Source organism: Ceratotherium simum, chromosome 7 (genome assembly GCF_057802395.1).
Source record: "Ceratotherium simum simum isolate JZ-2026a chromosome 7, ASM5780239v1, whole genome shotgun sequence".
NCBI classification, from domain to species: domain Eukaryota; kingdom Metazoa; phylum Chordata; class Mammalia; order Perissodactyla; family Rhinocerotidae; genus Ceratotherium; species Ceratotherium simum.
The window spans coordinates 5,130,938-5,275,116 of record NC_141906.1 but is presented as its reverse complement, the minus strand read 5'-3'; the positions used below and the strand labels follow the sequence as shown (position 1 = coordinate 5,275,116).

Sequence of the window (144,179 nt, the reverse complement as noted above, 5' to 3'; positions counted from 1 at the left end):
GTAGGAAGCAAAGTACATTTCTCCACGTGGATAAAGTTATTGCTGCTTTATTTTTTGAATTAGCAATGAATTACCCTGTTGCTCTTGTAGAAAATCAAGTGGCCATATACGTGTGGGTCTATTTCTAGACTCTCTGTTTCACTGACCTGTATGTCTGTCTTCACGCCAATACCACACTATCTTGATGACTGTAGCTTTATCATAAGTTTTGACATCAGGTAGTACACTTAGCCTAAATTGTTTTGTTTGTTTTCTTTTTCAAAATTGTTTTAGCTATTCTGGGTTCTCTGCATTTCCATATCAATTTTAAAATCAGTTTGTCAACATCTACAAAAAAGGTACGCCACCTGGGATTTTGGTTGTTAAATATATAGGTAAACTTGGGGAAAATGAGCATCTTGTGAAAGATGCTAAAAATTTCAGATCCTCTGATTCTTTACCTGAAAAATCAAAAAACAAAAATGACTTAGATGTGTGTTGTATAGATCATGTAAGACATTTTATGCCAAAATCTTAACCTTGCCTGGCACATAATAAATGCTTATTACTATTATTACTATCATTATTATTAACCAAATGGTTTCATATGCGTTAGCTCATGAGATTCTGACCGTAACCATGTAAGGCAAAAGGGGCAGCACTTAGTACCATCAAGTATTTATCGAGAACTCTTTGCTAGCTGTTTACTTTAGGGATAAAGAAAGGAATATTCAGGCAAGGAAGCATCTTCCATTTACATACAGCTAGTAAATGGTGGAAGCGGGTCTTGAATCAAATAAGTCTTCTAATTTTGATATATAGGTATATGTATATACGTTTTTACTGTAATAGGAATTCAGAAGAAGGCACGGGAAGAGTTAAGGAGAACACGGAACAAGGATTCATTCTAAGCAGGATCAGGATAGCAGCTGTGAGAAAAGAGACTCTGGCTTCTTAGTTCTTTTCTGTCTTTACTCCTGAGCTCACCACACCTTCCTTTCCCCTGTCTTCAATGGTCCTTCAGTCATCCAGAGAATCATTTGGTCAGCCTTCCACAATGGGTCTGAAGTCTTAAGCACTGGTGGGGGCCTGGCTTCACTGCCATTGGGTCAACCAAATAAGCTGGGAGCTCAGTCAGCACTCCATCTGCAACCCTGTCCCAAGCACCTCTCCCACAGTGGCCACATGTGGGTTGGCCCTCAGGCCATTTCCTGACAGCTGACATGCAGTTGACAGAGACCAGGGGTGTATGTTTTGGTGCAAATAACCCTCCTGCTTGGCTATACTTGCCTAGTTTGATAGTTTCCACTTTTCAGGATGACCTCATGTTGGAAGCTTCTGGATAATTAATAAAGTTCTTCTCTCTCAGCCTTTTTCTGGCTGTCCTTTTCAGGTGCTGTTTTTTTAGCTAAGTTTAGTCATTGAAAGAATAGCTCCACTGAATTAACTGAGAAAGGCTATGAATTGAGAATTTTCCTGCCTGGCAGGTCTATCAGTTTGTAGAAACAACTGAGTTAATATTTGAAGGGATATGTAAACATTTACTTTACAGTTTGGTGCCAGGTTTCAGTGGAATATTAATTTTTATGGACACACTAATAAACTTGTGCTACTTTGGGGTGAAAAAAGAAGGGGCGTAATGGAAACACTGACATACCCTGAAAGATTCTATTTTACCCAACTCAGAACTATAAACACTTCACTGGCTAAGAGGCCTGGAATGAATTGGGTAGACGGTGGGACACATTTTCTAATAAAAGATTTCAATAGAATGGGTTTTGCTTCTTAAAATCAGTTACTGATGCTAAATGTCACGCTGAGAAGTGCCTTTCCCCAAATCTGACACATACTAACACACATATAATTCAACAGTGAGCAGCTCCCAGATGCTAACATTCATGCAAAGGCAGTGACAATTGGAAAATCGCAGCCCTTGCTCTCAAAAAACTTCACTCAAGGAGCTTCTTCTGACATCCTGAGAGGTTCCAAGAGGTCCGGACCTTGGAGGAATGTCCATAACTGCACAGCAGGGTGGCTGGTGTTACAGAAAGGCCCCAATGAAGAAAATGGATCTTTGAACTTGAGGCAAACTAGAGCCTGCTCATGAGGCACCAGAAAGTCCCAGGAGGGACTTTGAGTGTTTAGTGAATATAGCATCACAGGAAGTGTAGGGCCATGTAGGGTGGTTCTGTGACACTTAGGCTAGCCATTTTGGTCTAGTTCAATGTCTAGGATTCAAAGAAAAGGAATATAGGTTTCACTAAAATAAGTATTCATTTTAAGCGAAGCCTAGGTTTTGAAAAGATACTGGGAACACTCTCCTTAGGGATCTTTTTTTAAAATCTTATTCTGGGGAGAAAATTTTTTAAAAATATTGTTTCAGGGCCGGCCCTGTGGCTTGGTGGTTAAGTGCGCGCGCTGCGATGCTGGTGGCCCGGGTTCGGATCCCGGGTGCGCATCGAGGCACCACTTCTCCGTTCATCCTGAGGCCGAGTCCCGCATACAGCAACTAGAAGGATGTGCAGCTACGACATACAACTATCCACTGGGGCAACTATCCACTGGGGCTTTGGGGGGAAAAAATAAAATAAATAAAATCTTTAAAAAAAAAAAAAAAAAAAAATATTGTTTCATTTGTTTATAAAGCCTAAATTTAATTAGTTCATTTTGTATCTTATTCACATCAGAGATTCATTTCACAGTTATTTAAATTCCTGGAAGTTTTTTTTATATGAGCTACTCTCAAGCCGTCTTTTCCTTCTCCCCTGCTGTGCTGAGATAAGGTGTAGAAGGCCACATTCCCAAAATTCCGGAAAAGCAAGATTTTGAAGATACTCAAAAAAAAAGGGCTATCCAAAGCTATCCAGGCATATCTGACACAAACCTTCACCATACGTGGACTAACATTTGGAACACCTGTCGGAGCCCACCCTTCCACTTCTGTGTGGGTGTTGTACATGATAGTTGAACGCGAGTTTAGATATGAACACATAGCACTTGAGTGTGGTACTTTCCTCCATCTTTTAAATCAGAATGAAAATTCAAACATAAGCACCAGAAAGAAGTCAAGGAATTTAATTCCTTTGAGCTTCAGCTTCTTGAGAAATAAAAGATATAGCACTGTGTCCCTTGTGGGCATATCACGAGAACAAAACAAGATCATTCTGTGTATTTTGTTGTGCGCAGTACATGGCACATGGTTAGCACCCAAAAGACACAGCCATTTCATTAAAACTAATGGGCTGGACTATATTTTGATGTCATAAAGATAGGTGTGTGGGGTCTCCCCTGCCTAGATTCTGTTCTCCAGCCGTCTAGCTGAGGCCCAGGTGGGAGCCCAGATCCTGATATTGCCTGCGTCTAGAGACATTGAAATCTACCTGCATACTCTACCCAGCCCACATCTGTTACACACATGTGGCCTCTTTCAGGGACTTCGTCTTTCACCCCTTTCTTCAATTTTGATCTCACATCAAGTGCTTCAAAGTCATTTTTCCCCCTGGAGTTATATGCTCTCTTCCAGAACAAACGGACTGTCTTCACCCTGACCTGAACTGCCTACGAGTTATCCTTCTGGTCCTATCCCTTTGGCAATGTGTGAAAACTGTTACGAAGTAGACAGAGCCTGAAATTAAATTGCATAATTGGAGCTGGTCACTTTTGCCAACTTGAACTGACAGATTGTTGCCTCAATAGTCCGTGTAGAAAGTATCTCCCACTTCTTATGAAGGTTTGGGTAGGCAGAGATTTCTCTGGGGTTAATCTATATTAGATCTCAGGATGGCAGAGCTAGGGTGTAACTGTATCTCCAGTAAATACATCAATAGTGTGTTGAGATGTAGAAGTTAAAAGAATAGGCAGACTTGAATTTGAACCTCATCTCTCTCCTTTACTAGTTCTGTGATGCTACTTTAAGTGATTTGATCTGTAAGTGGGATTTTCTCAGCTAGAAAATGGATAATTATGGTCCCTACTAAATAGGGTGATTAGAAGGATTAAAAGAGACATGAATATTGTTCAGGAAATGCCAGCTATTTTTAAGGCAAGACATTGTCTTGATTAAGTATTATAATGCCTTTCTAAAACAGAGGCTGCCTGTCCTCTGCCCTAAAACTTGAAACTAGTCAGGTACTAACACAACTGCAAGCGGTATGTTTTGGTGATTGGAGGAGTGGTAACTAGAGTTGTTAGGTATGGTAAGGGAGACTGCCCATAGCAAGGCAGAGTTTCATGATGCTGTGGCTGGGCTTCCCTCATGATCCTAACACAGGGCAGAGACACTGCTTTACCTCTTTGAGATGTGTGTAGGGGTGAAGACAGCTTTGAGAGGCAGAGAGGGAGGAGAATGGCGGAGCAGGAATAAAGGATGGGCTGACTGTCAGACCAGGGAACTAATTCGTCTACTTACATCAAAGACCTGCTGACTGCAAAATAGAAGATCTGTCATGGCTCCAGTGAAATGCAGTTCTGTTTTGTAGATGTGGAAAAGGAAAAAGAAGTTTGCAAAAGACCTATCTCCAGTCTTTCAGGGAGCTGCAGGTGTGGAAAGCTGTAAAATCTGACAGCAGTCAAAATTGAAGCTCACTGAGTCACATTGACGGGAGGACTCCATGAACGTCACAATGGAGGGGTGTTTCACCATCTTCACAAGCTTCCTCTGGCTGCATGTCAGGCTGTGTGTGTGAGAGAACTTGTTAGGTCACCCTTTTATCACTGCTAAGGGAGCCAGTGGTGGCTAGAGTAGAAGCAGAAGATTGACTGGCATTGTATTACACAGGATTGTGTCAACCCAGCTCACTTTATACAGTACCACATCAGGCTCTGTCCATCTCATAGTAGTGCTCACATGTTGCTATACATAAAAATCTGAGTTTTCAATTTGATGAATACATATCTTTACTACAATACCCAGTGAGCTCTCAAAGTTTGCCCATGTAATCTGTGAGGTTTGGAAGCAAGACAAGTAGCTATTTGATGCTTCATATGATTTATAGACATATTCATCTGAATTCAGTTCTAATTGACTTTATGTAATTTACAGTCTACAAGTTGGTTCCAACTTTTCTTACCTCTAGCTAGGATAATTCTCTTCATCCCTACTCCTAAGGATAAATATGGTTCTTTCTATCTGTATTACTAGAATAATCCCAAAACTACTCCTTCTTCAGCCAACTTGACAGTTGAGATAGTTGCTTATTTTCCTGGTTCCTAAGCCTGTAATCTTTTGAATATCACATAAGTTCTCTTTTTCCATGTATCTATATTTTACCAATATACCATATGTTTCCTCACAGAAACTTCCAGAATAACATTTGAACAAATGTCTGGGTGCCCTTTGGCCTAGTCAAGTTGACACATAAAGGTAACCATCATAAGTATATAATCTTTTCAGATTGGTTTCTTCCACTGAGAAGTAGGTATTTGTGGTTCCTCCATGACTTTTCATGGCTTGGTAGCCCATCTTTTTAGTGCTGAATGATATTCCATTGTCTGTATGTACCACAGTGTATTTATCCTTTCACCTACTGAAGGACACCTTGGTTGCTTCCAAGTTTGGGCAATTATGGATAAAGCTGCTATAAACAATTGTGTGAAGGTTTTTGTGTGAACATATGTTATCAATTCATTCGGGTAAATACCCAAGAGTGGGTACCAAGGAGTGGGATTACTGGATGAAATAGTATGTTTAATTTTGTAAGAAAGAAAATTTTCTATTGTTTTAAGCCATCAGATTTGGGGTAATTTGTTGCAGCAGCCCTAGGACACTAAAACAACCATCCCTGTTTGCAGCGAAAGAAAGACAAAAACTGTACCTACCATTTTGATCTTAATAGGGAAAATGGGATAATAAGAACCAACACTTGTACAGCTTTATAGTATAGAATATATTCTTCTTATGTATTAACTCATTAGCTCCTAATTACAGTCCCGAGAGACAAATATAACCATTGTGCTCATTTGATGGAGAGCAGTAGAGTGCAGTGCAGAGAAGCTTAGACTATGAACTCCAGCTCTAATGCTTATTATCTGGACAAACCTGGGCCATGCCACTTAACCTCTCTGAGCCTCAATTTATCATCTGTAAAGTGGGTCTAATACTAATACCAACCTCATCATTGTGAGTATTAAACTAGATTATAAATATATGTGAGTTAGGGCATAGTAAGCACTCAATAAATTTTAATGGCAATTGTCATTGTTATATTTATTACTGTAATAATTATCATTATTATTGTTATTGTACATATGAGAAAACTAAGACTGAGAAAGATTAAATAACTTTCCCAGGATTGACCAGTTATAAAGGGCAGGTATTCTGGCTCCAAATACCTTTATCATGCTGTCCCCTGTATGTATAAGGAGGGTAGGATATATATTTAAATCTTTGTGATAAATGGAATCTTTGTCTTAAATGGTGTCAAGGGGAAACTCATCATATGCTATGCATGGAAGGAATGCAAACCAGTACTCAAGACTGAGGAAGGCTCTCGTGTGAGCTTTCGTGTACCCTGATATATATTCTAGGAAACAATGTCATTTTGATATAGTCTGTCTAAAAAATAAGGAATTGGCTTGGGACAAGTCAGAGCATGTGTTGTTTTATTTCCTTTCCCCAAAGACATTTAATATTTTGGGCAGCAGATTAGGAAAAGATTGTGAAAATAAATTATAGTTGTGGAAAACACATGAATATGTTTAAATACATATGCTTAGCCATATGTACAGAATTATAGATTTTTTTATTTTTATTTTCAGGACTGCAAGTACTATCATTTTACAAATACCATGGAGATCCACCCTGGGGATATTTAGGAGGAGGAAACTAACATATGCGGAGGCATTGTGCTCTGTGCGTTTCTTGTACTTTTTCATTTAACTCACAATAGCTCTGCAAGCTATTCATTATTATTCACTTTATGAATGGGGACACTGAGGCTCATAGAACTCCTGTGATTTTTTCCTAAGTTATTCAGCTCTAATGAGAGAGAAAGACAGACTCAGGTCTGTCTTGATTTAAATCTTATGCTGATAATACCATTTTCCTTGGAAAGAAATGTGTGTGTTTTGTCTAACAAAGTTATGCTGTATAATACCTTAGTTAAACTGGAATGAGGATGAAGGGAAGCAAAGGCCAGAAAAACTTAATTACTCCACAAAGCCACACTTTCATTCCTGAGCTGAAGTCAACCCTACAGTTCCACTTAGCATTCAAGGTTTCAGGTAATGGGCCAGTGGTGAATCTGGGCTTTGTCTCTGGATGGTGGCCACAGGGAGCCTTGCTGGAATTTCTCTAGAATTTTATGCCAACTTAAACAAACTTTGGAGGTTCAGAAGAGTATTCCATGGATCTGAAAGCAGAAGTTGAAAAGCCACAATACTAAAGAAAAGTACTTTAGAGAGGACAAAATCAAAATATGAACAGCTAACTTTTCTGCTATTCTGTAGGATGGATGTTGTCTTCCAAAAGGGGAAAGAAGGGAATCTGTATGTTAAGATTATGTATAGAGCTGGGAGGACCTACAAAGACCTTCTGTTACATACAAATGATCTAATTTATTATTTTGACTACTCGTTTTATGAATGTTTAAATGTAAGTATCAATCATTTGCACAAAAATGAAAATTAAAGGTATTGCTATGCCCAAAGAAGTCAGAAGCAGACTAGAAAAATTTCATGAATTTGTCCAGATAAATTCAATGATATAGTTTTCAAACACAAAACTATCAGAATATAGAAGAAAATTACTCTTTTTATTGATCAGCTAGTTCTTTAATATAGTGATTTACTTATTGTGTGTTTTACTGAGTTTAATTATCACTCTCCAGAGACCTAAGTATTTCTGAATTAAAATACCTTGAAAAAAAGTGAATTTAATTAGAAAGCAGACACACACACACACACACACACACACATGCACAGAAAAAGTTAATGGAGCTAAAATACTTGATACTCAGTTGACATTCTGTGCTTTGGAAGGATAATTGTAATGAACTAAGTCCTGGTGGGACAAATACAAAGATTTGCCCATAAGTTGATTAATGTTGGTGTTGGAGTGAAGAATAGAAGCATTTGAAAGCATGTTCTAAAATGCCTCAGGAATTTTAGATTTCAGGCATGCAGATTCTCAACTCTGGTTTCTGGAACAGTCCTCTCAAACTTTAATGCGTCTGTGAATCACCTGCAGATCTCATCAAAATACAGTTTCTGATTCAGTAAGTTTGGGTTGGGGCCAGGATTCTGCATTACTACCAAGCTCCTGGGCAATACCAACGCTGCTGGTCTCTGTCATAGAGTGACCAACCTCCCCAGTTTACCTGCAACTGAGGGGTTTTCCTGGGACAAGGGATTTTTCAGCTAAACCTGGAAGAGTCCTGGGCAAAGTGGGATGTTTAGTTACCCTATAGGACGTTTTGAATATATGGGAGTAGATTATGCCTGAAATTCAACAAAAGAATTTCTGATCACACTCAGATATTTGTTCATAAATGAGAGCAAGAGGCACACCCATAGGCTTACATGACGCTGCATTAAAATTCTTTCTTTGAAGAGATGTCCTATATGAACATGGACACTCTGACTGGGTCTGGTCTAGGTTATGACTCCATCTCTGACCCAGGTCTAATTTTGTTTCTTAACAGGCTTTAAAAAAAAGATATTCTCATGTTACAAATAAATTATTATTTTTAGAAACTAACTGTTTTATGTTGTTCGTTAATTTACCTAAATTGTAAAATTTAATGTTGTAAAATGGAGGATAAACATTCTATTAATATTTATATCTCTCCAAGTCAGAAAGGGGGATGATATGCACATGGGGGACCCTAAGAAAGTATTGTTCAATTTCTGCTTTCACTTAAAATGAAGCTCTTTCTGCCTAGGAAAGAACATCAATCTCAACCAGAAATAAGAAAAGTTCAGATAAAACTACATCCACATGAGTTTTCTTGAGCTCGTCAGAGAGTTGAGGTTGCAAAGCTGTCAAATAACCCGAATTCCAAAGAAAGCCAAGTTCTTCCAACAAGAGATGGTACATGCAAATTGTGGCAGAACATGGGGCAAAAGAGTGGTCTTCATATAAGTGGCCAAGGAGAGATCAGCTAAAATGTTAACAAATTCTTGAAGGACAAATGTGGGCTGAGTTTCAGCCTAGAATAGCTGAGGTCCCAGACAGGTGGAGAGTTCATATTTACTCTCAGCCTCTTTTCTGTGAACTTCTACTAATAAGAAAGTTTAAGGGCAGTGCAGGCAACAAGTTAGAAGCCCCTCGTTAATGCAGACCTGCAGGAAGTGATCAGCTGCTGCTGTAGGGGAGTTAAGAACCTTTCTTCCCAGAACCTCTTCTTACGTGCAGCCTCTGAAGGAGAAAGTAAACTCTGTCACCTCCAGGATACAGGCAAAGACTATGCAGTAGGTAGAAAGAAAACAAAAGACTCAATACCTGGAAAAAGGATAGAAAGGTAACCTGGGCCCAGGATCCTAAACTGACACCAAGGAGAGATCGTTACCATTGGGAGAGGAGTCAAAAAATTCCCACACAAAACCAACCACAGATATAAGCAGAGGACAGCTGCTATTTATAGGAGGGCAGGAATGATGATAAAACCCTAACCCAAGGCTCAGACACACAGGGATTATCTAAGACAGGGGCTGGTCTAGGATAACAGATAACCCTCAATGTTCCCACCATAAGCTTAGCGCTGAGTAAAAAATAACAGCAGTTTTCTACTGGAGGAAGGGCAAGAATATGGATCAATGCACCCCACCCATAGCAGAAGTATGCAGAGACGACTGGAAACTAAGGTGAAACACAAACACTGAGGAAAACTCTCTGGCATCCCAGCCTCCAAAGTAATCACAAAGTCAGCCTTCTGGTAGAAGAATTTGAACCCTATAGTGCACTAAATAATTTTAGCAACAATAAAATCCACACCTAAATAAACTCTTGTCTAGATTGACTCAACCACCATATTAGTGGCTCAAAAGGAGAAGTGTAGCCATTTCCAGGTGTAAATACTGTTTATCTCTGTCTCTACTATGATGTCCACCACTCAATATAAAAATTATGAGATATACTAAAAAATAAGGAAAAACACATTGTCAAGAGACAAAGAAATTAATGAAGTTGTCTTCCATGAAAATGGAAACACAACATGCCAAAACATATAGATGCAGCAAGAGCAGTTCTAAAAAGGTGGTTTATAGCAATAAAAACCTACATTATGAAAAAGGAAAGATCTAAAATACACAACATAACTTTACACCTCAAGGAACTAGAAAAAGAAGAACAAATTAAGCCGAAACTTAGCAGAAGGAAGGAAATAACAAAGATCAGAGCAGTAATAAATGGAGACCAGAAAAACAATAGAAAAGATCAATGAAATTAAAATATGAGTTTTTTAAAAAATAAAATTGACAAAACTTTAGCTAGACTAACTTTAAAAAAAGAGAGATGATTCAAACAAATAAAATCAGAAATGAAAGAGAAGACATTACAACTGATACCACAGAAATAACAAAAGATCATAAAAAAACTACTATGAACAATAATACACTAGCAACTTGGACAACCTAGAAGAAATGGATAAATTCCAAGGAGTGTACAACCTACCAAGACTGAATCATGAAGAAATAGGAAATCTGAACAGACCAATAACAAGTAAGGAGACTGAATCAGTAATCAAAAATCTCCCAACAAATAAAAGCCCAGGACCTGATGGCTTTACTGGTGAATTCTACTAAACATTTAAAGAGAAACATCAATCCTCAAACTCTTCCAAAACATTGAAGTGGAAGGAACACTTCCAAAGTCATTCTATGAGGCCAACATTACCCTGATACCAAAGGTAGACAAGGTCACTATAAGAGAAGAAAATTACAGGCCAATATTTTTAATGAACAGAGATGCAAATATCTGTTCCTCAACAGAATACTAGCAAACAAAATTCAACAATACATTAAAAATATCAAGTGGGATTTATTCCTGGGATGCAAGAATGGTTCAATATATGCAAATCAATACATGTAATATACCACATTCACATAATCAAAAGCACAAAACGTGTGATCATCTCAATAGATACAGAAAAAGCACTTGACAAAATTTAACATCCTTTGTTGATAAAAACTCTCAACATATTATGTATAGAAGGAATGTACCTCAACATAATAAAGGCTGTATATGGCAAATCTATAGCTAACGTCATACTCAAAGGTGAAAAACTGAAAGCTTTTCTTCTAAGACCAGGCACAAGGCAGAGATCCCTACTCTTCTATTCAATATAGTATGAGAAGTCCTATCCAGAGCAATTAGGCAAGAAAGAGAAATTAAAGGATTCCAAATCAGAACTGAAGAAGTAAAATTGTCTCTGTTTGCAGGTGACATGATTTTATATAAATAAAAAACCATAAAGACTCCACCAAAAAACTATTAGATCTAATAAATGAATTCAGTAAAATTGCAGAATATAAACTCAATATACAAAAATAAGTTTTGTTTCTATGCCCTAACAACAAACTATTGGAAAGAGAAATTAAGAAAACAATCCCATTTACAAAAGCATGAAAAACAACAAAATACTTAGGAATGGATTTAATCAAGGAAATGAAAGACCAGTACACTGAAAACTATAAGACACTGATGAAAGAAATTGAAAAAGACACAAATAAATGGATAGATATTTTGTGTTCATGGATTGGAAGACTTCATATTTTTAAAATGTCCAGGGGCCGGCCCCGTGGCTTAGCGGTTAAGTGCACGCGCTCCGATGCAGGCGGCCCGGGTTCGGATCCCGGGCGCGCACAGACGCGCTGCTTCTCCGGCCATGCTGAGGCCGCGTCCCACATACAGCAACTAGAAGGATGTGCAGCTATGACACACAACTATCTACTGGGGCTTTGGGGGGAAAATAAATAAATAAAGAAAGAATAGTGAAGCCTTAGTGGAATGTGAAAAAAAAAAAAATGTCCATACTACACAAAGCAATTTATTGATTCAATGCAATCCCTATCAAAATTCCAATAGCAAAAAGACTTAGAATAGCCAACACAATATTGAAGAACAAAGTTGGAGGACTGATGCTACCTGACTTTAAGACTTACTATAAAGCTACAGTGATCAAGACAGTGTGGTATTGGCAAAAGAATAGACAAACAGATCAATGGAAGAGAGCAGAGAGCCCAGAAATAGACCCGCATAAATACAGTCAACTAATCTTTGACAAAGGAGCGAAGGCAATACAATAAAGCAGAGATAGCTTCTTCAAAAAATGGTGTTGAAACAACTGGACATCCACATGCAAAAAAATGAATCTAGGCATAAACCTTACAGCTTTCACAAAAATTAACTCAAAAGTGGATCATAAACCTTAGTATAAACCATGCAACTCCTAGAAGATAACATAGGAAAAGCAATCTAAATGACCTTGGATGCAGTGATACTTTTTTAGCTAAAAAAACAAAGACATGATCCATGGAATATGTAATTGATAAGCTGGCCTGTGTTAAAATTAAAAATTTCTTCTCTGCAAAAGACAATATCAAGAGAATAGAAGACAAGACACAGAATAAGAGAAAGTAATTGCAAAAGACACATCTGATAAAGGACTGTTATCCGAAATATAAAAAGAGGTCTTAAAATTCAATGATAAGAAAACAAACAACTCAATTAAAAAAATGGGCCAAGGACCTTAACAGACACCTCACCAAAGAAGACATACAGAGGGCAAATAAGCACATGAAAAGATAAGTACATCATACATCATTGAAATTAAAACAAGATACCACTACACACCTATTAGAATGGCCAAAGCTGGAAAACTGACAACACCAAATCCTGGAAAGGATGCGGAGCAACAGGAACTCTCATTCATTGCTGATGAGAATGCAAAATGGTGCAGCCACTTTCGAAGGTATTTTGGCAGTTTCTTACAAAACTAAATATCCTCTTATCATATAGTGCAGCAATTGCATTCCTTGGTGTGTACTCAAACGAGCTGAAAACTTATGTCTAGGCGGAAACCTGTGCAAGGATGTTTAGAGCAGCTTTGTTCATAATTGCCAAAATTGGAAGCAAACAAGATGTCCCTTAGTACATAAATGGATAAACAAACTGTGGTACATCCAGACAATGAAATATTACTCAGGGTTAGAAAGAAATGAGCTATCAAGCCATGAAAAGATATGGAAGAACCTTAAGTAATATGCTAAGTGCATATTACTAAGTAAAAGAAACTAATCTGAAAGGGCCATGTACTATAGGATTCCAATTATATGACACTCTGGAAAAGGCAAAACTATGGAGACAGTAAAAAGATCAAGGGTGAGGGGCAAGGAGAGGGATGACTAGGCAGAGGATTTTTAGGGCAGTGAAAATACTCTGCATGATATAATAATGATAAATATATGTCATTACACATTTGTCCAAATCCACAGAATGTACGAAACAAGGATGAACCGTAATGTAGACTATGGACTTTGGATGATCATGATGCATCAGTGCAGGTTCATCAATTGTAAGAAATGTACCACCCTGATGGGGAATGTTGATAATGGGGGAGGTTATGCAACTATATGAACTCCTTCCCCTCAATTTTGCTGTGAACCTTAAACTGCTCTAAGAAAATAGTTCTAATTTTAAAACTTATGTAAATACATATAAAAATATCAATAACTATCATGCTGTGGCCAGATTGAGCCCAGTCAGTTTTGGTCTCAGGCACAGACAGTGTGGGGAGTGCTGGAATCCAGTGCAATGGAGACGAGAGGTTCAGGGAAGTCCTGCTTTGCTTTTCCATTCTCTGCCTAATGAATGATGCCTGAAATGTCATCTAGAAGTCTATTAGTTATCTATTGCTGCATAACAAACTACCCAGATATGTAGCAGGTTAAAATAGCACACATGTACCATCTCATAGTTTCTGCGGGTCAGGAATCCAGGCACAGGCTAGCTGGGTCAGTAGGCTCAAAGTCTCTCACAAGGCTGCAGTCAAAGTATCATTTGGGGCAGGAGTCATCTCTCAAAACTCAATAGGAGGGTGTTCACTTCCACGCTCACTAGTGTGGCTCGTCAGGTCTCCGGTACTCACTGGTTCTTGGCCCTGGCACACATCAATTCCCTGCCACGTGGGCATCTCCATAAAACAGTTTACAACATGGTAGCTGGCTTCCCTCAAAGCAAGTGAGAGACAGAAAGAGAGAGAGAGAGAGAGAGAGAGACAGAGAGAGAGAAGCAGGGCAAGCTGAAAGCCAGAGCAAGATTAGGTTCTTTTTGGAACCTAATCTCAGAAGTGACCTTACATCACTTTCACCATATTCTGTTCATTAGAAGCAAGTCACGAGGGCCAGCCTAGGGCCAGTGACTCAAAGGGAAGGGATTATACAAAGACGTAAATATCAGGAGGTAAGAATTATTGGAAGCTGTCTTAGAAGCTGCTTACCACAAAAAAACGGAGGGAACTTTTAATATGAGAGTCAGAAATAAGGCCTAAAATAAAGTCCCTGGGAGGAATAACCATGACACTTAATTGTCATGCCCACTGTAATTGTCACCTGATCTGTAAAACTTTTCTTGACTTCCCCCGCCTCTCAGCACAAAAGAAAAAGTATGTCATTCTCTATTTCCCATAGCTCTTAATGCCAACTCTATCCTGCCTGGTACCTGTTTCCTTGGATTGTAACTATTTGTTGACATGCCTGTCTCTCCCCCAAGTACGTGAGAAGTTCAAGAGGGCAAGAGCAGTTGCTTATTTGGCTTGCCCTTGTTCCATCCATGAGTATTTGCTGAAGCAACTGAAGCTGTGACTTCCTGATCACTGGGTGTTTCTTGGAGGGCAAACTAAGGATGCTGAGTGCCTAAGGGTTTAGTGGGGAAAGTTAAAGTTAGAGGGTTCGAAGAAGCAGAGAACAGAAGGGGCTGATTGCAATATTCCATCCAGTGCTGGAAGTCTTCTATTTGCTCCTAGATCCAGTCTCCCCACTTCTCCCTCCCTCTTCTGTGCTCTAGGAGCTTAAACCTAAGGGATCATAGCCTAGGCTCCTTAATCTCCAGCTTCCAGTTATGCTCTGCCAATGGCAGGAGAGCAGAGGCAGGGAGACAGTGAGGTAGGATGTTCATTTCCTTGATTGGTTCCCTGCTGGTTTTCTATGGATTGCCTGTGTCCTACCAAGACCACAGCTCCTGCCAGGCCTCTCCCTCCACAGAACTGCCCTCCCTCTGGCTCCTAGGAACTCTGTTCTTCTCTAGTCTCTTCAGGTCTATGAGTGGTCCCAGCTCCCCTGCCCTTAGTGTCCCTGAGTGAACGCACTAGACTTTGTTATGCTTCCCTAACCCTGCCCACACTTTTGAAATTAGTGTTCTTATTAATTTCTCCTCAAATTATTCGAGAGAGGCATCTATTTCCTGGTGGAACTCTGACTGATAGAACTTCCATTTCTGTAGGGGCCAGCCTATTCTGGAATTAACTGTAGCAAAAAATGTGAAAAATGAAACTGACATTGTTGGATTACATGTCCTCTAGCATAGTGAACAAAACAGACATTGTCCTTGCCCTCATGGAGACTATGGCCAAGCAATGATCTCTCCAGTCACATCTAGAAGTTTGCATTTGATTGGTTGGTTTCTTGAAGACTTAGTTTTTAAATGCTGTTAGTAATATGGAAGGTGAAAGAGAAGATCTCTTTAAACTGCAGATAAAGTACCTCAGACTAAGCAAAAGGAGAAGGGGGTTCATCGTTACCTATGACTTATGACAGCAAATGCCACAAGTGGCAATAGTCAATTCACTACACCAGAGGGAGGAAAGCAAGAAAACAGAGGAAAAGCCAGCCTAGAAAATTATGTGTAGGTGTAGAGAGAGTCAGGCCCGTATAACAGAACATAAGAGTAATAGCTAAAAGCTGTTGAGTGCTAAGTAAGTGCCGGGCATTACTCTAAGTCCTTTACATGCTTCATTATCCTTAATCTTCACAAAATACTCTGGGGTAGCCACACTTTACCCCAGACTTAAAGATGGGGAAATTGAGGCACTGAGAAATTATGAAGCCTGCCCAAGCAGTCCCGGAGTGGAGGATTGGGGATAAGCCCAAGATCCATCCTCTTAACCGTGACTCTGAATTAAGGATAGAGGAATACACTGAATGACCTAATCTGGAGCATTGGGTACTAACTTGTTCAAAACTACTTAGTCATATGGTTCAGAAATAGTTTAGGGTGAAAGGTCTTTAGAAGGCTTTTAAGCATCAACCATAAACCAAAGCTGTTTATTCACTGGAGCCAAGAAGTAGAAAGAAGGACCTAGCTTTTGTTTCCCAATCACTTTAATTTGGTCCTTAGATTTGTAAGAGTTCATGCCAACTCTTGATGTCAAGATCCCAAATTGTGTTTGAGAATCATGATTTCTCTTTTCCAAACTCCACTCATGGTCAGGGTAAAACACTTGGAAAAAGAATTTTGCCCCCATTTGCCCTCCTCAATTCTTCCCCTTATTTCTGGGCCTGACAATCATCCATCAGTGTGCTCTGTGCAGCCTGCCAGACCGAGACCTCAGGAAACCATTCCCTCTGGGGCAATTCCAAACCAACTCAGTGACCATGCAACACCTTTTCCACTGATGGACTGTGTGGACCTTCTTGCTCTCAGCCCCTTTAGGATTTGCACATTTTGTTTTCATTCACATCACTCATGGCCAGGAACACAACCATCCCATTTCCTCCTTTCCACTTACATAGACCTCACATTTGTCTCCCCTTATGGCAGTGAAGGGGGCGCTTTGTTAACCTGGAGCGAGTCTAGGTTGCCTGTTGTCCACTATGGCTATTGCCCAATTCCAGGTTATAAAAAGTTTAGAACCATATTTTTTTCTTTCATGGTACAAAGGGATTATTAACAAGAAAACTGGCAAGAAATTGCAGTCTGCAAGCTGCAACCAATACGATTTGATGTAATCCAGATGTGAAAATCTCCCCCTACTACTCTATGCCCTCAGTATAGGTGTGTGACCTCGGTGAAGGCAGGGCCAGTAATTACATTTATTTGGAGATGTATGGCCTCTGTTTTCCTCCCTCCTTTTCCCACTTTGAGGGGAAGAGTGATTTGGAAAGTATTTTTACACTTACTAAAAAGGATGTGGAAATAAAACTTTAATTACTGGAAAAGCTATTAAGAAGAAAGTATATTTTATTCTTCCAGAGCCATGAGTTTTTCAAGACAGAACTTAGACCTCTTCGATTGCCACAACCCCAGGAATCAATGGAAACCTCACAAATTGGGTAGAGTCCCTACCCGCCCATCACAGTGGTCACAGATTAAGGGATGGAATGTTCTAAGACATGGCTCATCTGTCTGACAGTTTGGACCTAACTGGGCTAAAGAAATTTTTTTCCCGATTGCCTTGCTCCCGTTACCATGGCTGCACAACAAATCACCCTAAAACTTATTGGCTTGAAACAATACTAACCATTTATTATCTATCACAGTTTTGTGGGTCAGGAATCCAGGAGCAGCCCATAAGGGCCTTCTGACTGGGGGTCTCTGACTGGGGCTGGTCTCATGCAGAGGGCTTCTCAATAGCATGTTTTGATACCTGATCTGAGAGAATTAGAGGCTAGAGCAGCTGGAGTACCTTGGGCAACTCTCTCTCTCTTTCTCTCTATGTATATATGGCCTCTTCACATATTGTCTACAGGATGGGGTCTTGAGGGTAGCTGGACTGTTTACACGTTGACTTAATGCTCTGAAGTTGCATGTTCAGAGAGACAGAGCCAGGCTAGAAAGACATAATGTCACTTCTGGTGTGCATGTTGGTAGAGGCGGTCACAACGGTCTATCCAGGTTCAGAGAGCGAGAAGAAGGCATGAACCCAGCTTCTTGTTGGAGGTCTATCAATGTCACATTGTAAGGAGAATATATGAGATGGTTATCTTTGGAAAATAAAATCTACCACATCCCTTCAAAAGCTCTATGCCTGAAAAAATATTAACAGCATCCTACTCATGACGGCTGCTTTTTAATATCTGAAATCAGACTCAATTGGTTGACTAAGGACTCATTAAATCAGTTAGAAGTAGGGTTTTAGATGTTCCGTTTTTGGAATGCGGGGCCAGTCTAATGGGGAGCCTATACAGAGTCAAGTTCAACTCCCAGTGAGGGATCCATGAGCTAGCATGGCCATGCAAGGATCATGGTTAGAATAAAAATAGGAAATAAATTAATACTTTGAGTATCCTACTATGTGTCAGTCACTACTATATAATAGGTACCTAATTATGATAATCATTAATTGAGCAAACATTTATTAAACGTCTCTAATGTATCCATACTGAAATCGTGGTGGGAAAGATAAGACTAACTCTGTTCAGTTCCCTGGAAGTGGAACAACAAGGACTCGAATTCTAAACTCATGTTGTCTCTACCAACCAGATCTATCTGTATGAATTTTACAAAGTAACATGATGCCAACTTATAGTTATCGGAAAGACTCGAACTCCTACACGAGTTTGGGAAAGGGATTGGTCAGAAAAGACTGGTTGCTCAGAAATAGTCAGCATTTTTTTCTGTAGACCTACAGGGTGAAACTTGAAGCAGCGGGAACTAGAATAAAGGGTAGAAAGGCAGAAAAGAGACAGGCGAGAATAACATAACCAAAGGCACAAAGAGGAGTGTGTACATGGTGTGTCTGAAAACAGAAAGTAGATACCAAGGAATTGTTTTGAGTGTGATATCAGCAATTCAGCGTTTTCTTGTCAAAGCATCAATCACATAGTTCCCATCAACAAATGGCTTTCTTGTTTTAATTTATTTGGTAGGAACAAGTAACTAAGTCGTTAGGAAAGACAGGCCATTCCATCAGAAAACAAAATGAAAGAATATCATGATGTTTTTGAACTAACAAGCATTGAAGAGTGCTGAGTTTCTGTTTCCTTTATTTCTTAGTTTTCAAAGTGATATCTGTTGCTCTACATCTATCATTTATTTAAAACACACATACAAGATATTATACTAATAGGATGAAGGGTATGTAGAGAAATAGCAGAGAGTTGTTTTTTCTATTTTATCCACAAGTGAACCTTGGGACCTCATTTCTGTAAAGACAAGAAAAATCTGTGCAAATCAGTTTGGATGGGAGTGAATATTCATAGTCACAATATTGATTACTATTTATTGACACTCTATGTTATGTGAGGTTATTTGCACAAAATAACTCAATTTTAAGCTATAACTTTATAAAGTTGCTATCATAATTCCCTTTTATAGGTAAGGAAACTACAATACAGAGAAGTTAGTTAAAGAGGCACCTGAGTCAATTGGCTCACTCCAAGACTGCGCTTCAATATGGAAGAGTCGATGCTTTGAGTCATCGTCCCAGTAGGGAGGCAGTTTTCACTAATGCAGCCAGCTACTACCCACTGGCTCACACCAGTCCTTAACCCAGGGGCCTTGGCTTTTCCCTTTACTAGCTGTTTAGACTTGGGTGTTAACTTCTCTATGACAAAGTTTATCTTATTAAAATTAAATGAGATAATTCATATGAAAAAAACTGTAAAAGCCGCTGCCCTAAGTGATCAATAAAGATGCTATTACTACTACTCCTACTGTTATTCTTGCTCTACCAAAACTGTTTATTTACAAGATAACTGGCTTGTATTAGAGGTACAGCCTGGTCTAGGATAAAATCTGAACCTTCCCAGGAAAACAAAACTTGGCATCATTAACAAATTGATCTAGTCGATGGACTACAGATGTGTTGATGATCTGGTCGATGGATGACAGCTTTGTAACTAGCCTTCAGCGCTAGCTCTTAAAAGGGCAGATGCTATAGAAAATGTCCATAGAACTTGTAATCCCTACTTACAGTCCTGTCATATAATGGGCTGAGTAGCCTTAGGATCAACTGTGATTCCCCAGAATGCATCTCTCTTCTTCACCATTTGAGTCAACTTGAAAGGATGATTTGGCAGAGGATGATTTTTTGGTGTAAAATAAGAAAGTGTGACTGGGAAAGGGGAAAATCCCTAAAATGTTTATCTAACGTACAGGGAATTACAATGACAGCTAAGAGGAAAGTGATTTAGACATCTCCTCTTCTTCTTAAAACGCGAGTTGTCAGATAACATACAGGACGCCCAGTTAAATTTGAACTGCAGATAAGCAACAAATAATTTTTTAGTATAATGTCCCAAATATTTTATGAGACTTATACGTTTTTAAAAGGCTTTTTTAATCTTAAATTCAAATTTAACCAGGCATCCTATATTTTTATTTGCTAAATCTGGCAATCCTACTTAAAATGGTCACAATCAGTCATTACCTAATGGGCTCAGGCATTTTCCCATTTTCCAATTTCACTTTGGAGTTTGAGGCCGTATGTGAAGCCAGGCTTTGGAAGGAAGGAGCCCCAGGCTGAGTGTGATGCCAAGTGAACATTCGTAATGAAGTGCACATACTGAGTCCAACCTCCCATTCTTATCTCCTGTACTGCCCAGCACATATCCCATATTTGTGCTGAAATGTGGAGCTTGTTGATTCTCTAACCCTAAACTTTCCTTCCTCCATCACTCATCTTTTCTTTTCCCTGGAATACCCTTCCCTGTTATCTTCTACTCATGAGATTCTTCAAGACATATTAGAAATGGTGGATTGCCCACCTCTCCCATAGCATAGAGTTGTGGGACCAAGGGTACAGTTTTTACAATGGACCGTCAGCAGAATTGATGCTACTATTTCTGGGCTGAGGTGGTCAAGAAGCAAGTGTGCCTTCTCCCTACTCTTTCCCATTTTCCCATTTAGGTACAGACGAGCGTGATGATCTTGGAAGCTATGTGTTGTCAATGGAGGAGCCACATGTTGGAAGGATCCTGGGTTTCTGTATTACACTTTGGAGGAGAGATCCCTGATGATCAGACACATGTGTTTGGAATTTTACAGAACCAAGAAGTGAACTCGTATTGTTTTATCTTATTTTGTTATTGCTTAGTGTTATCCTAATTAATATAGCCCATAACGAATTGTACCTTATTCTATGAAGCTTTTTTATGAATTAAATATGAACATCATCAGACACTAAATACAAATATAAGTGACACAGATTTTGCACTTGAAAAATTCACTGTCCAGTAGAACAAATAGGCGTGCAATAATAAGGTGTAAGATTTGTTGAGATCTATAAGTCACATACGATGATAGCTACTTTATCCATATTATTTCATTTAATCCTCATTACAAACCTGTTAGAAAGATACTATTATTATTATTCCATTCTACTGATAAGGAAACTGTATAACAATAAGGAAATCTCTTAACATCTTTGAGCCAAACATTCAAAGATATTAAGAAATTTGCTGAAAGTCAGGCAACTAAATGTGGAAATCAGGTTTTAATCTCCGGCTTTCGGACTGTGGAGCCTAAGTGCTGAATTAATACTGAAATTCAACATGATAAATGTTGTTGAATAGTGGAGTAGGAAAATAAAGAATGGCTGGCCAGATGTATTGGGGCAGCCATACCCAGAACGCTTTCTTGGAAGAGGTGATTCTTGAGCTGATTCTGAAAGAAGGAAGAGTTATTGAATCATAAAGGCCTCACATGTCACACCGAGGAGTTTGTATCCACCCAAGAGATGGTGAGGAGCCATTGAAGAGTCAAGAGGAGGAGTGACAGGGTCAGCCTCACATTCTTCCCAGGTCTCCTCAATCATTTTTTTCAGAAAATACCCAGACCTGTCCTATGATGCCAAACATTTGGTTTTAGGGTGCTAAAGAAAATGAATTCCTTCATGTAGACTTTTCTGGAAGGAACCTAGTTGTTCTGAACTCTTTGTGCTTTTTTTGTTGTTGTTGCTATCTTTTTACTGTCGGCCCTCTGAGAAAACATTCCAAAATGTCACCATGTCAATAACCAACTCAGACCTACGATGAGAACAGCATGCTATATTAGTAATAGAAAAACAAGGTTATAAACTCTGCCTCAAAGACTTCGTGTTGCTCTTGGCTGTAACTAGGGAAAAGGCTTGAAGCAAGGATATGAAATACAGAAGTACAAGTGCTGCTTCAAATAGAACAAGGATTGGGTAGCACCGTTAGACCTGGAATAAACATGAAGATAGGTTCCCATAGTAGTGTCTGACACATAGTGGGCACCCAATAAATACACATGGAATGAATTATGACCAAGAGAGACTTTTTCCTCTCACCTGTACTGGTACCAACGCATATGGATTGCTGAGCACGTTCTCCTTAACTGTGTGTTGTAAGTTGATGGGAATCAGGCCGGTGGGCAGAGGGCAAGGGAGATGTTTGTTATCAATAACCCTCTTATCCAGAGTTAGCGTTCCAATTGTCTCATCCACTAAACATGAAGTGGGAAATAAAACCTAATAAAAATAAATAAAACCTCGTGTCTCCACGAGGCCAAGGATAACAATTTTGTCTTATGGGAGAGGTCGTGGCACTCACATTTGGCTAACGTGGTAAAGATTACTCGAGTAGGTTGGATGTAGAACGTGGTACTAATAAAACCAGTATTCAGGGCTCATTCACTGTATAGGCCATTTGACTTTTCTGTGCCTGGCACGTTGTAGGCATTGCATTCGACAAATGCTTGTTTACTGAAATAGTAAAGGAGAGAGGACCAAGTGATGTTCAAATGAGACGACCAGGTTAATATACTCGTCTGTGTAGTTTCTCTATGGCAGACAATTAGAGACGAGAGGAATGAAGAAGACAGCGTGCTGTAGGTGACATTGCTGTCAGGCAGACGAGTGTTCAAATCTTGCCTTTGCTGCTTACTTGCCGTGTGACATTAAGCAAATTGCTTGGCCTTTCTGACCCCTTTGTCCTCTATAAAATGTAAATAATTTTACCTACATCATAATGTCATGTGAGGATTAAATTAGCTAAAATCAGTAAAGTAGACACTTTATAAACGTGAGTCAGCTGGCCAGTATTTAGTTAGAGGGCACTGACCCCTAAGGACAGGGCTGATAATCTCCAGGGGCTCACGAATTAGACCACGTGGGTCATTCACGGCCAGCACCCATCTGATTAGTTAGCTCCACTATGTACCATTGCCAAATACTCTCCTCTCACCTCTGCCTGAGGAAATCGTCATCGTACCACACCGTAAAATAAATCAACACATTTAATTATGACCTCGGGTTACATTCAGAATGTTCTAAGAAAGAAGTAGATAATACTTTTAAAGAAAGATCTTGATCCTCCTTGGATAGTTTTTTCTACAGATCAATTGGTTAGTCACGATTTATGTGGATAATTCACTTGCTAGAAGACTGAAATCCCTGATGAGATTAGACCAACACAATGTTCTGGTAGTAGCTGTGCCTCGTTTGCTCTGGGAGAAATTTGCTCACAGGAAGGGCACAGGTTCGGATAAAATGAAGCCTTGTAGACAGGAGTGTCTTGTTGAGAGGAAGGAAGCGTTGAAGCCCCATGGCAAAAGCCCCCGAAAGCAGGAGTGGGGTGTGGCCTTCAGACAGTGGCTTTGCCTACAGAGCAACGCCAGCCAGATCTTATGTAACAGAGGGCCTCTTGAACTCCAGCAGGAAACCCTGCGTCCAGACCAGACGACACCCTGCTCCCAGACACTGCCAGGTAGCAGCCTGACTGCCTCCTTTATTCTTCCCTCCCCGTGAAAGAGAGACCCAGAGCAGACATTTCCCTCACAGCATGGATTCGCTAGATTTTTTTCTCCCAACCATGCTGCAGAGGGTGAATTGCCCTCATTCACAAGTTGACTCCAGACCAAGAGAAAGAGACAGCAAGATCCAGCTGTTGCACCTAATTAAATGCACCCACTGGAAATCACGAGCAAAAACTGGGTGAAAAAGCCTAAATAACAAGGGTCCTCAGGAACCCGCACTGGAAAACCAACACTTTTTAACCCTCCTCACCCTTGATCATCTTTTTATTCCTGGTTCCAGGTGATTCTCAAGGGGTTTCTTCACTCCAAACAAGCCCCTTGCTCTTCAAGGAAGAAAGTGGATTGAGCTTAAAGGTGGATCAGAGGCAAGGGTTTGAGAATTGGGTTGGTTTCAGCCAGAGCCCCTGGTCCCTTCTTCTCTGAGCCATCTCTTTCCCGTGCTGCTCGCTAGCACTGTTCATAATTATCTGTTGTCATGATGCTATTGCTTTTGGCAATAAACACTTACCAAGTTGCTACCGGTTTTTGCCCAGACAACATGTCCCACTCAGATTTATGGTCTAAAAGATGCAAGACTAATTTTCACACCATAGTTCATTCCATAAAAGAAAGTGATTATATAAAAAGCCACCTCTCTCACCATGTCCACCTACCCCCTTTGCCCCCAGAACCAAGACAGGCTGCAGAATGTACAATTGGAGATAGGAAGGCTTTAGATGAGGAAAAGGGCAGAGGCTTAATGAGACACAAGTTTGAAATCTGATCTGAAGTCTATTTTTCCTGTCAGAATATACTTTCCTTTGTTCTTCAAAAAAAGAAACCAAAGGCAAAATCATAAATGAAATAGACATTTCCTAATAACACCTGATCATCCATCCCCTATTTGTGTCTTTTCACACTTCTATTCATCCGCACCCAAACATCCATCTTATCCAAGTTAACATGGCAGAGAACACAATAGGCTTATAATCAGATGTACCTGGGTTCAAATTCGCTAAACCTCATTGAGTCTCGATCGCTCTATTGTTAAATAAGTTAATAGCTGGCATAAGAACTTCTTTTCCTGGCTAGCGTGAGGGTTAAATATAAACCTAGCTGAAGTGCCTGTTGCAGGAATGGTGCTTATAAAAAATGCCAGCTTCCTTCTTTCCTTCCCTTCCACCTCTCTGTTGCCCCTCTTGTTTTCCCTGCAAGCTTGTGTATCCCTTTATAGGCCACCTTCCTTACCCCAACCTATGCAAAAATGCCATCAGCACTGAAGCTTCCCGTTCCTGATTTACCTGTCTCCTCTCCCAGCCTCTCAGAGAGTAGCTCTGCCTTTGGTGTTCTGATGCCCTAACCACGGTTAGAGGAAACGGATGTGCTTGCTCCAAGTGCTGCCCTTTCAGGCGGCTTCCTCATGTTAATAAAAATGGGGATAGTACCCTAACCCAGAGTCCTCAGACCCTCAGGTAATTTAACCCGGCAAACACATACTGAACGCCTACTAACGTGAAGCACTGAAGTGGATGTAGAGAACGACAAATAAAAAAGACTTGGGCCTTGCCCTTACAGAATTTCTAGCCTGGCGTGGAACCAGACACACAGAAATGATTAGTAAAAGGTTGGATTCCAGTGAGTATTAAAATAGAAGTGAACCAAGAGTCACTTGAAATGGAGAAATACAGGAGCTTTCCTGCAGGAGGCATGTTTGAGCTAAATCCTTAAGGATGGGTTTTGGGAATGGCACCAGTAGCTTGAGTAAAGACCCAGCAGCTAAAGGAGGAATAGTTCTTTAGGAGAATAGCAAGGAGAATGTGGTGCTTGTAATATAAGTTACAGGTTGGGAATGTATGGCCAGCAGGTGGCGTAGCAGTTAAGGGCGCGCGTTCCGCTTCAGCGGCCCGGGGTTTGCAGTTCGGATCCCTGGTGCGGACTGATGTGACCCCTTGCCAAGCCGTACTGTGGCAGCATCCCATATAAAGAAGAGGAAGATGGGCACAGATATTAGCCCAGTCCAATCTTCCTCAGCATAAAAAGGAGGATTGGCATCGGATGTTAGCTCAGGGCTTTTCTTCCTCACTAAGTAAATAACTAAATAAATAAGTAAGTAAGTTGCATATTAACAGTGGAGGCCTCTGCTTGGCAGCTTGAGCAATCTTAACTTCTTACCTGCAGCAGAAATCCACTGTAGATTCTAAAGCAAGAAGGGTCATGATTACTTATTTATGTTAGAGAGACCACTCTGGCAACAGATTTGTACTGGCATCAGAGAAAAGCTGGTAGCAGGCTGACTAGTTAGAAAATGGTGGGGCAGAGACATTTGGAGTAGAGACAACAGGGCTTGGCTTCTTCACAAAGTGTAGAGAGTTCCAGAGAAGGAAAAGTTGAAGATTAATCAATTTATCCTGAAAGATTGAAACCATGGCAATGCCATCAGTGAAATGGGTAAGGGATGGGTTTGGTTTGGGGTTTGCAAAAGAACAAACAGGGTGCAGACAGATCTTTCCTGATCTTGGGCAGCTTTGAGCTCACTGGGTCGCAGTTTCCTATTCTACAGAATAGGCATCACAATTCGTGTTGTGATTATTTCACTGGTTTGCTGGGTTGCTGTGAAAATCAGGCAAAGTCCTGAGCGTGGCTGTGTTTTCCAAACTGTCAAATCTATTCCCAAGTGAAGGATCAATAAAACCATTCCAATCTCCCATTCTGTCCTTAGGGACAACTCGACGTAGGTCAGCATGGGGCTTACCACCCGGGAAACAACTCCCTGACCTGTAAGGAGAAGAGGTGTTTAGTAAAGAACTCTCAAGGAAGTGCTCTCTAAATATCATGTTTTTATATCTGACCTGCAGTCTCTGATTTTTCACTGCAAAGGTGTTCTGGATTGAGTCAGCTCCATTTAGAGTTTTGATCAAAAAGTTTTTCAAAACGCAAAAGGAGAACAAAAGCCATTGTTATGGAAGCCAGAAAAGTCTCCATTTCCTGCAGTTGGCTCCCATGTGTGACTTTAGCCTTCACCGAACAGCTTAGGGTATGAACGAGGCCAGACACCAAAAGGGGTCTGGAATGTGAAAGTGAATTAAATTTAGCAGCACGAATGCTACAAAGCCTTCTTTGTCAAACTGTCAAGGGGATCTGATGCGTCTACACGTCTACATGTCACCTGTATGTGTCTTTGCACAGTTGGCAATGGCCTGTCCTGATTAGAATCTCTGGTTGGGTTGCTCAGAATCCCGAGATTGGTAAGAGAATCAGAGATATCCTTCTAAGAGGATGTGAATTTGGCACCTGATTCTCTACTGGAAAGGTGGCAGCTGATAGGGAAAGGGGTGTGTGAGGAGATGCTACCCACGACATCTGGTTAGGGCATGGAGTCTCTTTATTTGTCTTAAGTCTAATTACAATATCATATACATGACATTTTTGCCTACTTAGGCATGTATATATGCATGTATGTATTCCGTCTATTTATTTATACCTGGCCTTTGTTCTAGAAGGAATTAAGGCAGTATTAAGGGTAAAGTAAATAGATGAGAAAATTGGAACAAAGGAAAGTGAGTGTTACAGATCAAATGTTGTGTCTCCCCAAAATTCAAGTGTTGAAATCTAATCCCTATTGTGATGGTATTTGGAGGTGGCACCTTTGAGAGGTGATTAGGTCATGAGGGTGGAGCCCTCATGAATGGGATTAGCGCCTTGGTAAAAAGACCACTAATCTAGCACTAAACTGGCTCACTCTCTCTCTGCCATGTGAGAATACAAGGAGAAGTGAGCAATCTGCATCCAGAAAGAGGGTTTTCACCCAAACCCAACCATGCTGGCACCCTGATCTCAGACTTCCAGCCTCCAGAACAGTGAGCAATAAATTTCTGTTGTTTATAAGCCCCCCAGTCTCTGGTAATTTGTTATATCAGCCTGAGCTAAAACAGTAAGAGAAAACAAATAATAAATCTGGGCATAGTACAAAGAAAAACAAGCCATCATACATTCTTGCAAGAGTTCCCACCTAATTCCAGCTTTAGATTTCTTGGTAACCAAAATAAACATGAAAGCATGCTCAGTGTCCAGGGGTATTCAGGAGGCACACAGCTATTTCTGCTCATGAGACTCCACCCAAGTTTGTGCTGTGGATTCTTATGAAGGCAGCGCCTTGGAATAGTGTGGACAACATCTCATGTAGATATTACAGCAAGTTTCATCTGATTGTCTTTGTGATATTTTCCTCAATGAATGAAGTCAGTGTTCTAACACTGAAGTACCACAATGAAGTGTGTATAAAGATCATTTGTGAGCCAATTGACAAAATTAGAACTCATACTAGAGATAAAAAGTACTGTATCAAAGTTAGATTTACTGAAGTTGATAACTGTCCTGTAGTTACGTAAGAGGACATTTTTACCCCGTGAAGTATACACTGAAGTATTTAGGAGTAAGGGACATGACGTACCCAACCTAGGCTCATATGCGGGGAAAGAGCAAATGATAAAGCAAGTGGAGGAAAATGGTAACAATCGGTGAATCTGGGTACGGGGTATTTGAATGTTCAACCTGCTATTCTTCTTCTTGCAACATTTCTACAAGTTTGAGATCATTTCCAACTAAAACATTTTTTTAAAAAAAGGAATAATTTTCATTGAAATTGAAATGCAAAGCTATTCAAAAAGAAGTGTGAAACTCAAATCATCTGACACAATATTTTCTTGAGATAGGAGTACACGAGATGATAATGATTTGATTCAAGTTTCATCAGTAGAAGAAAGACCTATTCTGAGAAGATTGTTTCCCTACAGTCCACATCTGTAGGGACAGCCATCATGAACAACGGGGAAAACATTTGGCCAAACTTGTCTAAAGCTACAACTTAATTCTCCTAAATCAAAGTGCACGGGGAAACATCATCGACGTAGTCAAAACACCAGCACTGTTGATCACTTAGCCTTTCCTGCTTGTGATAAAGGTATTGATGTCAAACATGCCTGTGAAGAATTATAAATGTTTAAAATCAAAAAAATAAAAACAGGGGGCTGGCCCAGTGGGGTAGCAGTTAAGTTCACACGGTCTGCTTATGCGGCCCTGGGTTCGCAGGTTCGCATCTGGGGCACGCACCGACGCACCGCTTGTCAAGCCATGCTGTGGTGGGGTCCCATGTAAAGCAGAGGAAGATGGGCATGGATGTTAGCCCAGGGCCAATCATCCTCAGCAAAAAGAGGAGGATTGACAACAGATGTTAGCTCAGGGCTAATCTTCCTCACACACAAATAAATAAATAAATAAATACATGTAATAGCGCATTTTAGGAAGTTACAGAAATAATAAATATTATTTTCATTTATAAGTAAAAATTACTACTTTTCTCTCCTTGACTGCTTAATTTATTGAAGACTGTACTATATATAATGAAACATGAAGTAGCTGAAAAAATTCCTAACCATTGTAGTGACCTTATTTAGTTTTTAAAGAAAATTTTCATTGCTTATTTTTGTTACAAAACTGGTACATTTGCAATGCAGACCTTTTCAAATACAAAAAATTAAATTAAAGCAACTCAAAATCTTATTATACAAATATTTGTATGCGTGCATATTTACAAAAATGGAATTATTTTTTAATAATGTTTTGAAATTTGCCTTTGTAAACTTGATATGAATTGGTTTCTATAAAATTTTATCCTTTAAACAGCTGGATGTGATTCTTAATTCCTCTTACTATTCGTTTTCTCTGGTGTAACTTTTAATTAAGCTGGTTGTATGTGTAGAAAAACATTTAGAAGATAATATAACTGTCTGGTGAATTTTAGAAACTTCATGTATAACGTAATTTAGGGAAAAAAATCCATTCTGAATTGCTCAGATCAACCATGAGGAAAGCCAATAAAGTATAATGGATCAATGTAACCTCTATGCTTTGTTTAAACAAAACTGATAATGGTGGTTGGGATTTTACCCTTCTGAGATTTTTTTCCCCCAAACAAAAGCTAAGTAATAGCAATCCTGGAGCAATTAAAGGCAATTCATATTTTCTTGTGAAACCTTTTCCAGTGAATAGGAACTTCAGTTTTCAGTTTGATTTCCAGTCTGGTTTTTAGGTGAATTTAAAAATTAGAGGTGGATGATAAATAGGAAATGAAAACATAAATGGAGAGAATTAAATCCTAAAAGTTTAATGAGTTCCCTGATTCCAGAATGCCTAGTTAATTTTGTAACGTGCATTTAATGGGCAAAGCAAGAAAGATTTCAAATAATCTATTATTTTTATCAGGGTTCTTAAATACTTCATCCACGGAGGATTAGGAAAAGAAAACAGTAAGCCTCTTCAGTTGGAGAATAATTGCTACCTTCTCATACAACAGGCCGTTCCCCGAAGCCAACCAGACATTTACTATTACGGTCATCTAAGGTAAAACAAGCTGTTTGCTTTACCAAGAAGCCAAGTTGAAAGAAAGCAACTTGTGGGAATATTTCTATGACACAAACGCATGCAATTTGGAAACGTATTCAGGAGGATTCAAAGAGATAGATTAGCTTGGGCTGAAAAAAAATGAGGAAAATTCCTCTGGCTAGGGACAGAATGATGTGACTTTATTTTGGAGAAAATAATTTACCTAATTAACTGTATCCTTGCTTTGAAAGTCCTTGAGACAGCTTTAGTGTTTACAAAATTCCTAATCTACTTTTCTTAATCTGATCTGCTGAGAAGCTATCCCTCAAAATTAGCAGCCTCCCTTGCTGACTCATCTCTTGGACTACAAAAGAGCTAGTAGAATGCAATATTTTGAAAGAATTGTATTGTCTTGCTGTTTCTACTTCTTTCCATTCACATTTCCTACTAAATTCCATTTCCCCAAACATCACAAGGCCTTCATTAACCCGCCAATGCCCTGTATCCTGGTCCATCACAATGTACTGGGGACCTCAGGGTTCCAAACTCATACTAAGGGACAAAGAGAAGAGCTAGCTTAATCAGAAACCTCATACTTGCTAAAATTCTAATTAGCTAATAAAAGTCCTCTTGGAAAATAATATGCCTTGATCAGCTGAAGTCCTTAAGGAACTTTTAGTCCCTAAGACTATAAGGAGAGATATTTTTTGTCCCAAAATTCTTGCCATGAACTAAATAGGTAATCATCTACTTCATCCATGGAGAAAACCAGATCCAAATAAAGGCTTTATTTTTGGAGTCTTATTAATGAATACTGGTATCCTAAAACCTACAGGGCAATTATAGACTATCTCTTTAATTTCACAATTGAAGAAACCAAATTCCAGAGAGATTTATTGCTTTGCCCAAGGTCAATGAGAGAGTGTACCAGACTGGGTTTAGAACACAGGTCTTTGGCTCCCCTGTCAAACATACCTCCCAAAATATCTTGCTGCTAAATTGGGAATTTCTATCAAGATTACAAAACATAGAGAGCAGCCATAGAGAATTAGATTTTAATATAAGACATGCTACAGATGTTTGGAATCTAGCCTTCAAAGTATTTTTCAATACTTTAGACTGAACATTCTAATTGCTCTGGAAAATATGTATCAATCTTAAATATGATTTTCTTCTCCGAGACTAATTTGTTCATTGGATTTACTGTATTATCCAGTTTAATTAAGTATTATGTAATCTTTGAAACAGTTAGTTTAGGAAGTTTGCCTGATCAATTGCTTGTTCAGAATAGTATATAGTTGCCTGATTGCTTCCTTTTTTTATCCAGATACTGGCATGAAAAATGAAGGCAACTATATGAATAATTTGAACAAATATATTTGTGTGCTTATGTCAATATTCAGTATTTTAGGTGAAAGTTTGCCACTGTGTGATACCAACCAGAAAGCAAATCAATTATCCACTTCATGTGTAAGTATAATAGAAAGTTTTTTTGCTAATACAGATATTTTGAGGAGGGATGATACAATATATTCATTTTTCCCCTAATTTTTATTCATTTTACAAATGACATTTATTAATACTAAAGAAAATAATGAAGGAAGGAAAGAAGGGAGAGAGGGAGAAAAGCTCCCTCTAATCCATACCTTGAATATCTGTCTTCAGTTTTCATATTCTCTTCTCTATACGAATAGCTTCGTAGTTGTGAATATGAATAAATACCATTTTGATTCCATATCAAACATTAAACATTTTTCCATAGATACAGGCATTGTTATAGGTGTTATAATAATTTACATGACTACCATGTTTAGTGGCTCTTTATAGTTCATCAAATTGAAAAACAAGTCACCTAAATCACTCTACTGTTGCAAATTTTATTGGGGCCAGCCTGGTGGCACAGTGGTTAAGTGTGTGCCCTCTGCTGCGGTGGCCCTGGGTTCGAAGGTCCGCAGGTTCGGATCTCAGGCACGCACCAATGCACTGCTTGTTGAGCCATGGTGTGGTGGCATCCCATGTAAAGTAGAGGAAGATAGACATGGATGTTAGCCCAGGGCCAATCTTCCTCAGCAAAAAAGAGGAGGATTGGCATCCAGATGTTAGCTCAGGGCTGATCTTCCTCACACACAAAAAAATGAAATTATTGTTTTCCAAGTTTTGCTAATGTAAATAATGCTACAATAAATATATTTGAGCAAGTATTATTTGCTTTTATATAGGAAATAAATTTCTAGGAGACTAAAAAACTGGTCCAGAAAGATGCAAAATTTTGTGGCTACTAGAACATAGATAAAATTACTTTTTTTTTTTTTTGGTGAGGAAGATCAGCCCTGAGCTAATATCTGATGCCAATCTTCCTCTTTTTTGCTGAGGAAGATTGGCCCTGGGCTAACATCTGTGCTCATCTTCCTCTACTTTATATGGGACACCACCACAGCGTGGCTCGACAAGTGGTGTGTCGGTGCGTGTCCGGGATCCGAACCTGCGAACCCCAGGCAGCCAAAGCAGAGGGCCCGCACTTAACCAATGCACCGCTGGGCCGACCCCCTAGACAAAATTACTTTTAAAAGATGTGGTGCCAATTAATAATAAGGTAGATCACTCTTAAAATTCTTCAAAAGTGACATAGATTGGAATTTCAGTCACTTTCTGTTATAGGGGTGGAATCATATCTGTGACTATATGACTCACTGATTATTTTCTACTTTCCACAGATAAACAACATATGAAATTAGAAAAAAGTAGGCCATATCTTTCAAATCTTATCATTCTCAAAGTTCTCTCCACATTGGATTTGGAGATGGTGAAGGAAATAGGATAAAATGAGAAGGCTACCTTCACTGTACATTCAGATTAGGGATTATATTTTTCACAAAATGTAGAACGAAAAATAAAGCCTATGGATTTAACATGGCCTAAGGTGGTCTGATGGGCCTGTGATTTGATTGTCACGCAAGAGCAGTTTCAGCACATTTGATTGTTACTCGATCTAAATACAGCAAACTGGAGAAATAAAGCAAATTCGGTACAGAAAAATTAGTTGCAGTTATCTGAATATATTGGGTGAAGTCTTAGTCTCAGTACATAATATCCAAATAGATTTCTCTACCCTTGAAAATATTGCAACACTGAGTATCTATGAAATCATCCTATTTCTAAACTGCATTGCAAAAAATTGTTGTAGTCTTCTTTCCACTAACCATAGCCATTATGTAATTAGAGACCCAGGAATAGTGATTATGGGATCATGTATCTACAATGTAACTTAACCATGGAAAACTTGAAAATATTATATTGATTTGTATGAACTTTTAGTTAAATAATTGCAGAGTTTGAAGAAAAACACTATATATGAGAATATCTAACAAGTTTTATTGAATTTCTCATTTTCAGTTGCAGTAAAAAACAAAAGTTTATAAAAGTGGCATTTCAGATACACTAACAGGTATCTTCAATTTAGCAACTAGACCACAATTTAACTGAGAATCAGTATATCTTGAAAGAAATCTACTAAAACAGTACTAAGTTAAAGATTTTTCTGATTGTTAGCAAATTCAATGAACCTAGAAAAAGTGAAATAGCCGCCTCATTTCACTTCCCAGATTTCACCAATAGAAAGTATAATTTTCTTATATTCATGAGAAAAGACAAATAACTTGGAAAAAAAATCTTCTACACAAATACAAGAAAAAGAGATTGTAAAATGTCACTGAAGTCATTCTTAACCTAAAAACTACAACAAAATGCAAATCTAAACTGTCTTTGATATAATTCAGTTAGCAAATATATCTAGTGGCTGAGTTTGAGAACTATCCTCTGGTTAGAAGTGCTTCTTTAATATACTGGAGATATAAAGGAAAACTAGATGACTCTTTTGGGAAGTAGCTGGCTACTTCCCATTAGATACTAATTTGCATCTTCTGAATTCTTTTCCAAAACTGGATCTATTTTCCAAAAATAAGTTCTTCATTCACGGATTTCTAATTTAGGCTGTATCTTCTCCTTTCCCTAATTCAACTTATCCAAAGGCAATTTTATATTTGACTATCTCTCTAGGCCTAATTTTTATTTTTAATAAAAATACAGTAATGATTATTATTATAAGTATAGATAACAGCAATTGAAGATTTACTGTGACCAAGGCATTTTGCTTTGCACTCTGTATTTTCTCATTTACATTTCACAACAGTCCTGTGACAGATGCTGTTATCTTCATGTTATTGATTAGGAAAGCGACATTGAGAGAAGCCAAGTGTCTTGTTCAGTGTCATAGAAATAGTTACTAGTGAATCTGCAATTTGAGCTCAGATCAGTAGCACTTCAGAATCATCTGAATCTTGATTATTGCATGATATTGCCTTCTGATTGTTAGCTGTGAGATATTATTGTCTTCAATAAACCAGTGGGAAAGCTAAATATGAACCAGCATTCAAGGGTAGAGTCTTTAATATGTTAGATAGCAAAGATTTGGGGGATTCTTTTAGCATCATGAAAACACATATTAATTAGTTTCTGAGTTGGTCAATTTAATAAAAAATATTTAAGCAGACATTGCTTATAGACAGAATTTAAGAAATGATTTGTATACCTTTGAGAGGGCCAGGAGTCCCTGGCCAGAGTCAGGGGGAGAAAGCTCAAAAAGATAGACAATCTTCAAGGCATGTGGCTCAGACTTTGGCCCATTTCTTAGAGCTACACTATAAAGAGACTAGGTATTCAAGACAGAGAGCAGTGCAGATGTGTAATAGGTTCCCCCGTGGCCCCCAATCCGGGGAAGATGAACCAGAGTTGACTGCTCCAGCTGGAGCTTCTGGGTGGTCTCAAAAGGTAGAACCAAACAGAGTTTCCTGATCTAGGGTGGAGGTCCCACATGTGCAAGGGAAGTGAGTGTTTGGAGCATCCATAGTAAACACTATGTTTATGTTCTTTTTCTGTTGCTCCAAGGATTTCAAATGGGCTGGTTTGTCATTAGAAGGGTGTGTGTGAAATGAATGTTAGAAATAATGAGAATATTGCTCCCATCAGTTGGTGAAAGAGTAAGGGTTTCTCTTCCCAACTCACGTTCTGAAATGAATACGTACCTAGTGCCTACTATATACCAGACACTATTATTGATTTACTTTTTCATTGAATACTCCTTTCAACCTCTGAGATAAATAATAGTATCCCCATATTACCAGAGAGAACACGAGGGTTCAAGCACCACCACGTGACTTGCGCTCAGATCGTACAGCTAGAAAGTGAGAAAGCCAAGATTCTTCTCTAACCCTCCTTGAACCTTGATGCAGCATTCTGACTTCCTCTCCCAGACTGTCATTGCCTTTTGTAGCCTAGGAGAAGGACAAGGCTGCATTGCCTGCTCTCTTTAAGCTCATTCTAGTCACTGAGCATCCCTGAACTTCCCGTTAGCCCTCCTTATGTCTTTGGCTTTCTCTCACTTTTAGGGGGACAATACATCATCCTTGTGCTAGTTTGCCTTGTTGGCAACAACAACATACTAGGAAAACCACACAGACCATTAAAAACCCAAGTCAAGACACCAGTGATGTTTCTGGAAATCTTTCAACCCATGACAACAACAAAGATAACCAATTTCCCCGTGACATGCTGAAAGAGAAACTTGTGTTCTCCTGAAACTGTTTATCCAATATCCCTATGCATTTCAAAGGACTGATGCATGATTATTTTGGTCTTATTTGATGATTCTGTAAAAAATTTAAAAACTATTACATATTGTAGTTTGATAGAAAAAAATCTTATAATTGAATATGCATTGGGAATTAAGTGAAACACATTAACATTGTTTTATGAAAACAATCCAAAAATTACATCATGCTGCTTGTTTCTACATATGAGTACAATTTTGTGGGAAACTATTTAGAAACCTTCGGCCATCTGCCTCTGAAGGTTTTCTATCAAGTTGCTAGGGTAAAAGTGCAGAAACCAGAATCATTTTTATGCAGACATTGATAAATTTACAAGCATTATAATGTAAAGCATTTGCTTAACAATTTAAGCTATTCTTTCACTTTTTTATTAAAAGCAATGTTATTAAGATTTTCATGAATAGCACATGAAATGCTTCAGGAGAATCACACAGTTAAGTAGTTTCTAGTATGATTCTGTAAATTATCTTTTATTATTTTCTTCCGGTTGACTTACAAGGGCATTCAATTATATACCACTGTAACTTTTCAAAATTACCCTCCGTCCTCTTCTATGCAGTATTTAGAGGATAGTGGTATTGGTCTTATTACATCCGCTTAAGAGTTGAGGAAATAGAGACACAGAAAAGTTAAGCAACTTGCCTGATGTCATAAAATTGTTTGGTGGCAGAGAAATGATGAGTGTCCAGGTGTTTTTGATTCCCAGCCCTTAAATCATTTCCCAAAATCAGTTTTGTGGAATGCTAGTGTCTGGGTAAATGCAAATAGGTATTCCGATAAAAATAAGTGTCCCAAGGTCAAATGAGTTTGAGAAACACTGCAGAATATCATTTTACCATTGTCTTCAGAATTTCACACCAGTCATGAGATATTAAAAGGTCAGTAAAGTCGTATAATAAAAAAAAATGTTTAACCCAGAATTTCTTCAACTTATTTGCCCATGAACATCATGCAAACCCACTAGTAGTCCATAGCACACAGTTTAGAACGTGTTACCCTAGGCTTGCATGTAAGTTTTACTTTGTCTCAGGACTGAAGGTCATTCAAAGACATCGAATATAGTTGCCTTATACATTTTGTTTTTCATAAAGTCTAGAAAATTCTAGAGCTGAGTAAGAGTTTAATAAATATTTATTGATTGTGTGATAAAATCTGTGAGATAGGTATTTATAAGTAATAGCTTATATGTATGGATGTCAGTTTATTGAAACCATAAATGAGTTTATTGAAACTCCCCAAAAATATATGTTTAATGTGTTAGGGATATGCACTGAGAAAGAATGAAATAATGTGGAGAAATAAGTTAATAAATATGTATTAAATATGTATTGAGTACTATTATCTTCTAGGTACTACAAATGCGTCCTCGTTTAACCTGCCCTGGTCTTTATGAAATAGTGCTGTTGTTCAACAACCACGTCACTTAGCCACTATGGATTAATTACCTAAAATATGCTTATTGATCTGTCCTTCCATGTTTAGTTTAAAAGTCAGGTACATATTGCCACTTACTAAATATTTAGTGAACAAATGAGTATATGCACAATTGCTGTTCTCACTGGCTCATATGTTATTATACTAACTTGTAGATCTCAGATTCGAACTCTGATTGAACCAAGGCTGTCTCCACTGGACCTCTCTGCGTTAGAAAGTTAAAAGAGCATGGTTCTTGTACTCATTTGCTAACAACTAGCTATGTGAAGTTGGTTATGTTATGTAAGTTCTTTGGATGTTATTTCCTTGCTGTTAGTTGTTGGGATGGTTTTGGATAGAAGAGTGCACCAGATAGCTGATATTCAGGCAATAAACTTACTGATATGGGTTTCTACCTCATGGCTAGATGAAATGCTTTTTGTCTCCTATTGGTCAATGTCCAGCCATCCTAGTTGTTAAATATTTCAACTATCACCATAGGTAGGGGGAAATGGAATTGGAAGAAATTGGACTTGAAGCCTCTAAGGTCCTAAAACTCTGTGATTCAAGGACCAAGGACCTGTACACCCTTACTGATTCCTGACGGAATTTATGAAGACGTCATTAGCCAGGCATATATGAATAACAATTTGAATCAAATTCTAGTCTTAGGAGCTGAGCCATGTAGTTTAAAAGCAAAACCACACATCCCTAGTGCCGCTCTGCTACACAGATCACTCCTCATCTGAGCCCGAGGCATCTCAAGAAGGTGGCTGCACTTGGCATGACTGCAGGGTTAACAGGAACTCAGATAATTTAAGCTTTTACATTTCAAGATCAATGTCAGGCTAAATATTACACTCAGCTTGTTTGGGGCTCAAAATGAAGTGATGGTTTTGGCTCTGAGATTTGAATAAAAACAAAAACAGAAACAGAAATTTAACCATGCTCTGAGATGCCAGAGTCGCCTTGTTTCGGTTATCCAGTCAATAAATATAACTAGATGTTCTGGGACCAAAGAATCAGAAACATTTGTCGCTATTCCCAAAATACAGAGCACAGTGCTCACAGGTGTGCTGTGTCAGTTAGAACTCTTTCAACTAAATCACAGCCCATGTTCCCATTGGCCATTCATCACCGACCACTCGAAGAGATAGCCCGTGCAGATCTCACAGCTGTTGTGAAGTAACGCTTGAGTTCTGCCAAGATCCCATGAGGACTGAATTACTGTGCGTCATGATTTCCCCAGAATTGGTAGAACTCCTTCTTGTTGTACAACCAGGCTCATAGATCTCAATAACCGCGTTTCTGCCAGGGGAAGTACAGGTAACCTTAGATATTGAAATGTTCCTTGAAGTTTTATTTGGCACAAACTGACTCAAATATTTCTGTTGCCTTATTGTGTGATTTTTAAATAATTTCCCTTTGGAGAAGAAATGACCATTTGTCCATTACACACACACAATAACTTACTTCTATTACTCTTGAGAGCTCAGCCAGCAAGATTTATGACTTGAATCAGGACACTCCATTTCTTTTAAGACAGGGGAAACTTCCATGGCTTGTTTGGGCCATTACTTCTACTGGCTTTCTCTAACTTGGGTCAAAATATTTGCTAGGGCAAGGCCTTGCTTCTTTTCATTGCTGAGGTCTGGCTCTACCAGTGGTAGCAGTGAATGAATTCTCACGTGTCTTTCTAGTCACATCATGTTGTTTGGTTGTTTTAATTGCTTATCTAAATGCTGGTTCTTCCTGCAGATGTCAATTTGAGTCACTTCCTTCATGAAGGCTCCCCAGTTTAGACCAGGCTTCAATGGCCTTTTCTGCTTTTGCAGTAGTTAAGAGTTTTAAAGACAAGGCCACGAAGTGGTGCTTCGGAATATGCTTTCTAGTTTTGCATTGTTTTCTTCATATTCTTTATTTCCCTCAAAGTCTAGAATGGTATATAGTGCACGTGCTCGGGAATTAGAATTCCTGCGGTCAAATCCTAACTTTCACTTGCTAGTTCTTTTTTCTTGGGCAAAAGAAAGAAAGAAGACTTTTCTGTGCCTTAAATGCCTCATCTATAAAATAGTTATAATGACAGAATCTACCACATAGAGTTATTATAATTATTAATGAGATAACATCACGAGCCCTCAGCACAGTGCCTGAGGAAGTCAGTGTTCACTTAAAGTTACAATATCACTGCCAGTTTCTGGAAGTTAGGAAGCACACTTGGGCTTCACCTGTCAACCTCACAGGCCTGGAGTAGCAGAGTTGAAATTCAAAGTCAAGGCTACTATAAATCTGTCCGAACTCTCTATATAGGTAGATATCATATGTGTCCAAAAGGCAAAAAAAAAATCACATTATAATTAAGTTTCATATTCCATCTAGTAAAATATGACTGGTTTATAATTGTGCTAGTGTCCCCAAATTTTACATTATATTTTGCATTATTTTCTCAAAAGTTACCCCTATTTTCAACCTGATAGTCCTGGGGCTGTACTTGATTTTAACACAAACATACTTTTGTTTTTCCTTCTTCAAGTCTACCTACTGAAAATCTTCCTAAGATACTGAGATAAAGGGAGACAACTGGCCTTTGAACTTTCATACTTTTCCCAGGACCTCCTCCATTTCTTTCCCCACTGGAGACAACTGCATGGTTACACCAAGAGTCACAGATAATAATGATGAGAGCTAAGCATCCTCACAACCACTCTATGACCCTTACTTTACCAATACGAAGAATGATGCCTAGCAAGTCTCAACGGTTTGTCCAAGGACCCACAGCCAATGTGCACAGGAACGTGACTAGGATCCCACTGTTGTGATGCCAAAGCCTAAGTTCTGAACTGTTACATCCTAGTCCTGAAGCACTGGGACCCAAGGAGAGGCGAGTGTGGAGCCCTGCCCGCACATATCTCATCTAGAACCCTGAGGTGTAGTGTGCCTGTGGGAGTCAACGTGTGCGTGTGTCTAAGTGTCATCACGAGAGCATAACACTGCTCACCCCGACTGGACGTCTCAGAGTGCTCATCCATCCATGTTTAATCCCCTCACCACGGTCATGTGTTAGAGTCTCATGACACCCCAGATCTCTCTCCCACCCAAGGACCAGATTATTTATTTAGAATTAGAAATGAAATCACAACTGATTAAAATTACAACCATAAAAAGCTGACATATATCAAAAACCCCAAAAACTCTAGAAATATAACATACTTTATAGTTAACTGCCTGATATCTCTTTATAATATTTTTCTTACATTTGTTAGCCTGTATACTCTTTGAATGTCTCTTCACATGCCAGTGACTATTGTAATGTCATTTTCTGAAGGGAGAATAGAAAGATGTCAACCTTTCTTCTGTGATTGTTGATCAAAATTTGTTTTATATTATTGATAGTTGAGAGAAAGAGTTCATTTTCTAAACAATTATTGATAATTTTATGTAAATTTTGAAGATGGTTGTCAAATTTGGAAAAAACCATGATATTCTATCAAGTGTTTCTTCATATAGGGACTATCAAATTTTGTGACAGTTCAAATTCTCTTATTCAGTGAATAACATTAAATTTTTTTAATTAATGATAATCTTTAACCAGTTTGTCCTAGATGTTTCTATTGTAGAGTTGTAGTGTAAGTTTTATGTTTATTTGTCCATGTTAATATTTCATTTCAAATCAGTGGGGTAACCAATTCTTTTGCGAATGTATTCATATGATTCATTTTAGTTTGTTAATTTAATTATTAATCAAAATAATAGCCTATTCATTACTTATAATCAAAATGTATTTCTTCTTAATAATTATTGCTTTGATATAATCAGAAAAAAATTTCACAATATACTTCTCAATGTCAGAATAATTTCTATTGTTTGCATGTAGTAAACTTTGAAAAATAATTTCGTTGTATGATTTATTAACAATTTTATATGCTACATTATTGAGGACATTCCTGAATAGGAGAGAACTTCTATTTGGACTAGATGTTACTAAGAGCTTGAATATGCAGCATTAAATATTATGGCTGATGATTGGAAGAATGTTCCTCAGACTAGATTTTGGTTTCATTAACTTCAAACCTTATTTCTTCTCCACTACCTGCAGACTTCCGTATGTTGTGCACGTGCAGTAAGAAAGTTCATATCATGATACAGCGTCTGGCCCTGCACCATTTAGTCTCACTACTGAGTGAGATGGCGTGTTGGGAGTTTGGATTATTCCTGCAAGTCACTACCTCCCTGAGACGGCTAACAATAACTTAAGTATACATGAAGGGGACCACAAGCCACGTAAATATATCCTCATAACCCAAACTAAATGTATCCTCAACTCAATTTCCCCTCAGTTGGACCCAAAAATACCCCTAGCCATTCCAGCTCCACCAGTCAAAAAAAAAGAGTGAGAGAGGAGAAGAGAGAATGGACAGAGACAGCAGCCTTATGCAGCAGTGCCTAACAATACCTTACTCTGTCAGCTTTATCAAGTGAGAGTCCCTGGAGCTCAGCGTCATTAGGGTCACAGCCAATCCATCTCTCTTCCTGCCTGTGCTCTATTCTACCTCCCATCTTGATGCTTCATTCACACAGAACTCTCACTGCAGTGCCTCTCTCTGAACCCATACAGCCTACCCCTGATCCCTCACCCACATTTCCTGAATCTTCTGCCTTCATATGACTCCTTTTTGTGCCCTAGGGTCTCAGTACTCAAAGTGTGTTGAGTGGACCAATAGCAACAGAAGATTTTTAAAAATTCAAAATCTCAGGCCTGCACCAAATCTACTGAGTCAGAATCTTTCTTTTCTTCTTTTAACAAGATCTCCAGGAGCATTTCATACACTTTTGAGTCTGAGAAGCATGTCCTCGAGGACCCTCCCTTTCCATGGAGATGGAGAGAACACTATTTTTACTTTAAACAAAGTTTTTACGTATTGCTAACTCAACGCCCAAGCAAACCCAGATTTCCCCTCACCCCGAGCAGCATGCTAATCGCCACCCTTTCAGATGGAATGTCTCCAGTTCTCAGTCTCCAGGAAGGAAAGACTGGCCTTCTTTCCAATTCCTGTTCCTTCTCCTAGACATCAAATCCGCTATCGTATTTAGCGACAAAGCAGGCAGTTTGGCTCAGTCTTGGAAGAGTAATCACTACTCTCAATTGGTTCCATAGATACATTTGAACATTTGAGGGTCCAGCACTGATATCACACTTCTTTTCTTACCCTGCATCTCACTACTGTCCATATTTTAATGATCTGCAAAACTATCGACGTCATGTTCCTACTGCACCTACATCGCATAGGTATTATTTAGTTATTTCAAGTGACTGTTCTTGTCTCCCTAGTTAGTGTTATGTGTTTTAAAGGCAGGGACTATATGGGTGATGTTTTTGGGTCTCATAGAACCTAGCATAGTACTTGACACATTGTAGCTTTCAATTAAAACTTCTGGTTTTAGTAGATAATAATTAAATATTTCTTAGATGACTGAGGAACACTCAGGGCTACAGAATTAACACTTTGAATTGTAATTCTTAATGAATATGATGGAGAACTAAATGTTTTATCATCATCAATGTGTCTCATCACCGTGTGTCTCACACAGTTTTTCTGGAAAAAAGGGAGCTTCTTGTCATTGTACCGACCGTTTTATATCGCATTTTAATGCAGAAAACTTAGTGTAATGAAAACAGCATGGAACCAGCAGTGCTGTTCCCCAGTCCCTGAACAGTCATCCACTAACTGTGTGACTTGAATCCAGTTACTGGCCCTCATTTGTCCTGTTTCCTTAGCTAAGAGAGAATAATAATAATGCCAACCTCATGGGGTTGTTATGACATTTAATGAGATGAAGTATATGGGGAAAACTTTAAAATCTAATACAAAACCTTGACATTATTTTTTTTCTCAATCCATTATTCTAAATTATGATTTTTGATATTGAAATTTAAATCACTTTTCTTATAACTATGGTGGCAATTGGTACTGGTTTCAAAATTAATCAATACCAGAAAAGTTTTAAGTTTGGAATCAGGCCATGACTATCTAGCTACTTGGACTTTCCCCCCTCCATGTAAACCATGAAAATTGCAAAATTAATAAGATAGTTGTGCAATGACTCAGATGACTAATAAAGATTAAAATCTTCTAAAAAATAGACATGGGTTGTGAACTTTTCTCAGTTTGTTCTTTGAAGAAAGAGGTGTGTTGCTTGAGGTTGAGAATGATGAGGAGGCAATGCTTATTTTGAATTAGCCCTAGGTTTCTGGGCTTTCCTAAGGAAGTTTATCAAAAACTGTGTGTAAGAGTTTTAGAAGTTGGACAGTGGGAACAAACAGAAAGAAAAGGAGGAACAATGGGCTGAATGTTTCTATCCCGCCAAAATCCACGTGTTGAAATTCTAACCCTCGATGAGATGGTATTAGGAGGTAGAGCCTTTAAGAGGTGATTAAGTCATGAGGATGAAGCCCCCATGAATGGGATTAATCCCCTTATAAAAGAGACCCCAGAGAACTCCCTTCTCCCTTCAGCCATATAAGAACACAGGAAGAAGATGGCTGTCTATGAACCAGGATGCAGGCCCTCACCAGACACAGAGTGTGCCTGTGCCTGGATCTTGGACTTCTAGCCTTCAGAACAGTGAGAAATAAATTTTTACTGTTTATAAGTCACCCAGCCTATGGTATTCTGTTGCAGCCTGAACAGAGGAAAAAAGGAAGGGTGGAGGGATCGAGGAAGATAGGGAGGGAGGGATGGAAGGAGGGGCCGAAGAGGACCTGGTATGAGTGAGTGATGAGGTTCAATATACGTAACTTTCAAGTGTTATAATGATCTAGTCAAACAATTTGCTGATTTGGTCAACATATGACAAGACACTTTTTAATCTGTATATTAAAAACCTTGTTCTTCTCCGAGAGGACTTGTATTTTCCAAGATGTCCACATCTGTCACACAAGCTCTCTGCCTTCTGACCTTACTGCTCCACGGAGAGTCAGTCTGTTTCTCATACCTCCTTGGATCTGGCCCAATTCTATGACTGCTCCGAGCAACAGAATCTAGCAGAATTGATGCTGTGCCAATTTCTGAAAAAGCTCCTAATACACCTGGCAGCCCTGCTTTCTGTCTCTTGGAAGATGGCAGCAATGTAAGAAGTGCACCACCCTCAGATCTTCATACAGAGAAAAACCAGAGGGCTGAGGTCCCAGACAGATGAGCAAAGAAGCCATTCTTGGAAGTAGATCCTCCAGCCCTCGCCACTATAGCTCGGGGTCAGGTACAAACTCCCCAGATGAGCACTTCTAAAACTCCCGATCCACAAAGCTGTGAGCAAAACAAAGCGTCTATTTTAAGTCACTGAGATTTAGGATAATTTTTTAGCTAGCAAAAGTTAACTAAAACAGGCTCATATCCCAGGATATACAACAAATTCCTACAAATTAATAAGAAAAAGACATACAATCCAAATTTAAAATGTGAAGACAACTTAAACAGGCACTTCATAAAGAGGATATCCAAATGGCCAATAAATACCTGAAAAGATGCTCAATATCTAGGTGGCAGGAAATGCAAGTTAAAATACAAAGAGATGTCACTATACGCCTGCCAAAAAGGCTAAAATTTAAAAGATGACAACACTAGGTTTGGGGAAGGTTGCAGAGTAAACAAGAACACTTATATTGAAGGCAGTTATATTGAGTGTAAATTGGTACAACCACCTAGGAAAAATGTTTGTCAGAACCTTTCTAAACGAAACTTCGATATACACCATGGCCCAACAATTCTACTCCTGGGTATTCCTAACAAAATTGAGTCTTATATCCACCAAAAGACATGAACAAGGATGTTCATAGCGGTTCATAATCACCAGAAACCGAGAACATCCCCAAACCCATCAACAGTAAAATGAATAAGGGATTGTGGTAGATTCATATAATGAGATGCTACACGGCAATAAAAAGAAATAGACCATGATACACAAACACACGCATACACACACACACACACACACGGATAATATAATTATTTATGTATACATATTACCTGTGTATATATATAAAACAGCATGGATGAATCTCAGAGACATAATGTTGAAAGAAAAAGTCAGACCAAAAGAATATACTGTATGATTTCATTCATATGAATTTCAAAAATAAGCAAAACTCCTGTTCAGTGGTAAACAGCAGATAGTGTCATTGTTGGGTCCACCCAAGAGGAAGAATGAGGGAATTCACCAGTCCCCTACTCTCAATCCATGGAGTTTGAATAGGGCTAACCCAACCCTTGGTTCCAGGGATTGGCACTTATTAAATCAATTAAACAATATTTATTGAACACCTAGGAGATATCCAGGTAAGTTCCCTACTTTCACAGAGCTTACCTTCTAAAGGGGCATGTGACTCATCTCTGTGGATGTTGAACTGAGATCTAGTTCTAGGTCTTTTTTTTAGAACTGTTAGAAAAGAGGTATGCTCTCTTCTACTGGAGTTCCTATGATATTAGAGTGAAAGTGTGGAACTGTTGTCAGCCACCTTTATGATACAAAGAAAAAGACTAGCTGAAAATTAAGTCAGCATAGAGGAACACAGATCTGAGAGGGGGAGTCCATGCAAGCCCCAAATCAAGTCCTTGTTCAAGCCATACCTGAAGCTGAGATAGCTCTGGACCTTTTGGTCATGTGAAGTAATCAAGTCCCAGTCCGAGATAAGTATATTTTTAACTTGCATACAAGAAGTCTAGCTGATTCTGTGCCCAACGATGCAAGCATCTTGAGAGGAAGCATCTTAGAAATTAGTTGGCAAAGAAGCCACGCTAGACTCAAATGTTTAATCCAACTTGAACCACCAACTATACCATATGGCTAATGATGAGCAAAGCAAGTCACAGACACTGGATTTTTGATTGCACTAGCCAGCCCAAATCAGATACCCCTCGCTTCTTCTGAGTCTTTGTTGAATTCCATCACACTTCCTTTCAATAGCTGGCCTTTGCTTTGTTTTAATATTTAGATCCATTCCTTTCCCTGTTTAAATTGTTGAAAGGACTTGATTTATCTACAAAAACCTCAATTCTTTCTGGGAAGTGAGATTATACTCTTTTCATTCCAGGATGCTCGGACAAGGAAGTCATGACACATCCCTGAAGCACAACCCTAGTGCCTCCTCTGGCCCTGCGCTGGCTCTGCAGCGGAAGGGCTGTTTCAGCATTGTCATTATTCCTCTTAAATTTCCTGCTTTTCCTTAAGGTATGAGAAAGGACGTGAAAGAATCTTCTTCCTTTTGTTCCAGAAGGCTGAAGGCAAGAAGCCTCCATTCTCTTTAGCTATCGGCTGCTGAGGGAGCTCCAGAAGAGAAAAGGAAGTGTTGGAAAGACCCTTCTTCCAAAGGATTTTGATGTCAAACCACCTTGGAGCCTACAACTAGGCACACTCGTCGTTAAGGGATACAGTGTTTTACAATTATTATTAACTAGCATGAGGTAATAACTTGTTGTATTTCTTTAATGTTTACTTGAGATGAAGGGACAGTAACAACTAGTTAGCAAGTGTGCTTTCGTTACTGTTGTAATAGTTACGTTTATATGTAAGCTTACTCTTTATTACAACATAACAATAAACTTTAACTAAGTAAATACGTGTTTTATCATCCAAAATGGAACACTTCTGAGACAGAAAGGATGCACTGTTACTCACTATACTACCATACAAGCAATAACCTAAGACTGCAGGATCAGTGGTCAGCCTGTCTATAATCCACGGTTCATTTAACCTTGTTTAGTAAAAGCCTGTCTGCTCAGGCCATAAGAACATATGTGCAGGTAAAAATGTTGTCTGTTCACACAAATCACAGACATATTTCTAAAGAGTTATGTTGACCTTATAGCCTAAACCTACATATCAATGGGTATCTTCACATTCCACAAAATCACTGGTTCAACTAAATTTGGCATTTGGTTGATTTGATTTTACTAAATGCATTTGTATAAAAATTTTCTGATTTTAATAAGATGATGTGGTAGGTGTTAGGCCTCTTCACAATTTGAGTCAATGGTTTGAGTGTGATTTGCCACCATGGGCCTCAGATGTGGCCAGACAACTTGCTTTTGCCAGTGAAATGTGAGTGGAGGTGACACCCAGGCAGATCTAAGGGGCCAGCAGGATCTTGGCCACATCATGTTTTTCCTCTGCTACAGAGCTTGACAAGGTTACAGGTACTGGCTGGTTTGTCAGCCTGTCTACTGGGGAAGGACGAAAACAACATGGCAGAAACGCTCCTAGATACGCCCCAGCAATCATAGAGCAGATGCAGAAATAAACCCTTGGGGTTTTAAGCCATTTGGATTTTGGGATTGTTGTGTAAGTCAGAGTTCTCCAGAGAAAGAGAGCCAATGCCATACATATGGAGAGATTTATTTTAAGGAATTGGGTCATGCAATTGTGGGGTCTGGCAAGTTCAAAATCTGAAGAGCAGGCTGGCAGTTTGGAGATTCAGGTAAGAGTTGATATTAGAGTCTTGAGTCAAAACCCAAAGGGCAGGCCAGCAGGCTGGAACCTCAGGCAGGATTTCTAGAATAGAGTCTTGAGGCAGAATTCCTTCTTCTCCAGGAAACCTCAGTTTTCCTCTTAAGGCCTTCAACTGATTGGATGAGATCTGCCACATTATGGAAGATAATCTGCTTTACTTAGAGTCAACTGATTGTAAATGTTAATCACATCTACTGATTGTAAATGTTAGTCACATCTACAAAATACCTTCATAGCAACATCTCCACTAGTGTTGGACCAAATAACTGGGCACCATAGCCGAGCCAGGTTGACATGCAAAATTGACCGTCTGGTTGTTTCTTACTATAGCATAATCTAGCTAGCCTGACTGATAAATATGTATGTTGTAGAACTCTTAGAAGTTACAAAACAATATTTAAAAACAGTCATTCCTATTTTACCATAAAGATCTGCTATAAACATTTCAATGTACTTTCTTTCAGTCATTTTCCTACACATTCAAAAAAATTTTTTCATATAGATTTTTAAAAAAGTTAGTTGAAAGGATATTATAGTGTATTAATGGTTTTGTACCAAATGGTTTATATGAATAGAAAGGAATCCAGTATTGTATGACTTTTCCTAACATCCAATGTATTAAGTAATAAAAACAAACATTTCACTAAAGATATACATACCACTAGCACAATCAATAATATTCATTCAACACACTAGGCTTTTCCAATATTCAGCCATTGACTACAAAATTTAGTCAAACTCTCCCAATCATAAAAATTGCAAATTAAATATACATTTAATATATAGATTAATTAATAATTAGATTAATTATAATCTAATTATTATAATTAATTTAGATTTAATTAAATCTATAATTAAATAGATTATTTTAAATGTTTTAATCACCTTTACTGTCAGACAAAATCTTCACAAGTTATTACTATAATCATAAAACAAACCAACACACTATGTTAAAACCATTTAAACAATGCTAAATATTATGAATTTCTATTTATTTCTCTATTATCTTTTTTTCTTATTCTGATTCTGATTTCTTATTCTTCCAAAAGCTATAATTTTACTTCCCCAACCTAAAGAGAGGGTTTAATTTAGGGCAGAGGATAATGAGTGAAGATTGGAGCTGGGGACCAAGTCTTGGATGTCTCTTCTGAGAAGATTCTACCTGCGCTTACTATCCAACCAAGCTGGTCTTGTTTTTAGACTTTATCCATTTCTTAAAGACTGTTAGAATGGTTAACTCTGACTAACCCTGTAGTTTTTGATTTGGGTGTACGTCTGTGTGGGCAAGGGATGCACGAGTTTTGTTATCATTATCAATCTGACTTGTTATGAGTGCCTTACTTGACAGTGTAGTCTGGTAAAGGTCTACTTTACAAATGTTTGTTCTCAGTGTCTTGATGTTTACACACATCAGATATAAGCCTGATTTGTAACTGCTTCTTCTGAGTGGGTCCCATTCAGTTAAATCTAAAGGCATTTCTCAATCATTTCGCTGAAATCACAACTTTTCTTTCTTTTCAACCACTAAGACTTACAATTCTATGTTGCAAGCATTGTTTCTGTGGCGATCGACTCTTCTGGAACATAGTTGTCATGACTGTATAAAATTCTATGGTAAAAGTAGAACACAGTTTTGACAAATTTTATGTATATCACAAAGCAAATAATGATGTTCTATGGTGTTTCTTGGCCAACAATTTTCAACATACCTTTTTATGTAAAATAAAATGCCGACTAAAAATATTCTAACAGCATTAATTAATATCTCACACTAAAGTGTTTTTACTTTGTTTTTTTTTTTGTCTGTTTGGTATTGTGCATATTTATTTGTTGGTTTTTTTTTTTACTAAATTGACTGGCAGTTTGAAGTTGTTCAGCATTTACCAGTGAGTCTTAATTCTAATCATATGTAATAGATATAAATGTTAATAAATGCTTTAAAATGCTTTAAAAAATTATCACGAAAATGAAAACAGAAAAGTAAGAGAAAAAAATTCTGATTTGAACAATTAGAAAGGCTTGCACATAACTGAAAACTAACTTCAAGATGTGGAATAAATGTCATTTCCTCTATAAACCTTTATATTTTAGAAAGTCATAATGGAAACATCAATGAGAAATATTTAGAACTTGACAAAATAGTTCTGAAATTGATCTAGAAGAAAAAATGAGCAGAATAGGCAGTATATTTTTCAAATGGAAAGTAGTGGTATTGAAACATGTTGTTAAGTACACAAATTAAAACATTATGGGAATGGTAAAGGAAAAGAAAAATAGATCAATCACAAAGGCACATAAAAGTTTTATATAAGAGATAGATTATTCAACAAATGGGACAAAGGTCTGGATATCTGGGGACAAATGAACAAATTATATTCCTACCTCATGGTTTACTCCAAAATAAATTCCAGAAAGAATAAAATTAAGTACATTTTTTTAATGGAGCAGTAAAAGTGCTACAATACATTATTAAATATTCATATAATCTTGTGGCAGGACATTACTTTCTAAGTGTTCTACATCTAACACCAAAGGTGGAAACCATAAGGAAAAATATTAATGTGTTTAACATAAAAATTTATAAAAACTTAAGTATATCTAAAAATAACATTTAAAAGTTAAAGGCATAATCTTCAAAAGTGTCAAGGACATGGAAGACAAGGAATGATTGGGGAATTGTCACAGGTTGGAAGGACTAAAGAGACATGACAACTAAGTGCTATGTGGGATTCTGGAATAAAAAAGACATTAGTGGGAAATGGATAAAATCCAAATAAATTCTGTACTTCAGTTAATAGAATTATACCAAAGTTAATCTCTTGGTTTTGATCATTGTTCTGTGTGTATGTAAGATGCTAACATAAGAGGAAGCTGATGTAGGGTATACAGGAGTTCTCTGGATTAATTTTGCAATTACTCTGTAAATCTAAACTTATCTTAAAAGAAAAAGTTGGGGAGTAAACATTAAAAGCAAATGACAAAGTGGGGAAATTATTTTAAAATATGAGTTGTGAGAGACTAATATCAGTAATGCATAAAGATCTCCTTAAAATCCATATACAAAAGGAATACCCTCATAGAGAAATGATTCGATGACACCAAGAGGCAAATCACAGGAGAAGAAATATAAACAGATAATAAATATTTTAAAATACTCAATCTCACTAATCAAATGACATTATAAAATGCCATTTTCATCCATAAAATTTATTTAAAAAATTTAATATCCAGTCTTAGTAAAGATGTGGGCAAATATGAAATCTTATACTCTGCTAGTGGAAGAAGAAATTCATATTATCTGTCTAAGTTCATTTTGGAAACATGTATCCAAGCCTTCACCATCTGAGTGATTTATCCTAAGGCAATAATTGTTCATAGACACACAGCTTTAGCCACAGTAGTGTAGCATTGATAATAAGAGCAAAAATTGGAAATAGCTGCTAATATATGGCTGATAAAATAAATCAGGATTGATCCAGAAATGGAAAATTAGACAATCTTTAAAAATTATATTGCAGAATAAAAATTAAGGATATGAAAAATATTCATAACATTTTGATATGCAAAAAGCCTGATATTAAGAATATTTTTCCTTCATTTTATTTCTTGCATTTTGTGTTTCTGAAAAAAAAAGTTAACATTTTTAAAAATTTAAAAGTCATAGTTAGAATGTTGCAGCCAGGAAGACAAGAAAATATAGAAATCCTAGAGCAAATCAGGTTGGAAAATGAACAAAGAGCAAAATTTATGCCAGCTGAGTGGAGAAAAGACAGAATGAGAGCAAGAAGCGGTGGACTCGAGTGACTCGGAACTGGTCCACGCCTGGAGAGCATCCGGAACTGGTCCACGCCTGGAGAGCATCCGGAACTGGTCCACGCCTGGAGAGCATCCACCAGGCGTGCTGGATACTTGATAACCAATACGTATGATGAGGAAACACAGCTGAATGATGTCAGGCTGCACAGGGAAGCAAGTACCCGGGGGTGCTTGGACAGTGCTTAGCACAAAGTGACCAATAACTGATGGATATTTTAAAAATTATCATCATCATCTTCATCATCGTCATAATTATTACGATCAAATTGAGGCTCAAAGAGGTTAACCAACTTGCTCCAGGACCCCAACTAGAAAAGAATCCCTGCTCTAATTTGAATTCTAATCTATTTAACTCCAAGGCCTTTTTCTCTGCTATAGGTTTAGAAAATTTTAGGGGGTGGAATACCAGCATCAGAATGCAAAAAATGAAATGTAGCAACTTCACCCCATTTGGGAATCTGGAATTCCTGTTCCAATACAGCATTTTTACAGTAACTGCACAGATGTTGTTTAGTGCTAAGCATGACGACCAAGGGAAAGGGTGGCCGGTGGAAATACCTTCCACTGAATAATCATAATTTTCACTTGGGATTTTTATTTAAAATGCCGTTAACCTGTAGCGTTATTAATCTGGCCAAGAAGGTGGATCTCATACTTATCATGTATTTACTCAACCAATAAATATTTTGTGAGAGTGTACCATGTACTAGACCCTAGTATTACCATAATAAAGTAGACCCATGATCCCTGCTTCCAGATAAACCCATCTATCCCTAGTTTGTTTGTTTTTTCGTCTTTTTCTTCTTGTCATTCTTCCTTATTTCTACTGGTTTGGTGAAGTGGCTTTTAATTTCCTCCTGTGAGGTGGGATTTCCACTGTTCCCTTACATCCTGTTCATAGTTCTTTCCTTTCTGAACACAACAACCAGACACATATTTAATTATTTTTTTAAACGATGGAGTCTTTTCCCTTGATCAAGAAGTTCTATGTCATCGATGATTTCTCTGTTTCCCCAGTACAGCTAGACAGTGAGCGATGTTCTCTTCCCCACATTCCCTGACTCCATGAAATCTATGAGAGGCGTTTATTTTCCTCCTCTATCTGCCTCCTCAGATTCCTGAGTTTGCTGTTCTTTTAGTTCTTTTGGTTTGAGACAATTATTAGGGTTCCCCTGCAGTCCATCATTTCCAGTTCAATCATTCTTATTTTGTGCTTAAATTCCACATTCCCAGTCACACTCTGATTATTCACTTAGATTTTGATTATAACTATTGCAAAACTTATCACCCTTGTTTTCTCTCCAACTCATATTCCACTCTCTTGAAGTCTCAATTCTGATTTATTTGCTTTTTGTTTAGAGTTCCTACATAAATATTCCCTCAATGGGATAGATGAGTGGTACATAGTCTTTGATATCTTGACATGTTTTTCTCTTATCCAGTTAAGTAAATGTTATACTCGGGTTGATTCCTTTCTGTTAACTATTCTGTACATGTTAGTCCACCATGTTCTAGCTTCCAGTGTTTCATATGAGAATCAGATGCTGATTTGATTTTTTTCTTAGTAAGAAAATTATTTTTTCTATCAAAAACTTGTTCTGTCTTCTCTTATCACCACTATCTAAAATTTAGTGGGTACTTTTCCATCCATCTTTATAATAATTTATAAATTTATTTGTTGTTTTTCTTCAACTATTCTCTTTCCTCTTTTGGAAATCTCATTATTTTAATGTGTTGGTTATCCTGGATCTATTCTCCAAGACTCCTGTCTGTAATAATTTCCATCTCTAGGTAATTTTTCTTTGTTTTGAAATATTTGTTCCAAGCCCTAACTAAGGTCTCAGCCACGAGCTCCCTCTTCTTCTGACTAGATGCTTTTTCAGTTCTCAAGTCATGTTTATAAATGTAAAAAGATTTTTTTTTTTTGGTTTGATTCCTTATAGGTGATCTTCTACATTTTAAAAAAGTGTTGTCTACCCTCTAGCAGCACCGTTCCTGGGAGCCGTCTGTTCTGTGTCTTCTGTTGGTTCTTTCTCTCCTCCCTGTTTGCTGAATTTATTTGCCTGATCAGTGGATCTCAGGTCCAGCTGTTCCAGTGTCCTAAGCGGCAGCAGTCCTTTGATAGGCAGGAAGCACAGAAGTCTCTACACTTGTGACCTGGGACACACTGCTGGCATCAGAAGAAACCCTCTCTGCTTTACCATCTCCCATGCTGCCAAGGCTGGCAAAAGCTGACAAATTGCAGCTGGCACTGTCCCAGTTTCAGGAGAAGAGGAGATGAAAGTCACTTGCTTGACTTTGCCATGGTTCTTGCTACTCAAACCGTGATCCTTGGACCAGCAGCAGTGAATTGAAAAGTAAAAACTTTAGACTAGGAGCTGGTTAGTGGAACTCAGTGATGCCCAAATTATTTGACTATTACTCCCACCAATTGGATTGAATTGATTCATGGTGTGAGTGTTGTGTCACGCCTTAGCACACACACACACACTTGTCACAGTGTATTATTTCTGGTTGAGCTTACTCTGCCTAAAATGATGACTAGTAAAATAGCAAACAGTTAGTGTGACATGTAGTATATTCAAGGAGCCTAGGATTATAAAATCATCATGTTCCACAGGTAATTTGAGACTCAGAATTGCAGCAATGCTTTTCAAGGTCTGTAGGGTCATGGGATTTGTAATATCTGATAGATTTTTTGGAATGAACAGATTCCTAGGAAACTAACTTGTAAAACTTTGTCATTATTCCTGAAATACATTTCAAGATCGCAGCTCAAGTTTTCATCAATGATTGCCTTCAAAGACAAAAAGTATAATTTTAATGGGTTTAAAGGTTCTTATGCAGTTGAAATTGAGTTAAGAGGCACACAAACGAAGGCTCAAAATCTTGAAATCAACGGAGCTTCACAAAGTCCCCCTTTCCTTCAATCTTATAATTAGGCATTATAAAGTTCTCCATTGTTCTGGTTTTTCTTATCTATGTAAAGGGCCGTGTAATGATACACTTTACTCCCTTTTGGTTTAAGATGTTTTCGAAAGTCAAATCAGGATCCTTTTTGATATGTAGAAGTTAAATAATACAGTAACTTTCATCCAGTGAAGGACATAATGGAGGAAACGTATTTGAATATATTTAAATGTAAGTAACATATTTGGTAACATGATGTTTGATCTGCTAGAATTCATTCAGGGCCTTTCATAGTATTCGTGGAAAAATGCAATATGTCACAAGACAAGAAGAGCCTACAAGAGGATGATAAAAGTACCAGACAGCCTGAAAGAAGACACATTTTTAGTCTTCACTATTCCCATCCCTCCTAATAATGCCCTCATCATTATTTGTTATGCGAGTTGGATTGTTTTGGGGATGGGAGAGAAACAAGCTATAAGCTATTTGGACATAAATAATAACTTTAAAAAAATAAAACTTTATCTAAAAAAATACTTCAAACTAAATTCCCTACATTTCTTTGCTTGCTCCCATGGTGTAAAAATTTCCTAAGATTTCTCAAGCCACCCTGGTCCATCTTCTCTTTTATACCCTGTGACCAAAAGAAAGACATAGTTTAGCAGGGCTTCTTTTGGCAGCAAAAACATGATGCCTTTGATTATCCACAAGGTCCCTAAAACCATGGGACAACTAGTACCAGCCCATTCCATGCTCTTTGCTGCTGTCAAAATCAAGTACCCCACAGAACACTCACAACGCCTCCAGTCTTACACCATATGTTAGTCCCTGACTCCCAGGATATGTCCTATTGTTCAGATACAGAAATCATAGCTTCCATGTGTGGGAAATGAGGAAAAGTAGAGAGCCAGGAAGGCAAGTTTGGTGACACACCCTCTCCCTGTGTCTCTACGTATTAAAGTTCTCCTCCCTCTTCTGTTGTGTGGAAATAGGTGCTACAAGCAAAGCTGATCTGTGCTTACACAGCCTACCTCTTCTTCTGCCCCTCTGTTCCTGATATTCAGGATCCGAAAACATTTCCATGCCCCCAAATTTCCTCTTCCTTCTTTTATCACTCTCTACACAACCTGCGCTGTATTTGTTCAAGGTGAGGCCTCAGCCTATATCTTCTAGAGTCTTGAAGCTGGGAAGAGTTGTAGATGTTATCAGAGTCCAGATTCCTCTTTTTACCTACAAGGAATTTATATTCCAGAGAGGAAAATTTATTAGATCAAGCTCATAAAACCATACTTTGGCCAGCCCTACCTCTTGGGTCTTCTAACTTTCAGCCAAGTCCTCCTTCTACCACCCTTATGCCTTGTTGTAAAGGAAAAAACATAAGTTAACATATCACCTATCATAAAAAAATAATTTCTAATTATGATCTTATAATTTTTAAGTTGAGATTTGGGGATCTCACTCCTGGCCTCCTACTTCCACCCCAAAAAGGCTAGTGTAGAAGTAATTAGACAGAAAAGGTACCCTACTGATCTTCAATATTTATTGCCATTTAGAAAGAATTGACCCAGAAGGAAGATGTTATTTTACCAGGAACACTATCCATTTAGTCATTTGAACCCAACAAATAAATTTGAAAGCACACTTCTACAGTCAACTTCCTGGGAAAGCCAACAACTGAAAAGGGTCAATTTTCTCTGAGGATTCAACTTTTCTTAATGGAAAAGACGTTATCTCATAAATAGGGGCTTGTTTCCTACTTTTTGTTAATAAAGGAAGCCAATGTTAGAATGAAAACCTTGGGGATGAAAAAAATGAGTGGAACAGGGGGCCGGCCCGGTGGCGCAAGCGGTTGGGTGCGCGCGCTCCGCTGCGGCGGCCCGGGGTTCGCTGGTTCGGATCCCGGGTACGCACCGATGCACTGCTTTGGCAAGCCATGCTGTGGCGGCGTCCCATATAAAGTGGAGGAGGATGGGCATGGATGTTAGCCCAGGGCCGTCCTCCTCGGCAAAAAAAGAGGAGGATTGGCGGATGTTAGCACAGGGCTGATCTCCTCACAAAAAAAATAAATAAATAAAAAAAATAAAAAAAGAGTGGAACAGTTCTTTGGCAAAGCTGCCTGAAGGATTTGGCTTCTTGACAGTGAAAATAGCCCTCAACTCTATAAATTATGCAGGTTGGGACAGCCTGAGTCTCAGCCCTCCTTGGTGGAGTCACATGGGAAAAGAACATCTAGACATCAGAAATCAAATTATCGCTTTTTTAAAAAGATGCGAGCAACACCTGCAGTGGACACTAATGTCGACCTGTGGAGCATCACCAAATTTACTGCAGCAGCCCTATGAAGTGGATATTTTGACCAGTTGGAAGTGATCTATTATTCCAAATAGCATCACCATTTGGAAAAATACTTCCTGTTGATTGAAAAGCACAGTCATTTACACTCAAAAAATGCTTTGTAAGAGGAGAAATTCAACAGACAATGGGCTTGCATGTGCTAAGCGTGAGTTCTACAGTGATAAGCCTTCTCAGGGCCTCCCAGGGAGAGAGAGCCCTCCTTTTGAAGGTTTCTGGCACCTCAGTTTGTAGTTAAGGAACACAATAAATGAAACTATGAGCTAGTATCAGTTTAAAGTGGCTAGCTATAAGCAAGAAAGATAGTAATATTTTGGATTTCAGAGAGAATTCAAAACTCTGAAACAATGGACAAAAAAATGTTAAATGTAATAAGACTCGATGAAGAGTCATGCATTTTGGTTCTAAAAGCTAATTGTCCAACCTCAGCTTGAGGGAGAGAGGTTAACAAGAGGTCTTCCGAGATTTTCGGTTTACTACAAGGGTAATGTAACCTAATAACGTAGTGAAACAGCTAAATTAACCAATGAAATTTTTATTTCTTAGATAGAAGTAAAATTCCTTTATCAGAATAAGTGATATTTCCATTTTTATTCCTGAACTTTTCTAAACCGTAACTCACACCTCACGCATTGAGTTGATTTTTTAATCTGATGCAAACATTTTACATATTTCTCAATTGATTTTCACAAAACCTATTAGGTATTTTTATTCCCATTTTACAGATAAAGAAACAGACACTAGAACACTGAAGAACTTGCCTGAGATTACACAGAAAGTAGATGACAGAGCTGGGAGTCAACGCAGGCAGACCAATTCTAGAGCCTGTAACTGGAAAGAAATATTTTTAGTAACAAATTTGAAAAACATATATGAGGAACAGTAGAAAGAACTGAAACATTGTATTTTGGTTAAAATAAAGGGAAGACCTATAACTGTCTTCAACCATTTGTAGCGATACCACGTAAAAGAAGAAACCGCTTTGGGATATGGAACTGGGATCCCTGGGTAAAAGTGACAGAAGTTCAGATTCTGATTGAAGGTGATTCTTATGGAGATTTGACTTTTCATCAAAGAATTATGGACTGTCACACATGTTATTGCAAACATTTTCAAACAGAGATTATTGCTAGTCTCTCAGAGGATTACAGCAGAGGAGATCCTGGTATTAGACGACTTAATATTGGAGTTTATGGAAAAAGAAGGGGAGGGAGAGACTTCCCTTAAGTATGACTCATGATACATGATGCCTAAGCTTTCTGGTTGAAAGCAAACCTTCCGTTGGCTGCCCAGATGTTTTCTCTATATACTGCTTACTTTCAAGTATGCAGATGCTTTAACATTGGGATGAGTATCTGTACCAAGAAAAACAATCTGTAGGAAAATAAGAAACGGTGTAATCATTAAATAAATACCCTTCCCCTAACCATACATTCATCCTGCTGTGGGGTCCTGAGGAGCAAAGGTTGGCAGTCTTTTACCCAAAGCTTAAGGGGGTGCAGAAGATAGCAGAATTGGGAAGTGCAAAGATCTCAGCACTAATTAGGAACCTGCAGCCAGGACACTGGAGAGTGGAATATGAATAAGTTTTCAAAATCATGGAATTAGAAGCAGACATCAAAAACCGGGGGCAGTGATGGAGAGGCCAACCGGCCAAGGAGAAAGCAAGAAAGAGTGGGTGCAGCGGAGAGAGAGCAGACCAGGCTCTACTGGTGTCCTAAATGGGGCTTTGCGGGCTCAGCTTCGGAAGAAACTACAGCATTTCAGGACAGTGAGTCAGAGGGTAGTGCTGGGTTTGGCTTTTTTGTCTAAATGAAGGGAGTAAACCTAAAACGAGATCTGTAGGGGCTTCTATAATGGTGAAGCAATTAATTTATGTTGTTTATTTTGCAACCAATTTGAGGCATTACAAGAGATATAAATGTGACAGCCTCATTCACTCGTTCTCTTCCTTATTTCTATAATACATATAAATTATTTCAAAATGTATAGAATACAAGAAATGTCCCAATTTTTTGTATCTCTAAAGTAAATTAAATCCAGGTTGAGGCCCATCAACAAGGTTGGCAGAAAGGTGTTGTTAAGAATCCTCTTCCTCCACGCCCAGTGTGGTATAAGAATATCCAGCACTTAGTCTGAGAAAAAGAGGAGATAAGCTAATTCTAGTCCTCAGCTCATTTAGTCACCGCTATTCATAATTCTTTCTAACTCCCAGTCCGCATGTGAAAGTGGGCAGCCCTGCAGCAGTCCCATTACTCCGCAAGGAGAAGCACGAGGAACCGCGCTAAGCACCTGAACCTTCATGTGCCAATGCCAGAGAGGAGGGGCCCCAACCCCCTTTGCCTGGCAAGTCTGCAGGAGAAATTAAACAAAGACAGCAAATTTTTTTCAATCATTATAATTGCTTCCTGCCTACCTTTCCTTCTTCTTTTCCTTCTGTCCTACCTAATTTCAAAAAGAATTTATAATGCCTTAAGAAAAAACACAGATGTAGCAAGACCAAATTTCTTTAAACCAGAGGAAAATACAAAGGACTTGCTATATAGGACTGGGTATGAATGAGGACTTTGAACACAAGTGTAGGGACAGAGAGGGTGATGGCAAGGTGCATACCAAAATGAGCACAACACGGCCTCTGTCTCAAGGAACTTACAGTTCACCAGGGGAAATACCAAGGTAATAGTTATAATAATAGTAATCCCCGGAGTTTGCACAGTGGTTAAGCTTATACACTCATCTAGCATCCAAGGCCTTTGCTTGCACCTGCAGTGTCCTTGTGCACATTACAAAGCAGTGTCCTTTCCAGGTGGATGAATTATAAAAGTGTACCTCATCCTCTCCACCCCTTTCCAACAGAGTTCCTCATCTGAACCACAGAACATTGAAAATGATTTCAGGGACTCTTTCCTCAGTTCTCCCAAGGATGGTACATCCACAGTACCATTCTAGATGCATTTCTGATATGCCAATTCATTGCATGCAGTGGACGCATCCAGGCATTAGAGCTTGAGTCTCTCGTGGAAGTCCACGTGAGAAAGACTGCAGGACTCGGGCTAGACTGGATTGAGCCCCTGCTCACTCCCACACCAGCACAATTGAATACACGGCCCAAAGGGTTGCTTTGATTTAATAGTGTTCAGATTTGAATTCAGGTCTTTAACTAGAAGTTAAATCATGACCCCTCGTTGCCTCTTTTATAGCAAGTGCCAAAAGAAGGTATAAAGTGCTACATATGTTCAGGAAGTTAAGGGATGTTTTTAGTCCAAAAACCAAAAAATACTTCATGAAGATGATATTGAATATTTTAGCCCTGACTCTGTGATAGGATTTTAATTGTTGAGATGGTGAAGGACAGTCCTGGTAAAAGGCATTGAGGGGTGGATGCACCTCAATTATGCTGGAGTGGAAAGTTCGTGAAGGAAGGTAAGTTGTGACCATAGGTGTAGGAGCTCAAATGTAACTGAGACATCAGGGAGGCAATAAAGACATCATCAGAAATGAGGGCTGGGAATGATATTCTGGTGTGTGTAATAGATTCAGTGGCAACGACTTAAATGCTTATAATATCTTTAAGGTCACAGACCTATAGCGTACTAGTTAATGTTCTGGCAAGCAGTAATAAATCCGCTTAGATCCCAGTAAAAGTTAATATAGACTTGAGGGAAGACACATGAGTGGGAAAGCAGCAGGTGCACCGGTTAGAAGCAATATCTATAGTCAGACAGGCTTCCGTTTACGTCCCCACTTTACTACTTATTACAAATGGAATCGACAAATTGTGGTCTCAGCCTCAGTTTCCTCATTAATAAAATGAATTTAAGACTTTAAAAATAGGAGTCAGCCCGGTGTCACAGTGGTTAAGTGCGTGTGCTCCATTGCAGCGACCCGGGGTTCAGATCCCCAGCGTGCTCTGACGCACCGCTTGTCAAGCCATGCTGTGGCAGCGTCCCATATAAAGTGGAGGAAGATGGGCACGGATGTTAGCTCAGGGCTAATCTTCCTCACACATACCAAAAAAAAATTAAAATACCTGACTCATGGCTGTTTTAAGGTTTAAAAATAATGCATGTAAAGCCCAACATTGCAAGTTCTCAGTAAATGTTGGTGATGATTAACAATGGGAAGAAAAGGGGACGGAAGTGGCAGGCACAGGGCTGGTTTAGCAATACAACTTGCCATGTGATTGATTGCAGAAGACAGAAAGAGGCTGAAGGAGCAGTCAGAGATAACTTAGAACTTTCAAGTGTTTATAACTGGGAGAATGGTGGTGCCATTAATAGAATCAGGGCTACCAGCCAGTGTTAAGTTCAAGTTTGAAAGGGAAAAGAAAACAACCGTGGAGACTTTTAGAGGACATTGCTGTACAAGGATATTTCACCTCTCCAACACAAATATTTAGTGCCCTATACTCCACCCGGCAGAACTTGGCGCTCCCGTATAAAGGCAGCACTCCAGTCTCTGCGGCCTGTGGTCTCAGTCCTTGCTACTCCAAACATGCTCCACAGACCAGCAGCGTTTGAGCCACCTAAGAGCTTGCTAGAAATGCAGAATTTTTGCCTTCTCTGCAGAACAACTGACTCAGAATCTGTATTTTAACAAGATTCCGAGGTGGTTAGTATGCAAAATAAGTTTCTGGAGGCACTGCTCCAGCCAACAGTGGGGGCGGGAGAGGGAATGTCAGTTAATTAGATGACCGAAGCTCATATGTTTACTCTTTACACTATAATCTGATTAAAGAAATTTTATTGTGTTTGTTGACTACATGAATAAATTAAAGAATCATATGATATAGCCTCACTCTGCCTCAGTTTGTTCCATTGTAACTTTATGGGCCCTTTATAGGTCTGGAAAAGAGACCGCAAATAGGAGAGGTTATATTGTTTGAACTAAAACCATTATGGAACTAAAATAGTCAGACATTTAAATTCCACAAAATAATAAAAACTATCACTAAGTGATGGCAGTTTCCCTCATAAAGAGAAGAAGGCTTGGCTTTTAGCATTGTGTCCAGGTTTTGAAATAAAAACTCTTCAATTACTCAAACCGTATGTTATACTCTGTTTAGCAAACTTACCATTGTAAACCCAGGCAGTTTTCCTTTGTATGCTTCAGGTGTAATATGTACAAGAGCTTTATAGAAAACAAATTATTTTTGACAGTGGTAATTTAGAAGAAGCTTTCATAAAAATGCGACACCAAAACATCTGGAATTACTCAAAGTCATAGTGTATTTATTTTTACTGTCACAGCAGATCATCTCTATTACGTATTTTGCAATGCATTCAATAGTTATTTCCTAAAAATTACTTCAGAGACAGTTTAATGTTTTTGCTTCTGCATCAGGAGAATAGAAAAATTTTAAATGTGGATACTGAAAACTAGAATTAGATTTTTGGGGACATATTAGATTAACCAATATTTACCATTTCACATTTTTGTTTTAAAGAGTCAAAAATCATTACCTATAATTATCTTATATGTAACTGAACACCTTTTTAAATCATCCAAGAGATATTTATTGAACACCTGCTAGGTGTGAGGGTACCAGAGCCTGTGCATTGGGCACTAAAGGTGCCAGGGTGAGCAGGAAAACGCATGGTAATTTCCCTGAGGGAACTTACAGAAATTGCACAAATAATGTACAATGGCAACTATGAGAAATCTACATGATGCAGTAAGGCTAAATGTCAGGGGCATTAGAAATTCTCTGGAGGTGTCGGAGGAGGAGGTGATGATACTGATGAGAGATGGAGGAGATACAGCAGTCAGTTTATGTGCGAAGGGTGACAGTGGTCAGGAGGAGGAAGCAGGCAAAGATGCTTCCAGGCATGAGGAACAGTAAAAGCCCTGTGGAGTGATACATTAAAGGAAGTGAAAGCAGGCGTCACTGTGGCAGGAGTCTGGGGAAAGGAGAGCAGCGTGGGGTGCCTGAGGCTGGGGCTGGAGGCGGAAGTGAGACCGAGCCGGACGTGTTGGACCAGGTGAAGGATTTTACTCTTCCCTCCTAGGAGTATAACAAGATTGATTCAAGCAAAAAGATGTCATTGCTGTATTTGCATTGATGGATTAGAAAGAATTAGGAGTGAACGAGAGAAGACTCTTTAGGAGGCTAATTCAACAGTACCAATAAACACTCCAGAACTTATCTATGAGGAAAATTCAGTTGATGGCGCATTCATCTGTGACCCTTTCTAGGAACCTTTTTCCTTTTAACCTCATTTCTTCTTTCTCTGTCAACCCCACAACCAGACACCTACACTTCTTCCTCGTCCATAAATGTTACATTCTCTTTCTTTCCCCTGTGCATTTTCACACGGTATTTCTTCTACTCAGAATGTCACTCCTTTCTCTGCCTCTCTCTTTCTTCAAAACCAAGCTCAAAGCTTACTTCCTTAGGAACACCTTGCCAGGTCTCTTCAGGAAGGGTTCATTGTTTCCACCTCTCTGCTGGCATTAACATCTTATAACAACCAGACATATAACATGCATCACATTGTGCAGTGATCAGTTTTGGTTTTCTTCACCAACAGAGCAGTGGATTTCAAGCTGTTGTTTTAAACCATCCCAAACTATTCAAGGAACTCTCATGGAAACCCAAACTATAAAACAGAAGCCAAGGTATTTTCAGCTTAGGCAAGGATAAGGGTTCTGTTATCCCTCTAGACTTTCCTTGGAGAAGAATCCAAAATGACCCTAAGTTGGCTCCATCTGTAGAGTCCAAAATCAATCATCAATAAAACACTCATCTTGGATTTAATATTGGTAGATGTGAAGTTACTTTCCAATACAGCTCTTCTATGATACTAGAAAGCCATAATCTATTCCCTTCAGAGTGTTCTAGACGTCAGACTAGCAGTAGTCTCTATACCCCACAAACTCCAGGACACAAGTCAAACTCCATGCATGGTTCTTTCGAAGCCACTCTCGCTTGGCTTGAGATGAAAGATAATCAGCCCACCCCATCAACCCCATTTGGGAGGTATGGGATTAGGTAGGGCAGAGTAGAACATGGCTCAAACCCAACAACCCTCTCCATAGAAATTCTCTCCAAAAAACGCCTCTCCAATCTTCCAACCTTTGAAGTATTATTGTCCACAAAAGTGATGCTCAACTGTCATCTCCGTAGATCTGCATAGGTGATCAACACTTCACTCAGGAATGTGAGCGCACTTAGAATTCCTTGTATTGTTCTCAGACTTGGGGTATCAGTCAACACTAAAACAGAGAGAATCTCATGATAGCCATCTGTTAAATGTGCACAGCTTACCCCTTGGTATATATAAAGAGGAACTGAATGTTGCTCATCGTCAGCAGGGTGCACTTAAGCATCTTATTTTATATACTGCAAGCACATTGGTGGTGCCTTTTAGGCCCTTTCAAAAAATGTGAGTACTGACCATATGTTAGTTGAGGAACAAAATTGACATGGATCTCACATTGTATTGTGGGGGAATGACAAGAGATAAACAAAAACATATGATATATTATGTGGTGATAAGTGATTTAAAGGGAAAAAATAAAGCACAGTAAGGGATCGGAAAGTATAGGGAGGAGGGCTGCTCTTTAAATTGAGTGGTCAGGCAAAGTCACTGTGAAAATATCATATCTGAATGAAAACTTGAAGAAAGTGAAGGAGCAAATCATGACTCTTACTCGAGGAGGAGCCTTCCTGGTGGAACAAAATGCCTGAGGTGGGAAGATGCTCGGTGTGTTCAAGGAGCAGCATGTCTTTCGCTGAGTAACATAGAAGAGAATTAGTGGTAAGAGATGAGTCAGAGAGGTGGTAGGAGATCAGATTAAACGGAGCCTTCTAAATCCTGGTTAAAACTTTGGATCTTATTCTGAGGAAGATGGATATCCTTAGAACATTATGAGCAGAAACAGTGACATGATCTGATTTAACTTTTTAAAGGATTTTCCTGGCTGCTGGGTTGACAATTAAACGATGAGAACCAGCTCTGTAGCAGGAAGGCCAGGTAGGAGGCTATTGCAGTAATCCAGATGAGAGATGATGGACTTGAACAGTGGCTGTGGAAGTGGTGAGAAATGGCTAGATTCTGGATATATTTTGAAAACAGAGCTATCAAGATTTGTTGATGGATATTGTAGTAGAGTGAATAATGGCCCCCCCAAAGATAGCAGGTCTTAACCTCTGAAAGCTGATAACATTACCTTGTTTGGAAAAAGGGTCTTTGCAAATATGATTAAGTTAAGAATTTTGAGATGCAGATATAATCCCGGATTATTCAGACAGACCCTAAATGTAACAATACCCATGATAAGTGTGATAAGGAGGTAGAGAGAGCTTTAATAGGTGTAATAAAGAAGAGGAGGCAATATGACTAGGGAGGCAGAGGTGGGAGTGGTGCAGCCACAAGCTGAGGAACGTCAGGAGCCACCAGAAGCTGGAAGAGGCAAGGAAGACATTCTAGCCTAGAGCCTCTGACATCTTGATTTGGGCTCAGTTAAACTGATTTTGGACTTCTGGTCTCCAGAACTGTGAGAGAATAAATTTCTGTTGTTTTCAGATACTGAGTTAGAGGTAATTTGTTACAGCAGCCTCATGGAACTAAAAACAGACTTGATGCGGTATGTAAAAGAGAGATGTCAAGGACAACTTCAGGTGGTTGTCACCTGATTAAGTGGAGGGATAGTATTTCCAATTACTGAGATGGGGAAGTCTGAGAAAGGAACAGATTTGGAGGAGAAAAAAAATAGAGTTAGGTTTTAGATATGTTAAGTTTGAGATTATTACCAGACATCTGAATGTAGATGTTCAGAATGGGTGGATATGTGAGTCTGGAGTTTAAAGGACAAGCTGTGGCTGGAGGCAGACGTTGGACTTAATAGCATACAAGCAGTAATTAACGTCGTGGCTCTGAACGAATTCACCTGGGGAGCACACAAGACAGGGAAGACGTTCAAACAATGAGCTCTGAGACTCTCCAATGTTTATACAAGAAGAAGATTAGAAAGACCTAACAAAGGAGACTAAGAGGGAGCAGTGATTGAATCATAAGAAGAACCAAGAGGAGTGGTGTCCTAGATTTCAAGTAAGGAGGGTGTCTCAGAATGGAACAAGTGAGTAGCTGTGTCAAATGCTGCTGAAAGTATAGAAGGTAAGGAATTTTCAACTGCTGATAGAGGTATCTGAGGAGTCGTGCTACAAATGTCAGCAAAGGAAACGGGAGGTAGCTGAAGATGAAGAGGGAGTATTTTTTAAGGTGAGAATTGTCATAGAATATGGGCAAGGGCTTAATCAGGTCAATGATCAGAGCATAGTGAGCAGATGAGCTCAGTCACAGAGGATGATAAACATAGCATCAAGAAGGTCTTCTGGAATCAAAATAGTGGCCTTTTAGAATGGAGAAGATAAGTTGAATCTTGATGTTGTAAGAAATTATTAAAAATTTTGAGGAGGATGACATGATAGAACATTTAATAATAAAAACAAGGAGAATAAAAAATATCTAATATTTATATAGTGATTTGTAGCTTGTGGAAGTCTTTCATATTACCTCCTTCACTTCTTACATCTCTGTGAGATTAGGTGTTATTAGACACATTTTAAAGAAGAATAAACTGTGGTTTCAAGAGTCAAAGTGACTTGACCAAGATCTAGCAAGCTATTAAATAGTAAGCTGAACATATTAAAAGAAAAGCAGTCTTGAATTATTGTAGCACATAAGTCACTAGAAGAGAGAATCACAAGTAGGAAGACAAAAGAATAGGATTCTGTAGCAAGCGAAATGGAAGATATTAAAGACCTTAACAAAGAGAGTGGCCAACACAGTAAAAAGTAGAAGACAACAATATAGGCTGTGCATGTGTATCTGTTTGCGTGTGGGTGCACAAGCCCACACACATACACCTGTACAGCCTCAGGTTATGACGTCTCGTTAGAGCCATGGTTTTTGCATCATCAAAACAATACAAAAATCTTTCATATCTACATTTCATTTTGGACTCCCTTTACAACCATTACTTCATTTTAGAGTTACATCTACCCTGTGGGAGATCATTGACTTTTTACAGAAGAGAAACCTGATTTTCACAGACAGTATATGACTTGAACAAAATTACAAGGCTTGAACATGGAAGAGATGTCACTCAAAATTCAAGCTTATGACTCTAGACTAAACTTATTTTTTAGAAGGAAAAATAAAAGGAAGAAAGAAAAAAAGAATAAACATAGAACAGTGAGGCCCAGTAGGGTTTCTTGATAACTTATGGTGGGATCATACTTGCTAACTCTGTCAAATGCTATGGCAGAACTTCTCCTTGAGCAGCTGTTAGAGTTGGAAGAATAAATCACTCCCAAATCTTTCACTGTAGCTCAGACACACCCCTAGAGCCATAGACCCATTGGATGACTCCATCAAGATGCACCATAGCATCTCAAACTCAACTCCCATTACAAACCAGTTTCTCTTTTTGGAATCCCTATCATGATAAAAGATAATCCACCAGGAGCCTGAGACAGAAATCCTACAATTATCCCCAGTTCTTCTCCTTCCTTGACTCCCCACATCCAATCAATTGTGAAGACCAATCAAATCCATCCCCTTTATCCTCACTGTCACATTAGTTCTTACCATCACCATTCCCTGCCCCCTTGCTGCTATTGCCTCCCAGGTGTTCTTTTTTTTTTTCTGGTGAGGAAGATTGTCCCTGAGCTAACATCGGTGCCAGTCTTCCTCTATTTTGTGTGTGGGATGCCACCACAGCATGGCTTGACTGGCAGTATGTAGGTCTGTGCCTGGGAGCCGAACCCATGAACCCTAGGCCACTGAATCGGAGTGCACGAATTTAAGCACTACGCCACTGGGTCGGCCCCAACCTCCAAGGTGTTCTTGCTTCTGGTCTTTTTATTCTCTGGTACGATCTCTGTACTGATATCTCTGTGATTCTAAACTGCAAATACACCCTGACTTAACACCCTGACTTAAGCCTTTCTGTATCTTGCTATAATCCAGCAACAGAATTCAAACCGTTATACAATATACATAGCCTTTCCTTATCTGACTGCTTTCTATCACATTGGCTTAATCTCCTCTTGATCCCATCGTACACTGAACTACTTGCTGCCCTTCAAATTATTGTCCACAGTGTTCCTGGCTCCTGCTCTCCTTTCTGTTTGAAATACCCTTCATCCTAACAAGCCTGTAAGCCTCGGCTCTTGAACTCCCTTCTTGGTTTTCATCGACGCCTCTTACCTCTCCTACCAAGGCTTTCACACTCTACTTCGTGGTCTCACACTACATTGAATATACAACTTTTTAAATATACTATTGGTTTTATAGTCGTTTCACCCTCACTACATTATTCTGTTCCCTGAATATGGAAACTGTTTTATACATCTTTGTATCTCCAGGACCTGCATAGTCCCTGGTGTACAGTATGTCCTAAATAACTAACTGATAAAAAATGGGGGAAAAAATGATGATACATTAGTGTGATGAAATACCTGAGGGACTGAAGCTCGGAAGAGTTAGATGAACCTGACTTTTAGCACAAATTTGGAGACGTTTCTTGCACTTCTCGGCTTTGGTTTTCTCATCTTCAAAATCATGCCTCTTGACTAGATGCTCTCAAAGGCCCCTTCAGCTCTAAAATGTTCCAAACATATCTGTTTGAAATCAAGTTGCTTAATGCAGTTCTACTTTTTCAGCAAAACCCCAAAGCATACAGACATCTAGCCACCTGAGAAAGTCACTCGTCTTCCAAACAGTGAACAATTTATTTCCTAATCGCTGGCAGGAGTACTTCCAATTTTTTATACATAGAAATCTTCCAGTAATATAAACAAAATTGATTGGACCTAGAGATTGAGCCTTCGGAAAATATGAACAAATTTCTCATCTCCTTTGGAAGATAAGTATGACATTGAGAGGTTTCATCTGAAGTCAGCTTGTACATGAAAATCCCACTTTGGATGTAAATGGCACTCACGCTTGGAGTCTTTCTGCTTAATCTCTAAAGTCATTTTCTAAGTTCAAAAGTATTTAGCAAAATAAGTATTTTTGACAGAATCTTCGCTTCTCTAATAGCCTTTGGAACTAAAAAAGCCTTCTTGCTTATGGAATATTCATTATTGGCAATTTGGGGTGCATTTGCAAGCCACAAAATTCCTCTGCTGATTATAGACTCTCTCCAATTTGTCATAGTGTGCTCTGGAAGCAGCTGAATTTGGTCAAGTTGGAGCCAAGGTATAGTGGCCGTATACTGGAAACACACATGGCAGCCGAGTGTCATGTTATGCTGCAACATGGCTGAGTAGGGAATATCATGTGGGACATTTGGACTACAGCAAGATAGTTTTTAAACTACTGTTTAGTCATAGTCAATATATAAGAAGAGCTGACACTAAGAAGACTGTTAACATGGTAACCCTGTGAATTCTATAACTAAAATTACCTGTGTTTTGGGGAGAGAATCAACTGAGTTTCAGGATGAAGTCATCGACAACTGATGACAAACAGCAGTGGGTGGAATTCCAATCTCTTCCTACCACATATCAGCCTTGGGGGCCAGAATGTCTATAACCGGTGTAGAGAAGGCATTCATGCCATACCTAATACAAAAGCAAAATTGGTTATATCTTAAGTCATTTCCAAATGGTGGCCTTAGAAAAATAAGCTAAGTCAAAACATCCTAATGACTTCAATTTGTTTGTGCAAAACATGTCTTTTATTTGTTTTAATAGTAGAGTAGATTGAGAGACAAACTCCTCTGTCACACACACACACATCACACACACACACAGTGGCTCAGGACTCGACCAGTGTGGTTTTCTGGGATGAACAGTTTGCACTGGCACAAAGTAGTAATTTGGCAGAAAGTTAAAAAGTAGTTTGGTGAGGAGTTTAAACTATAAAATCCCTGTGTGATTCAAAGTAATAAATGACTATTTGGCGAGTTGCTTCCAGTGGTTAAGAAACAACGGTCCATTTTCCGCAGGTTATATTTCTACAAATGTGCCTTTAAATTAAGCAAAAAGTGCCCCTTACCTCATGAAATAGCCATCACAAAGCTCAGGCACCAAAACCATATGCTTTGACAGGCTTGTGGAATAAGCCTAAGGGGAGGAACGGCAGAGCGAGAGTGGGAGAGACATTGGAAAATCACAGTTTCTTGTTTAACGTAGAAGAAGAAGACAGAAAACTGCAATGCAATGTAAACTTTTATCACCATCAAATTCAACCATGGCGGTCCATAAGACCGGCCCTGGTTTATCAGAAACATTGTTGTTACAAGTTCAGTATTCCCTGTGCAAGAAAGCAAAGGAGTAGAGATTACATTTTTGGATACCAATATTTGTTAACATTTTTCAGCCTTAGACTTGAAATGAACAATTTCAATTATGAGAAAAATTTATTTATACAGCAGAGTGGCTTTTGTAAAGAGGCCTAACCTAAAGAGCATGGCTGTACATTTCTAAGGAAACTTAATGCACGGACATTCTGGAGCTATAAAGTGGTGCGTATTTCATTTCCAAGAGACTATTGGGCACATCTGCCCAGTGGCGGTTTCTGGCTACTCCTCTGCATTGCTCCAATAAATGCTTATCTTTTCTCCTCTTTTTTTTTCCATAGTGACTTTGCCAAGGCCGCATGTGCCAATTCCTGGCTATGTTTATGTCCATTAGCTTGGAGGCAGCAACGAGAGCAGCACAATTTGTTGAGATTTCCTGGAGGCATGGATGATGAAAGTGAAAAGAGAAAAGTAAACAGGGTACAGTTGTTTGGGTTTATGCTTGAGAAAAGGAGGAAAATCAATGATGTGTTTAGAGAAAAGGCAATCTTCCCAGGAAGTGGAAGGAAAGACTTACTTTCATATTTCTAGGAAGAGAAACCTGCCACATCTTTTGTTTCTAATCAACTTTTAATCAACTAACAATAATAATGATATCAATGGAAGACCCTTCCAGTTGGAACACCCGCAGCTCAGCTCTGTGCTGCAACCCCTGAGGAGAGTGAGAGCTGAAGCCCCTCTCTCTTCCTGAACACAACATAACTTTGCCCAACAGTAAAACAACCAGATGGAAGTAAGAACATTCTCCTGAATCTTGTGCGCTCTACTCTAAGGGTTCTAAACTTGCCAGTGAAGACATACTGGTTGGTCTCCAGACTTTATGGAATTGCTCACTATGAAGGTGAACTCTTTCCAAGAGAGGCAGAAGTGTCCTCACGAGTAGGTTGAAGTTTCCTGAGAGCCGCCATCTGTTCTGATCTGGTGGGGAAGCAGGAGAAATCAGCTAACAATTTTGGCCTGTTCCTGTTTCCTTCTCCCTGTCAAATGTTCACAATTCTTTCCTCATCTTCCTTCCTCTTCTCTTTCTTCTCGCATCCTCCCTCTACTGTCTTCTCCGTTTCTTTCTCTACTATCACCTTCTTCCTTCTTCTGCAGCTCTTTGCTCTATCTCTTTCTCCTCCTCCTCTTTTAATATTTATCACTCATTTCCTGCTTTTTCAGTTTTGCCAATCACCTACTAACGTCAGGCACTGTTCTATGCAATGCAAAAGTAATTAAATTAAAATTTAAAACTCTACAGACTTGCACTCAAGAAGGTCACAATCTCCTGCTGAAGATGAGAAAGCATGAAATATCTTTTCACCAAGTACAATAGACCAGTTTATTATATTCAAGTTCCAGACTGCAATTATTCATGGATATTGCTTAAATAAAATATTATCAGATAAAGTCTTTCCAATAATATTTGAAATTAGAAGTAGCACCTAATCAGGAACTTACTCCTGGTCTGCACTATTGTCAATAAAATAGTTGGCCTGAAATTATGGAATGTTTTGCGGGCATATTAACCCACAGAATAACATTGCATGTAAATGTCTCTGGGTCATTTCCCCACGATGTCTTTGAAGACAACAACCTGACTCGGAGTGCTAAGTTGTTGCCTTCCATCAATATTCCCATCTCTCTCCTACAGCACATACCACTGACAACAAACTCAGGTGTGCAAGGAATAGTGATTTTGTTTTTCTATAAATTAAATTAATTCTAAATTCAACCCTTCCTCAATATCAATATACATTGTCAATATGCTGCACCCATATCTCAAGAGGCTGTGCATTTCTTTATCTATTATTTTGGGAAATCATCCCCCTCCCAAGGCATCTAGGATCCTGGATATTTACATGGTACCCCAAAATGGGAGATGAACAATTTTACTCTCCAATCTGTCATGGTCCCAACGTGACACCACTGACACAGCTTGTGATACTTTCTTTAAATATGGACCCACTGCTACCTTCCAGCGTTCTACTCAGAGGCTTGCCTCATCCTTGGTTCTTGAGTCCCACCAACATCTCTGACCTTCCCAATGGAGGAATATCTCGTCTTAGATACGATGCCCCTCAAAGATGATTTTATTTTTTTCTCTGCCTCCAAAACACCTTGCATAATTTCTTCAATGGATTTAGCCTTCTACAAAACTAGAAAAGCTATAACTTTATAGCTGCTTGTCTTTTCTACCCTTTGGAAATACCTGAAGCAAGGTATCACAAAGATTGATTATCCACTTGAAGTGAGAGAAGCAAGGTGGTGGGGGAGAAGGTTGAAAAAAATATGGAGAAAACAAACACAAATAAATTATCCCATAATTATTCCACCTAGAGACTACAAGGGTAGAAATCAAGCCGAGAGAGCAAGAAGGGCAGGGTGACTAGAGCCAGGCGTGAGAACAGAAGCTGGGAGACCAGTTAGAAGGATGTTGCTGTAGACCCCCAGAGAAATGATGGGCTTGGGCTAGAGTGGGAGTGAGGTGGGGTGGTGTGTTCAGATTCCAAATATGTTGTGGTGGTACAGTCATGATTTTTTTATCCTTCTTTATCCCTCTTTAGCAGATAAGGAAGGAGAAAGGACCAAAGCCCAGTTCTTTGATTCCTGGACTGTGCTTCCCAGGAGGGAAGATGGTACCAGGGACCACCGAGAGAGGGCTATGAGTTTTATTTAATTTTACAAACTTTATTATCACAAGGCGCTTTGCTGACCATTTACCCTCCACCTGGGCTTCAATCTCCAAACCCAGGATATAATAACATTTGAAAAAAACCAGTGTTCTGACACCTGCCTGGTCATCAAGTCACCTGAACATTTTCTTAAAAATACAGGTTCCTGGGTCCTACTCTAGACCTGTAGAATCAAAATTCTCTAAAGGTGGGGCCCAGGAATCCAACTGTTAACATCTTCCCAGATCATTCTAGCGATGATGGGTTTGGGAACCACTGGGCAGAATATATGTAAGACATCCCTGTGGACTCCCAGAGACAACTGGAGGAGACCTGGCAGGTAACAAGGCAAGAGGATTCAAATGTCAATAAAATGGCTGGCATGTTTGCAGTCAGAGACTAGTGAGGCCTCGGGATAAGGCACAGTATGTTATAAATAAAAACATTTTGGGTCCGGGAATTCGATAAACTCAGCTTCAGTTTCAGCTCATCTACCTGTTGGCATGTGTGTCTCTGGGCAAGATGAGTAAATTCTCATTGTCTTAGTTTCTGCACCTGTAGATTGAAGAGAAGAGTATGTGACTGAGAAGGTCACTATGGGGATTGAGTTAGGGCCCCAGCACATCTATCACCATGCCTGGCACCCTCGTAGGAGCTCAATTAACACTTAGAAAAGGAGATGGAGAAAGCGAGGACCAGGAAGGACTACAAGATCTCCTCTCTGATGCAGATTTCTACAAGAAGGAGGTTTGGAGGGCAGTGGCCCATTTGGAACAATTTAAATGTTTCTTGTTTCTTTAAAAACTTTCACTTAGATTGAAACTTATTTAAGGATAGAAGGTAATTCTCTGGTGGCATGAGGTTTTCTAAGACTGGGAGTAGTTCTCTGTGGGGGTCATTAGCCCTGCCTTGAGCAAAATTGTTGCTGTGGACTTAGATGAAAACATACCAGGAAGGCCATCAAATCTGCAAACGATGGGAGCAGGGAGGGAGAGCTACTGCATGAGTTACTAACCAAGATTCCAGAAGATACTGTCCGGTTATCCCAGAGGCCAAAGTGGGTAAGATGCAGTGTGACTGGTACAAGAGTAAAGCGGGCACCACGATCCAGGAGATCATTCATTCAAATAAAGGCAGGGAGAGATTTAATAATAGTTCCTGTGACAATCTCCTAGGGGTTTTAATTCGCTAGAAAGAACAGAATTCAGTCACACACATCTATTTTGTGCACCCATAGAATATCATTCCTACGTCTATAATAGTGCTTAGAACATTTTTTTATATTGCTTATTTGGAATGTGTCTCCCATTTTAGTCTATGTGCAATATAAAGACAGAGATCACATCTTGTTCAGCTTTACGTATCCAACATTAGTATCAGAACTGGCTGGAGTGTATGCTCACTGGATATTTGTTATATGAATTGAGACATGTATGAATGTAAGAATAATGATATGCATTAGTGGGATTGGCCCTCAAAATCCGAGTATGAAAGAAACGGAAGACAAAGGAGCAATGGAGAAATAAAGACCATTCATTAAACAAGATTGATGAGGCTAACTTCCAAAGAGTAACTTTGCCTGCATAACAACTTTGCAAGTGTAATATGATAGTGTAGCGCTTCCTGAAGTGTGATCCTCACCTACAAAGTACCCTGAAGAAAATAAATATCAGGGAGGAGGAGATGGTTCCCGCGTTCAGAAATGGGCAGCAATTTCTGAACCCTCTGGCATCATAAGATTCACAATGTACTTTATTACGTTAAAGGTTCTGAGAAGTTCTGCTGCAAATAAACCTATTGAACCCTGTCTGTCCTCGTGTTAACCCTCTCTTTGTGAATTAATTTGACCACAGAAGCACTTCTGCATGTGAGAGAGAGAGATCTATTAACCTTCCAAGGAAAGACCTTGGGGAAGAGAAGGAGTTCTGGACTGGGAGTCAGGAGCTCTGGGTTCTAGTCCTGACTCATCATTGCTGACCTCACAACCTTGGCATAAACACTTAGTTTCCCTGTCTCTGAAAGGAATCATTAGTGCTGGATTGTCTTTCATCATCATTGTTATGCCTCATTATCCATGGAACTGGAAGCATGCTCCAACAGTATTTATATGGTAGGATGGTGCATATTTTTAACGCTCTCCAATACCCAGTTCTTCTTTCCTTGTGGGTCTGTAGGGGAACCGTACTTCCCAGCACTTCAGGGGGAAGGAAGGGCACATGTCTAGCTCTGACTAATAAAATCTGAGTAGGAATGCGCTGTGGCACTTCCAGGCGGAGTCAGTGAATGCTCTACAGGATTCTCCAGTCTCCCTTCCCTCTGTCCCAGCAACCACGGGAAAAGGCTCATGTGGAGGTGGTGGAGCCCCAGACAGAGGTAGTGTGGACTGCTGAGTCTCATCCCTGGAGAGTCGCCTGGACTTCCAGCAGATTTTGCATTAGTGAGAAATAACTTGAAGTGTTTAACCACTGAAATTCAGAGGTTCTTTGTTACTACAGCATAAGCCTAGCCTCTCCTTACTAATAAAGTAAAGCAACTGCTTTAAGTAAAAAACCACCCGATCCCATTTTCAATGGTCATCTGAACCAATGTTTTATATGCCTTTAGGTTCTTGCGATTAAATCATCATAAATAAAATATACTAATTCTTTTAACTTCAAATAATATTATTTAAGTCACTGTTTTAAATGCCAAATTTCAGGAAGAAAATCGTAATACCGTGCCTTGGATCTGTCACTCCTGACGTCCAAGGAGTTCAGATTGCTTTCACACATGTTATCCACTTTATGCTCCTGCAGTCCAGGGAGGTGGAGAAAGAAAGATGCTATTATGCCTATTTTATCAAGAACAGGGTGCAATGCTCAGAGAGGACAGATAATTTCCCCAGAGTCCCCGGAGGCAACAGTTCTACAGTCATGTGTCCAGCTCACCCACTCCAGGGCTCTACCTATTCATTCCTCCATTATGCCCCACTACCCTGCTTCCTGAAATTTCCTCTCCAAACTCCCATAGCAATTTCTCTGGCCCTCTCTGGTGGCATGATTTGTTTGTTTAAAATTTTTAGTTTCACATTCTTTATGGAGCCCCCGCCATGTTAAGAATAACATTTCTGGCTGAGAGGAGTGAGAAACTGAGAGACAGAAGACAGGGAAAAGGCATTCAAGTGAAAGTTAGTCTCTTGCCCTACCAGGAGTTCACAGTCAAGTAGAGTTGAAGGAGGTGGACCAAGGGGAAGCAGACAATACACAGTAATACAACGGTGTGAATAAAGAACCTAACAGGCTGGGCGTGGAGGTCACCAGCCTGCAGGGCCCCATGCAGAACTCTGTTTTAGATTGTGAGAGATTGGTTTGAAATTTCAGGCCTGATTAATGATAGAAATGATTCCCAGGTTTGAAACTAGTATAACAGAGGCTTTATCTTCCTCATTGTGCCTCACCCAGTGGATGGAACATGATAGTTAATTAATTCATGAAGAGAGGGAGGTGGCAGGAAGAAAAGCCTGGAAGAAGAAATGAAGAAATGGAGAGAGGAAGGGAGGAAATGTTGCATCCTATTTTTAATTATCCATTCTAAAACAGTGAATATATGTTTTCTTACACATGTACCCAGTAGGAAATTGGACCATAAAGGTTCTATGGGTGTTGGAGTGAAGTATAACACTGGCAATGCTATAGAATATCACTATAGTAACTATGGTAATAACACTCTGTTCCCTCCTTGTCTTATGCCTGTGCAGGTATCTTGAGCATCTGTCCAAAATATTTTTGACTAGCTAGTATGACCTACATACATTGCATATGTGAATGGCAAAGGCAAATCTATGCTGTGTGTCTAACTGCAATGAATATAGGTCCCTGCAAAAGGCTGTAAAGAGAGTATTTTTTTCATAGATTCCCATGGACTGCTTAGGTGTTACATAATCAGCATAATTTTCATTTGTAGAACCTTGGTCTCCTTCTCAGTATATTTCTGGCTTAAGATAGATTGCTTCTTTTCAGAGAGTGGCGTGGATGATTGTTTCTGAAGCAGCAGTGAGGTTCATTGTGGTGTTGACAGTGGAAGTATTTCACCAGCCTGTCACCGCTGCTCCTCCCCTCCCTACAGGTCCTGTTCCACAAATGGTATTCTGTTTTCAATAGTCCAAGGAAGCAGAGAGAAATGGCATAGGTTGAATGTCCCTCATTCAAGGTTAAAATGAAAATGATTGAGCTTTAATGAGCCCAGTCATCTGGCAGAACTACAGGGTCTGTGCAAGGCAGTAAGGAGAGGAGAGGGTCAGCGGGCGGCATGGAAAAGACAACAAGTACTGAGTACGCTCACTGCGTGCACAGCTTTAATTGAAAACTTCAGATAATCAACTTACGTGAGGACTCCTCTCTGCTCTCAAGAAGCTAAGAATCTAATTCGCTAATTCTAAGCAGATTCTGTTAGCTAAGTAAATTATATTAACAGATAATCAGAAAAAAATGGATAGACTGATCACACAGGATGGTCTTCTATGTATTCTAAGAGATCTCTGATCCTTCCTTTTATTTTATATTCAGTGCTACTGTTCAGTTCAAATCAAGACTATCTCTTAGCTGAATTATTAAAAAGATTTCCTCCTTCTTCTATCCTTTCTCTTCTTCCAATATTTCTTGAACACTTATGTCCTGAGTATCCTTAGCACGTAAGAATTATACATGCCGTACATGTTTTATATACATGACTGTTAGAGTGCGAAGGACTATCCATGACCTAAGTCATTTGATCTTCTGACTGTTCTACAGAATACCCCTAGCTTTATAGTGTGTTCACAGTCTGGGCTCAGTGTTTATTTACGACTTCAACTCTACCCCCATACCTGCAGGACCAACTAGAGTGAACTCAGAGAGATAAGAGAAGATGTTATATCCATGAAGGAAAAAGAAGGTTCTAGGAAAAAGAGAGAGAGGAAGAGAGAGAGAGAGAGCGTGCGCCCAAGTGCCTAAGAAAGAAACAATCTTTTTATTCATAATGTGACATCCCACCACTTCCACCATATTCTGTTTGTTAAACATGAGTAAATAATTCCCACTCACACTCAAGGGGAGAAGGTTGCACAACAGTGTGAATACCAAGATGAAATAGATCTTTAGGGGCCGTCTTAGAGGCTTCTCACTACGGACAAGATGACAGGTGTTCAGCAGTTCTGTGGAATAGCCCACCAAGATTTGATCAAAAATAGAGAAAGAGGTCTCCAAGAGAAAAATATCAAAATGGAATTATGAGATTATTTGATGCATGTGATGATATATTAATACACGTAAAAAACAGTAGTGAGGGGCATACCAGAATCGTGTTGCATTTAGAAGGAATTTTTGTTTTTGTTTTTTTTTGTGAGGAGATCAGCCCTGTGCTAACATCTGCCAATCCTCCTCTTTTTTCGCTGAGGAAGACTGGCCCTGGGCTAATATCGTGCCCATCTTCCTCCACTTTATATGTGACACCTGCCACAGCATGGCTCCACAAGCAGTGAGTCGGTGCCTGCCCAGGATCCCAACCGGCGAACCCCGGGCCGCCGCAGTGGAGTGTGTGCACTTAACCCCTTGCACCACTGGGCTGGCCCTAGAAGGAATTATTGAAAAATATATAGACAAATTCAGCAAAGGAAAAGAAATAAACATAAAAACAGAAAACAAAACATCCAAGAAAGAAAATATAATCGTAAGTGAAGTAGTGTAAACACGTACTTAACAAAACTGTGACATAACTATGTTTAAAAGGAGGGTAGGGATAGAGAAGTCAGGGGGAATGGAGGTTACACACAGCTCACTCATCCACACACTCATCTACCACAATAGGTCAATAGATCATTTCTAAAGTTGATGATTGATAAATCAAGAAAAGTCAGCATTGAAGTATTACTTAGAAATAAGAAGGAAAATGTCAGAAAAAATAGTGAAAATATTTTGAAGTTGCTAGAGAATGGAACTAGGGTGCACTGGGAGAAAGCTGGAGGCTACTATTCTCTCATTATAAAGATTGAAAGTATATTGGTTTTTTGTTTTTGTGTGCGTGCGTGAGGAAGATTAGCCCTGAGCTAACATCCACTGCCAATCATCCTCCTTTCACTGAGGAAGATTAGCCCTGGGCCGACATCCGTGCCCATCTTCTTCCACTTCATATGTAGGACGTCGCCACAGCATGGCTTGACAAGAGGTGCATAGGTCTGCACCCAGGATCCGAACCCACGAACCCCCGGCCACCAAAGCAGAGCACATAAACCTAACCGCTAGGCCACTGGGCCGGCCCCATTGGTTTTTTTTAAAAACTTTGAGCATATGTTTATTTGATGAAAATAAAAATGAATTTGAAAACAAATATATTAAGTACAAATATACTTTTGACACTGTATTAAGTGAGAAGGATGCAAAGATGAATAGAGACCATCTCTGATTTCAAATTCTTACACTCTAACAAAACCTAGGCCATAGGAAGGTTTTCATTTTTAATTGCATTTATAGTAAGTTTGTCTTGTTAGGGTTTTACTCTTCCTACTGAAAGGGAAGGGAGTTCTGATTAATTGAAGCTTCTGATTAGCTGGGTTTGAATTACTCAGAAGAGAAAAGTCCCTCCTCACTGCTTCCCTTCACTTTTCTCCATAACTTTCCCAGTACATCAGACCCACCTTCCATCAGAGGCACAGAAGGAAGAACTGACCCTGTCCTTTACTCAAAATGAGGAGACCCGGGAATGTGGTGGGCTTCTAGACCACCGAGCCTGGAGGAACCGGCACTCAGGATGCCTCTGCAACCGGCCTGCTGCTTCCTAGCACACCAGCAGCATTGGCCGAGAGGAGCAGACTGTGCTTCCAGGTCCAAGTCACTGATCACATCTAAGATGTTATGCTTGAAACTCAGAGAAAGAGAGGAATATACTTATTGGAAAATGTGTTTTCACCATAAAACTTCTGAGAAAGTGTCAGCTGTAAACTAGCTAACATTTTTCCTCTGGACAGCTGGTCTGACATAAAAGTGAGCTAGTGATAGCTCTTATAAACATAATTTCCATGGCAGAGCAATCGCAGGAGCACAAACAGCTTCATAAATACCAACAGCTCGCCAGTTAAGGCAGCTAACCTCCGTCTTTATTTTGCTTGGGGCAGCATGCAGTCTGGAGCAGGAAACTGTCTTCTAGAATGACTGAAGAGTTGGATTTTGAAGCTCATGTCTCAACAGAAAGTTTTCTTGTCCAAGGATTCAATAGCTTAACAGTCTGGCTCTCAGCAACTGCTGCAAAGAAGAAAACGCTAATATTTATACTGCTATCAATTTGTAGAATCCTTTGCAGTTCACCAAGTGTTATGGAAATAAAGACCGTAGATCAATTGTTCTCACATTAGAAATAGGGAACATGAAAAAATAATAATGGCCAGGCTGCAATCAGACCAATGAAATCAGAATCACTTGGGGTGGGGCACTGGTATTTTTTATGTGTCCTGGGTCATTCTAATGTGGTTAACACTGTCTGGGGAAATGTTAAGGATGGGAAGCATGGTATGGTGGAAAAAGCTGGGGACACACACCAGTCCTTCAAATGACATTGGACTGTATGACATTGGACCAGAAACTCAGTCTCTTCAAATCTTGGTTTCTTCATTTGCAAAATAAGGATAAGAATCCTTTTGTCTTTACAGGGAGTTGAAGGCTCATCAGAGGTCTTCTGAAAGCACTTTGCAAACTATGATACTCTGATCAAATATCAGCTACAAGGTTGTTCTGACCCCAGTTCTATGACACAGAAGTGTCAAGAGAGCAAAGAAAAACTCACAGCCAGCCTGACAGCTAGAGTCTCTGGGTGGCCAGCCATTCCAGAAGAAAAGCCCAAGGTGTAATATTATGCTCATCAAAACCCAAATGTATGCCTCTTTATAGGACCAGCTAAGAGAATAAATTTCCAAGAATGGAACTTCAGGAAGGAGCAAGAAATGAGAAAGAAGATTCAGAGATGGAACCACAAGACCTCCTAAAAGCCCAGCCAAGAGAAGCTTGCGTATTTTCAGTTTAGACAGGCTCTGCTCTTTGAGTATTGGAGTCAGGCTGTGATGTAGGTAAACTGGCTGGCACAGAATAGACACTTAAGTGTCAATTAGAATATTGGGTAAAATCTCAATATGAAGAAATACTTTTATTAAAGGCCATGTCTATGTACACAGAAATAGTTTGAACCAGGTGTAAAGAAGCAGAGGAAAGAAGGATGCGTTAGCCATGAAGACATGAGACCAAGGATCTGGCCCAAGGGCCTGATCATTAAGTTATTATTAACCACTATCCCAGGGACTGTCCAGGACACAGGACTCTATCTGCCTGAAACTCTCGTTACCCAGTAGATTTCAACACTTAGCCTCTAAAGGTAATCTGCTGGGTTCCTGGCAGTCCCCACATTCTAACTGGTGTTAAAGAGTCATAGTCATGGTAGGAGGAAATAGAGTTCAAGGAACCCTGGGGGAGGCGTTCTGGAGGAGACAAGTCTGAGCTAAATCTTGAAGGTGGACAGGATCGAACAAGCCTAAGGAAGAGGATGCGTTAATGAAGCAAACAGCCTGACTAAAGGAAAACTGCAGGCAGAAATAAGAGAGACAATGTTAACTGTAATATACTTCCATGTGAAAAGGGCCAGCTGCCGGATGACGCGGGGTGAAAGCGCTCCCTGCGGAGGGCAGTCCAACAGGGGCGTTTGTCTCTGAGTGTCGTCCTGAGTGTCAATGACTTCAGTAAAGCTGGTCAGAGAGATTCATGGTTTTAGTAGAGAAAACAGACAGCCTTCTCCTGTAAAGGCACCAACTTATTATCCATTCGTTCAACATCTGCTCATCCCACAAGTTGTTGGGTTTGGAGGGAGTTTGGGGTTTTGTTTTGTTTTAGCATCTTCTGTGAATGAGGCTCTGTGCTAAGTATTGAGGCCTCAGTGCTGGACAATTCATGACACCAGCCCCCAAGAAGCTTACAGTACTCCTGCCACTGGGAAAGGACAGGGAAGTAGGCTGGACAAGCTGTGTGACCTTGGGCGGAATGACTCACCTTCTTGAAGCTGCAGATTTCAAAATTTTGTAGCGGGTAATATTGATAACCACTTTATAGGGTCGTTAAGAGTATTCAATAGAATAATGCATGTAAAGCCTCCGCACAGTGCTAGGCACTTAACAAGCACTCTGTAAATATTGACTATTGTTACTTCTAACCTCGTCACTGGGCTTGGTCAGGGTAAGAAAAAGGGAGGGATAAGTTGTTCTCTGGTGCTGAGACCACTGTTAGCACTCAACTAGGAGGCTCTCCCGACCGAACGAACACGAATTTGGCTGGATTCCACCTCGCTAACCCTACCGCTTCTGCTGGAAATCTGCCCTTACAGAGTCGATGAAATGCGCCTGGTCACGCGTACAGTTGAAGCCACTAGTATATGCCTGACATATGTGCTCTCCCTGGAAACAATCATATATGAAAAGAGAAAGGAAAGAAAATGAGAGCTGTTGCCTTTCCAGTGGAAAGGACGGGGTAACCTACAACGCAGGCATTGTCATTTACAGGAAGTAAAAGGAGCCCTTGGACGACTCCTGCCTCACGCGAAGTGTTTCCACTTGGACACAGCAGCTGCGAGCCAGATGGCCGCTTGTGGGCAGATCTGGGTTGGGAACCTAAGCACGGCTTGTGATGAGGAGGAGGAGCAAATGCAAAACACAACTTGCTTTCTTTTGGAAAATATTGCGTCAGCCTGCTGAGGGAATTTACCTCATCAGTAACCACAGTCCAAGTCATGGTGATTAAACAGACGGTGAAGACGAGCCTCCCCCTTCTTATTTAAACAAAGAAGGCCTCCAGACTCCCTGCAGCACTCTTATTTCTGGCATTGAGCCAGGTGATGGGTAGGATTTAGGCTTAGATGATTCAGAGACAAGATGATTTTAGGATTCAGCGTCTTTGGTGCTTGGGGATTTGGCTTCCTTAATGGAAAAGTTCTTTTGAGAGATTTAGGCTTTTTCAAGGCTGAAATTTTTGGCCTCACTTTGATGATGCAGGCTCCTTTATTTGAGAGCTCCTTAAAGCCAAGGGCCACATCTTAGTAGCTTTTGTAGGACTGACACTGTATGTTCAACAAATGGTATGTGTAGAGATGGGGGCAGGGAATGAGAGAGAGAAGCAAAGAAACAGATGAAGGCAAAGGGAAGAGGGGAAGAGGTAAGAAGGATGTGGGAAGGTGGAGGAAGAAGGGAGCAAAGGGATGAAGAAGGCAGCAGAGACCACAGACATGGAAGCCAGGGCGAGGCACAGACCTCTCAATAGATGGAAACCTGGGGAAGGTTCAGTCTTGTCAGCAGATGATTAAAGAGCAGACTAGACAATCGTACTCCCCTGGAAAGTACCAGGGCAGATGCCTACTGCGCAGACACCACTTGCAGGAACTGGGGAGAACAAGAAGAAAATCCTGAATGGGCCTGAGCTCTCCCTCCGAACTGACTGAGATCACTGGGAAGGGACTAATCGAGTGATCTGCAGTGAGTAGAATAGAGGGTCGGGGTAGAAAGACCAATTACAGGAAAAACAGAGAGTTCTTGCATACTTGAAGTTTTAACACCGGTTAAATGTTTTCAACTTAATTCAGTTGGACAAGTATTTGTGGAGAGCCTGGTATGATATCTGAAAAGCCATATTTTTCCCGTGTGCAAAATTTTCTTGCTTTGATTTGGGAATTAAATCAAGCAGGGGCTCTCTCAGTGCTGATTCAGGAGTTCACTTTTCTAAAGGCAGGGTCTAGAAGATATAATCTCTCAAATGCCTTCCGGCTCTGGGAATGCCGGCTTCAGGGCTCTGTATCATGATGATACTGTACATCTACATAGCACTTTCAACTGCAAAGTGTGAAATTGGCATCATCAGCCTTTCACTAAAGAAAGGGGAAAATGGAGAGCAAAGAGTTTAACAAATGACTTTTTAAAGACAGTTACTCAATAGCAAAACCAGGACCCAAACCCCGGTCTTCCAACACCAAGAGCACCGCCTTTCTGCTCTATCGCATCCATAGCTTATGGACTTCGTTGTGCACGTTCAGAAACTAGATTTTTAACTGTTCACCCAGGGATGACTGGGTTCTGGAAGATGGATTTGCTAACCCCACTCATGAAAGACTACCTTCTACTGTGTGGGGGAGAAGAAATCCCTGGTTCTGGAGTGAGGGACAATTATCTGGAAAACACACGGGGAACGAGTGTTGGTCTGTGTGTGTGCATGTGCGTGGGTTTCTGCGTTTCTCTGTGTTTCTTCACTTACTGTGTGAAGGGCACTAATGTGACCAAGCACCTTCCAGTTTCCTGGGAGCAGTGTGCAGTGGGGCCCACAGTGCCTCGGGTCTTGCTGTAGACCATGCACCTCTTACTCTGCCTTGAGTTCCAGGCATCAGGGCTGCCTTTACCCTCAGCCCTGCCTTGCGCTGGGAAGGCCATTGCATTCAGTGGGGGAGCCACCCTGGTCTAGTTGTGAACAGGTCTACTCTGCCACAGGTCGGGGTGGCAAGCCCTTGTTCTGGAGCCCTGTTGTGTGCCTGTGAAATGCCAGGGCGCCCTGTGGTGAGTAGAGGCTGAGACTCAATGAGCCTTTCTCTACGGCGCGGGGGGAGGAGGCAGGCAACCCATGTTGGTGCTAGATCTGTATGTCCCAGGAGATGGCAGGACTGGGGTGCCCTGCTCCTTTAGCTATCAGAGGTGCTAGGCAGGTGAGAGTGACACGGTCTGTGGTTTGCATGGACAAAAATAAAAGGAAAATAAAATCAACCATGGCTATGTATTGGTTTTAGGAGAAAAAAATCAGAAGTGGGGTGGCAGTGTGTGTGAATATGGCCAATATGTCTGGAAAATGGTAGCTTAAAGTTAAATGGGATTCTCTACCATAAGGTTATTCAGGGCTTTTCATATGCTGATGCTACCACTAGAGGAGTAAACCACTTACAACATTTCCCAATGTACTTGACCTTAACACCATTTCAAGGAGAATCTACAAGTTCTCATTTTAAGAAAGAGACACTTAGACCAAGATGTGTTGAATATTTTCAAGCAGTGGTTCCATCAAGCTATAGGAGCCTGATAAATTGCCCTTCCCCTCTCAAGGGACAGAGGGACAGTACCTAGAAACTACCGTGCCCTTCCCTTAAAGAGACTGGAGACGTACTGGTATATTTTTACACCTTGATTGTCTCTATTTTATATACCATACCAGGTGCTGCCCTTCTCTTAATATGATGGCTTCCTGTGGGACAATATGACCAGCCGAGCAGGTCATGTTTCATGACTGTTTCCATCAACTGCAATCCCTTTGTGCTGATATTAAGGATAATAACAATAAAAATGATAAAAAATATTTAGAGATAACATTTATTAAGTGCTTATTATTTGCTAAACACTATACTAGGCACTTAACATGCACTATTTAATGCATTCCTCTAGTAGTTACTACTTTTTCCCATTTTACAGAGGAGAAACTAAGGCTCAGAGATGTTAAGTTACTCTCTCAAGATCACACAGTTATCACAAGAGGGGATAAATCTGTCATTCTAATCGGATATGTTTAATTTAGGTATCTAGTAGTTAAGTCGAATTATATTCTACCTCTATGTCTCTTGATCACCTTGACTGGACCTGGGAGATGGCTAAATGTTATTGATGAAGACAGTGGACATACTCACATGGCCTGGTCTAGTCCTCAGAGTTGGGGTAGAGAATTCTTAAAAAGTGTCCTTCACTCTGCACAGTGACAGCTAGAATCATTCCCTAAAATGATGGTGTGGGAGATCAAGATTTGGCCACCCTGAAATCTATCTCTGTACCTAGGTTGTTTTTTCTGAGGACATTTGACCTCCCCCACTAACTGCCTAAAGAATTTGACATGGTAGCTCCTTCCTGGAACAGATCTATCATGATAGCTGTAAAGATAACGTAGGGTAAATGTTATAATAGGAAAGGCACCAACAAGCCCCTCTTATCAGAAGTTCTGTCTCTCTGGCCACATTCTCTGGATGACCCTGCGAAGAGTTGCCAGACAATCATTTACATTTTATGAGGGAAATCTCTATTTGTAAAGGTATCTCCCTCTCTGTTTGGAGAAGAGAGGGGGATGAGCTCATTTCTAGTGACTTATCAATGTGGAAGGTGAGGCCTTGAGCTATATAATAAACCTTATTCTTGTTTACTGTGCTTTAGTGGTAATCTCCTGTAACTGACTCCCCCCACCGCCAAAATCCTCCTTTGTCATTGGCTGAAAAAGATATTTAAGATGAGAATTTTTGCTATTGTGTGGAGAAACGCAGTGTCCCTGCTTTCTCCCATGTATACATGTTATTAAACTTGGTATTATTTTCTCCTGCTAACCTGTCTTGTTGATTATTTGGCCAGCCAGAAGAACCTTAAGGGAAAGGGCAGAAAGAGATTCTCCCTCTTCCCCCGACAGTTTTGACGTAGTCGCCAGGAGCCACACTGGCTGGCAAGTTGCCTTCTCTGGCTGGAAGACCTGCCTTCTCCCTGGACTACTGCAGATGATGAGATACGGGAACGCCTGACGAAAGCCAGCAAAAAGGTAAGACTTCTTACCACGTCAGCCTCCCGGAATCTCTATCTGCGGAGTCCGGCGGAAGGAAATGGTGAGAAATTTTTTCTCTTTCTAAATTTAGATTGGCAGGAGAAAATATTTGGGAAACTAGTTTCTTGGGCTTTTAGTGACTCTGGGTTTAAATTTGGTAGAGTACTCTTGGTTTTGATCTTGATCCCTTTTCCTCCCAGAGTAGTCTCTGTCTTGTTCTGTGTCCTGAGAACTTGGCTTTGTGACCAGTGAGAATCTTCTCCTTGGTCTCCACCATACGGAAGGTGCATTTACCGGGGTGCACCTTGGTGGTCAGTCGAGTAGACTGGGGTTCCGAACTGTCTCTTTGTCCGGCTGTGCCAAGTTCTCAGGGGAGTTTGTCATAAAAGACCCAGTCCATAAGGGCTTTTGTCGTCTTTACCTTCGTTGCTTGTTAGTGCTAGAAAAATCCCATTCCAGTATCGCCTGCCCGGTGTCACAGATTAGCGGGTCTGTGACTGGAGGCGTCCCACACTATTGTGGGAGACCAGAGACACCATCCTTACCGCCTGTGCAACGAAGGTCTTTACTTTTTCTGAATATCTTTGGGAGTGAAATCTGTGGATCACGGGGGCTACATCATCTGCGCCCTCACCAGGGACGCCTCTTGGGTCCATGGTAGATTTATTCTAAGCATGGAAAGTTACCTCCGGGTCTTTCCTTAAAAAGGCTTATTGGTTCGAGTCACTATTGAAATAAATATACAAATGAAGATCCTACTCGTCAATGGCCAGACGACAGATCCTTTGAATTGGGAAAACTTCTAAATTGGGGGAAAAAAATTTTTTTTGAGAGCTCTCACATAATTATTTATTTGGTACCTAAGAAAAGGCCAAAAAAAAAGAAGGAAAAAAATTTGACTAGCCTTAAGACCTTGACTCAGGTTACAATTGAATTGAAAACATGTAAAAGTGTAAGTGCTGATAAGATTATAAAGGTTGGAATGTTTGAGCTAATTTTATACAAAGAGGTTACATCAACCTTGCCTGAGTATGTTTTAAAATGTCTGACTGGGAATGCTCCCCTGGTCCAAAATTATAAGACCAAGACCTATTGATAAAAATCTTAATGATAACTATGTTTAAAGGTATAAGAAGTGATGAAAATTACATGAAATTTTGTAGGAAAAAACTGATGTTATTTCTATTACAGAACTGGTTAACAAAAATAGTAATTTAAATGATGGCTAATTTTATCTGAAGTCTTATGAAGTCTTATAGGCAATCTAAATAATTATTGGGAACAAGAAAATAGTTGTGAAAAAGATAAATTTTGGATGAACTTTAAACAATAATTATGTGTTATGGTAGTTACTGCTTCCAAACTCTTTTTGGTGACTTAAAGCTTTAGAGTTTTGCTAAATTTTATAAAAAAAAAATTCACTGGGTATCATCATTTCCAAATAACATAAGATATTAGACATTGATTGCTAAATGTACGTTTGTCTACTTTTGGCTTTTCATTACAGGAAAACTAAAAGGTGTTTTGGGTCTATTGGTAAACATGTGTTTTATTAAAAGATTATACTATAAAGTAACATGTTTCTAGAAGTTATGAAGTGTTTATAAATTTTCCAAGCCACAAGATACTAATGTAAAAGAAAGGTTATAATTGTTTAGTTTTTACTTACAAATTGAGGTTTCTAAAGGTTAAAATTTCTAATTAGTATATGTGATTAAAAATTTTAAAAAATTAAGAAAAATATGTCTGTGTACAAAGAAAATAAGATATATAAAGAAGGAACAAAGAATAGAAATATTTTGTTTGGTTGATTAAGAAAGATAAATTTGTCCTCAAGTACTAGAAAGGAAAAGAAAGACATGGGACAAATTCTGAATGTAAAAAGAAAGTTAGAGAAGGTTTGTGGAAGAGGAATTCTGGAAAAGGAGTTTTCGCATGGTCAAGTTGGCTAAGATTAAAATAAATTTAATTAAATAAATGAGTTTTAATAGCAGAAGTAAGCTGGTGCAAATTAAAATTTCTCGTAAAAAGATAATTTGCTTAAACTTGATAAAGAGGTTATAAAAGATTTTTCTTTACCTTTGAGTAAGTCTACCTAAAAAAAAAAACTGTTAAAATAATTTCCTGTGTTCAAAAGACTGAGGTCTCTCTATTAAAGCTTTTTGGACTATTAATGCTCTGTTTGCTTTGACTTTTTATATTTTTGACAAGCTCCCCAAAATTCGTATCTTAAATAAAGTCTTTATTTTTACTTTTTTTCTTTGAAAATTTTCAAAGGGCCCTGGAACTTCTCAAAGAAATTTGCTCTCTTCCTCTCAGGAGAAAGATACTAAACTTATTAGGCTTATTCAGTATGTTAAATTACATAAAAAACATTGTCAGACAAGTGATGATAAGCCTCCTTAGGTGCTATTATGTGGACAAATGTTATTGACATAGGTGTTTTAAAATTGTATAACATTACTGAAATTCTGATCTGTCCTGGTTATCAGTCATAATTCTGGTTATTATTATTTTAAAGTGTTGTATGTCACAAAATTAACCAAATTTCTTTGTCAATTGCCATTTTGAGGTCTTGTTGTTTACAGACATTTCTTTGCTCTAATGCTTTTGCAAAATATGTTTCAACTTCAGAAAAATTCTTAGAAAGGACTCTGATATTTACACTAGAATACAAGTTTCTGACAAACTTCCTGATCACAAAACTGAACTTGGTAAAAAATTACAGAAATCTGATGGAGAAACTGACTTCATGAAGCTGCTAACAAAAAGACTGGGATCGAGAATGGATTACACAGGACTGAATAAACTGATAAAGATGATTATAATTTTTATGATTTTTCATTTGAAGTATTGCTGAATTTTTAATGTTTTGTTTCTTCAGATTTAAAGAAAACTTTTTCTCTTTTCTCCCGAGATAGCTATGACTTATAACAATTTGGTAAATGATACTTTTGTAAATAAAATGGAAATATTTATCTTTTTCTCTCTACCTGATCCCTCGAATTTAAAAACTCTTAGTAAGTGAGTATTGTTGTTTTCATGGCAATATAGTTATTTGCATAAGTTCAATAAAAATCTGTTCTCCTTATAACAGGACACAATTAAAAACATTGGTTATATTACCAAGGTTGTGACTAAAACATCATATTTGCGATATAACCATACAGCTTTTGAAGAATGAAGATTGGACTTTATAGAATAAAGCCACGTGGAACTATTGGCCTGGTACCTTATGTTCCAAGCAGCACTTACCAGGATAAGTAAAAAATGTCACTTATCTGGCAGGTACAAGGAACCTCGAAATATTTTGGGGGAACCTCGGAAGAGAGGAATTCACCCAAATCTGTAGGTATTGCAGACAAAGTCTGATGACAAAATCCTTGGCTTGGCTTTCCTGGCCTCAAGAGGCCTTTGAAGTTCAATCTAAAATTCCTTATAAAACGTTTCAGCAAAGCAGATTTAAAAGAGCTTATATGATTAATTGCTATTCTTGCTGTACTTATGTAAATAATTGGGCCAACTCTATTGGAACTAGACTTATTTTACAAACTAGTTAATTTTAGTTTGGCTATCTTAATAAAAATGAGGGTGATTTTAGAGAAAAAAATTATATTTCAGTAAAAACTATAGTATACATTTGTAGATATTAGATCCTAGTTTTGTTGTCTTTTAAGGTTTTTGTTTTATATCTGTTGACTGGACTAGATCCTGATTTCTTCTAGTCTCCTAAAATATCTGGCTACAGATATCCAAACTAACGTCTTTGATTTTTTCCATCATTTTCATTTAAAATCACTAAAAACTGAACCTGCCCTTTTTCCTGAAGCCTTACAAACTGAAGCTGATGGACTTGATATAAACTTGAGATGACCTGACGACACCATCCGAGACATTTTAAACTACAAAAGATGCTTTGACGCTGACATCTAAAATTCTTCTTCACTGGCTGCCCTCTGAACTCAAAAACTGCTTTACAACTTGCTCCAACCATTAACCTTGTTTTTCTTTTATAGAAATGCTTCTATTAAATACTTGATTGCTTACTTCCACAATATAGGCGTAATCTTGAGAGCCCACCTGTGTCACCACCTTCCAAAGGGAACTTAATTGAACTGAATCATCAGGACTAAAAAATGGGTTCAGTAAGATGAAACAATCTACCAACTCAGCTTCTGGACTATGAAACTTCTTTAAGTTTCAAAAGGACTGTGAAACTTTTAGTTTCAAAGGCGGGACTGTGGGAGATCAAGATTTGGCCACCCTGAAATCTATCTCTTTACCTTGGTTGTTTTCTCTGAGGACATTTGACCTCCCCCACTAACTGCCTAAAGAATTTGACATGGTAGCTCCTTCCTGGAACAGATCTATCATGATGGCTGTAAAGATAACGTAGGGTAAATGTTACAATAGGAAAGGCACCAACAAGCCCCTCTTATCAGACGTTCTGTCTCTCTGGCCACATTCTCTGGATGACCCTTCGAAGAGTTGCCAGACAATCATTTACATTTTATAAGGGAAATCTCCATTTGTAAAGGTATCTCCCTCTCTGTTTGGAGAAGAGAGGGGGATGAGCTCATTTCTAGTGACTTATCAATGTGGAAGGTGAGGCCTTGAGCTACATAATAAACCTTACTCTTGTTTACTGTGCTTTAGTGGTAATCTCCTGTAACTGACTCCCCCCACAGCCAAAATCCTCCTTTGTCATTGGCTGAAAAATATATTTAAGACGAGAATTTCTGCTATTGTGTGGAGAAACGCAGTGTCCCTGCTTTCTCCCATGTATACATGTTATTAAACTTGGTATTATTTTCTCCTGCTAACCTGTCTTGTTGATTATTTGGCCAGCCAGAAGAACCTTAAGGGAAAGGGCAGAGAGAGATTCTCCCTCTTCCCCTGACAATGGAGATGAGAGAGACAACGAAAGTGGCCAAAAGGATGTCTCTTGAATTAGCCAAATGCCTGTCAGCATGTCAGGGAGAAGACAGTAGCATAATCAGACATTGGAGAACCAGCAAAAAGAGATATTTCTTTGATGGGTTTCAACATCTTCCTTAGCTTACTCATCCCCAAACATTGGAGTTGACCCAAATTGTACAGTGACTATATTTTCTAAGCTGAAGTTTAGAACAGGGAATTTTGACAGAGTTTTTTGTTCTTCTTGGTGAATTAATTTTTTTGAAGTCTATAAGATTAGACAATAAGTCTGTAATGTTTATAAGTCTGTAAACATTGAATCACATTAAGCATTCTCTTTTATGTATGTACATAAGCATGTTATATGTATTTTCCGTAATACCTTCATGAAAAAGATTTAAAGGACCCATTTATTTTTAAAAATTACCTGTATTGAAACTAATGAAATTAATTGAAATTGGAATAATCACATTTCTGTATTACTTGCAGGCTACTGAATAATAATTAGCATTATAAATGTTCTCTTGTTTCCCAAAGCATATAAATTTGATCAACGGTTTCTATTTTTTAAAATAGTTTGTTGCTAAAACAAACAAATAAACAAAAAACTTGTGGATCTGGACTTTGGGCCTAAGTATTTTTAAGTAGACCTATATGATAGGTAGCATATATGATGCAGTGGACGTGATGCTGCTCTATCAGACACCCCTCCTGCTCATCAGAAAGCCCTCAGCCATCTGGCCCTTCAGGGATTTTCTCAGCTGCAGAAAGCCACCTTGCCCAAAGTCACTCCCTTCCTGGGAGAGCTCAGGTACAAAGATTAATCAAGGTGGGGGACAAAGGACTAGCCGTTTCAGTTGGGAACTCTGATAGGCCACTTTAGCTCCAAACCTCCCCATGGAGTGGTCAAGACTGTCATTGAGCCTGCATTGCATCTCCACTTTTCCTGTGTCTAATCCTGCTTCCTTTCCTTGCCTTCCACAGATTTTGCTACCAGGAGTACCTCATAATAAACATCCTGGCCCCTAAACTCCATATCCGAGTGTGCTTCCCAGAGAACCCCACCTGTGACTAACAACCAGAATGGAAGATTCTTGAGAGCAGGCATCTTTGTCTATCTTGTTCATGGACGCTAATTATAGCTCCAGTACCTCAGACAGTATCTGGCAAAGAATAGATTCTTAGTAGATAGTTGATGATTATATCAGGCTTCATCTGCATGGTGCATAATGTCAAAGAACAAAATAAGATTCTTATAAAAACAGGATGGAACTTCCAAACCAAGAGTCTCGTGTGATTTTTACTATAAACCAGCCAATCCAGAGAAGCAACACTTTAGAGACAGCCTATAATCCAGCCAACTGCTTTATTCATTCTTTCAACATTTATTGAGGGCCTACTATGTGCCAAGTGCTAAGAGGGAGAAAAAGAGGAAAGGAACAGTGCCTCTGTCAAGTAGCTCACCAGATATTTGTGGAAAGAAAGAAAGGAATCAACGGTTACAGCACAGTGCTAAATACAATGATCATGAACACAAGGAGCTGTCAAAGCTCACGGGAAAAACAACCAAACCATAAAGCCAGCCTTCGTGGGAAGGCTTCCCAGAGAAATTGGCAGCTGTGGGTGATCTGGTGAGAACATAGCATGCCATTAAAAGCACAGACTGAAGTCTGACTACCTGGGTTCAAATCCCAGTGTCACACACCAGAGGCAGTGGGAAGACAAGTTATTTAACCTCTGCCTCACTAACAATCTTTAAAATTGAGAAAATAAGAGTATGATAAGGGCTAAACAAGTCAACATCAGTGAAGCATTGAGAACACATCTGTCCAATAGTAAGCTCTCACTACTGGTGAGAACTTTAATTAAGTGTTAATTAAATAGATAAAATTAAAATGGATAAATACAATTATCCCAGTGGGAAGCACTTTCCAGACAGAGAGATTAGCAAGTACAAAGGCAGAGATGTGAGTGGGTCTAGAACCTTCAGGGACCTGCAGGTCACTCAGTATGTTTAGGACGATGGGGACAAGGACAGGAATGGAGGAGGGACTAGGGAAGAGAGCCAGTGGGGCAGGTGGAAAGCCCTTGATGAAAGCCAGCTCCTGAGAGCAAATGCAGACCCAACAGGTTTAGACCATAAATTCCGTTAAAGAGAGAATCTGTTGAAGGGTCCTAATGCTTCATGTCTAAAAAATCCTCTAAAAATATGAACAAACTGAGCTGAGTCTGAAATACTTAGCAAATATCACAGTCATCTGACTGCTGGAGCTTCTGTGAATGGGTAAATTGAATCTACAGGCTGAAGAGAACGTGAAAAGTCCCTTTTCACAGAATTTTCTTTTCTTCTCTGAAGACAGTCATTCAGCGTAAGGCCACTAATGTCTCTGAGGAAAAAACATCGTATCTGGAATATTTCACTTTACACATTTGTATACGACAGTGGAATCAGTAGATTAGTGTCAAAATGTTCTGGAAATATTTAATTAACCCCAGACATTTTAAGAGAATGAAAGTGTTGGGCTCAGAAATAAGGAGAAATCACTGACTACCATTAAGGGAACATGGTCAACTTCTTTTTCTTGGTCACATCTTGATTGCATATCCATCTCATTTCCCCCTTAGGAAAGTAAAGAACATTGTCTTAGTCAGCTCAGGCTGCGATAACAAAATACTACAGGCTGGGTGGCTTAAACAACAGAAATTTATTTCTTGAAGTTCTGGAGGCTGGAAGTTCAAGATCAAGGTACCGGCAAGGTAGATTTCATTCTAAGGCCTCTTCTCTTGGCTTGAAGGCAGCCATCACCTTGCTTTGCTCTCACATAAGCTTTCCTCAGTGTCTGTGCTCAAGAAAAGAGAGAGAGAAAGGGAGCACAATTCTCTGGTGTCTCTTCTTATAAGGACACTAATCCTATCAGATCAGGTCCCCACCATTATGACCTCATTTAACCTTAACTACTTCCTTTGAGGCCCCATCACCAGATATAATCACATTGAGTGTTGGGATTTCTACATATGAATTTTGAGGAGACACAAATATTCAGTCCATAACATTCTGCCCATGTCCCCTCAAAATTCGTGTCCTTCTCGCATGCAGAATACATTCATTCCATCCCAACAACCCCAAAAGTCTTAACTCCTTCCAGCGCCAACTCTAAACTCTAAAGTCCAAAGTCTCATCTAAGTGTCATATAAATTATATATGGGTGAGACTCAAGGTACAATTCATCCTGAGATAAAACTCCTCTTCAGCTATGAACCTGTGAAGTCAGACAGATTATGTGCTTCCAAAATACAGTGGCGGGAAAGGCGTAGGATAGACATTTTCATTCCAAAAGGGAGAAATAGGAAAGAAGAAAGGGGTGATGGGTCCCAAGCAAATTTAAAATCCTGCTAAGGCAAGTTCTGTTGGATCTTAAGGCTTGAGAATAATCCTCTTTGGTTTGATGTTCTGACTTCTGGACCCACTAGCGCAATGACCCCACCTTCCAGACCTACTTAGGGCTGCTGCCCCATCCTCACATCTCTGTCAGGCAAAGGTCCCATCTCCATGGCTGCTGGGTGGAAGTTCTGCCCCCAAGGCTTTGGAAAGAAGCCACCTAGCCTGTTGAAACCAAGGTGGTGGCCCTATCCTTTGAAATCAAGGAGGCAGCCTTGATGATCTTTGAATCAACTTTGGAGTCATTCCTCCCTGTTCTTGAAGAATAACATGTTTGCTGCTAAATAGCTCCATTATCCCATTCTCTAGAATCTAAGAAGTCCAACAGACTTCCTTTATCTCATTCTGCTTCCATCTCCTTCAGTTCAAACTGGCAGTGTCTGCTCATATAATTCCATAATCTCTTGATAAAATGATAGTCCAGCCACAATCTTGGTTTTCTCTTCAAAACAGGCCTTCTCATTTTTTGCAATATGGATATGGAGAATTTTCCAAATCTTTAAGCTCTAGTTCTCTTTTGCTTAAAAATGTCTTCTTTACTTCATTTCTCTCCTCTTGCATTTTACTATAAGCATTCAGGAGGACCCAGGCCATACCTTCAACATTTTGCTTAAAAATCTCCTCGGCCAAATATCCGATCTCGTCATTCTCAAGTTTGATCTTCCACAAAAAACTAGAACGCAATGCAGCCAAGTTCTCTGCTACTTTACAACAAAGATCACCTTTCTTCCAGTTTCCAATAACTTGTTCCTCATTTTCATCTGAGACCTTACCAGAACGGCCTTTAATGTTCATATTTCTACCTACGTTCTGCTCATGATTATTTAGGTATTCTCTAAGACGATGGAGCTCTCTCTTTCACTCTCCTTTTTTTTTTCTGAACCCTCATCAGAATCACTTTTAACATCCATATTTCTACCTTCCTGGAGATCTAGGCTTTTTTCAGGATGCACCACAAACTCTTCCAGCCTTTACCCATTAACCAGGTCCAAGGCCATTTCCACACTTTTAGGTATTTGTTACAGGAGCATCCACTTCTCGGTGCCAAAATCTGTTTTAGTTGGCTAGGGCTGCCATAACCAAACATCATAGGCCAGCTATCTTAAACAATAGAAATTTATTTCTCATAGTTCTGGAGGCTGGAAAGTCCAAGATCAAGGTGCCAGCCAATCCAGTTCCTAGTGAGGGCTCTCTTCCTGGCTTGTAAACATGCAGCCTTCTTGCGGCATCCTCACATGAGATTTGTTCAGCGTGTGTGGAGAGAGAGAGAGAGAGGGAAGGAGCGCACTCTCTGGTGTCTCTTTCTTATAAGGACACTGATCGTATTGGATCAGGACCCCACCCTTACGACCTCATTTAACCTCAGTTACTTCTTTAGAGACCTCATCTGCACATTCAGCACAGTGGGGCTTAGAGCTTCAAGATATAAATTTGGGGGGACACAAACTTTCAGTCTATAAAAAGATATATTCCCATAATTCTCTTTTGATTGCTCTGAAATATTAGGAATTTCTAGTTAATAAGGACCTAGTATCATTGCAATTAAATAAAACATTTTCAGCGACCAGCTTTATTTTCATTTGACAAACGATTAAGCTCTGACAAATAGGAATGACCCAATCAGTGTCTCCAGTACACTGGAGAAGGATATGGTAAAAATGCAGATGCTATAAACAACCTTCTTTGTGAGCTACAGATGTGCCTTATCATTTTGCCTCAATATAAAACAGATAGCAAATCATTGTCTTGAAAAACACAGCAGTTGAGCAGAAATGGCTGTGTTCATTTTTCCAGATAAACAGAACATATAGTCCACTTACAACGACGATTCAAGAGATTTGCACAATTCGTGAATTATCTTGAGAATTGGACCTTAAAATTTCGATAGAAAGTCCAGCGTGCTTTCCCTTTGCTGGGTCCCCAAGACAGACTGAGGCCATCTTTCCTCTGCCTTGCCACGCCTTCTAGGGCTCACTTACTGAGGGCCACTTTCCCCAAAGTGAGATGGAGTCCCTGTCGTGAAGTGTGAGGTCACACTGGAACAGGACCACAGAAGAAGAGCTGGCCAGCCCTCCTGCAGCAATGTAGACTCACGTGCCGCTCCCCCGGCCAGCGTGCATCTGCGAACTGAGCTTTCCCAAGTCTTGCTAACTTAAAGCAAAAAACCTTCACTCCTTACAGAATTGGCAAACCGAGGCTTCCAGGTGTGCTTTCAAACATGGCCTGGGACACAGAAGGATTGCATGCATCAGGCAGTCTTTCAGGCAGAAAAACATTTGGAGAAATGTCAGCGAGGAGGCTGTTTCCCGTTCCAACTGCATTTCAAGGCTTGTGGTTAAAGCATGGATTCAGAAAGTATTGCTTTAGAACGCACAGGACTGGATGAAATAGTCTGAACTTAGTTTCTCTCTCTGCCTTTCATACTTTTCTACACTCCTCTTGTTCTGCTCTGTCTCTTTATTTCCTTCTCTCTTCTCTCTCCTGTGTCTCTCTTAGCTTTCTTCTTGTCTCTTTACTTTCTTTCTCTTTTCTTCTTTCAGTGACTTGTCTCTTCTTGGCCCTCATGCCTTTCTTCTTTCCCTGTCATCAGTTTCATCAATTTCTTCCCTTAATTTATTTTCCTTTTCTTTATTTACTTCTTCCCTTCTTTCCTTCCGTCATACTTGGCAAAGTTTAATTATTTGTAAAATGAAGTCAAAGCCAGCCACAGACAATGTTTTATGTGATTGTGATTATACCAGATCCATGTTAACTAGAAAATCCTAGAATTGGGGGACAATGAAAAGAGAATTATGAGAGTGTCTCTTCTTCATTTTTTGTAAGGAGGAAAGGGATGGATATGCCATTGAGACATGAGCAAGAGAGAAAGAAGTTGTGCACATTCCCATCAATGGGGTTAGTAATTTTTCTTTCCTCCCCTCCTTCCTTCTTCCTTTATTTGTTTCCAACCTCTACTCTCACATTTTTCTCACTACAGTCATTCTTCAAGATCAGTACATAGGGTGTTGCTAGCCCATGTCATAGATTAGAAAACTAAAACCCTGAGGGATTATTTAGCTCAAGGGTGACATAAATTAGAGACCCTACTCATCCCCCTCATGTGGCAATAGGATTAACAAACCCTTCCACCATCCCACCCTGAGTCATAGTTACACAAACTATACTAACACCTAAAACAGACAATGGTCTATCATTTGATCAAAAATATGTGTGGAATAATTCTAAAATATCATAAAACCTAGGTATGCATTCATAAAGTCACTTAACAAGTGTTCACTGCTTGCTTACATGTGTGATAGGCATTTGGATACAACCGTGGATAAAATGAATCCACATTTTCTTTAATAGATTACACTCTTAAAGTAGGATTTTTTTCTTATTTGAGAAGCATTATGTCATATTGCCTAAAAATATACTGTTTGCAGTCAGGCAGATCTGGACTCCAATGTAGCCTACTAATAGTTGCATGACTTCAGACAATTACTAAGCCTTAAGTTCTTCATTCATAAACTAGAAATAATTACTACCATCAGAATAGTTAAATTATAAAAGTAATGTGCTGATCATTGTGCCTGGCACTATAGACATTACTCAAGTAAAATAAATACAGAACTAGATTGTGGGGATGGATGCACAACTCTGTAAATTTACTAAAAATCATTGAATTGCACATTTAAAATGGGTGAATTTTATGGTATGTAAGTTATACCTCAATAAAGCCACATATATATGGCTTGAAAAGAAATGTAAGTATAGTAATATGATACTTCAGAGAAAAAAGATATCTCCTCCCAAAGGGAGAAGGTCAGGGGAGAGAAATGCAGATGGGGAAGGTGTCAAGAGATTCTTAAGAAAGGGCCAGAGTTCTGCAAGCAGACATGAAATCACCGTTTAAAGGGAAGCAGTTTCATAAAACAGGAATCAAAGTTTGGGGTGGTGAGCCTCGAATAGCATGCTAAGAATTTTGGATGTAATCTACGAGATGGTGAAGAAAACTAAATGCTTTGGAGCCAAAGGTGAAAAAATTGAAGCTGTGCTTTTTTGAGGCAGACAGGAAGACCAGTTAGAAATCTTCCGCCAAACCACCTTAGAGGTAATCAAGACCTGACTGACTAGCCAAGGGAGCAGCAAGGAGGGAGCAGATGTAAGAGATCCTGGGGAAGAGGGGGGAATGGATGATCATATTGACTGACTGCTGCGAGAAATGCAGAAGAGGAAATCAAAATGACTCAGACTTCGAGTTAGATGTTAACTTTTCGGTATTTGAATTTGAATTACTTGATGAAACACATGATGGCTATTCAGTAGAGATGTTTAGCAAGTTGTTAAAATATGGGTCTGAAACCCTGAAACCAGAGATGGTAATTCATGTGAAAAATGGTGCTAGTTGAGTTCTGAGCTGCAAATCAGACCTTAAGTTTACAATGAGTTCCTAACCTCCTCATCTCCTCCCCTGAGGCTCTTGTTTGATCTCTACAGGACTAAAATTACTCATGGGAGAATGAGGCTTCTCCTGAGGAGGATGTTTGAAGCTTTCATCAAATTCTCAAGAAGTCTGTGACCCCAAAAAGGTTAAGAACCCCTGGTCTAAGCAATGCCAGCTGAGTGAAAGAAACCAGAGTGTTGTTTGAACCACTCATTCTCTTCCTACCAAAGATCTGGCTCAGGTGAACGCATAGAAACAGGCCCTTTAGCCCCATTGTTCATGCCTGGCCCCATTCTCCACTTCCATATTTACATTTCAGCTTCACTGTCATGCTCCAGGTTCCAAATAATTTGTTTGTGGTTGTTCTGGTTACCATCCAAAGAGAAAAGCATTTTTAAAATGCTCTGCTAGCTCATATTTAATTATGAAGAAATAGCTTCAAAAGCATTCTGAGCTGGAATATCTCTGTTAATTGCACTGACACATTTAAGACCAGCTTTCCGAGAGTAAAGTATGCATAAGAAATCCAGGATGTTGTATGAAGCGGACAGATGGAAAATTTTTTTTTTTTAAATTATTTCCAGATAGTCATTATTCTATATCATTAGCACAGGCTTGTAAGGCTAGTTAGTGAAGAAAATTTAAGAATACATTTTTTACCAACAAGTGAGCCTAGTAAAAAAGTTGCAAAATAGCTCAGATGCTTTTCGTTGACACAGCTTATTTTCCTTTATTGCTGAGTTTTGCTTTTTCCTTGAGAAGATATTACATCTAAAATGTTGCTGTGTGTAAAAGTGTTTTAATGAGGCTGTGTGGTTCAGTGAGGGAAACACAGATGTTGGGGGAAGTAGCACACCCAGTTTTGTTGCTTTTTTAGCAACAGCTTTGTTCTGCACTTGGAAACCATAGGAATGAGAGCCAGCTGGAAGAACTCAGCTTTCCAAGTGGTTGGGTAAAAGGAGAGGGCATCTCCCTCCTGTATAGGTGCATGTCTCCACAACCTGGAGACCCAGGTGACTTTGCATTAGAGAAAGGATTCAAAGAATCAAGAAATCTGCAGGTTCCTGCTGTGTCTGTTCATGGGAGTTGAAGGCAACCTGCAGAAGGGAGACCCTGGGAAAGAGATCTCAGGATAGAAGGGTCCCAGGCCAAGAGAATCAAGGGCTGTGTTTATCCTAGGAGCATAGCTGGGTTGAAGAGAAGCCAAAGTGATGGTTAGAGTCACAGAACAAAACACCAAGTCTTAGGGGTGAGAAAGGAATGGCTTTAGGAGGATTAACAGTAAAATTCATCACTGGAAAGAGAGAAGTCAGATGGGAGCAGGTACAAAGAACGGCTTAAGAAAAGTGGATGAAAACAAAGATGGAAATGACAGAGTGTGTGCTGTGGCTTCCCTATGGCCGTGTTTGGGGCTCAGAAGTGATCCAGTGGCATAGGTAGAACTAAACCCTGCAAAGCCCATGCACTTAACTCTTCTACTCTCTGTAGTATGCCAGAAGAATGCTGCCTTAGTCCATGCTTAAAATCCTCTGGAAACCTTACCATGTACCAGGGCAGTACATTTCATCTTCTGGCAACTCCAGCTTCTAGAAAGATATCCCTTTTATTAAGTTGAAATCTACTTCCCAATAGGAGATTGTATCAAGGCCAGCCTTATGTCCACTGGCATATCAGGGAGGCTCAGACTCTTTCCACGACCTCCAGAGCCCACTGCCCCTGCCTCTGTTAGAAATAAGTGATGATGATAGAAATTGGTCAAATAGTTTTCAAACTTTGAATGTATTTGATGCTCTAGTTAACTAAAATACTTCAGAGGCTTCACAGGGTGGTACCATGAATCACCTGGGCTTGAGGACCCAAGTCCTACAGTTTAGATTTTATGTAATTATTTGGCTTGTTTGCTGTGTGACGTGCTTCCTCTCTCAGATTCATTTTCTGGCTGAAGGTTTCCAAGCAGGGCATAGGCACCAAATACTTGTCCCCGTGCAGCAGTACGTCATCCTACACCTCATCCAAAAAGGAATGTTGAGTCCTGTGCAATAAATACTCGTCTTTGAACCTGATAAACATACTGCAGTTTGGAGGTTTTGTGGTTTAAACCCATGCCCATAAGAGGCGAGCGTGAGCTATTCCGTGGAGCATATTGAGGAGGGCTTCCATCTCCACTTGCCTGGACCTTCTACCTGCCAGTCTCAGTTCTGCCCCATGGAGATGCATACAATAAGCTTAATACTGTGGCTACACGGCAGCCCTTCAGACACTGTTAGACAGCTACCACACCAGCTCTAAGCCCCTTCTTCCCTGAGTGAATATGCCTCCAGAGCAGGCTTTGCATAACATGCTTTCCAGGTCAATCACCAACTTTGTCCCTCTCCTCTGAATGTGGTCCAGGTAGTTCCTATTTCTCTGAAGATGGTAGTGGCTAGACATGAACATAATATGTTATCTCACAGTTCCAGGGGACCATTTCACCCTGTATTCTTGAGATTATGATTCTGCTTACCTGGCTTAAGCCTACATTATCCCATACTATAATAAACCTCCCTCTCTTCCCTTGGTACTCTCATTTGAGACACTATCTTACCATGGCTGTGGATCATAATTTACTGTTAAGTAGTTACTGGATGCTGACTATGCAGTGGACCCTGTAATAGATACAGAGAAATAAGGTACTGTCCTGCCTGAGAGACTTAGAGGCTAGTCAGAGACCCATGTGTTCAAATGTATCTGTTTACATCCCACAGTCAGCTGTTTCCAAAGTCCGGGGAGCTAGGGGAGCTCACAGAAGGGAGATGCTATATATGCTGGATTGAGTTAGGCCATTCCAGAGAGAATATAGCACTTGGCAGTTGAATTGCTGGCTAGAGAGAAGCCTAAAAAGTCATTCATTCCACAAATATTTATTTTTACATTTATTGTGTGTCAGAAACAAAAAGGGAAAATTAATTTAATTAGGACTCAGAGAATGTTCTGATGTAATCTGCTTTCCAAAAGCATCAAGGATTCCCCAAGTGCTCAAATTCTTTGCTAAACAGGCCTTCTGGAAAGCAGATGAGGATGCCAAAATCAGTTAACACTTCCTTTACAGCAATCCACTGAGCAGAAAAAAGATACACGAGAACAGGGCACCCACATCTGTCCCCAGGTATGACTGATTTTCACTCTGCTCAGATGCTTGCAATGTGGATACCTTTGTTGGCTTATAAGACCAAATCAATGGCATTTGGCCTGAAATAAAAGACTTCAGGTCACTCACAGGATGGTGAGTATGCATGAGTTTATCACCAAAAAGCCCACTCATTCCAGGAATCTGGGCATGGTCTCTTCCTCATTGTAACCCTCAGAGGTTAGAAACCTAACTGCAAACATACCAAAAGCCCACTATGGATCTATTAGAAAATAACAGAACTGAGAGGGACTTCAGAAATATCTAGTGCCAAGAACGGTGAGGGGTTTCTTTTGTTTTGAATCTCATGTACATTCTTGGCATTTAAAAGACTACAATGGAATAGAATGGCTTCTTGTAGTGTTATGTAGAAATGAATTCTGATCCTTCATACAGCCTCAGTGAGGATGAGTTCAGTCATTGATTAGCAAAGTCTGCCTTGAGCACAGTAGCAATAAGCGGTGTAAGAAGTGCCGCATTTTGCAATCCAGGCCAATGTCCTCATTATGCCAAGGAAAAGTCGGGACCTGAGGGACTGAAGCAACATATTACCAACACTAGGATCAATAATTCCTCCTCTCTTGCTATAGCTTCCCATTTTGTTTCAACCTTTGCTTTGAAACAATGAAGCATATTAAATATACCTAGACCCTAAGTAGGGAGATGTTGAATTTGGCCTTGGTTTTGTTAACTAAGAAAATGAGAAAACCCGTTAGAATTTCTTACAGTATTAAATCCTCAGCACTGTAAGAGACCATAGAGCTAGTCCGACCAGGTGCTCTCGTTTTATAGTTGAGAAAACAGGTCCAGAGAGGTTACAATGAGTTAGCAGAAGAGCTGGGATTAGAACTTGTCTCCAAAGATCCATTCCCCACCACTCTTTCACAGTTTCTTTCCTCATTTGTAAAATCTATTTATTAAACGAGCATTTGTTGAGTAACTGCTATGTGACAGACATTAAGCTGTAGTCAGGGGAAGTATAAAGTTAAGCCAATGGCCTAGTGGAGGAACTGGTCATGCAAACAATTTTCACACCATTGGATGAGTACCAGCAAAAGTTTTTCTAAAGTGCTACTTAAAGAGGTGCTTGACTCTTCCTGAGTCATGGCAACCTTCACACATGAGGTGAATGTTTTGGTGAGTCTTGAAATACAAATAGGAGTTTTGCAAAAATACAGAGTAGACCAGGGAATCCTGGATGAGTAGTATCACATGGGAAAGGCACAGAGATATGAAGGGGCATGAGGTGTTATAGCAACCACAAGTCGTTTGGAAATTAAGCAGAGGTGAGTCTGGACCCAAGCAAGGATCTTATGCATCAGGCTAATGGGTTTGGACTTGACCTACTAGCTAGCAGGGAGTTATTGACATGTCAGGAGAAGGGAAGGGGCAAGATCAACTCCGTGCTTTGGAAGGATCATGACAATATTGTGAACAGGAGAATCAGAAGTTTAGTAGACGAGATAACACACAATTGCAAGGGTCTATGTGAGAGAAAAATGACAGTTTGGGCTAAGCTAGTAACACTGAAGGATAGTATGAGGAACTGACTCAGAACCATTGTGAGTTCACAATGGCTCATGGCTTGGATTTATATTAGATATAGGGATTGAGGGAGAGCGAAAACCAAGACGTAAAAATAATGTGTTTGCTGGGGCCGGCCCGTGGCATAGTGGTTAAGTTCACACACTCCACTTCGGCAGCCCGGGGTTCGTAGGCCCGGATCCCGGGTGCAGACCGTCGCACTGCTCATCAAGCCATGCTGTGGCAGGCGTCCCACATATAAAGTAGATAGACACAGATGTTAGCCCAGCGCCAATCTTCCTCAGCAAAAAGAGGAGGATTGGCAATGGATGTTAGCTCAGGGCTAATCTTCCTCAACAAAAATAAAAAATAAAAGTGTTTGCTTACCCTACAGGGTAGTAAAAATGAATGAAGATTATGAATAAGAAAGTACCTGGAAAAAAACCACCATGTAAAGCTCTTTATATATGGAAGATATTTTTATTATCACAAAACCTTATTTCCAAATACTATTTCAGTTTACTCTTTAGCACAAGGAAACAGATCAAATGCATTGTGGTCAACGTACAACATGACAGAGAGAAAAAGGCAACAAATAATTTTGACTTTATTCATTTCCTCCTCCAGCCATCATTAACATCATTGTGGATCAGGCATTGCAGGGCAGGAGGGACACTAAGATGAATCAACTACGCTCTCCCTGTGAAAGGATCAAGAAGTTTGTGTTTGACTTTTCTTAAAGAAACTCACCTACCTCAGTAAAGAGGCACTCTCTCAGAGCCACTCCAACCAAATTACATAACAGCCCTCAAATGGACCTTCCCCAGCTGAGTGGCAGAGAATGTTCGAATGTGTGAATCTGATTTCCTTACTCCCCAACAAGCTGCCAAAGTGAGTTTTTTAGTAATTAGCAAAACATCTGTAATAGGATCAGTGTTTCAGAAACAGCTGTTGCTTTCTTGACCAGAGAAGGAGGTGGGGACATTGAGGGGGCAGAGGGTGGGGAACGTGGACATGGACTTCACTTTAGCCCAGCTGTTTCCCATTTGAAGGAAGGATCAAGGGTAGACACTGAGTCAGTGGGAAAACATCAAGACAGCAGTGAAAAGCGACATGCTATCAAATCACACTGGTCCTGAGTCGACTCCAGTGCATTCCATTGGCATGTGGTGAGCAAAGCTCCCCTTCTCCCCACAGTCCTGGGAGCTGGCCTTGGTTGCCAAAAAATGTCCCAGCAAAAATATTTATATGAAAACAACACAAAGGCGGTGTTAAGAGCACCGCTGACCTCTTAGAGTTTGACCTCATCTCTCCACAGCAACACGAACTTGGAAAATCTCCTTCTCTCTGTGAATGATGCAAGACTCTTGGTTACACTAGGTGGTTTGAGCACTTCCTCCTGGCTTTGAGCCTTTGCAGACTGGGAGGAGCGTGTGAGAGGCACCAGTGGATTATAGGAATCCTTCTATGGAAGAGGCTGTCCCTGCTGAGGAAGGCTGGGGCAAGTTACTGCAAGATTCAGGCTCTAACATTCTAACTGAGAAAGGAAACTGGCCGAATTCATTCATTCAATCAACCAATCAGCAAACATTTATTGAGCACATGCAATGTGCAAGGTGATGTGATAAATGCAAGGGATAGTGTGTTTAAAGGATCAGACAGAGTCCCTGTCTTGTAGACCTCACACAATGTAGGAAAGGTAAAAGACATGAAAATAAGGAGACTCGGGCTGCCCATTCTTTTATAAGATGAATCTTAGATTCTCCAACTTTGGCCCTACCTGTGACTGTTTTCTGCATTCCCTTCTTCTAATATCTATTCGGCCTCTAACCACTAGCTCCCACTCTGTGCACTTTTGTTCCCATTGATCAAAATTCTATTTCTCAAATTGGTGCAGCCACTATGGAAAGCATTACGTAGGTTCCTCAAAAAATAAAAATAGAAGTACCATATGATCCAGCAATTCCACTTCTGGGTATTGATCTGAAGAAAATGAAAACACTAATTTGAAAAGATGCATGCACCCCCATATCCATTGCAGCAGTGATTACAATAACAAAGACATGGAAACAACCTAAGTGTTCATCAATGGGTGAAAATGTGGTATATATACACAATGGAATATTATTCAGCCATAAAAAAATGAAACCTTGCCATTTGTGACAATCATTTGGATAGAGCTTGAGGGCAGTATGCTAAGTGAAATAAGCCAGACAGAAAAAGATAAACGCAGTAGGATCTCACTTATATGTGGACTCTGAAACAAAATAAGCCGAGGAGCAGACTGTGGTGCTGACACGAACTGTTAATATCAAATATCAGAGTAAAGCTGAGGAAGAGCACTGGTGAAATCACAGGGCCAGAATATCATGTAAACAACATTCCCAACGAGCTCCAAGTCCGCATAAAAACAAATTTGCGTTGTTAAATTTAATCGACCGAGAACCAGAAGAACTGCGGGCTGAAACCTGAAATATTATTAAGGAAGAATGTCTTAGGTAAAAAGAATAAAGAGTAAAAACACAATGCTGAAGTAAAAAGAAAAGAAAAATCAAGATGAGTGACAGAAGACACAGTAAAAATTGTTAAGGACAGGTAAGAAGCAAAAGTAAAAGGTGACAAAAGCAGGGTTGGAATTTTGAACACAGCTTTTCAACAACTGTCACATAGAGATAAAGAAGACCACTATAATGGCCAATGCAAAGAGATAGAAGGGAAGAACAAAAAAGCGAGAACAGAGGTCCCTTCCAGAAGATTCAAGAAATCAAAGGGAAATTTAAACCTAGATTAGGAATGCTGAACGACCAATAGGGAAACACACTATCTGATCAGGAGAAAATAAAGAGAAGGTGGAAACAGTACACCGAAGATCTACACAGAAGAGATAAAAGGATGACAGATGACTTTGAAGAAGACTCCTATGAGAAAGAACCTGTAATTCTAGAAAGGGAAGTGAAAGCTGCCCTGAAAGTACTGGGAAGAAATAAGTCACCAGGGGAGATGGGATATCAATAGACTTTTTTCAAGCCACAGACACTGAATCTGTCAAAATCCTAACAAGAATATGCCAACAAACATGGAAAAGAGAACCAGTGGCCTACGTGCTGGAAACGCTCAATATACATCCCAATCCCCAAGGAAGGAGATGTCAAGGAGTGCAGTGACTACAGGACCACTGCTCTAATGTCCATGCAAGTAAAGTGACGCTCAAGGAGCTGCAACAAAGGCCTCTACCTCAAATGGAGCAAGAAATGCCTGAGGTCTAAGGTGGATTTTGGAAAGGGAGAGGCACAGGAGATCTAATTGCGATTATTTGTTGGCTACCGGAGTGCTCCCAAGAATTTCAGAAGAAAGTTAGTCTATGTTTTATAGACTACAGTAAAGCCTCTGACTGCATGGATATGAAAAGTTACGGGCTGCTCTAAAAAAAATAGGTGTGCCTCAGCACTTGATTGTCTTGATGAACAACTGTGTTGTAGACAAGAAGCCTCTGTCAGGACAGAACATGGAGAGAAAGAACGATTTCCTGTAGGCAAAGGTGTCAGACAAGGGTGCATTCTATCTCCGTGTCTGCTTAATCTGTACACAGAATGCATCATATGAAAAGCTGGGCTAAACTCAGCTGAAGGAGGATCGAAAATTGGTGGGAGAAAGATTAACAATCTAAGATACAAGACACACAAATGACACCATCTTATTGGCAAAAAGCAGCAACGACTTGAAATGACTTCTGACAGAAGTGAAAGAAGAAAGTGCCAAAGCAGGACTGCATTTGAACATCAAGAAGACAAAAATCATGACTACAGAAGAACTACACAACTTTAATGTAGACAATGAAGACACTGAAACTGTTAAAGACTGTGTGTACCTTGGTTCAGTCATCAATTTAAACGGAGACAGCAGCCAACAAATCAAGACTAAGACTTGGAACGGCGGCAATGAAAGAATTAGGAAAGATCAAGTGTCAGGAAGTGTCATTAGAGACCAAGGCCAAGATTACCCACACCCCCGTATTCCCAATTACTTTGTATGGGTGAGAAAACTGGACAGTGGAGAAGGCTGACAGGAAAAAAATGGGTTCATTTGAAATATAGTGTTAGAGGAGAGTTATACAGATACCCTTGGCTGCCAGAAAGACAAACAAGTGGATACTACAGCAAATTAAGCCTGAACTATCACTGGAGGCAAAAATGATACAACTGAGGCTGTCCTGCTGTGGGCACGTCATGAGAAGGCAGGATTCTCTGGAAAAGACAATAATGCTGGGAAAATAGGAGGCAGCAGGAAAAGAGGAAGACCAAATATGAGATGGAGTGACTCCATAAAGGAAGTCATAGGAGTGAGTCTACAGGAGCTGAGTAGGGCTGCTGAGGACAGGACATCACTCATTCATAGGGTCACCAGGAGTCAGAGCCGACTTGATGGCACATAACAACAACAACAAAACAAAAAAACAAACAAACAAATGAGCTCATGGATACAGAGAGCAGATTGGTGGTTGCCAGAGCTGAGGGGGAGAGCGGGCAAAATGGGTGAAGGGGATCAAAAGGTAAAAATTTCCAGTTATAAAATGAGTAAGTCATGGGGATGTAACGTACAGCATGATGACTATAGTTACTAATACTGTATAGCATATTTGAAAGTAGCTAGGAGGGTAGATCATGAAGGGTCTCAGGACAAGAAAAAATTTTTTGTAACTATATACGATGACAGACGTTAACTGGACTATTGTAGTGACCATTTTGCAATATATGCAAATATTGAATCGTTATGCTGTACACCTAAAATTAATATGTTATATGTCAATTATGCCTCAATAAAAAAAAAAAATTCTATTTCTTCATCATGAGTATTCAATGAGACACGCTTCCAAGAGAAGATTAGACAAAGTTGACCTCACTTAACTAATGGTCAGGCCCAGGTCAGAGCTAGACTCGGAGGAGACCTTTAAGCATAGAACTGAGCAAAGCCTTTGACCAAATTATGAAGAAAGCAAGGCTGTTGTTGATGGCCTGCACCTCCTCAATAGGCGCTATTTCTTCCTGTTCTAGACTTCTTGGCTTCGTTTACTCTCTTCCTCTTCTTGGACCAACACTCTTCCTTATCTCTACCTTTCAAAATCATATTTATTCTTCAAATCTCAACTTATTTGCCACCCTCTCTGTGGGGTTTTTCCTGCTTCCCACTTGCCCTGTATGCACTTCCTTTAAACTCCCTTAGTACTTTGCACCTCTCTTGGGACATCAGAGACTGTCTTATTTTATTTTGCTGATATTTTATTTGGCTTCCAACTGAAATGGCACTGTCTTATTCGTCTCTGTATTTCATGCAACAAGAAGTGCAGAACTTTGCATAAAGTGGGTGCTTAATTAGAATACTTTAATACGGGACTTCAGGTTAGAGGGGGCCTGTTTTTGAATCTTGACGCTGCTTTTTACAAAGAGACAATTCATTCATCTCTGAGCCTCAGTTTACAGATCTCATCAAAAAACAGAATAATAAGATTGCTAAGAACAATAAATGTTATTGTTGGTTATCAGTTGGCCCCCATACACCAAGGGCAAGGAGAGACTGAAGAAAGAGGCAGACAATTCCGGATTGGCAGGTGGCAGTTGAATAAGCAAGTGAAATTATGTGGCCTGTCTTGGGCAGCTGCAAGATGAGTAGGTCTCCATATCTACCCACCAGAATCTTAAAAGTTTGTATAGCAGCATTAACTGGGTTCAGTCATGTGTACCACCCAGACGGCCTCAACAATACCTTATTCTGTTAAGGCTGAGTCCCTGCAAACAGTTCCCATTGTGGAGCGGTGGGTAGAATGTATGTTTCAGGAAGAGGGGAAGGGGTAAGGAGCCTCCAATTGACCAGGTGCAGCTTGTGGGTCAACGGCTGGTCACATCCTCTTGATGACCTGCTCCAACAGTTATATCACACAGAAACCCCTGGCCTAATTTCTGGCTCACTGGAGGCATTCAATAAGAGTTTTCCTTTTTCCTTTTCTCAACATGTTTTTACTGAATTAAAATGAATTGAAATTAAAGAAACTGAAATTGAGAGAGACTGAATAGCCCCCATTTTCCCCAAATTCTGCTTTACTTGTTTTCTTGTAATTCCATCATTTAGAGCAAGGGTCTGCAATTACAGCCCATGGGCCAAATCTGGCCCCAGACCTGTTTTTGTAAATAAAGTTTTATTGAAACACAGCTATGCCCGTTCATACACATATTTGCTATGGCATCTTTCTCATTACACCTGTAGAGTTTACCAGTTGCGATAGAGACCGTATGGCCATGGCTGGCAAAGCCTACAATGCCAACCCTCTGACCCTTTGCAGAAGTTTGACTTCTGGTTTCCAGTTAAGGCTCTCTTTCTTCAGGAAATCCCTGTGAAAACTCAAGCACACCGCCTCCAGTAAGTGACACATCAAGCCACTTGCACTGCTACCATATTGTCTCGGATCAAATCCCCGCGCGAGGCTGGAAAGCAGAGTGAGAACAGAGGGAGCAGCTCTCCAGCAGGGATGAAAAGAGAGGAAAATCTGGGCAAAAATGTCGACTCACAAAGCAGAGAAGAAAGCTTCGTTTTTTGAGTGGGAGAGTGGAGAGCTGGTAATCAGCTGATAATCAGCTAATTAAATCTGAACAGGAGGAGGAGGAGTGATAGTAATAATAATGTCACCTCTTTGTTAGGGTTCCCAGGAACGCAGAGACTGAGACAGAAATTTACATGCGAACTCCCAAAAACGTACTGATGTCACCATCCGAGAAAACGAGTGAAAGGAAAAGAGCAGTGGGGCAGGGGAGGAGGGAAAACAATTGTAACAACACGTTTGTTACCAGCACTACTGAACGCTCAGCCTCATGGGGCATCTTCAGAGAGTGCCCAGAAATGACTGTTCTGCAAAACTCGCTGTCAGGGAGCAAAACGGAAGGATAGCTCCGAGCCACTATTAGTCAAAGTGCGCCCGTGGGACATTGACTCCACCACATCCTGGCTGGAGGAAGCCAGAACCCATGGGGCAGCAGTGACAACCACAGCGCGAGCCATGGCACAAGGGGCCAACCTGTCGGTGGCTGTGAGCCTCATTCACAGCTGCAACTGGCAGCCTCGTTGGCCTGGCCCGGAGATCACAGCCCACCTGTGAACACCAAGTGAGTCTCAAGGTCTGCTGAGCCCCATGGGAACAGGGGAGCCCTGGAGCACAGGTAAGAGAGCCCTGGAGCAAGGCATGCCAGGGCACGACAGCCAGTGACGCGAGGGACCAAGAAAAGTCATCAGAGTGAGCCTGGCTGACCGTGTGAGAGAGCACCTAAGAGGCTCGGCGGCCACCACGGAGGGCTGACATAGCTCGAGGAAGATGGAAACCGCCCTCTCCATGGCCTGCGGGAGAGCCGGCGATGCCGGGCCACCCTCCTCAGGAGTCGTGAGTCACGGAGACCAGAAACTCATGGGATCTTGGGAGGCACTTACACTGACTTTGGCCCACTACGGCTTACTGAGCACCTACTATATACTAAGCTCTTTTCAAACATATAGGTTTTTAATCCTCAGGAGATCCCCAAGAGGGTGAAGCAATAATCCCCATTCTATATATGAGTAGTCTGAGACCCAGAGCAGTGAGTAACCTGCGCATGTACCTTCACATACTTGGGGACCTGTCATATGGGAAAGGGACTAGACCCATCCCACGCTGTCCCAGCCAGTCAAACCGAGACCACTGGGTAGAAATTACTGGAAAGTAGTACTTAGAACACGGACTTTCTAAGATTCTGAACTAGTTTTCCAACAATGCGATGAGCTCTCCTGCAAGAGTGAGGCGCTCAACAGCAGCAGGACCGAGCACTGCGTGCATACCTCTGCCAGAAGGGACAGGGTGCCGGGCTGGTAGGAGGCTGGACTAGGTGAAGACTGAAGGCTTTCAGGCTCCTTCTAATGAAGGAAGAGTCAACACCAATACCCAGATAGTTTTACTGTTGTCATTTTAACGTCAATGTGAAAAAGAAAAGATACTTATAAAATAATAAAAATATATTAATAATAATATCTACTGGGGGGGCGGAGTCAAGATGGCGGCGTAGGCAGACTCTGAACTCACCTCCTCCCGTGGACACAGCCAATTTACAACTACTCGTGGAAAAATTACCCCTGAGACAGAACTGAAAACTGGATAAGAGGAACTCCTGCAACAATGGACAATCCTAACTGGGGTAGAAGAGGCAGAGACTCCCTTCCGGAGAGGAAAAACGCCGCCTTCACAAGCCGCCAGCTTCACGGCCGCCGGGAGCAGCTCACAGGTACGCAGCCTCCCTGGAGGCGCGGGGCCCTGAGCCGGGGAGCGCCCCCGCTGTGGGCATTTTGTGGACCCAGCACAATTGAGACCAGCAGCATAATATCTGACTTTGCCTGCTACTAAAGCATTGGGTAGCACCCCCAGAAAACCAGGTTCACAAAGAAACTAAAACTGGCTCTTAAAGGGCCCGCGCACAAACTCACCCGTTCCAGAAAGCATCCTAAAATCACCAGAAAGAAAGGTGCACAGTGCTTCGGTGACAAGAGACTCACCTAATAGGCCCTGAGTGCATCTCGGTGAGGGGTGAGACCTCTCCAGGGACTGGGACATTGGCGGCGGCCATTGTTGTGGCCTGGTGTGAGCGTGCTGACACAGACGCCATTGGAGTTCTCCCTGAGACCTGCTAGCCCAGGGTCTGCTCCACCCGCTAGAGCACCGATTTAATCCAGCTCAGCCAGGGCAGGCAGCCCACCCTAGAGACTAGCCCCACCCAACAACAAGCCCTCACGCAACGTGTGGGCCTGCATAGATTGGTGACTGGATTCTCTGCAGCCTGGCAACTGAGCTGACTTGAGCGGGGCAGGGTGTGCACAAGGAGCGGGTGGAGAGTGTGGGGCGGTGGCAGAGTGTGTGGGGCTCCCGCCGTGGAGAGACTGGGTCCACTTGGGGAGGTCGGGGCGCTCACACGGGGCAGGACTATGTTGACTGTGTGTGTGGACCTGTGGGCGGCAGGGCTTCTCAGCCACAGAAGACTTGTACTTCTCAAAGACCCACATAGGAGGTTTGCTCCACCTTCCAAAACCTGAAACAATTGGGTGCTCCTGTGCCTGAGGCCAGCCCCACCCAGCTGCAATCCTCAGAGAGCTGACAAGAGACCTAATAGGCTAGAGGCTTACAGCAATGGTAAGGCCCTGAGCCTAACAACCTGCCACGGTGGGGGCCTACTCACTTAAAAGAAATACTGCAACACAAATGTGGTATTAGAACTTGCAGCCAGCTGTGCTGGGGCTCCCCACAGCTGATAAAGAGACTGAAGGGCCCACAACAACTACAAGCAGCTGAGCATTACAACAGCTGGCCAGGAGCATAATTCAGCCTCCCTGGGCGCCTACAGGGAGAGCAAACAGGCCACAGCAGAAGGATACACGTAGCCCACATAGGGGTCACCCCTGGAACATTGAGAACTGAGGGAAGCACACTGGAAGCCTCCTAAGCCATCACTTACATAAGGTCACCTATCCAAGAGCAGGAGACGTAGCTGACCTACCTAATACGTAGACACAAGCACAGGGAAAGAGGCAAAATGAAGAGGCAAAAGAATACATTCCAAGTAAGGGAACAGGACAAAACCCCAGAAAAGGAACTTAGTGAAACAAAAATGAGCAACCTACCCGACAGAGAGTTCAAACTAAGAGTGTTAAGGATGCTCACTGATCTGGGGAGAAGAATAGATGGACTCAGTGAGAATGTCAACAAAGAAATGGAAGATGTAAAAAAGAACCAATCAGAAATGAAGAATACAATACTGGAAATGAAAAACTCATTAGAGGGACTCAAAAGCAGAGTAGAGGATACAGAAGAACGGATGTGTGAGCTGGAAGAAAGACTAGAAGAAATTACCCAAGGTGAACAGGTAAAAGAGAAAAGAATTAAAAAGAGTGAGGACAGTCTAAGGGACCTCTGGGACAACATCAAGCGCACTAACATCCGTGTTATAGGTGTCCCGGAAGGAGAAGAGCGAGACAAGGGGGCAGAGAATCTATTTCAAGAAATAATAGATGAAAACTTCCTAACCTAAGGAAGGAAACAGACATCCAGGTACAGGAGGCACAGAGAGCCCCAAACAAGATAAACCCAAAGAGGCCCACACCAAGACACATCATAATCAAAATGTCCAGAATTAAAGATAAAGAGAGAATCCTAAAAGCCGCAAGAGAATGTCAAGTTACATACAAAGGAAACCCCATAAGGCTATCAGCTGACTTCTCAGCAGAAACCTTACAGGCTAGAAGAGAATGGCATGATATATTTAACGTGCTAAAAGGAAAAAACTTACAGCCAAGAATACTCTACCCAGCAAGGTTATCGTTCAAAATGGAAGGAGAGATCAAAATTTTCCCAGATAAGCAAAAATTAAAGGAGTTTGTCACCAAGAAACCAGTGTTACAAGAAATGTTAAAGGGACTGATTTAAGGGGAAAAGAGAAGACCACAAATAGGAAAAATTATCTATTTCCACAATCAGAACGTAATGGATACAAATGCACAAAAAAGAGGTTGGATATGATATCAAAAACATAAAAGGAGGGAGGAGGGTAGTTAAAGAGTACAGCTTTCAGACAGAGGTCAAACTAAAGTGACCATCAATTCTGTATAGAAGAAGTAAGGAACAGAGAAGGACTACTAAAACACTGAGGAAAAAAAAAAAAAGTTAAAAAATGGCAGTAAGTACATACTTATCAATAGCTACTTTAAACGTCAATGGACTAAATGCTCCAATTAAAAGGCATAGGGTGGCTGACTGGATAAAAACAAGACCCATATATATGCTGCATACAAGAGACACACTTCAGACCTAAAGACACTCACAAACTGAAAGTGAAGGGATGGAAAAAGATACTCCACGCAAATGGCAATGAAAAGAAAGCTGGGGTAGCAGTACTCATATCAGACAAAATAGACTTTAAAACAAAAACTGTAAAACGTGACAAAGAAGGGCATTACATAATGATCAAGGGAACAATCCAACAAGAGGATATAACACTTGTAAATATCTACGCACCCAATGTAGGTGCACCTAAATATATAAAGCAATTATTAACAGACATAAAAACAGAAATAGACAGTAACACAATAATAGTAGGGGACTTTAACACTCCACTTACACCAACGGATAGATCATCCAAACAGAAGATCAATAAGGAAACATTGGCCTTAAACGACACACTAGAACAGATGGACCTAGTAGATATATACAGAGCATTCCATCCAAAAACCGAAAAATACACGTTCTTTTCAAATGCACATGGAACGTTCTCCAGGATTGATCACATATTAGGCCACAAAACAAGTCTCCATAAATTTAAGAAGATTGAAATAATACCAAGCATCTTTTCTGACCACAAAGGTATGAAACTAGAAATCAACTATAGGAAGAAAATCAGAACAGCCACAAATACATGGAGATTAAACAAAATGCTACTGAACAACGACTGGGTTAATGAAGAAATCAAAGAAGAAATCAAAAAATACCTGGAGACAAATGAAAATGAAAATACGACATGCCAGAATTTATGGGATACAGCAAAAGCGGTTCTAAGAGGAAGTTTATAGCAATACAGGCCTATCTCAACAAACAAGAAAAATCTCAAATAAACAATCTAACAATGCACCTAAAGGAACTGGAAAAAGAAGAACAAACAAAGCCCAAAATCAGTAGAAGAAGGGAAATAATAAAAATCAGAGCAGAAATAAATCAAATAGAGACCAAAAAAACAATAGAAAAAATTAATAAAACCAAGAGCTGGTTCTTTGAAAAGATCAACAAAATAGACAAACCTTTAGCTAGACTCACCAAGAAAAAGAGAGAAGGCACAAATAAGTAAAATCAGAAATGAAAGAGGAGAGGTTACAACAGACACCTCAGAAATACAAAAGATTATAAGAGAATACTATGAAAAACTATATGCCAACCAATTCGACAATCTGGAAGAAATGGATAAATTCTTAGAATCATACAACCTTCCAAAACTGGATCAAGAAGAAGTAGAGAATTTGAATAGACCAATCACCAGTAAGGAGATCGAAACAGTAATCAAAAACCTCCCCAAAAATAAAAGTCCAGGACCAGACGGCTTCCCTGGTGAATTCTACCAAACATTCAAAGAAGTCTTAATACCTATCCTTCTCAAACTCTTCCAAAAATTGAGGAGGGGGAAGCTCCTAACTCATTCTACGAAGCTGACATTACCCTGATACCAAAACCAGACAAGGACAACACAAAAAAGAAAATTACAGGCCAATATCACTGATGAACATCGATGCGAAAATCCTCAACAAAATACTTGCAAATCGCATACAACAATACGTTAAAAGATTATACACCATGATCAAGTGGGATTTATTCCAGGTATGCAGGGATGGTTTAACATTCGCAAATCAATCAACGTAATACACCACATTAATAAAATGAAGAACAAAAATCACATGATCATCTCAATAGATGCAGAGAAAGCATTTGACAAGATCCAGCATCCATTTATGATAAAAACTCTGAATAAAATGGGTATAGAAGGAAAGTACCTTAACATAATAAAGACCATATATGAGAAACCCACAGCTAATATCATCCTCAATGGTGAAAAACTGAAAGCTATCCCTCTAAGAACAGGAACCAGACAAGGATGCCCACTGTCACCACTCCTATTTAACATAGTATTGGAAGTCCTAGCCAGAGCAATCAGGCAAGAGAAAGAAATAAAATGGATCCAAATTGGAAAGGAAGAAGTGAAACTGTCACTATTTGCAGATGACATGATTTTATATATAGAAAACCCTAAAGAATCCACCAGAAAACTTTTAGAAGTAATAAACGAATATGGTAAAGTTGCAGGATACAAAATCAACATACAAAAATCAGTTGCATTTCTGTACACTAACAACGAAGTAGCAGAAAGAGAAATTAAGAATACCATCCCATTTACAATTGCAACAAAGAGAATAAAATACCTAGGAATAAACTTAACCAAAGAGGTGAAAGATCTGTACACGAAAACTATAAAACATTTCTGAAAGAAATTGAAGAAGACACAAAGAAATGGAAAGATATTCCGTGCTCTTGGATTGGAAGAATTAACATAGTTAAGATGTCCATACTTCCTAAAGCCATCTATAGATTCAATGCAATCCCTATCAAAGTTCCAACAACATTTTTCACAGAAATAGAACAAAGAATCCTAAAATTTATATGGAACAACAAAAGACCCCGAATAGCTAAAGGAATCCTGAGAAAAAAGAACAAAGCTGGAGGTATCACACTCCCTGACTTCAAAATATACTACAAAGCTATAGTAACCAAAACAGCATGGTACTGGCACAAAAACAGACACACAGATCAATGGAATAGAATCGAAAGCCCAGAAATAAACCCACACATCTATGGACAGCTAATCTTTGACAAAGGAGCCAAGAACATACAATGGGGAAAAGAAAGTCTCTTCAACAAATGGTGTTGGGAAAACTGGATAGCCATATGCAAAAATGAAAGTAGACTCTTACCTTACACCATACACAAAAATTAACTCCAAATGGATTAAAGACTTGAATGTAAGACCTGAAACTGTGAAAGTTCTAGAAGAAAACATAGGCAGTACGCTCTTCGACATCAGTCTTAGCAACATCTTTTCAAACACCACATCTGACCGGCAAGAGAAACAATAGAAAAAATAAACAAATGGGACTACATCAAACTAAAAAGCTTCTGCACAGCAAAGGAAACCATCAACAAAACGAAAAGACAACCTAACAATTGGGAGAAGATATTTGCAAACCATACATCTGATAAGGGATTAATCTCCAAAATATATAAAGAACTCATGCATCTCAACAACAAAAAAACTACCAACCCAATTAAAAAATGGGCAAAAGACCTGAACAGACATTTCTCCAAAGAAGATATACAGATGGCCAACAGACACATGAAAAGATGTTCAAAATCACTAACTATCAGGGAAATGCAAATCAAAACTACAATGAGATATCACCTCACGCCCGTCAGAATGGCTATAATTAACAAGACAGGAAACAACATGTGTTGGAGAGGTTGTGGAGAGAAGGGAACTCTCATACACTGCTGGTGGGAGTGCAAACTGGTGCAGCCACTATGGAAAACAGTATGGAGATTCCTCAAAAAATCAACGATAGAACTACCATATGATCCAGCTATTCCACTGTTGGGTATTTATCCAAAGAACTTGAAAACACCAATTTGCAAAGGTACATGCACCCCTGTGTTCATTGCAGCCTTATTCACGATAGCCAAGACTTGGAAGCAACCTAAGTGCCCATCAAGGGACGAATGGATAAAAAAGCTGTGGTATATATACACAATGGAATACTACTCAGCCATAAGAAACGATGAAATCCAGCCATTTGTGACAACATGGATGGACATTGAGGGCATGATGCAAAGTGAAATAAGTCAGAGGGAGAAGGTCAAATACCGTATGATTTCCTTCATTAAGTAGTAGATAATAACAACAATAAACAAACACATAGGGACAGAGATTGGATTGGTGGTTACCAGAGGAGAAGGGGGGAGGGAGGAGGGTGAAAGGGATAATTGGGTACATGTGTGTGGTGATGGGTTGTAATTAGTATTTTGGTGGTGAACATGATGTAATCTATGCAGAAATAGAAGTACAATGATGTACACCTGAAATTTTTACAATGTTATAAACCAATGTTACTGCAATAAACAAAAAATTAAAAAAAAATAATAATAATATCTACTGGTATTTGGCTCTCAATATGTACCAAGCACTTGGCAAATAGCTTTATACATATCACTTAATCTTCAACAACAACATGAGGTAATTATTACCATTATCCCCAATTTACAGATGAGAAAACTGAGACTGGCACAGACAAAGTAGAGAACCTTGCCCCAGGTGCCCCAGCTGGTAACTGTCAGCAGTGGGTGCCCGCTGCTGAAGCCCAGGTCCACGCCCCTGCTGGCTCAGCTCTGCTGCCTCCATCCTTCTGCGTTTGCCTCCTGTTATAAACTCAAGACCTTCAAGCCTGAGCTTCGGGGAAAGAAGAGTCCTGTGTAAAGATACCAGAATGGCCACTTTGGCAGACAAAGCTGCATTTTCAGCAGCTTGAACACTTTTTCTGTGAAAATTCCCTAAAGATCTTTTCCTCATGAATCCCTTATTTTTCCATTGCATTTGAACACCTCCCAGACTATTTGCTGCAATTTAAAATGTTTTGAAAAGCATTTTTGCAGGTTTCTTCCAATGAAAAGTCAACACAATCATCCAAAGACACACTTTTTTTCCTCCTCAAGATGAAAATGACTTTGGAGAAGAATGAGGCGATTGAAATAAGGAAAAACAGCAGGATCTTAGCACAGCGAAGGGCACACGACTAGAAATAACTTGAGGGGATTCAGGGAGAGAGGAGTCTGCAGGAAACACATAAAAATGGAGAGGAACTGCACATTCTGAAGGCTCTGGAACCGAGAAGTTAGTGACAAGATCACCGAAAACTGCCTCCGTGGAAAATCACAGCTGCAGGAAACCGCAGGGTGAGGCTAAGAGCTCCCAGCATGCAGCTCCCACCTGCCAGAGACGCGCACATTTCCCCGTCATGTGCAATGCCTCACAGCGAAAATCTTTAAATACTTAAACCATATTTAATTTTGAAAGAACACATCTTGCTACAATTTACTTCTCTGATTTTTCCACCGTAGCTGAAACGTTTTGTCTTGAGTTACAGTCTAACACTCTCCTCAGTTTGGGAATGAAAGAGCAAGCTCTGGGGTCAGACTGCTGGAGGTTTTAGTGTTGGCTCAGTCACTACCAAAGATGTGAACCCTGGATGAGCAACTCCACCTCTCTAAGTCTAGTGTCCTCATCTATAAAACGGGAGTGAATAGAGCTCATTCCTCATACAGTTGTTCCGGGAGTTAAACGAAATAACTTGTGCGAGGTACATGAAACGGTTCCCCCACTCAGCGAACCCTCAAAAAACAACAAGCATTTAACTATTATTTTTTTAACTGTTTCTATCCACGTGAAAGAAAGAGGATGTTATTTCCCTAAGGAAGTAAAAATCTGAGTCTAGACCACTAATCAAACCTAAGGTGCAAACTTTGAAATGAATTTTCGGACAAGGTTAATTACCTACCTGGCCCTGCTGTGCCCACCATCCCTTCCAATGAGTCCTCTTAAGACACTCAGTTTCCTTGTGCTGCTTCAGAGTCTAGTCCAAGAAATACATCCTCTGGGTGGGACACTCCTTAGATGCTTTCCTCAGGGTTCACTCAATTTTTACCCCTTGCTATGTCTTCCACAACAGAGCACCTTTCCTTGGTCTGCAACTTTTTTCCTCTCTCTCTCCAGAAAATTCTCATTCTCGAGATAATACTTCGCTTAAAGGATTGTTAGAGGATTAAGTGAGATGATACGTGTAAAGTTCTTAGACTACTTCCTGGCACATGGTAAGACTAAGTGTTAGATGTCAATGTTTAAATATTAATATTCCTCCTCTCCTCTTGACAAAAAAATTCTCCTACCTGTGTGACCTCATGGCACTGCTGCTCTCCTTTATATCAGTACGGCACCCTGTTGTCTTAGTCAGTTTGGGCTACTATACAGAATACTGTACACTTTGTGGCTTAAACTACAAATACTTACTTCTTACAGTTCTGGACATTGGGAAGTCTAAGATCAAGGTGCTGGAAAATTCAGTGTCTGGTGAGGGCACTCTTCCTGGGTCATAGATGGCTGTCTTTTTGCTGTGTCCTCACAGGGCTGAAAGAGGGTTAGAGAGCACACTGGGGTCTCTTATGAGGCACTAATCCCATTTCTGAAGGCTCCCCCTCAAGACCTAATCATCTCCCAAAAGCCCCACCTCCCAATATCATCATATTTCAGGGTAGGATTTCAACATATGAATTTGAGGGGACACAAACATTCAGTTCCTAACACCTGCCCATACAGAATACTTCATTTTAAGCATCTCCAATTCCCGGGCCACAGAAGAATGAATAACTAATGGTGAGCACCTGGACTCTGACTGCCCTCATCTCCTTCTGAAGGGGCCTGTGACCCTTTCCCCAGTTTGTTAGATGTCCTGTCTTTGCACATCCCCCATCATAGCTCTTTGTACACTGAACTGCATCTGCAAGTTACATGCCTGTCTCTCCCACTATTTGGGTGCTTCCTGAGAACAAAACACTCATCTTATTCATCTATATTTTTTCCAGAACATCATGCAGAGCCTGGCATAGAGTAGATACTCAGTTGTTTGTTAGATAATACGCTTATTTACATTTTTAGATAGAGGAGCCCTTGGGTCCTAGTTCAAGTCATAGCACAAACAGCTAAGTTCTGAGTCTATATGGGGGCCAAGCCATACCCCTTCCATGTGGCAAATTTGGATACATGATATATGTGTCCAAAATTTAAGCAATTGGGTCTGCTTTACTTTACTTTAAAACTCTGAACTCAAGAGATGTGTGACACCCTACTGGGAAACTCCTTTCCCTCTAACTAGTTACCACATTTCTAGCTAACTTAACTGGGACTATTTAACAGAAAATCCAAAAGGACCATAATAGAAGAAGCCTGTGGCTGCCTGTGTGTTATGTGCCTATCTCATCCTTGCCTGGTCCTCTTATATCGTTGTCCACTGTGGTCCAGGATCCACTGGCAGTCCTCAAGGCTGGTTGCTTAGTATATTAAGCAATATACTAATGTTTATATATGACATTGTCTATACTTTTGTTTCTGGCATCAAATCTTTTGCTTTTTGATTTTTAGTAGAAACCAGACATCACGTCATTGATGTGTCATCAAAAGCAGTGCCAGACTTCCTGTTCTCCCTGGGAAGGATTCAATGGCTAGCGAGAATACATGGAGGAGGTCACCCTGGGGATTCAGCTCAAGCATATGCAGACCAGAAAAGCACCAGATCAAGGGGACCAAGATGTAAAATCAGCTTTGCACGGAAGGGACAGGGCTAGCTTCTGAATTGAACTGCTAAAAAGCCTCAGATTTCCAGCACTGACTTATTCTCAGAACACATAGGGATCTGCCAACTATATGCCAATGTTTGTGCTATGTGCTAGAATCACAGAGATGAAATATGTGTGTATTTACACACGCATATAGATATGGTACATTTAAGGTACAAATATAAGAGTGGTTCAATCTTCCAAAATAGATTAAAATTACATAGTAATAGAAGTAACAGATGAATTATGACATCCAGGTTGTGTAGATAACCAGTAGAAAACTGTAGGTGTATTAGAGTCACAGAAAAAAGTAACTATGAAATTCTTCTGGTACAAACCATGTGTTTGATTTTTCCTTTTTGTGATATCATAAAACTTAGTGTCATTGACCATTGTTGTTAAGTTGTGCCAAGTGAGCTACATAGGATTACTGTATCTTTGTACTGAGAAAAAACACCTAGCACTTACAAACTGTGTTACCCTGTAGCTGGCCTTGCCTGCACACCCTATCAAATGTATTTGGGAAGAGGCTTCTTTGTTAAAGTCTAAATGTTCATTGTGAGCTAGCCTTGAGAGGCCGCAAAGCCCATCCTCTCCAAAGGGTAATGAAGAGGCAGGTGCTAGAGAGAAGGCCAGAAGCCTGTGGAATCTCCAGCACAAAGTCCAGAAATTCCTCTATGATCATTCACCCCAAGCACGTGCTTACTCTGGGGCAAAGGGCACTTGGAGAGAGTAGAGTCTCCCACCTTCCAAAGGTGAAAAGCAGTCAGAGCGGCATCTAACAATGCTTGGTTATTGTATTTAATAGAGACATAAAGTGTCTGAAACCCTTTGGCTAATTTTGATAACCTGAAATTTAATTCTCATTATAAATAAAAGCTTCAAAGCTGTATCTGGCACAGAAAAAGAAGTCACCCAGATTTGGGGCAGGTTTGACAAAAAGGGTGGATGAAGAGACTTTCAGGAAAAAAAAACACAGCATTTGAAAAGGCAGAGTGGAGTAATAATAATAATGATGATGTGCACTTACTCTGTGATTGTGCTAAGTGCCATACTTAATTAGTTATATACATTATCTTAAGACATCTCAAACAATCCTTGAATTAGAAATTCTCATCGACATTTTACAAATTTACAAATTTACAAATTTACAAATTTACAAATTTACACACTCACAGAGGCCAAAGCCAACATTCAGGATTAGTTTTTTCTAATTTCAGAACAAAATCTCCTAAATGTGAATCTATACCAACTCTCAGTGGAACAATCTGGAATGCTTGAGGAGCTGTGAGTTAGTTCTGGAATACAAGTGCACCTGAGAAAGTCATGAGAGCAGACTTACATTATTATTTACTTTCAAGTCTAATGTTAAAATACAGTTAGCAGTGAACAGTTATGGGGCGAAAAAGCATCTTAACTTTGTTTTCTCTTCCATTTATTACTAAGAAGTCTTTCAAGGCGAGGTTGTTCTGAATGACTGCCTGGCCGCTTATCAGCTCTCCTTTGTTCATTTTATTCTCTAGACCTTGGTCCAGGTCATAGACCTTTGAAATTAAAGTGTAGGTGGGAAAGGTATGAAATGTCTGTTTTTTTACCATCTTGTTATATAAAATTCTAGAATTTTGGATATTAAATTTAGTGTGGGACCCATTTAGAGAACCTCTACTACCCAAGGGCAAAAGTTGAAGCAACAAGTTCTCTCTCTTCATTGTTTAAACGTGTGTGGTTAGAGTATTGTGTTAAACAATGAGTAGAATTGATGTGAGGGAACTTGGAAAGTTATTATAAAAACCACATTGTGAAAGCATCTCTTGAAGTGAAAGGTTAAGAGATTAAGGGCATTTTTGACTCATTTTACTAGTGTAGGCCATAGGTCAATAAAAGTCTCTAAGATACAGCCAAACGGTTTCTGTCTTAGGATATTACATCCAGACCCTAAGGGCTATGGTTAGGAGGAAGATGGATTTGGTTAACCCTAATGGTTATACCAATTGGCAGGTCAAAGAGAGCCTAGTGTGTAATACTAAGAGACTTGGGCTTTATCTTGTAGCTGGTGAGAAGACACTAACAAAATTGAAGTCATGAATGAGTGGGTCAGAGACAGCAATCCTGGTTAAGCCTAGACCAATTAGGAAGCACTTAAACCAATAATTTGGAGAGAAATGACAAGGAGTTGCATAAGGGAAGTAGCAACAGGATGGGGAAGAGGTGATTAACACAAGAGATATTAAGCAAGTAAACTGGATATGAGTGAAGCAGAAGAGAGAGGAGTTGGGGATGACCTCCACGGTCTGACATTTAATCACGCCTTTGGATAAGCACATGACACTAGAAGGCTCTTAATAAATTGAGAAGTGAGATGTTGTATATAATGCGAAGGGTGAGAGGTGACAGATGTGGAGAAGATACGGACCATGAGTTCATAGAAAGGTGCTAGAAATAAACTTTGCCTAATTTGTATCTTCACCTAGCAACAGGCTTAATCCTACAGTCATTCCAAAAATAGTTAACAAAGAGCAAAAGATTTTGAATAATATTTTCGTCACAGAGGAGAACAATCATTTCATAATCACTACAGTAAGATCAACACTTGTCCTCTTTTATGATACGAAGGAAAATAACCCCTACAATAGACATCTATCCATTTTTCAACTTTTTCGAGATATAATTGACAAATAGAAATTTTAAGATATACAACTTGACGTTGTGATTAATATACATTGTGAAATAATCACCACAATTAAAGTAATTAACATATCCATCACCTCACATAGTTACTATTTTCTTTCTTTTCTGTTTTTCTGATTGCTTAAGATCTATTCTCTTAAAAAATTTCATATATACAATACAGTATTGTTAACTATAGTCACTATGCTGTACAAGAGATCTCTAGAACTTATTCATCTTGCATACTGAAACTTTGTTAACTGAAACTTTGACCAACATTCTCCATTTTCCCCTCCCCCTAGCCCCTAGTAACCATCATTCTACTGTTTGCTTCTATGAATCTGGCTATTTTAGATTCCATATAAATGAGGTCATGTAGTATTTGTCTTTCTGTGTCTGGCTTATTTTACTTAGCATAATGTCCTCCAGGTTCATCTATGTTGTCACAAAAGGCAGGATTTTCTTCTTTTTCAAGGCTGAATAATATTCATGATATGTATATATACTACATTTCTTTTTTATCCATTCATCCATCAGTGGACATTTTGGTTGTTTCCATAGATATCTGTGGAAAAAGTTATCACAAGTTTTTTTTGAAACTCAGGTGCACTGGATTGGATTAAACATATCCTTGGTTTACAATACTTTCTCATCCTCAGTTTATGTATGGCCCACTTATTTGCTTGTTTGTTTATGTGATTAGTTAGGTGTTTTAAATAATCCACACTCAAAAAGCTAAAACTGTAATGTAACCTATATTTAACTATTTATTCCCACTCCGAGCTATTCCCTGTCTCTCCCAAATAATGTAACTATCAACCTAAATCCTATGTGCATCATTCCATTCTTTTTCTTTACATTAAATTTGTATTGCAAATATGTGTTTTCAGTAAAAGTACATTTTTGGTTGTATATCTACTTAGGATGTAGAAAGTTGCAAAGAATGATGCCCCCATGCTAACAGTGAGGAAAAAGGTAGATAATCTTCAAAGTTCTAAATTGTTCTTAGCCCATCAGACAGCTGAAGGTGCAAGGCAACCAAGTTGAATTCAACCAACTGAATTCCAAAGGGCGGCAAGTCCTTCTAAGAAGAGATACATGAACTGTTTCACAGTTGACAGAACGTAGGAAAAAGAGATAGCCACAACAAAAAGTGGACAAAAAGAAAACAGCTAAAATTTTAACGAACTCTTAAGAGTCAAGTGAGGGCTAGTATGACAATTTAGGGTAACTGGGACCCCTAAACACAAAGGTGTGTACACTCATCCAGAAGCTCTTTTCCATGGACCACCATTAGTAAGTCACAAGAAATATTTGGGGTAGGGCAGGAAATTAAACAGAACTCCCTTTAGTGGCACAGGCATGCAGATGGTGATAGACTGATGCTGGGCATAGGCAAGAAACCTCACTCCCTTCCCTGGACCATTTTTTTTATAGGAAGTAGATGCCTTAAGTTGAAAAGTCTTCTGACCTCAGAGCCCAGGCAAAATTTGCTGCTTTAAAGGAGTGATAAGAAGAATCACACGGAGGAAGGGCATGAAACCCTTCTACCCCACAGCGCAGGCAAAGATCTATTGTTTCAAGTAGAAGTAATAATCCTCTGTTCTTGGAGAGGCCTCTGCACTAACACAAAGTAGAGATCAGCTACCATTGAAAGATGATCAGGAAAGCTTCCTCTCCCTTGAATCCTCCACTACAGAAACAAGGCATATTCTGGACTCTATGCGATGAGGGGCAAAAATACTAAGAAAGTCAGAACCCTGAGACCAAGGCTCAAAGGTCCTGCCTAGGACTGAGGCTGGACTAATAGAACTGAGAAGATTCCCTCCCACCAAAACAAGTCCAGAACCAAGTAAAAAGCAACAGAAGACTGCTGCTGAGAGGTGGTTAAGGGCATTGAAGGAGATTCCCATTGTAACACAGCACGCAGGGACGGCTGAAAGCTGAAAGTGGAACAATAAATTGAGAAAAACCCAGCACTCCAAGACACAAAATAACAAGAGCCCACTGTTGGGGTATATTGAAGTATCTTGTGCATTGAAGATGATTCCAGCAACAACAAAATCCAAACTGAGCTCAACTTCTGACCAAATTGACTCCCTCCCTCACATTCACAGCCTGACAAAGGAGACATATGCTCACGTTCAGGTGTAAATATGATTTACCTCAGGCTGTACTGTTTTTCCATATGTGATGTCCAACATTTAATCAAAATTAATGACACACAAAACAGGTTGGGTAAGAAAGATAACCCATTGTCAAGAGTTGAAGCAATCAACAGAACCAGACTCAGAGTTGACCACTGTCATGGATTGAATCGTGTCTACCTAAAATGCCTATGTTGAAGCTTAACCTCCAATGTGACTATATTTGGAGACAGGGCCTTTAAAGAGATTAATGTTAAATATAGTCATAAGGGTAGAGCCTTAATCCAATAGAACTGATGTCCTTATAAGAGGAAGAGACACGAGGAAAGTGCATGCACAGAGAAAAAGCCATGTGAGGACACAGAGAGAAACAGTCCATCTGTGAGCCAAGGAGAGAGGCCTCAGGAGAAACCAAACCTGCCAACACCTTGATCTTGGGCTTCAGTCCCCAGAGCTATGAGAAAATAAGCTTCTGTTTTTTAAGCCAAGGCATCCATTCTATGGTATTTTGTTATGGCAGCCCCAGCAAACTAATACAACTTATATGGTATGAAAACTATCAAACAGGAATATTAAATAACTATGACCAAATACTGTTGAACGATGTAGTGGAGAAGGTATATAAAATTCACAAACAGGTAATTTCAGAAGAGAGAAAGAAACTATAAAACAGAGTCAAATGAAAATGATAGAAATAAAAATCACAATAATAGATATTAAAAATTCCTTTGAGAGGCTTGTCAAAAGACAGGACAGTTGAGGAAAGAATCAATGAATTTGAAATTCACTATAAATTATTGAAGTTGAAACACAAAGAGGAGAGAGAAGAAACAGCAGAAGAGAAAGAAGGAAGAAGAGAGAGGGAGAAGGTAGGAGGGGAAAGGCAGGGAAGAGAACAGATGAGAAGAGAAAAAAACAGAACAGAGCATCTAAACTGTAGGATTATATCAGTCTAATACAAGTATAAGTGGAGTTCCAGAAGAAAGGTGGGCACAAGAAATATATGAAGAGATATGGCTGAGAATTTCCAAAAATTAAGGAAAGTCAACAATCCACAGATCCAAGAAGCTCAGAGAACTGTAAGCAGAATAATCACACACAGACACACACCTGGATGCATCAAAGTTAAACTGCTGAAAAAGAAATAAAGAGATATTGATGGCAGTTAGAAAAAAGGAGAAATATTACATATAGGCAAAAAAAATTATAGCAGACATGCATGCCAGAAGAAAATGAATAACATCCTTCAAGTATTTTAAAGAAATCGGTCAAGCCAGAATTGTATATCAAGCAAAAATGTCTTTCAAACAAACAAAAGCTGAGAGTGTTTATTGCCAGCACACCTGCACTACAAGAAATGTTAAAGAAAATTCTTCAGAAAGAAGAATTAAGAAACCAGATGAATATTTGGATTTACATACAAAAAAAATAGATAGTGCCAGAAATGTCAAATAGAGAGTAAATATTAAAACACACTTTTTTCTTAATTTTAATTTCTTTAAAAATAAACAATGGCCAAATGAAAAATAGTAACAATGTATTTTGGGGTAGACAACGTGTAGAAGTATAACATATGCCAACAATAATACAAATGATAAGAAGAAAGAATTGAAAATATATGTGTTAAGGTCTTTATTCTAAATGTGTAGTGGTGTAATAGTACTTGAAGGTAGATGATTATAAGTTAACGATATATATATTGAAAATCCTAGAGCAAACACTTAAAACAAAGAGAGACATAACAAAATAAGTTATGGAAATAAAATAAAATCATAAAATGCTCTGTTTTTTAAAAGAGAGAAAAAGAAACAAAAAGCAAATGGGATAAATAGAGAACAAATAGCGAGATGGTAGATTTATGTCCAACAATATCAATAATTTCATAAACCGTAAATGGTCTTATCACTTTAATTAAAAGGCAAAGATTGTCAGATTTAAAAGAAAAAAATCATATGCTATTTTCAAGAACTAAACAGAACAATAAACAGCAACAAACAAAAAAATTAAATATAAAATATAAACAGATTAAAGTAAATGACAAAATATGGTCAATATTTGTATGTTGAAGAAAAGGAGAAATTAATAACTGAAATAAAGTTTTGCCTCGAGCAGCCTGGGTAGTGATGCTATTCATAGAGGTGGAGAGGATCCGAGAATGACAGGTTTGGGAAGTACAGATAATGATTCAGTTACAGACATTGTATTAGTCAAGATCAGAAGTTTATTAAACTATGGACTTCGGGCCAAATCCAGCTGGCCTCCTGTTTTTGTATGGCATGTGAGCTGAGTGGTTTTTTACATTTATAAACAGCTAAAAATAATAAAAGGAGAATGTGAAATGTGGCAATTATGTAAAATACGAATTTCACTGTTAATAATGGAGCTTACTGGTACACAGCTGCATTCATTCATTTGCACATTGTCTGTGGTTGCCTTTGCACTACAATGACGGAGTTGAGCATTTGTGACTGAAACCATATGTGGCACTAATCTTTTCATACTGCTCCTTGGTGCACTCTAAATCACCGTGGCATAGTTACTACTCAGCAGCATTTCAAGTGTCACACATATTGTCATAAAGTGATATTTTATGTAATTTTTATTACCAGTGCATACCCCTCATGTCAATAAAAGGAAAGAAAAAAGTGGACTTTGGATGTCATGCTTTCAAGGCACAGTGGAGTGTGGATTATTTTATTATTGAATTAGGTTGCAAAGCACTGTGTTCGTTATGCAAGGACTCTATAGCTATAGAAGACAATATGTGATGACATTAATAGATTAAGCGTTTACCACAATATTCCCAGTTCACAGGAAAGCAACAGTCCAAAAAGTAAGCAAGTTTAAAGCTGAATATCTCATCACAGCAGAATTTCCTCACACAAATATTAATAAAAGTAAGATTACCACCAAAGTGAATTTCCAAGTGGCTCATATGTTAGCCAGTCAGACAAGGAAAGTTATTGATGGTGATTTAATTAAATCATGTTTGATTGTAGCAGCCAAAGAAATGGATCCAGAGAAAACTAGCTCAAGACTATTAGCCTTTCAGCTAAAACCATTGCTCAGAGTTAAGAACATTGGGAGCAACATCAATAGTCAATTAAACACAAAATAAATGATTTTAAGCCATTTACATGGCTCTTAATGAGTCAACAGATGTTACCAATACTGCTCAGTTGTTGCTTATTCAAGGAGTTAATACTGAATTCAAAGTGACTGAACAATTAATGATCTGTGTAGAATAACTACAGGCAGGAATAGTTTCAAAGTTGAGAAAATATAATTCAATATAATGCGAAGTAGAATCTGTTAAGATGTGTTACAACTAAAGATGGTAAAAATGTGGGCGGAGCAGAAAAAGGCACAGCTGAACAAATTGACGAAGCTCATAAGAAGCACAGATTTTACGGCCTATGGTTACGTGTTGTATTATTCAGCAGCAGATTCTTTGCAGAAAATTTTGAGTTATCGTGTGTTATTATACCAGTGGAATCAAGGGTGAGCTTCATTTGTTCCCTTGGGCTTGATCATTGTCGGTTCTGTGAATTTTTGAATTGAAGCAGTGAATTGCAGCTGAGTGTCCTGACTTGTCCTGCCACACAGCAGTTCAATGACTTAGCAGTGGTAAAATTTTGTTGCTATTTTTTGGAGCTCACAGCCAAGATTGGAATTTTTCTGAACAAAATGAACCATCTCCAAACACTATTATCAAACACTAAGCAGCTTTGAAAATTATCTTTTGCTGTAGACTTGATAATGTGTATTCACGAATTCAATCTAAAATTATAAGGCAAAACAATGCTTGAGATACTTAGCCTGCAGCAGTTATTTCTATGACAGCTAGCGTGAGAATCATAATAACGTCAAACTGCTTTACATAATTCCTGTGCTGTCAAAAGCTAAACCAAATAGTGAGATCTCCATTCCCACACAAATTTGCAATAAACATATTCTGTGAGTTCAAAGGAGAGTTCCAGCAGCCTTTATCAGACTTCAATGCAAGTGCAAAAGAGATGCTTGAATTTCAAAATCCATTCAACTGTGCTAAGAAAGTCCACCTAACCTTCAATTTAAAGTGATTAATCTACAATGTAATGACATACCAAAAAGCAACTACCAAGAGAAGAACCTAATGGAATTCTATAAATACCTTCCAAGCAATGAATATGCTCCACTAAAATCATATACACACGGACTGATAACAGTATTTGGTAGTATCTATCATTGTGAAAATATATTTTCAAAAACAAAATGTGTTTTTATATATAATATTACAAATCAACATTAACAGGAGAAAATTTGAATTGACTTTGTTAATAGGTAAGACCACCTTTGAACTTCAGTTAAGCAAAATATTATCCCCCCACCAAATAGAATTCCATTTTTCTCATTAGTGAACCTGTATTACAAAAAGTATTACATTATTATATATTATATATTATAATAATATTATTATATTTTTTGTTTAATCAATAAAATTTAGGGAAATTTGTCTCCTCTATTGTCATAAGTACCCATAACATCTTCAATTTTGGCTCTTGACCTGCAAAGTCTAAAGTATTTACTATCTGACCCTTTACAGAAAAAGTTTGCCAATCCCTAGTCAAGATAACTCCACTACAGTAACAATGAGCCCTGAAACCTCAAGTACTCAATTACGAGAGGGGTGTATTTACTGTCCACGGCTCAGTCTAATGCGGGTCCTACATTTCTGCTTTGTGTTCTCCTCCAGACTCAGGAATCCAGACATCTTCCATCCTGCAACTCTGTCACTTTGGAGTTATTTTCAAAACTATGTATGTAAGAGAGAGAATATGGAGAATTCACAACTGTTTTATCTACCATGGAATGGCAGTGACAAATCCCTTCTGCTCAAATTTGAGAGTCATCAGAATATGGATTATATTTGGAGACGTGAGAATGAATGAGATCATCTGTGAAGAAAATAGAGTGAGAAGAGAAAAATTACTCAAGGAACATGCCTTAAGGCACCTCAGTGTATAGAAGAAAATGAATATGAGAAAGCCATTGAGAGTGACAGCTAGAAGAGGAGAAAAACCAGGAGACTTTGATGTCACCAAAGACAAGCAAAGTCTGTAAATGAAAAGAGAGAGTGGCACTTATGGTCTGTAGCATCAGCTACCAACTGGGACTAAGGCAAGTCACAGCTTCGCTGAACTGAATGTCTGACACATGTTTATTAATATATTGATAATATCTGCCTCAAAAGATCCATTATGAAGATGAAATGCAATAGTGTATATGAAAGCACTGAGATCCCTCCACAAATTGTGACAATAATTGTTATCATTGTATTCACCTGCAGAGGCTCCTCTACTTTGTGCCAAATCTCCTTGAAGAGTTAGATTTCTCTCATAACCTATCTCAACCATTGCTTCCAACTTACCACATCAGGTTTCACCAAACTGGTTTAGGGGTGGATAACCACAATCTAATTGAAATTCAGTGATTCCTAATCTGAAGCATTTCAGAGGCAAGACCTACCCAGGGATATGAATCTCTCTTTCAATAAAATAGGAGTGGTGTGTTAAATCCTTACAATCTTTCTGGAACAAAGATCCAACTCAAGCTGGCAGCTCTTGAGCCACCACAAGGCCATAGGCAGACACAGTATAGTCTGAAATTCTGGTAAATAGTGCCCCAAACTTCGGGGAAATCATAAAAGCAACTGAATGAAAGCTGTGTCTAAAGCTTTCTGGCTGTTAAGCATGATCAACAGTGAAGGTAAAAATAAACAAATATAAATGTGTCTTGACTTAACTCTAGACCTTTCACTTCATAGATTTTTATTAAAACACATTTGCGAAAGTACAAAGGTTAGTTTGTGTTTTCTTTTTCCTTTTTTTTTTCACAATGATATATTGGAATTGTTCAATTGAAACCATATGTTGGCTCAATAATTCTCAATTGCAAAATGTGTACCATTTTAAGACCCTATAAAAAGAAAGGGAGGGGGGAACTAATGTAGCAGGATAAATATTCTTGGACAGATGGAGACACTGCATTTCCAATCTGTTGGAAAGGAGGAAAAGCCACTCCTTTGATTAATTACCTACAGAGCAGAAATGAAACGCAACTGAGGTAATGACATATCGGTGTACTGGGAAAAAAAATCTATAATTTGGAGAGAAATAAACCTGGTTTGTATCCAGATTTTCCACCTATTGGCTCCGAGTCCTTTTAAAGCATTTCTAATCTCACTGAGACTCAGTTTCATTTCCTGTAATATGAAGACAATAATGCCTGCCTTGAATAATTATGCAAACTAAATAGACTTAATAAGATAAAGCATATACATGCAGGTACATGGTCGGAGCTTGACACTGAATGAAATGGACGACAACTTAAAGTCCATTCTGGACTCTGCTACTCTTCTTTGCTTTTGCTCTGGTTTTTTTTTTTTTCCTCCCTAGAAATTAGTTATAGAATACTGAAAAGTCAGATGGAATAGCAAATCCGATAACATGCCAAATCTGAGGATTGAATAGGAATAAAAATGAATTTGGCCAGTCACAGGCTCTTACCGTGCACACCTCCACCCAGTTCAAGCTTCTCCAAAGTGAGTGTGCATCTCAGCTACCTGGGGACCTTGAGAAAACACAGATTCTTCTTCAGTGAGTCTAGGGAGGCTTCTGAAATTCTGTATCTGTAACAATTCCTGGGTGATGCCAATGCTTAATCATTGGTGAGCAACATTTTGCTCAAAGGATAATTTAAGGAAAATAAAAATGTTTATGAGCCACTTCTTTTTCTTCAAATTTCTAGTAGCTTTTTGAATTTCATAGAGACAAATGCTTGTTATTAGAATTTAGGGTAATAATAACAGCCAACATTATTGAGAGCTTACCTTGCACTAATTGCAATGCTAAATGCTTCACATATATTTTCCTATTTCATCCTCTCAAGAGTCTATACCTACTACTGTATATAGCTCCAGAAAAAGGAATCAGAGGACCAAAGAAGTTAAATAACTTGGCCACAGTCATGCAAATATCAGAGCCAGGTTTTAAAACAAATCTGTTTGATTTCTGAGCCTGTGCAACTTTCTGCCTCTGGTTTACTGTAAGGTAGAATATCAATGAGAAATTAGGCACTATATTTTCTAAAAATAATATTACTAACAGAGCAAATTTGAAATTGAGGAATGTGGAAACTACTTTCTAATCTTTATCCCTCTTTCAATAGAACTTTAGAGTTCACAAAGGGTGTTTACATGCATTGTCTTATTTCATCTTTAAAATTGGTTCAGTATTGTTATAATTTCCAGTTTATATCCAATGCCTAGAACAGTGCCTGGCACATAACAAGTGTTCAATAAATACTTGCTGAGGTAATGAACTACAGATGAATGAATGAATTTATTGGTAGTGATTGCCTAGAGCCCTTTTGAGGAAGATATAAGGCTAAGACAGAAGCATGTTGTGATGGATTTGTGATGTATGCCATGGCAGGCACAGCCATGTCATACAATTGCCATCTTTGTCCTAGGACCTAAATCTTACAGGGACTTATGATTGATTTAGCCTTAAACTCCCTGGCTTAGTAGTGTAGACAAGATATAGGAGAAAATGAGGTAAAAAATAGAGAAATTGGTGTAAATAGATTGGCCTCTGAGAGTCCACTTTTAAAATAAAGACACACTAGGAGATTAGACATTGAAATGTGCTAGGACTGGCTCACATACAAGTTAGATGTGACAGTAACTTACTTATGGTCTCAACCTGAATGTGTCAGTCAGAACGAAGGTAGAGGATGGAGGGTTGGTCCACAAAGAACATAGAGAAAAGGAGAGTCAGATTGGCAGTTCCTGACAGTGCCAGCCAAGGACAGTTCAGTGAAGCCTGTGCTGTGCTTAAGGGTGTGGCCCCTCCAGTCCTCTTGTGGCAAGAAAATCCTTATGTGGAGACGGATGTCTCAGCTTAATTTAGCCGGGTAAAGTTAAATATTCAAAATATTTATCACTAAGTCATCTTGTGTCTAGAGTGTGCTAACTAGACTACCTGAGTGTGTAAGTTTCCCAGAATAGACACACTAATAATTTGATAATCTCATATACAGCACTGGATAAAGACAAAGATTGAGGCAGAAATTGTCACTTCTCTGTATCTTTCAGGATAGACCAGGTTATGATGTGGTAACAAATAACTGCAAAATCTCAGTATCAAGCTGACCAGAAGTTTATTTCTCACTCATGAGAAGTGTCCAAATGGTTTGGAATGGGATTCTGCTCATTGCAGCCATTTAAAGAAACAGGATATTGGGGGCTCCATCTTAATGCATGCTTCCACAGTCGCTTCAGCAAGTAGAAGGGATGACCTTCTACTACAGATGAGAATTTCCAGGACCAAAGAGTTCTTCAGGAAATCTCTCCCAAAGACCAACATATTGCTTCTTAAGATAACATTCTGTGGGGTTCAGCACAGGGCCACTGTAAGGCAATAGGGGATGACCCTATTGACAATTCTACTCCAACATTTGCTGTGGCAAACGGACCAGATAAAGGATGTTATCTATATGCTACTTTATTTGCTGCTTTATTTGCTTTATTAAACTAAGAAATTTCTTCTATTTACCTGACTCAAGCAGGGTTCTTTCATCATATAATATGTTTTGCTAATACTCTTGAAGCAGAGTTATACTAAAAGATTTAATTAAAATAAAACAATAGAAAAAGCAATATTAATTCTACCTGACAAGCCTCTCTTCTCTACGCCAACTGATTCTATCTTCTGCTCATGATGATTCAAGATACAGTCAGTCTTTCCATTCGGACTTTGTTTTCTCTAGGGTAGGTCCCACTGGCATTTAGACTCTAAATTCTGGGGTATCCACAGTGAAGTGTTCTATGATCAGTCACAGTCTCAGAGTCCCTTGGTTCAAAACCTCAAGGGGGAATAACTCCTGAGTCAGCTGTTTGCTCCTGACTATTCACGTGTTGCCAGAGGGGCAATGGGCAGGATGGGTTACACTGAAAGGAAGAGGTGACTGACCTGTCCAGGCTGAGTATGTCACAGCAAGAAGACATGATACATAGAGAGCACCAGTACCAACAGATAGATGATACCAGGATACAAAGCTCAGCTCGGCACAAATAAACACTTTCTGATAATGGAATAAACTGCTGTTTTTCTCCATCACTGGAGAAGTTCTAACAGACATCAGTGGCTACTTGCTAGTGATGTGATTGAGAATATTCCTCTATTGCACTGGGAGTTAGATTAGATGATATGTAAGTAACCCACTAGCCACAAGATTCCGTGACTCGGTAAAAGAACATAAGAAAAATCAAGTTGGTTAGTATTACAACACACATAAAACACAAGTAATTTACTATGTCTTTCACAGTGAAGCAAGTCACTCCAAGCTTCACAGTGTATCTCCCAACCCAATCTGTGCTGTGCATACCCCCTCATAGACCCTATCTACTTGATCCCTAGGAAAAAGCTGAGAAATGATGAAAGGGGCCTTGGTATCACTACGAGATGTTGTTATTTGCAGTTACACTCCTGGGTTCTATTGATGGTTAATGATTTGGCTGGGAGAGAACAAAGGAGTATTATCATATGTGATTCTCAATACAAAGATTTATGTTGAAAAGCAATTGACCCTTCTCTTCTTTATTGACTCAAAGAAGAAAATGAGAAGGCACAACACTTAGGTCTTTAACTTTGCAGCACATCTGGACCTGGCCTCCCAGAAATGGGTGGTTGCACGGGGGTGGATGTGGCTTCCCTTTCACTCAGCCCTTCTCCTTTGCCTAACTCTTTTTTGCTGAGCATGGGATTCTATGCTCACTTCCTTTGGTATAGCAGCCAAGCAAAAAATATATATATTCAAGATAATAATGATTACAAAAGCAGTCTATTATTTGTTGACTGTCAAGTAATAGCTTTCAAGTGGTATTTAATATATTTTAATAGAGTGGTAATGGATAGCAGTGTTGGATACCAGGGGCATCAGAACTATCTGGACTTTTGCATGCTACCTTATGAGAGTAAGTGCCCATTACAAGTCTTCTTAAAGTTGTATTTTCCTATAGCATCTTTTTGGCATATTATGGACATTCCATACTCAGAACACATTAAAACAGCTTTCATTCATTCTACAAACGTGCAGTGAACACCTATTCTAACCATACAATGAAGTTTACTTTGAGAGCAAGCAGATAACTTAGAACAAAGATACAGTCAAAGTGGTTTTGGAGAGCAACACTAATTTTTTGTGTGTGTGTGTGAGGAAGATCAGCCCTGAGCTAACATCCATGTCAATCCTCCTCTTTTTGCTTTGGAAGACCAGCCCTGAGCTAACATCTACTGCCAATCCTCTTTGTTTTTTTCCCTTTTTCTCCCCAAAGCCCCAGTAGATAGCTGTATGTCATAGTTGCACATCCTTCTAGTTGCTGTATGTGGGATCCTGCCTCAGTATGGCCGGACAAGCGGTGCGTCGGCGTGAGCCTGGGACCTGGGATCCGAACCCGGGCCACCAGTAGCGGAGTGGGCGCACTTAACCGCTAAGCCATGGGGCTGGCCCCAGAGGAAAACTAATTTTGAGGCAGCCTTGGACTCCCTCATTCCAGCCCCAAAAGGAAGGCTGCACAGTGGTAAGGAGCCTGAGGACTTACACCAGGTAGATTTGTGTTAAAATCTCAATTCCTCAATTTACCAGTTATATCACTTTGGGCAAGTTATTTACCTCTATGAGACTCAAAGTTCCTCATCTGCAAAATAGAGATGAAAAATGATAATCCTGATTTCCTACGACTGTTGTAAGGATTAAAGTATGTAAAGCACTTAGCCAATGATAAATGCTCAGTGTTGCACTGATATGGTTCTAAGATGCACTTTTTTGTAGAACTTTAACATCTCTGAAATTAGGAGGTGTCTTATAATAGATGTGTAGTGTAAGTACCTGACAAGTAGCTTTTTTTGACTGTAACGTGCCTGACATTAAGCTTTTGATTGCTGAGGCATCCATTTCAGAGACACACATCTCCAATAAACACATTGCCAGCTACACAACTGGATGAAGAGCCAGGCCGCCCCTTGACACACACACATGAAGTTCCCCTGTAGAAAGCCCTGGGTGACCTAGACAAGGGACGATTTGAGTGAGCCTGCTTTCCCTCCCTGCACTTTCATTCCCACTCTTATGTTTTAAATTCATCCTAAAGAGTGAACTCTTGAAACCCTAGGCACCTCACCTTTGACCCCAATAAAGGCAGAACCTCAGATTTGCTCTCTCTCTTTCTGTCTACCCAAGAACCTCGCTGTGTGGTCAGGGCGTGCCATGGCCCCTCCAGGTCCTGTGAGGAGTAAACCTTGTTTTTTCAACGTTTCCTGATGGTTGCTGCTGAAGTACATCTTGCAATCATAAAAACCAAGGAGGACTGGTCCACTCACAACATTGGCTCCAGTGGGGGAATTGTCTGCGAGAGGTCTCACAGCGGTATGGGCCCAGGGGAGTGCCCCCAGGCATTTCTAGCCAATAGCATCACTGTCTATAGCCTGAGACCAACCCAAAACAAATGACACTTTATCACCGCTGTTGACCAGGCAGAAATCAAGAGGTAAGTGTCATTCTCTGTGCTCGTGTGATGTCAACCATGGATGTTCACATTATTGTCACTTTGATTGACGTTATGTGCATAGTTGTTTCCATATGTGCTGAGTGTAACTGGCACTTTAAATGTCTTTAAATAGATTATGCTACGATTTCACATTGAAACAAAAGTTATTATGTACACTTGAGATCACAAAACAAGAGTACTGGGACATTTGATATTAGGGACACTAATATCATTGTTGAAAAATTACCAAACTTTCATATTTTCTTGCAAAGTAACAATCAAGTGTTTAATAGGACCTAAGAAAGAAAGATACCCACGAGGAAATGAAGCTAAGATTTTGTTACCTAGATATCAATAAAAAAATTGTCTGTCACACACCAAGCAGCAGAACTGAAGACAGGAGAAACTGATATCTAGAAGAGGTAAAAGGAATCTTAAAAAAATAAGAGGTGGGTATGACCAATTCGTATTTTACAGAGGAAAAGCCATAGGTTTTAAGAATTTGTGAAAATTTTCCTTCTAATTTTGAACTTCAATTCCAGAGATGTATTATCAATGAAAACAAAAAGAAAAAGGAAGAAAGGAAAGAAGGAAGGAAGAGAGGGAGGGAGGGAGGAAGGAAGAAAGAACAAAATTCATTTCTCTCATATTTTCCTTTTAATATACGCCCAAAAGTGATAAATAATAAAATTCTATGTTTAAATAAGCCTAAAAGGGACCTTTCAATAAAAATGAAATAAATATTCTAAGTTAGCATTCTATTTTAGTTTAATTGACAGCGTTTTTTCCCTTATGTTTTGATACACAAAATAATGGTGCATCTTAAAGTTGATAACATATTTGAATGGATGAAATATGGTAAGGGTTAGCTACTGCAATATAGCTGTATCTCCATATATTAGCAAAATATCTCTCAAAAGTACTTATTGTTAGAAAACAGAACCACTTGACACTTTCGAAGTTGCACTATAGCTATCTGGGTCCAATTTGCAATATGTACAGCAATAACCAAGCAATTAGACAAAAATTAAAAATTTAGCCATTTGCCTGCTTCCTTCATCTCAAGCACAGTTTGGTCATTTCCTGCAACTTTTCTCCTGGGGAGCTTCTGGCAACACTCCTGCAAGGCTCAGACACATGCAGTTACCACTTAGGCTAACCACTTTGACTGATTCGTCTGTTTAGTCCAAGAAGTGACTCAATAGGTTTTTCCCCAGTGAACTTCCTGCCATGGCTATAAGCAGCCAGCCTGAATAATAGTCTGTAGGCCAAGGAAGGCACTTGACAGGGTTCTGAAAGTCGTAACCAAGGATAGACCTTGAGAAATGTTGCCCATCATCTAAATTTGTCTTGTGAGTTACTCTCTTCCCCTTCAGGGACTCATTGTAGGAACACACACACACAGTACATTCCAGACTCTCAGCTGGATATCAAATAACAGAATAATGAAAGTCAAATACAAGCAATATGCCAGGAGAAAATATTGGCAATTCTAATGGGATCATAACCTGAGTACATGTGGTATTTTTTGTCCCCTACAATCTATTTGTTAAAAGATACAATGAGAGAAGTTCAAATATAAATAAAAAAACTTAATTGGTGGCTTATAAGCTCCCAGCAGCTCAGATCCTGGCATAAACAATAGATTTGCAGGAATACTTAGCTAGTCAGAGTTGCCTACTACAGAGAGAATACATAGAACTTCTATGGGCTGGAGGAGACAGGAAGAAATTTTCAAAGAAAGTAGACGACTTAGAGTGTGGTAAGCCTACACTTTTTCCACTCCAGGAATAGAGCCCTGGGTGGGAGTAGGGGAAAACAATAGAGACCCTAATATAAACTCAAATCCAAAGCTAGAAAACTCCTGGGCCTTTTTTCTTGGGTGAAGCCCAGAAAAATGATAAGCACTTAAAGAAATGGCCCACACTTGCACAGTGGAGCAGTAGTAGGTATGGCAGTGGGGCCCCTTGCATCTGGAGGTGTTGAAGGACAGAAAGAGCCTCAGAATTTTTCATGCTACAATAACATATGAAAGGAGAGTAAAGATGCCTAGATAAACGATCAGTCCTCTGCTGACTCTAGCTTCTCATGTCCTCACCATGTCTGGCTTGTCACCCTAACAACATCCTACTGCTGGATTTACCATGTGCTATATTTGTGAGTCAGGCGACTTACACCATCATGGCAAGAGAGATCCTGCTGAACCAGGGTTAATACCGCCTCACTTCCAGCCACCTCCTCCATTGCTTCATTTTTGAAAGATATTTGTGTTGGATACAGATTTCTTGGTTGACAGTTTGGGGGCTTTTTTCAGTACTTTAAAGTTGTTGCTCTACTGTCTTCTGGCTTGCGTTGTCCACCATGAGAGAAATCTGCTGCCATCATCATCTTTGTTCCTCTGTTCACTATTTGTCCTTTTTCTCTCACTGATTTTTAGATTTTTCTCTTTATGATTAGTTTTAAGTAGCTTGATTCATGATTCTTTTATTAGATTTCTTAAGCTTTTTGGATCTGTGGGTTTACAGTTTTAATCAAATTCGGAAAAATATTGGCCATTACATCTTCAAATATTTTTTTCTGTTTATCCCCCCTCCTCTCCTTCGGGAACTGCAATTACATATACATAAGGCTCTTGAAGTTGTCCCACAGCTCATTGATGCTGTCTTCAGACTTCTTCAATCTTTTATATTTCTGTGTTTCATAGTGAATATTTTTTTCTATCTTCAAATTCACTAATATTTTTTCTGTCATGAGTTATCTACTTTTAATTGAATCTCGTTTATTTTATATCTCAGACATTCTAGTTTTCATCTCTATAGTTGATTTGGTTCTTTTTTATACTTTCCATGTCTGTGCTTAACGTCATCAGTCTTTCCTCTAGCTTCTTGAATAGACAGAAAGCAGTTACATAACTGTTCTACTGTCCTTGTCTACTGATTAAACCATCTGTGTCATTTCTCCATCAGTTGTGATTGATTGATTTTTCTCCTCATCCTGGGTTCTGTTTTCCTGGATGAGGAATGCCTGGTAAGTTTGTATGCCTGGTAATTTTTAATTAAATGCTAGACATTATTAATTTTACCTTGTTGAGTATTAGATATTTTTGTATTCTTATAAATATTCTTGAGGTTTGTTCTGGGATGTTCCGTTACCATTACCTGGAAATAGTTTGATCTTAGATTTTGTTTATAAGCTTTTTTAGTCTGTATCAGAGCAGCATTTAGAATATGACTAATGTTTCTCCATTACTGAGGCAAAACTCTTTTGAGTAATTTACCCATCATTCAATGAATTATGAGTTTTCTACTCTGTCTGGTTGGAACTGGACCTCTTTCCAGGCCTGTGTGAGCTCTAGGGATTGTTCCCTCTAGTCCTGTTGGGTGGTTCTTTCTCCACTTCTAGTAGTTTCTTCACATGCATGTAATGATCAATACTCCACTGAAGACTCATAGCAGACCCTCTTCAGATTTCTAGGGGTCTTTCTCTGTGCAGTTTTACCACCTCCTTTATTCTGCTCTGTGAACTCTAGACACCCTAGCCTCCTTGGATTCCAGCCCCATTTTCTCAACTCCGGGAGGCCACTGGGCTCCACCTGGGCTCCTCCTCCCCACACCAGGTCTGGTTTCCCATCTCCATTGCCTGATACCCAGTGTCTTGAAAACTGTTGTTTAATGTATTGTGTCTGTGTTTCAGTTATTTTCAGGTTGGAGGGTATATTCAATCTCTGTTACTCCATCTTAGCCAGAAGCACAAATCGATGTGATATTTTTTTAGTGTCTTAAGTTTACCTGTAATATTTGAGTTCCTATGTTCTGAAGATATTCTGTTTTTGGTTATTTGGGATGGCATTTTTCAATCAACAGTCTTTCTCCCTCAAATTAAAATACCTATAAACCTCTCCATGTTTAGGATCCTAAGGCCAGGATCCCAATATATTAAAATAACTAGAATAAGAGGAAAACATGAAACATTTGACCTACACATTGCCAATCATCTAAAATCTAGATGTATCCAAATAGCCTGATGTTTGGTTTCATATAGACCTCACATTTGAATGCTTACTTTTCTCTTTCCTGTCAGCTGTTGGAGCTCAGCATCCGAGAGTATAAACCACAGTGCATTCACCACTCCAAAGCTAATCCCTCTCTTCTCTTCAAGCAGCTTTGGAATGCAGCCATACCTGAGCCAAGGAAAGCCCAGGAGGTTGAAAAGAAGAAATATTTTCCTCTAATTGGAGATTGTGAAAATCATCCTACAAGAGGAAAGTAAATTTTTAATAACAAACCACTTTTAGCTATTTTTAAAATTGTTTGTTATTCCTGACAGGAATGTTTTTCTTCTCCAGTGATCATTTTGTCCTTTTCCATTTGGCTCTTGCTTTTGAGATAAAGCCATTATCAATAAACCATTTGGGAGGAGAAAAAAGGAAGATGAGTTGTCCCAGGCAGACAGCCTCATTCTCATCTTATCCAAACATGCATGAACCCCACAGTGACATGTCCCACAGCAAAGTGGCTCAGTATCCCTCATACTAATTAAAATCTCTGAGAAAAGACAGAGCATTTGTACTTTGTGTTCTCTCTGTATTAAACATCTTCAACGGTGTTATATTACTGTACTGTCACGACAGTGTTATAAGTCACACCTCTTTCCACTTTTCATAGGTTATAATTTGCTGTCAGTTTGTACCAGACATTGGTTTACTCTGGGGGGAAAAAGGGGATTTTCTATCTTTTTGTACCATTAAGAGTCTCTCTAAACATCATTAGTCATTTGGTTCCTTGACAGACCTTCCTGGTGGTACATGCTCTATTTTTAAACCTTCTGAAAATCCAAACTTCATTGTTATTTTTTCACAGCTTTGAAAAAAATATTTCAAAGGATATTTTCTATGACTAGTGAGTGCTAGGATCAACACAAATTTTGTTGTTAAATTTTATTAAAACCTGCCCTCTTTATTTTTCATCTTTGAGAAAGGGAAATTATACATTTTCTCCCATTTTCAACAGCCACATTTTCTGAGGAAACCTTCATTTATATTAAAAGAAATGAAAGAGAATAAAATATAGTAAGTATCTAACGATGTGGATTTTTACACTTTCTCATGTACTTTGCAGGTTACAAATTAGGCTATGAAGCTACCTAGTAGAAATCCCTTCCATTAAGGTGACGATGTGAGGCACAATCTGGGAGGCAGCAGTCTTAATAAGTATACAAGGGACGTGAAAGTGAAAAAGAAGATAAAAAAGAAAATCCAGTTGCCTTAGGTTATTTAGATTGACTATAATTCCTGGATTTTAGGATTTCTCACTGGAAGCTCTCCACCTAGCCTAGCGTAAAGAGGCTTTATAACAAAATAACACACTAACACATAGGGATTGCATCTCCCCTCACTTTGCCCTCCAGCTCCACCCCTCATACTGGCAATGAAAATTCCAATCCATGAAAATCTAGGAATTTAATCTCAAAGTGTACAGTAAGGGAACATGCTGATTTTATTTTGACAGTGGAATGAATCTACCAGAGGTTCCTGATTCCAAAGGGCTTGGGTATCTGTCTCCAGAGCCAAGAGGTTTAGGAGACTAATGCAAATGAGAGTCTACAGTCTGCAGACCCGGGATCAGGATGTCAGAGAAGCGTTCTGCCTGAGGAATGTGAAGTCACGAGCTCGCTGAGGCGAGTGCTTTCAGAATGTGGCCCGAGTTTTTCTACCTCTCTGTACTATTTCTCTTTCTCTGTTTCTCTTTTTCTTCCTAAAATTCCTACTATTTCCCACAGTGGAAAATGTGAGGAATGCAGACTGAATTAAAGAACAGAGCCATTGCCTATAATCCTTCCATAGAAGTAAGCAGGCTATATTTTGTCATAATATCATCTTGGCTTTGTATTGTTTTCTTTATTAACCATTTTTCATGTAGTATTGCATCATAATCATTACCCATTTTATTAAAAATATCTTTGAATTTAATTTTTGAAAGATGCAAAATATTTCCAACATGAGGGTACACTGTGCATTTAGCTTCTTTTTCCTTTCAGGGCATCTTGCTTGTTTCTAGCTTTCCATTCTTATAAACA

At 39.5% G+C, this 144,179-nt stretch overlaps 1 long non-coding RNA gene across 3 annotated transcripts; it reads right to left on the bottom strand.

The window, feature by feature from the left end:
* Nucleotides 1-46,923: 46,923 nt before the first annotated feature.
* Nucleotides 46,924-112,308, bottom strand: LOC147916535 (uncharacterized). 3 transcript variants are annotated; one of them, XR_015552658.1, is made up of 8 exons: nucleotides 112,235-112,308; nucleotides 79,718-79,870; nucleotides 69,067-69,223; nucleotides 68,117-68,258; nucleotides 57,411-57,480; nucleotides 55,329-55,527; nucleotides 49,107-49,180; nucleotides 46,924-47,698 (listed from the first exon to the last, which is right to left on the bottom strand). It is a non-coding gene; the product is annotated as an uncharacterized LOC147916535 (long non-coding RNA). The 3 variants fall into 3 exon arrangements; XR_015552659.1 differs by lacking the exon at nucleotides 79,718-79,870; XR_015552660.1 differs by lacking the exons at nucleotides 68,117-68,258; nucleotides 69,067-69,223; nucleotides 79,718-79,870.
* Nucleotides 112,309-144,179: the final 31,871 nt, after the last annotated feature.